Genomic DNA, 144,179 nt, shown 5'->3' on the forward strand with positions numbered 1-144,179 from the left:
TTGACCAACTTCCTGACCAAAATAGCTGACCTTTATCCCATCATAAGAAGGTTCATGTCCATTCTAGTATTCTAATTCCTAATTCTATGTTTGGCACTCACTTGACCCTGAAGTCATCGGCGGCCAGCTTCGCGTTATCAATCTCCAGCATGATGCGGGCATTCTCCAGGGTCTTCTTTCTCACCTGAGAAGTAGCAGGAAGGAAGGAACACATTTACTTTAAAGTTAGACACTAAAGCACATAGATACACATCTGAAAGTGTCCCATGCAGAACAGCAGTCGGATCTGATGTACTAGTGAAAGAAGAAAGTTGAGGAGCATGGCAGGGCACATTCAGGAGACGTTTGTGGAATAGGACTACACAATGTAAACAATAAGGGTGTCCAGGTATTGTGACCTATACACAATTACTGACGAGCTGATTACATATCATATTCATCATTACGGCCAGGTGGGCACTGACCTCTTGTCCAATGGCGTGAGCCTGGGCCATCATACCCTCGATATCGTGACCTTTGGGGGCCCGCTCCAGCATCAGTTGTTTGATCTTGAGCTCCAGCTCAGCGTTGGATCGCTCCAGGGAGCGCACCTTGTCCAGATAGTTGGACAGCCGGTCATTCAGGCCCTGCATGGTCTCCTTGTCGCTGGCGCCCACACCCATGCCGTTCAGGGAGGAGAGGGCGCCCAGGACATTGAGCCCGTTGCCCATGGAGAGGGAGCGGGAGAGGGACAGGGTGCTGGCAGAGGACAGGGAGGAGACAGGGGCTTTGGAGCGGCTCCTGCCACCACTACTACTGCTGTCTCTCAGAGACATGCTGGAGAAGGATGGCTGGCGGGCTGAGTAGCTGCGCATGGAGAAGGTGGAGGACATAGTGTGTTTCTGCTGTGCTGGGGCAGAGTGGTGGAGAGAGTAGAGTGTTGTCAGTTGTCACTAACTGGCCAAGCTGCAAAGGCAAAAGTTATTACATTTCTCTCCTAAAAATCTGAATTAGAAACTAACCATAACCTTAACCACACTACTAAGCAGAGTAGAGAAGGACTAAAACACACTGTTTGAACTATTCTGTTATTTGTAATCATATAGCAGCTGGACTATAACCCACTGTGAATGCAGTGTTGTGTCATTATAGAAACATACAGCACACAGAGCTCAGACCTAAACTCATAATATTCTGAACTGGTGGTTTAAATTAACAATACCCTTTGCTCATGTCAATTGTGCACAATAGACTCTCAGTCAATATTGCTTTCGCGAACAATACAGTATGTTTGAAATCATCCAAAATCACCCAATCATCTAATATCCATGAAGCTGAAGTCTAAATCTCTTTGCACAAGACAAATTAATTTAGCATCTAGATGTCACTGCTTCAGACCTACTGTACATTGTGTTTTAACTCTCCCCTCCCCAGTGTGAACTGAAAAAATACAAAGAAAGCCGTGCTCACCGAACACTAAAAATCCTGTTAACTGTCAATTTCAGGTCACACAACAGAAATAAGTTCAACATAATCATAATCTATTTACAAACTTTTTGAAAAAAAAGAACTTCAAAGAAAAAAGTACTTACATATGAATGTGTGCTGAAGCAGGTCCTGTGAAATTTGTTTGTGGTGTGATGGGTTCCGACCCTGATGGTACAGGTGACTGTTATGGCTATATGAGAATCCTCAGGTGAGCTGGGCTGTGTCACCGAAGGGCGCGAGGGACTGGCTCAGAATACATGTGTATTGGGCGGAGCCATCATGGATGTTTCCAATCGAAAGGATCCACTAGCAGAGCGCAATGTGACACCCTAGAGGGGTACAAAATTTGAAGTCTTGCCATGATAGATAAAATATATCATCATTATAATCCCCTCAAATATTGTAATCCCATATGTCTTATTTCTCAGCTCCTTCCATCATCGTAATGATACACCACCAACTGAACAAGCATGGCAGAAATACTGTATATAATACAGACAGTCTCTACTGCCTGTTATGCTTCCAATCTCAGTACAGTAACAGCATCCTCTTTAAAGGCACTGTCCTGTCTGACCTGATTAGCTACAATGGAGAGTTTAGCTAGGGGTGATCACACACACACACACTCACTATCACACTGAACAGGGCTCCTATTGAGCCGCAGCACAATGCAGAGTAACCGGATACAACTGTTCCATGTGAGGATGGGCTGAGGGCCGAGGGGCTGGGGAGAGCAGGGAGGAAGGGAGGAAGCTGGGACAATGGAGAGAGAGAGTGAGGAGACAGGAAAGAAAGGAAATACCCCTGAGAAATGGTACCGAGGTGGGCGGAGGTTTAAGTTTGGTTTGGGGCTGAGCTCTGGCCTAAAAACACGGACATACCCATTGCAAGTCTACGTTTTGGTAATGTCTATCTGTGCCTTCGTGCAGTCCTTATTTTTGATATCTAAACACTGTCAGATTGAACAACATCTGCATTTAACAATGAAAGAGATGTGCTTTTTGAGTCAAACTGGCAAATAATAAGTTTGATGTGGTTCCTTATGGGAAACATCACCACCTCCAACACATCAGATACTAAAACTGACCTTGTTCATATTGACAGACCTGGACCCTGACCATATGAGGAAATCCAAAGTTGGTATTAACAGTATATAAACAAATTGTTGGGATAATTAAGATTGTAAGGTTATGGTATAATTCTTACAGCTGTAGTCTGGATGAGCATAAATGGTGAATCCCTAATCACTGTGTGAAGAGTGGAGACATACCTGTTGACATCCCCAACATGACATGTTGAAAGGAGCTGCCTTAGGCAGTGCTTTCACCCCATTCAGTGGTAAGAAGGAGCTATTGCATTTATAGGCAACTACATTCATTTTCTGAAATAGCAAAGCAGACTTAAATTGATATACCAGACACTAGCAACACTTTCCTAATATTGAGTTACCCCCCCCTCCCCCCTGCCCCCACCCGCCCGCCCCATTTTGCCCTCAGAATAGCCTCAATTTGTCTGGGAATAGACTCTACAAGGTGTCAAAAGCATTCGACAGGGATGCTGACTCCAATGCTTCCCAGGGTTGTGCCAAGTTGGCTGGATGTCCTTTAGGTGGCGGGCAATTCTTGATACACACGGGAAACTGTTGTGCTTGAAAACCCCAGAAGTGTTGCAGTTCTTGACACAAACTGGTGTCCAAACTACTATTACCATACCCCTTTCAAAGGCACACATCTATTGCCTTGTCCATTCACCTTCTGTATGGCACACATACACAATCTATGTTCCAAGTGTCTCAAGGCTTAAAAATCCTTCTTTAACCTGTCTCATCCCCTTCACATCAAATCAAACCAAACTTTATTTGTCATGCTCCGAATACTTGCTCACCTTACCGTGAAATGCTTACTTACAAGTCCTTAACCAATAGTGCAGTTCAAGGAGAGTTAAGAAAATATTTACCAAATAAACGAAAGAAAAAATAATAAAAAGTAGCACAATAACATAACAATAACAAGGCTATATATAGGGGGTACCGGTTCCCGAGTCAGTGTGCGAGGATACAGGTTAGAGACAATTTGTACATGTAGGTAAGGGTGAAATGACTATGCATAGATAATAAACAGCGAGTAGCAGCAGTGTACAAAACAAATGGAGGGGAGTCAATGTAATAGTCCGGTGGCCATTTGATTAATTGTTCAGCAGTCTTATGGCTTGGGGGTAGAAGCTGTTAAGGAGATTTTTGGTCCTTGGTGCTCCGGTACCGCTTGTCGTGCGGTAGCAGAGAAAACAGTCAATGACTTGGGTGACTGGAGTCTCTGACAATTTTATGGGCTTTCCTCTGACATTGTCTATTCTATAGGTCCTGGATTGCAGGAAGCTTGGCCTCAGTGATGTATTGGGCCGTACGCACTACCCTCTTTAGCGCCTTACGGTCAGATGCCGAGCAGTTGCCATACCAGGCGATGATGCCAGTCAGGATGTCAGGATGCTCTCGATGGTGCAGCTATATAACTTTTTAAGGATCTGGGGACCATTGCCAAATCTTTTCAGTCTCCTGAGGGGAAAAATGTTTTGTCGTGCCCTCTTCACGACTGTCTTGGTGTGTTTGGACCATGATAGATAGTTGGTGATGTGGACACCAAGGAACTTTAAACTCTCGACCCGCTCCACTACAGCCTTGTTGATGTTAATGGGGGCCTGTTCGGCCCGCATTTTCCTGTAGTCCACGATCAGCTCCTTTGTCTTCCTCACATTGAGGGAGGGGTTGTTGTCCTGGCCTGTCTCATCGTTGTCGATGATCAGTCCTACCACTGTTGTGTCATCAGCAAACTTAATGATGGCGTTGGAGTCGTGGGTAAACAGGGAGTACAGGAGGGACTAAGTACACACCCCTGAGGGGCCCCAGTGTTCAGGCAGACATGTTGTTTCCTACCCTTACCACCTGGAGGTGGCCCGTCAGGATGTCCAGGATCCAGTTGCAGAGGGAGGTGTTTAGTCCCAGGGTCCTTAGCTTAGTGATGAGCTTTGTGGGCACTGTAGTGTTGAACACTGAGCTGTAGTCAATGAACAGCATTCTTACATAGCTGTTCCTTTTGTCCAGGTGGGAAAGGGCAGTGTGGAGTGCGATTGAGATTGCGTAATCTGTGGATCTGTTGGGGCGGTAATCGAATTGGAGTGGGTCTAGGGTATCCGGGAGGACTCTGTTGATGTGAGCCATGACCAGCCTTTCAAAACACTTCATGGATACTGACGTGAGTGCTACAGGGCTGTAATCATTTAGGCAGGTTACCTTGACTTCCTTGGGCACAGGGTCTATGGTGGTATGCTTGAAACATGTATGTATTACAGACTCGGTCAGGGAGGGGTTGAAAATGTCAATGAAGACACTTTCCAGTTGGTCCACGCATGCTTTGAGTACACGTCCTGGTAATCCATCTGGCCCCGCGGCTTTGTGAATGTTGACCTATTTAAAGGTCTTTCTCATATCGGCTACTGAGAGCGTTATCACACAGTCATCCAGAACAGCTGGTGCGCTCATGCATGCTTCAGTGTTGCTTGCCTCGAAGCGAGCATAAAAGCCATTTTACGCGAGCCCACCAGCTCGTCTGTTAGGCTCGCATCACTGGGCAGCTCGCGTCTGGGTTTCCCTTTGTAGTCCGTAATAGTTTTCAATCCCTGCCACATCCGACGAGCGTCAGAGCCGGTATAGTAGGATTCAATCTTAATCCTGTATTGACGCTTTGCTTGTTTGATGGTTCGTCTGAGGGCATAGCGGGATTTCTTATAGGCCTCCGGATTACTGTCCCACTCCTTGAAAGTGACAGCTCTAGCCTTTAGCTTGATGCGGATGTTGCCTGTAATCCATGGTGTCTGGTTGGAATATGTATGCACGGTCACTGTGGGGACGACGTCGTCAATGCACTTTTTGATGAAGCCGGTGACTGAGGTGCTATACTCCTCAATGACATTGGATGAATCCCGGAACATATGCCAGTCTGTGATAGCAAAACAGTCCTGTAGCGTAGCATCCGCACCATCTGACCACTTCTGTGTTGAGCGAGTCACTGGTACTTCCTGCTTTAGTTTTTGCTTGTAAGCAGGAATCAGGAGGATAGAATTATGGTTGGATTTGTCGAAAGGAGGGTGGGGGAGAGATCTGTATGCATCTCTGTGTGTGGTGCATACAAAGCTCTCCCCCTTCCTCCATTTGGAAAATCCGACCATAATTCTATCCTCCTGATTCCTGCTTACAAGCGTGGATTTAACAAGTGACATCAATAAGGGGTCAGCCTGTCATGGAAAGAGAAGGTGTTCTTAATGTTTTGTATACTCAGTGTAGATGCATTTGAATTCAGTAATTTAGTGCAAAATAGAAATCAAATAATTTGTAGGCCTAAACATATGTAATTAAACTTGGTTAAGAATATAGACACTGATTTCTCATTCTATGTCTGAGAGGGCAGGGGTGTATACGGTAAGCTAAAGTCTATACTGCCAGTACAATACAATAGAGTAGCCACAGTCAGGGTGATGCTTCCAAGATGTTACAGTGAATTATAGGGTAGTGAGTGTAGCCAATCATTAATCAAACGGAAGTACTGCTGTACAGTTTTAACAGTTGTTGTCACCCTGATAAATAAACACATTTTTGACTCACGCTGACGTTTCATATTTATTTTTGCAAAGTGGGCAGTTGGCTTTGAGCGTTGTCAAAGTTTATCATTTGTGTTAGCTATTTCCTCAGTTTTCCTCAGTGGTAGGCTACTCCTCATGTTCAATGCATATGTGTATGTTTCTTCGTGTAGGCGTAGTTGTACTGTGTGCTATAGTAAGAATCTGAGCTTATTATACTACGGTTTTCATGTTGTAGCATTCAGAAACTACTTTGTGTACAGTCTCCACGATTCTCACATTTCTCCTTCCCATATTTAACAAAAATACACATGTACTATTTTTTTTGTTGTAAACTAACTCAACATAATGTTCATAAACAGCATGCTCTTGGCCTCAAAGTGAGGTGTTTCTCTCAGCAATGCTCTGCTATGTATAGAGTGTGTCAACTACTATGCCCTTGTAGATGGTTTTCAACCACTGGCCCCCATCCAGCTCGTTCAGGTCCAGAATAGAGAGTGGGGTTGAACGTCCTTCATGTAGATATTTCTTCTGTGTTGTGTCACAAAAACAGCCGATGAATAACCCTGCATGCCAGAAATACTTTAAATATGAGGTTTAAGTACAACTGTAGTGTTCCAACAAAAAATATTTTCTGATGCTTAAAAAAAGCTACAGTCAACCCATATTTTGTGGTGGACTTGCATGACTGTTATTCTTGTTATCCGATGTGAATAGTTTGAAGAAGATGACAGGAAGAGGCCTTTTAAAGTTGTCATCAAGCTGAGGCATTCTTAGAACACTGCGCTTTTCCAGCTTGTCTTTTTTTCTAGTTTACAGTATGTCATCTATGTTAGATTGTGTACGTCCTTGTGACCATTATGACTGTTTTTGTCACAGGCTATTCTCTGTACATCATTGCGATACATTGTATGGATGAGGGTTCCTCTGAACAGATTAAAAGGTGCACATACAAGAAAAGCAGGCAGAAAATGAAACTTCAGAAATAAACTTTACTTTAGGAAGAGAAAGAGGGAAGAGGAGGAGGCAGAGGAACTAAAACCAAATGGTACAGACTTTTGTTGTCTACAGCGAGAGTTAAGTGCTGCTGATCAGTATGATGGTGAGTAGCAGGAACAGTGATGTGATGATGTGAATATGCAGCAGAGACAAGAGCTACTGTAAATATAATTGCTCATCAGTGGAGCTACACTGTAATCCGGGAAGAGGAATCCTGCAATCAGAGGCCTATTCATTAGCATGGGGCCCCATTTCATCTGTAAGCACTTGAGCCTGCCAATCACAGAGCAGACGCATGACATTATGACAAAATGAGACAGTTCTTACTACCAGAGATGCTTGTGCCTGGAGAAACATGGTTTTAAATCCTCTGTTCTGTCTGCTTCATGCTTTCAATGGGTATTGGTTGCTGTGTTAGAGATTTTGATTTGACCCAAAAAAATTAATTTGCATTTATATCTCATTTAGTTGGACTGTAGCCCAGAATATGCTTGATTGATAATCATCAGGTAGTTCTCTGTACAACACACACAAAAAGGTCCTTTCACAGATTACATCTAGAAGGGCACAAGAAAGGCAAATCAGATCACATAGCTGATAGCACTGGTTATTGGTAGTGTCTTGCAAAACCAGTCACCTCAAGGACTTCACCTCAAGGAATTCAGAATTGTTTTCTATTTCACAATTGGTCTGATTGTAAAGGAATACTTTTTAAAAAGGGACTTTGAATATGCTGTAGAGACCATTCATAATGACTTGTTTTAAGAAAAAAAGAAAGTTATTACATTGTAATTACAAATGTAATTACAGTAATTAGAATGAATGTAAACTTCATGATAAATTCCAAGCTGTTCAACTGTTGTTCCTGACTGTTCTTTTCCATCTCTCTGTAATTGGCCACATCCTGAGACTCCCGTTTCCTCCTCCTTGTCCTCGTTTCCATGTGTCAGGCATGGTAATGTCCTCTCCGTTGCACCACTCATGTTGGGTGGGTTTCACATCTCTGCCTGATCCACACCTGGCTCAGTCAATGCATACCCATCTCTAATTAAATCTTCAATGGTCAAATCACAGCACAGGGGAAGCCACTGTTGCAGCTTCTATCTACAGAATATACCCCTCTTTTTTACTGTAGCTCTGGTTTCTGTGTCACTGGGTCAAGGAACATGTAGTCATGTATCTAGCATTCTCTGTCTCCGAGCCAAGGCATTCAGGCCTCACTCAGGTGAAAGCCTGGTGGAGGCTATCTGTCTCCTAATGCAGCAAGAACATGTTCTGGGTAGAAGTTGCCCATAAGCACATATCTTGGATCAGCTTACCCTCTCAATCATCACCTTAACCATTAGGAGGGAAAATTAAAAACGGACCTTAAATCAGTGTCAAGGAGCAACTCAGCTACTACTCCCAAGAGCACCATTGGTCTATGGCTTGGGATGATGTGGTTATTGGATGTATGCCCCCTTGTGGTGAACAGTGGTCCCTCTGAGTATGGATGAGAGTATAGGTTGACGTTGCCCCTAAACACTCCTCTAAGGTCAGATTTGCATTCTCCCCTCCCTAATGGTTGAGGATCGATGAAGGTTACGCTGATCCCAGATCTGTGCCTGCGGGGAATGGTGATAATAGAGGGCCCTTGAGGCTGGAGGTATCTTCATTTCAAATTGGCATTTACCAACACACTTAAAAAAAGATGGAATCCTTTGGATTCTCAAACAATAGACAGATAGCTTATAGTAAATCCTATTCTTTGTCAAACATACTTTGCTGGTGGTGTCATGCATCAAATTCACAACACATTTCCCTCTATTGAATGCCAACAGCAAGATTCTTTGATTTCAAGTGAATTCCCTCTCACAGAGAGAGGTTCTGACTGGGATGCCAGATATTTTCGCATGGTTAAAGCACCAATGAATGTCACAAGCTAGGAACGATTGTGGTTTCCATTTGTTCCACCGTATGTGGCATGCCGGAGTATTGTTCCTCTCTCACTTTCACTGCTTATGACAATACCTGTTTAATTAAATGTACTGTTATAACGAGAATTTTGATTACGTGAGCTCAAAACACTGTATGCAATATGAGTATGAATACGTTTGTTCATTCAATGACTTATGTATAATCAGTGTTTGACTTTAGTTTTACAAGGCAAAGAATGACAGGTAGTAAAACATGTTGAAGTGTTATACGGTTTTTATGCAAGGTACATTGAGCTGTATTTTCTCTCATTTTATCAAATTCAAAGATCAGGGAAAACGGACCGTCAACCTACTTGAAGACAGCATTAGAATGGAAAGGCGAGAATTAATTCAGGCTTAGTTAGTATTTACAATAGATAACTGACTTGGATCCCTAACAAAGGAAACGGTCAGGACCACATCTTCCTCAGAGTTCATTATGCTCTTCCTTGCCACAACAGCAGCTTGAGTGGTGTCAATTAATACAACAACTTCAGATTATCACATTAAAAAGGTCCTATGAATGAATCATAGTGCTAGATCAATACTATCCACAGAGTTAAACGTTTTAAATGGTTATTGCCATCGGATTGATTTTTGCAGCCATTAAACACAGAGACTAAATTGGGGACCCTCAAACCTTTAGCATGATCATTACATACTTATGAATATTGCTGTTAAATACAGGTTACAAAGGGTACTTGGCCTTTAATGGGTAACCAAATGGATTTACTATTGTTGAATGAGTGTAAGGTGCTTCTATCAGGGGGGAGTGTGTGTGTATGTGTGTGTGTGTGTGTGTGCGTTTAAGTTTATTTCTCATATGCGCAGGATGCACATGGTGTACACAGTTCAAACAAATGCTTACTTGCAGGTTCCTTCCTGAAAATGCAACAACAATTAGAAATAATACAAAAATAAAGATGTAATTAAATAGAATACACATTTTGCATAAGTATAACTACAGGAAGGAGCTCAACAATTTACAGTACAATATTTATATTTGGATAGCAAAGTGTTTAAATTGTGCAGTATTTAGTAAAAAATAAATGTGTTTGTGTGTGTGCATCCGTGTGTGTGTTCGTGAAATAATTAGTTAAACTTTGTGTATTTTATCTTCTGCACAGCATGTTCCCTATTCCACACGATTATAGAACTTAAATCCTTCATGTTTCCTGTTGGGTCCATGTAAAACCAAATAGTTTTATTTCTATAAATGTTGTGTGTAATGTTCTATTTCCCAACTTATTTTTTTCCAACAACCTTTAAAGCACATTTGATTAAATCAGTAAAATATTTACAATTTACAATAAATTATTTATTTCATTTTAAAACATTTTTGAAAGTGCTTCTTGGTGAAGTATATTTTTTAATAAATAAAGCGACACATAAGCTTTCCATTTTACTGAACTGAAACAAGTAAATAACAACACTCAACACTCTCTCAGCACACAAGGTCAGAAGAGTCTTCATCGTCACCTTACACATAAATAATAGTCTATGTATAGCAGGGTTATATACAGGAAAACAAGCTGACAGAGTGACAGAAACAAAGTATTATTTAAAACGATGGAAATTGAAACATGAAATACCTTTAGTACTACCAGTTGATGAATAAGATGATGAAAAATCATAATCCACAATGAATGAAAGGAGATTTCCTGTTGGATAAGTCTTCCTGTTCCTAATCCTGGTCCCGGAGTTCCAATTTATTCCCTGTCAATGGATGGGTGGTCAAATCTGGTCCTGATGATTATCATATTTATATTGGACTGGGATGTTTTTCCACAGATGATCTAAAGTCTAGCTGCCATTATAAAACTGTCCGTCCAATTGACAATGTGATATTTCCAACTCTGCAGACCATGGAGGGGGAAGAAGCCGCAGCAGTCCTCTTGTATAGTAAAATGGGAGAGGCACATGTTGAAATGTTCTCAACTTTGCGGGAAGGAAAGTTCTGTGAGAAATACATTTTGTGGAGGAAGTGGTGGTCTCAGGGTTGTTAGTTAGCGGCTGATGGGTAACTGTGGTAAGGCCATGCCTGGGTGGGTGAGGTGGTTAGGGGCGGACAGCATCGAGAAGGGATGACCTGTGCACAGAAAGACATATATATATATATTTTACTCAATTAGACTAAATACACAAGAACTATAAATGATGCGATGTGAATTGAAATACATTATAGTCAATAACTATCTTTGATCATCTGCATCGAAGAATGGCGTTAAAAAAATGTTGAATTATGTTAGAGCCAAAGTCACCTAAATGTACATGCATGTGTTGTCCATCGAGATGAAAAAAACAACTCACTGTCTAGGTATCCATGCAGAGCCAGCAGGTGTGGTCTGTCGGGACTGCTAAAGGGGGAGTAGAGGTTGTCTGGCAGTGAGGGGGGGATTCTGGAGTGGGGATGGGGGGCTCCCTGGAGGTGACCATTGTGCTGGGGGGGAGGGTGCTTTTTATGTCTTGCTCTGCAGTTTTGAAACCAAACCTATATGAAAATGGAACGTTACTAAAGACCGTTGAATGATGCATGCAACAAGTAATCTGGTATAGATTAATGATTTTATTATATCATATTATTTGTTTTATTACATTATTGTTTTAAATCCTAAATGTCTAACAACCTTACACCCGCTAGTTTGATATTGTCATACATACTTGTATGACCCGTCTGCTCAGTCCTGTCATGTCTGACAGCTTCTGTAGAGTCTGGGCATCAGGGTTGTTGTCTTGGTTAAACTGAGACTGCATCACCTGGGAACACACACCTAGCAAACTCAGTCATGAATCCCCAAATTCAGCTGAATATTCACTGAATCAAGCAAATTCAGTCAGTCAGTCACATTTATCTGAATTATGTAGAACGCACAACTAAAACTAACATTCATCCTGTCTTTGTTCAGTCTCTCTCTGTCATACAAATACTGTGCACACTTTCAGACTCACTCGCACATGTAAACACACACCGACAGTACCTGTAGCTGCTCAGCGCTGAAGGAAGTACGTGCTCTCTTGGCTGGTTTGGGTTGGCCATCCTGATCAGAGGGGAAGGCTCCCTCCAAAGTGAGACCCGTCCCTAAATCACACGAACAGGGTGGAAAAAAACACCACACAGTGTTATATTGTTTGTCTCATTAAACAACGGAAAGAGAAATAGGCTACACATGTAATGTGTGCAGGTGCTGGACATCAAAGCATACAATCCTAAGAGTAAGACATGTAGGACCCCAATTATGTCTGAATTCTCCCCCAATACAGTTTACTCAGGGATGAATCCTACCTGGAAAATTCCATACATGGAGATTTACTTGATTAAATTCTGAGGCAGCATGCATCCCACACAAAAATGTATTAGGAATCAGTACCCTTTCCTTGGCTCATATTTGGGCTCCCTACTATTGTCTGTGACACTCGTCTGACCACGTACCGTTCTCAGCTGCTCTCTGGAGGTTCTCCACCATGGTGTCGTAGTGGGCCCGACAGAGCACCCTGCCCTCCACCAGACCAAACTCCTCCCCCGTGGACAGCTGCCTCTTACAGGAGTAGCAGGCGAAGCAGGCCAGGTGGTACACACTGCCCCGTGCCCGCCGCACCCAGTCACTGGCATACACCTGGCGCCTGCACTGGCCACACTTGGTGCCAAACTTACTGTGGTGAGACAGAGAAGAGCAGGGGGAATTGTCACTAGTCTTTTACTCCTAATGAAAATAAACTTGTCTTCATCTGACATGTTGTGCAGACCAGGGACAGAAATAAGTCCTTTTATTGTAAAAGATTACAGACAGCATTGTTTACAGTTTTCCAAACGAATTTCACTTTAGTCAAATATTATTTATCCTTCTGTTAATTAAAACCATAACAAGCAACAGCAATAAGATCATAATAACAATTTAATTATAGAATAATGATGAGAATTTATAACAATCGCGTTTACTTGACATGCTTCAAATATAGAGTGAGTGAGAAAAAGAGACCTTGATAAAGGACATAATATTTTAGCAATGGCCCCGGTCTGAGGAGGGAATAATACTCTAATAAATGAAGATCAACAAAACGAATAATCTAAATTTAGTGATCTCAAAGTTGTAAGAATCATGGTTGAGAGTAAAAATGTTGATAATGTCCGCCACATTATCACTAAAGACAACAATTAAAATATATATAAAGAAGAGAAAAATAACGTGACAAAAACTATTTATCGGTCGTAAAGTATGAATGTTATAAATGGTCTAGGTTTTTATTCAAATAGCCTCGTTAAAAGATTTGCATTTGTTGTTGCTTTACCAAACGTAAAACTTGTAGTTGTATTTATTTGATTTAGAAGTTACAACGAAAAAAACAGTACAATCCTGTTTACTTGCCCCAAGACATAATGAAACACTCGCCTTATAACAATGCATTTTTAGTAAAATGTATAATAACGATGATATGATAAGTAATCAATTGTTTATGAACATTCGTCCTCGTGCCAAACATAGAACATACATTTTAAGGAAAACAAATAGCAAAACTTACCCTACCTGAAATAATCCAATTTGCAAAATATTTCTTTGTTTTTGATGTAGCAGCTATTGTGCTGACGTAATGATACTCTGCAGACTGAACACTCCAGACATCCCACGTGCCAATTTAAATTGTTCACCTGCAATGATAAATAAACACTCATTATAATGATGATAATAATAACAATAATAATAACAACAACAACAATCATATAATAATGTTTTGTTCGGCGTACTTATTCTATAAAATGGAAGTAATATGAAAGACTATGCAACTATGCATGCAATTCGTGAGGATTAAACAGGGTTTAAATTCAATATTAAATGATTATTGATTTGAGCAGTGTAACTAAAGGCATTATAATGCTCACTTTCAGTAGGTATCTGTCTTGAATCTCTGTGCCGCAGTTGGCACACTGGTTTTTCCCCGTGGACCGAACTGGCTTCGGGGAGGCCAGGTTCGGATGCGAGCACATAGACGGTGTTACCGGAGGACTGGGCAGGAGAGGAGCCTCTTCTTTTACATCTGCGTGAGACTCCCCATCCGAGTGAGACTGAGGTTTGGGATAGATTTTTCTTGTCATAATCTTATATCGCCAGGGATGCAAGGTAGGCTACAAGGCCTCTCGACTTGTATAAATTACAGGACACATGGCACAGCACATGACAAACTCACAGGATACAAGAAAACAAACATTGTATGCAGTAGCCTAAATGCAACACAGATTTCGAATGAAATGGGCTTAGAACAACACCCTGCTACTGAAAACAAAACTTAAAAAGGCCTGTCACAAAAGTAAACTATGAAAATGGGGGTCGGGAAATGAAAAACAGTTAGTCCAGGTTCGGCCAAGACTCCGATTATCAGTTTACACTATGTCGATGTTCCTATTTTGATTAGATAACATAATTAATGTCTTAAGTCGGAATAACTCACCATTATCAAGCTATTCTGTTTGTCGAGAAACAGCGGTGTGGATGAAGCCTGGAGCTGCGCCAAAAGTCTGCTCTGCGCCCTGCTCTGCTCTGAGCATTACGCATCCCTACCAGCCCATACTGCAAGCTATATCCAGTCCAAAACAATGAATAACACTTTCTACTGCATTTAAATCCTGGCGACAAAAGCTACATTTGCTGAAGCAATTATAATTAAGATTTATCTTTTTCTTTTACGCACAACCCGTAAACTACCTCCTTAAATAATCGCATATAGTTCCCTTGCAATCGAAAGCACTGAAAAGATGGACTACCTGCAATTAGTGATGGCTTCAAATGCTGGGGATAAGAGGCAGCCAGTGTCAATTTCAACTGTCAATCAGAGAAGGCATCGCGCCACCAGAATAATTGCATATTTTAATTTTAATAGCCGTAATCGAAAATCGAATTTCTCAACACAAGACTAAGATTTGAAGAGCCTCAATTGAACATCGCACTATTCATAGTAGCCTACATAAGTTGCCGCTGATCTTGAAACATAAAGGAGGGTGATTGTCTCGGCTTCCCTTATGATAGGCCACTTGAGCCTCTCTTGGTGATTAAAACGGTATTCAAAGAGTGCCAGAAATCTGGTTTTGGGTGGAATTCAGAATCTATTTTGTCCTTCGTTTAAACAAAATTAGGCTAGCACAATTGTGAAATGTGTTTATAATTATCATTAAACACAGGCTGGAACGTGGAAAACAAAAAGGCAATCAGCTGGGCTATTCAACGAGCAGCGCAGCCGAGCAATTAGCATAAGGCTTCACTTGCAGTGAGTCGATAGCCTGTACTGCATATACTCAGATAATTACATGTCATGTCATACCTGCTTAACGAAAACATTGTCCAATAAGACTTTATTCTCCTCCGGGAGTGGAGATGGAACTTCATTGTTCCAGTACATGCAGGGGACCCGTTAACACTGTAGTTTAACTAAGTGAGAGGCAGGCGGTATGTAAGTAGGGTCCCGGAAGGGTCCCGGAATGGGTTTAGTAGCGAATTACAATTTTACACATGAAAATGTAAATTGAAACAGCAAAAAAGCGTTTAACCCCTTGCACGGACATTCATAAAAGTAGGTTGAATTGTCCATGACGGTTAGCTTTACTGCCACTTCCGGTTGGTGTTTATTTCCAAGATACAGTCCTTTGCGCTATATATTGTTGAAGCTGCAGCCAGCAGAAAATTAGTCCAAATCGACGCTGGTCTGCGATGTATCGGCATGCGCTGAGTTGGGGAGGCTATCCCGCGCGCTCTGCACGGTGTAGGTCGGTGCGTTCAGGAAATTCAGCGACCGGTTTCCATTCAAGGAAGCTCTTGAGGGGATGACCGACAATCACTGGTCCTTCAGGCACTCGCCCTCTCCACCTCTCCAAAAGGGACGTTACTCCGGTCTGCCTTGAGAGGAATAGGAGTGGGGTGGGGGCATAAATAACATAATTAAGATTAGCAGATGATGAAAATAGGCCTATCTATAATCTCGTTTACCAGTACTATACATGGATGCTTCAAAGTGCTACAGTAAATGTGAGATCATGCATAAATATGATACTTACAATTAAATAAATAGGCCTACTATTATGTGAAATAGAAAACTTTTGGCTTAGAAAAAAGTAGATGTGGTAAAGTCACAAATACAGGAGCACTAAATTATGTTTCCTACCCCATTCACTTTGTCTGCAGTAATTGTGATGATTTGAGGTTTGAATCAGCTGAATGCATACTTTTTGGATCATACTGGAGATACTGAAACTTTTAAAGCAGGTGTAGGCAACCCTGCTCCTGGAGTACAATAGGTACTGCAGAATTTTCTTCCAACTAGGCACCACACCTGACCAACAACTAATCGATCAGTTCAATGATTGTCTAAATTCAACACACCTGGTCTTCCAGGTCGGTTAAATCAAAAATATGAAGTACCTGCTGCACTCCAGGACCACGGTTGCCTGCCCCTGTTTTATAGTAACAGGAGATCAAATATGAATAATTGGCCAATCAAAATAAACATTTAGGTCTAATTATTTGTTCATTTACTGGTTTCTTAAATTCAACAAATCTCAATATTATTGGACATTTCAGAAGTGTTTGTGTTTTGATGGGAGGCATCCTTTAATGGAATGTCTCTCTATGAAACCATGCCACACCTCTTTCTCTTGTAGAGAGAACACACTGCAAACAGCATTCAACGTCTTTATGAGGACATTGAGTGTTCCTTGCGTGTTACACTTTGGGATTGTCTCAGGAACTTCCATTGATGAATTGTAGACCTACTTAATTGTTCTGACACCAAAACAAATGTGATTAAGTATGAACTGGAGGAACCACATTGTCCTGCTTGTTACATTAATGTCTTCCGCCTGTTTCCCCATGGAGTTGTAATTCAGGGGAGTGTCACTGGGGCTCTCGAGTGGTGCAGCGGTCTAAGGCAATGCATCTCAGTGCTAGAGGCGTCACTACAGACACCCTGGTTTGAATCCAGGCTGTATCACAACCGGCCGTGATTGGGAGTCCCATAGGGTTGCGCACAATTGGCCCAGCGTTGTCCGGGTTTGGCCGGTGTAGGCCGATCATTGTAAATAAGAATTTGTTCTTAACTGACTTGCCTAGTTAAATAAAGGTTCAATAAAAAAATAAAAACTTCCCAGACACCGGCAAGCCTCCCATGCAGCTCTGTAATGGCAAGCCGTCCCACTGGGCACAGACGTCAATTCAATATCTATTCCACGTTGGTCCAATGTAATTTCATTGAAATTATGTGGAAACAATATTGATTCAACCAGTTTGTGCCCAGTGGGATGGGCTTGTCAGTAACACCATGGGATTGTCAGTAACAGGCTTTTGCGGTCTCCTTCACTCATTCGATATTATAAAGTAGAATAACCATACAATATACTGTATCCTTAGGAGGGGAACCAGCCTCTGCAACATTCCACTCCTTGTACTCAATGTTACTTGGAACAATCCCCGGAATACAAGGACTAAGGCACTCAAACTACTGTCACCTATGATCCTACTGTAATACAGTAAAAAATAATAGATTACTTTACTCTTTTCTCTGTTTAAAAGTCATTCTGTTCGGCATCAATTTCTTTGGCTTTGCTTCTTCAGCTTCTGCTCTAAGGACTTACTGTAATTCAACAAAATCATGAAGTGTGTTTTGTTTGGTTGTATCCTCAGACAATAGGAAAGGTCACTGGCGGGGAGGTGACACCTGTGGCATCCTGCTGCTTCCTGTGTTGTTCTGTGGAAGTGGTGAGGTGAGGTGCAGCGATGTGACCGTGTTCCTGTTGCCCTGCCTTTCCGGTAGGTAGAATACATCTGTCCATGTTCTACACAGACAATAAGCATTCTGTCCACAACCTCAATAACAACAACCTGCATAACACATGTTGAAGCCATCACTGCCACTGAATAGTCCCCAGTGGACAGTCCATGGGTCAGTACGCCGACGATGGATCACGTGTAGTCCACTCTGTGTGAATGCATGCGCAAGGTAAGGAGGAGTTATTTAAAGGCATTGTTTGTGTACCTATTGCTTGCAGGAAAAGTATCATTATTAAGGAGGGGTCCTATTGTGGAAAACAAGTAAATGTGAACAACATGTTCTAGTCCAAGGGTAGGCAACCCTGTTCCTGGAGTACCGCAGGCTTTCTCCATGTTGGTGTCGATTACAGACGTGCTGTGCATGCACACAAAGGCCTACCTGCAGGAATTGTCCTACAGCAAAATGGCCCCAAAATCAAGTGGGAGATCCTGTAGGTAATTCCACAAGATTTTCAGGGCCATTTTCCTGTAGGACAACCTGCAGGATCCCTTTCTCATCCTTCAGAGAGAATTTACTGTAGGATAATCCACATTCTTTCAAATTAATGGACAGAAAGCACAAGGTATCAGATTGCATGGCAAATTTTATTCAATGCAGCAACAGTGGACATGTTTGATTGTCCATTTCACCAGCACTGCATAAAATATAATTCCTAGGAGAAAGGAAATATGAGATTTTGAATAAATATGGTAAAAGCATATTTTGTAATAAGAGTGAGAGTAATGGTGACGTCAAATGAACAACTTATGTGTATTGGCGTGAAGGAGGGAAAGAGATGTCTCCAATTGTAAACTTAGTGATAGTTTGTTTTAATATGGCTGGTACACCAACAACATCTGTGAGTATGCGTGTGTGTTAGGCTCCATTTTAAAGGGAGAAATGAGAGGCTGAAACTGTGTTACCTTCGCCTGCATGGCTGTTCAGTGCTGCCTTCTGTTGTTTATATGCTCGGTTTTAACTGGGGAGGAGAGAGATGAGTGGGGCAGAGTTCAGAATATAACTAAATACATCTGTGTGTTTGTTACATGAAAAACAGTGACAAAATAGTACCAATTATATACTGTAGTAGTAAAGGAAACCTATTCTAAAAATGGAATCTGTGGCCATCAGTTTCAAAACACTTAAAAATGATAGCCTAACTTGTGACAAAAGTACTAGAGACATACAGTAGCAATCGGGATATCAGACCTCATTTGTCACTTTCCATAGAAACAAAAATTTAAAACAGTTTTTTTTTTAAATCAAAGCTAGCTAGCAGCCAGTAAATTGTAAAGGAGAGTTAAATACAGTTGTGGAAAAAGTACACAATTGTCATACTTCAGTAAAAGTCGCCCAGTAAAATACTACTTGAGTAGCCTAAAAGTATTTGGCTTTTAAATATACTTAAGTATCAAAAGTAAATGTAATTGAAAAAATATACTTGCCTATCAAAAGTAAAAAAGTATGAATTAAAAAATATATATATTATATACTGTATATATTTTTACAGATAGCCAAGGGCACACTCCAACACTCAGACTTCATTTACAAACTAAGCATTTCTGTTTAGTGAGTCCACCAGATCAGAGGCAGTAGTGATGACCAGGGATGTTCTCTTGATAAGTGTGTGATTTGGACCATTTTCTGTTCTGCTAAGCATTCAAAATGTAATGAGTACTTTTGGGTGTCAAGGAACATGTGTGGAATAAAAAGGACATTATTTTCATTAGGAATGTAGTGAAGTAAAGTAAAAGTTGTCAAAAATATAAGTAGTAAAGTTAAGTACAGATACTCTAAAGTATTTTTTTTACTATAAGTACTTTACATCACTGGTTACATTTTTTTTAAATAAAAATACTAGCTAGCTATATACAAAATGATGTGCATTCACCTCCACACATTTTATCTCCTCCTTCAGCAGTTTGACTATCCGATATGGCCCTAGAAATATCTAAATTCTGCAGGATTCGTAATGGAATTGGTCCTGCAGGAATTGCCATGTTCTGCAGGAATATCAATATCCTGCAGGATTCCGTCCTGCAGGATTCGTGCTGTAATGTACTTGGTCCTGCAGGAATTGCCATATTCTACAGGAATATCACAATCCTGAAGGTTTCGGTCCTGCAGGATTACTGCAGGAATTGACATGGTCTTCTAGGATTTTCAAAATTCATACTTGTGAATCCTGCAGGACACTTGCACAATTCCTTCACAAAGGGTCAAATTTCTGCAAGATTCCTGTAGGACTTTTTTGTAAGAGTGGACTGATCATTTGCACTGATTCTCCGCACCTCTAGCACACATGCACACTCACTCACTCACTCACTCACTCACTCACTCACTCACTCACTCACTCACTCACTCACTCACTCACTCACTCACTCACTCACTCACTCACACCCACACATATACATTCATGCTACACAGACATCACGACTGCTGCTACTAGACTTTTATTTATTATTGCTAAATACTGCACAATTTAAACACTTTGCTCTTCAAATGTAAATATTGTACTGTAAAATTGTAGAGTTCCTTATTGTATTATACTTATGCAAAATGTGTATTCTATTTAATTACATTATCTTTAATTTTATTTTGTATTATTTCTTATTGTTGTTACATTGTCGAGAGGGATCCTCCAAGTAAGCATTTGATTGGGATGTGTACACCATGTGCATCCTGTGCATGTGCATGTGCATGTGACTTGAACTTGAACACACACATACACAGCCTAAAGCCAAGTGACAGAATGACAGATGCTCTGCTTGGCATGTTCGCTGAAAGAAAGTGTTTGGGGAAGGAGGCAACGAAGCCCAAACGCAATGCTGGGACCTTATCTTGTCTCTGTAGCACCTCTGCCACTGTGGACTTGTTTCACTATATGACAAACTGATAAAAATGATGGCTGAACAAACGGGTGTTGGCGGTTGGATTATATTCATATTTCCATTGGTCAGTTATTGTAGAGCAAAAAATAAAAGTTAGTTTTTTCTTATTTTGCATTGATTGAATTCTATATATTTCAGCCGGACCCTTTTTTGAGACCTTTTGGGGTAAGCACCACAGGTCATATAGCTTTCCGATTTTTCTATAATTTTGGCTTAGTGCGGGGACTCCTGACCTCTTTATTTTACTGAAAATCAGGCTACATGAAAATGATCTCTTATAAATGATGAATGGATACTGTTGCATATCTTATCATATTGAATTGTGGTGGGCCGTTGATGTGGGCTGTTGAAAAATCCCCATGAGGAGTTTACTGTAACACTGGTCTGGAGCTACTCTTCAAATAAAATTAGGGTCCTGCATGCGGCAGATTAGGGTCCTAACATTACACCAACTCTCTCTCTGAAGCATTGTTGTACTGTAAGTGGACAAAAATACATTAAACACAAGTTTATTTGAAGTACAGATGAGTAGAAATGGTGGGTTTTTCTGCATTTGGGCTCCATATGACTGCAATTGAAGGGCATTGTGTATCTTGGCCCGAGCTGGGAGCCCATGATGGATGACAGCAGAGAAAATCACCCACCGCTGGCTCCAACACAGACATGCAAATTGCTTGCAGCTGATTACTTTATATCGGTTGATATTTATCAAGTGCATTACAGTATGCCTCTGTGTTTACTACTACGAGGCAGCACATAGGTTGGAGCTGAGCAGAGAGGAGAGTTAATGCTTTTTCTCTGCAGGATGAAAATATACAAGCTGTTAGAGGTCTGTAAACATGGTAATATATTTTCCATTATTTACAAGGGTCCTGTGCAGGTGTATGGTCATTGTGCAGGCATCCAGGTGACTGATTGTCTGACTGACTGTCAAATGCTGTGGTAACACATTTATTATATTGTAGAAATACTGCCCTAGATAAGCATTACCAGCCCCAGTCCTTGACCAGCCATAGTCCCAGCCACAGCCCTAGGCCCAGCCCCAACACCAGCCCCATATTTGTATGGAGTGGGGCTGGCATCAGGGGTCAGCTACTTACACAATCAGGTAACTACCTCCAGGTGGAAAATTGTTTACATCCGACTACTTGCACTCACCTACAGTGACCTGAGCAATTCACAGTTAAATAAGCCCCTAATCAAAAGGAAACCCCCTTGGGTCCACGTGCAGCATGTCCAGAACACACCCTGGCACTGAGCAATCCCTTCAAAACAGAACGTCTTTGAGTTCAAGTGTTTAAATTGTCAGATCAAATCGGCTCAACGTGGAGATTACTTGCGCAGGAGGCCATTGTATGCTTGGTTTAATGCCGGCTGCAATATCCTGCTCCTCCTGTTGATCCTAACAACTCAGTGTGTAAAATCTAGCACTGTCAAGGAGAGCTGACCGAGGCTTGCCAGTCCTGCACTCTGAACAACCAGAGGGAATTCACACGGTTGGACAGGAAGAAGAGGAGTGTTTAAGAGTGGGACTGGATAGAGTCTGTAACCTGTTACCTGGACTACAATCAGTAATTTCATCTACCCCAGCAGTGTGTTTTCAACGAGTCCCCCTAGTCATTCACCGCTTTTGAGAAGGAGACGAAATGTGTGAAACCAGTCACGACCATTTAGTTACCCAGCACAGGAATAGTTATAAGCAATTGGACATTTATCAGGGACTGAGGGGCAAAGATGTTAAGTGTCAGGATCCACACATCATCAAGTGACATAACCCACACACAACCAAAGTGCTACAGCAAAAGAGAAACTCATATGCTCCTGTGTGTATTGTGTTTTGATGCACACTGGGAGACTATCCCTTAAGTACTCGTTCACTAATTTCCTTTGAACGCCTAACCCTTTACGGCACAGCCTCCCTCCCAGAGCTTAGAGTGACCACATTACAATGAGGGGCCTCTGTGTTTTCCATTGGTGAACTGTGCCGACTTTCTGACAGCTGATAAATGAGCACAATACTGGCTCCCCCTTTCAGCCTACCAATCATTACATGCAGGACTAGGGTGGTAGGAAATGATCCCACCAACAGCACTTTATGCTGTTTGATGATGATATACTCTTATGCCACATGTTGACTAGACTTCCTGTTTATATAATACACGTTGAATTGTCACGTGTGTTGTAGACATCATTAGGCCCTACAACATGTAAACATGCTATGTATAAACTCAAGTTGACCCCCATACAAATTCACAAAGAACCGAAAAGGGGAGAGAGCAGCTTACGAAGTCGGAGACCACCTACTACACTAAAAATCCCAATCCACTGCTCCAGAGAGGGCCATCAAGGTAAATTTATACCCCCCCCCCCAACAGGGGAGAACTCATTTCGAATCAGCTGCTTCTCCTCAGATGTAACAAATGAGACTCAGAGGGCCTCCTGACTCTGTCGTAAACCCCATCTGAGATAATACTTGATGGTCCCCGCCACCACCAGAATACATCAGTTGGAGCTAAAGAGTCAGTCCACTCCGCTTGCTCACCCTCTGGACAGGAAGTCTACTAATCTGAAACCTGATCCAGGGGGAAGGAAGGGCTCAGGAACCAGCCTTCAGTGCTTTCACCAATCATATTCATCACCAGGCCGGGTCGCCCGGGTCCAGACTCATTAAGCCACACTGCCGCTCTTAACTAAACATCTTCTCGATAAAATAAATGCTTCCAGGTTACTCAGTCACAGTCAGGGCCCAGGTCGGAGATGTATCACGCATCTGATCTCAATTACTGCTGCCTGGGGAACCTATATATGAACCTCAACACTACCCGTGCCTGAGCAAATAATGCAGTGCAGCCATGGTAACCAATAGAGAGAGTATAGCCCCATACAGATACGGTATGCATCATGAAAAGGGGTAAAGTATTATTTGATAATTGGTTCCTGGTGCTTTTTCATTCCTTTAAATATCCATCACGAGATGCATGTGGTTTTGTTGCTGTGAGCTCAATTTGGAGAAACATCAGATATAGTCAAGTTCAGACTGTAGTGTTCTGGGGTGTCGTAGACCATGGTGTGGACCATAGAAATATAATGTAATAGAATATAAATATTCTAATTCTATGGAGTGTACTGTACAATCACAAACATTTCAAAGGGAACTGTTTTGGCACCAGATCTGGGTTCAAATAATTTTTCAAATATCTAGAGCTTGGGACTATAGGGTTCTATCTACAAAAAGATGATTCTGAGATAATTGGCTTTAAAGTTCTGAACCATAATTGGTTTGAATGGTGTCAACAATTTTTACATTGCATTCTTTTGAACTTAACAACGTAATTTGGGATATTTAGAGTACTATATAAGTAGAGAAAATTGAACAGGACAAGGCTATGGCAATAACAACATTGTGGCAAAAAATGCAGATAGAACCTTATAGTCCCAAGCTCTCGATATCTCAATTACCTCACATACATTTCAAAGTAAGTAGTTCATACGGCCCAGTACATCACTGGGGCCAAGCTTCCTGACATCCAGGACCTCTATACTAGGAGATGTCAGAGAAAGGCCCAAACAACTGTCAAAGACTCCAGTCACCCAAGTCATAGACTGTTCCCTCCGCTACCACACGGCAAGCGGTACCAGAGTGCCAAGTCTAGGACCAAAAGGCTCCTTAACAGCTTCTACCCCCAAGCCATAAGACTGCTGAACAATTAATCAAATGGCCACCCAGACTATTTATATTGACCCCCCCATTTGTTTTGTATACTGCTGCTACTTGCTGTTTATTATCTATGCATAGTCACTTTACAAATTACCTTGACTAACCTGTACCCCCTCATATTGACTCGGTATACAGCCCCGCTATTGTTATGTAATTTTCTTGTGTTACTTTTTGATTAGATTTTTTAAACTTTAGTTTATTTAGTAAGTATTTTCTTAATTCGATTTCTTGAACTGCATTGTTTTAAGGGATTGTAAGTAAGCATTTCACAGTAAGGTCTACACCTGTTGTATTCAATTCAGCACATCAAATCAAATCAAATGTATTTATATAGCCCTTCGTACATCAGCTGATATCTCAAAGTGCTGTACAGAAACCTAGCCTAAAACCCCAAACAGCAAGCAATGCAGGTGTAGAAGCACGGTGGCTAGGAAAAACTCCCTAGAAAGGCCAAAACCTAGGAAGAAACCTATAGAGGAACCAGGCTATGAGGGGTGGCCAGTCCTCTTCTGGCTGTGCCGGGTGGAGATTATAACAGAACATGACCAAGATGTTGAAATGTTCATAAATGACCAGCATGGTCAAATATTAATAATCACAGGCAGAACAGTTGAAACTGGAGCAGCAGAACGGCCAGTTGGACTGGGGACAGCAAGGAGTCATCATGTCAGGTAGTCCTGAGGCATGGTCCTAGGGCTCAGGTCCTCCGAGAGAGAGAAAGAAAGAGAGAAAGAGAGAATTAGAGAGAGCATACTGAAATTAGCACAGGACACCGGATAGGACAGCAAAAGTACTCCAGATATAACAAACTGACCCTAGCCCCCCGACACATAAACTACTGCAGCATAAATACTGGAGGCTGAGACAGGAGGGGTCAGGAGACACTGTGGCCCCAACCGAGGACACCCCCGGACAGGGCCAAACAGGAAGGATGTAACCCCACTCACTTTGCCAAAGCACAGCCCCCACACCACTAGAGGGGTATCTTCAACCACCAACTTACCATCCTGAGACAAGGCTGAGTATAGCCCACAAAGATCTCCGCCACAGCACAACCCAAGGGGGGCGCCAACCCAACCAACCCAGACAAGAGGATCACATCAGTGACTCAACTCACTCAAGTGAATCACCCCTCCTAGGGACGTTATGAAAGAGCCCTAATAAGCCAATGACTCAGCCCCTGTAATAGGGTTAGAGGCAGAGAATCCCAGTGGAAAGAGGGGAACCGGCCAGGCAGAGACAGCAAGGGCAGTTCGTTGCTCCAGAGCCTTTCCGTTCACCTTCACACTCCTGGGCCAGACTACACTCAACCATATGACCGACTGAAGAGATGAGTCTTCAGTAAAGACTTAAAGGTTGATACCGAGTTTGCATCTCTCAACATGGGTTGGCAGACCATTCCATAAAAATGGAGCTCTATAGGAGAAAGCCCTGCCTCCAGCTGTTTGCTTAGAAATTCTAGGGACAATTAGGAGGCCTGCGTCTTGTGACCATAGCGTACGTGTAGGTATGTACGGCAGGACCAAATCAGAGAGATAGGTAGGAGCAAGCCCATGTAATGCTTTTTTATTTGTCACATGTGACAAATAATATTTGTATTCAGATATATTTAATTTGAAAAGTAGTTCAATATTTATACAAGTAATATAAAAACACCTGGAAAGTATTTTAAAATACTCAAATACACTGACTCAAATGCACTTTGTGAATTTAATCCAGGTATTTGAAACAAGTATTTGAAAATACTTTCAAATACAATTTGGTAGACTTTTTGTTTTTTCAAATAACCATTCAAATACTCAAATAAAAGTACTTATTTTGGACTGTGAATTTGAAAATACAAAAATACACAGAAAAAAATATTTTAAATACCAGATACTCAAATACATATTTATTAGAACCCAGGTCTGATTGGCACAGCCTAATAGCAAATCAATGAGTTTAGCTTGCAATACTCCAGTTCACAGATTTAAAATTATCATTTTGAGATTAGCCTTAAAAGAGAAAAGCTGTGTCTGTTTGCGTAATGTGCCTCTGCTCCCTGACGGAGAGCCAGCCACTGTCAGAGTGAATGTATTGCTGACACAGTCTTGGGGTTTTGGACATGAAGGATACAGGGCGAGCTGGGTCTTCTCTCTCTCCTCCAGTCTCTGGGATGTTGAGTGATGCAACTACACCTCCCCCTCTCTCGCTCTCTCTCTCTATATATATATATCCCCCCCTCTCAGAACACACAGAATGAATTTGGCAGTCTCAGATGGTTGGGATTGGCTCATGCTTGGGCTCCATAGAAAGCCAAAAACTGATTGTGCTGAGGATGACTTTTGAAAGTATTGAAAGACCATCACTACTTTTAGTGGATTATTGTATGCATCTCAATAGTCTAAAGTGGATTTCTCTTCACCTGCATTGATGTGAAATAACGACAAGAACACCTCCATACAAGTAATTTTCATTCCTGTATATCTCAGTTGCATCATGCCGACACACAATAAATAACGTTTGCAATACTTACTTGTGTATTATTAGCGCTGCACATTCATTTTGCCAGCACGTCCTCGCATATCACTGTTATATCTTATCGTTGCAGATTTATCATGACATTTATTTACTATTTCAAAGAAATACACATTTTATATGTTCTAATTATGTTATCTTTATAGTAAATCATTGAAATCAGAATTGTTTGTTGTTGCCATTGAGGTCTCCTTCTGTCCACTCCAAACATGCTGTGGTTAATCTGGGCAGCCGCTAGTGGGGGCTATGGATCTCCACTATTGTCTTGGCTTAATGAGCCATGCTGGTACGACACTCGTGTGTTTCCCGCGACAGATTCATACATAAAACATTAAGGCTGCAAAGGCATCGGCTTCCTCCTTAACTAGTTTAATGGTGTGCCGCCAGAAAAAAATATGCGTACTGTCTTAATAAAACACAATTTTCCACTACAATTTTTGGATTTTCTGACAACTTCACACCGCATTCAGCCAATCAGGTTAGAGCAGTCTGTTCTTTACCCCTGGGTGAAAGTAGGGGTTCCTGGGGTTCAAACCAGGTACTGTAGGCTAAGGTATAGTATAAGTGGGAAGTTTTCCATGTGAAAAGTTTGGAATTTTATCCTATTAAACTACTGTTTAGGTATACCCTTACATTTAGTTTTTATTGTGTGAATTTGACCCCTTTTTTCTCCCCAATTTCATGGTATTCAATTGTTAGTAGCTACTATCTTGTCTCATCGCTACAACTTCTGTACGGGCTCAGGACAACCCAACCAAGCCGCACTGCTTCTTAACACAGCACGCATCCAACCCAGAAGCCAGCCGCACCAATGTGATGGAGGAAACACCGTGCACCTGGCAACCTTGGTTAGCGTGCACTGCGCCCGGCCTGCCACAGGAGTCGCTGGTGCACGATGAGACAAGGCCAAGCCCTCCCTAACCCGGACGACTCTAGGCCAATTGTGTGTCGCCCCACGGACCTCCCGGTCGCGGTTGGTTACGACAGAGCCTGGGCACTAACCCAGAGTCTCTGGTGGCACAGCTGGCGCTGCAGTACAGCACCCTTAACCACTGTGCCACCCGGGAGGCCACATTTAGGTATTTTATTTATAATATACTTGTATTAATTTATGGTAGCCTACCTTATACTATGGAGAATGTTATTTATATTTTTTTATTTTGTGCTGTTTCATTGGATTACCCATCTTTGGTTTGTCTCCGTAGGAGGAGCTATGGCTACAAAAGGGCTGGTGCAAACAGGTTTATGGTATGTCAGAGTGTTTGTATACAGGCCTTTGCAATGCAGCCACTGTCAAATGTTTGGACATGTATCAAGTGTCTGCCGATGGGAGAAGCCAAGGTGTGGGAGAGTGTAACGTTCGTCGTTGGGAGAAAGAGAGGAGGACCAATGCGCAGCGTGGTATGTGTTCATAGCTTTTAATGACGTACTAGAACACTGAACAAAACAATAAATAACAAACAAACAGTCCCGTAAGGTGAAAGACAAAAACACTAAACAGGAAATATACCCCCCACTACTCAAAAGTGAAACCAGGCTACCTAAGTATGGTTCTCAATCAGGGACAACGATTGCCTAATTGAGAACCATACCAGGCCAAACACAGAAATACCAAATCATAGAAAAAAGAACATAGACAACCCACCCAACTCACACCCTGACCATACTAAAACAAAGACATAACAAAAGAACTAAGGTCAGAACGTGACAGAGAGGGAACAATGGCGGAAATGAATGCAGAGTTGAATTTATTTACATTTTTTGATATTTAATATGAATATTTTCTTGCAAAAATATTAAGTAGGTGGTGGCAATACACCTTTTCTTGGTTGTAGTCTGCCAATAAATAAAGAAGAATAAGAAGATGCAAATGTGTGGGATATGTATGGAAAAAACACTATGAAGGAGATTGTGTAGCAGGAGAGAATGATGAAGGAGCAAAGTGCTGTAACTGTGGTGGAGATCATGAATTGAAGTCCTTGGAATGCCCAATTAGAGTGAAAGAGATTGCCAAAATCAGGGCGCTTTAGAGAGTCTTCTATGTGGAGGCTGTCAAACAGGTAGAAAGATTTGTGAAGGTCCCATGGTAGTGAATACCAGTAGGCCTACACTGCAGCCTACACTGCTTTTCTTTTGTGAATTTATTCACCCCCATCCAGTTGGTGGCAACAATACAGCACTTCGTTGTGGTACGCCATAAAACCTTAAAGAAGAAAAAAATAATATACTGTTCATGGAGAATGATATAGGCCTTTAGTGGCCCAAAGGCCATTTTAGCATGGGCAGGGCCTTTGAGGGCTTCCACCATGCTGCCAAAATTTTAAAGTAGTCAGAGTAGTCAAATGGGTGGGGATTCCTAAGGGTTGTAGCCTCAATAGCGATGCCCTGCTGTCACAGGCACTATAATGGCACAGATATAAAGATTAGTCATTTATCTATCTCTATGGTACTGGTTAACAATTACACTGGTAGAAGCTTTTATCATTTTTTACTGATGGCTCCAAAGACCGAGATAGTGGTCGCACAGGAGCAGGAGTTTACATTCCTGAATTTGATGTGGCGATATATCAAAGACAAACAAATGAACTTTAAGTTTACTCTGTTGAACTGTTGGCGATAGTTGTTGCCCTCCAGTGGGTGGAGGATGTTCAACCTGTCAGAATTTTAGTATGGTCAGATTCCCTGTCTGTATTGAATAGTTTATCATTTGGCAAATCTAATAGGAGTGACCTACTATTATGGAGAGACTGGGTGTAGTAGTGCGATTCTGCTGGGTCTGAACCCACTCGGGAGTGGGCGGGAATGAAAGTAGATCAGGTAGCCAAAAGTGCTTTCAAACTAGATTTATATTATTGCTTCCCTGGGTATAGGTGAGGTAAAATGTAAAATTAGAGCCATTATGATAGATGTGTGGCAAAAGGGTTGAGACAGCGAGCCCAAGGGCCAACATTTATATGCCCTCCAAAGAAAGGTCTGTGGACCAAGATTCAAAGCATGGAAGAGGTGGTGTTTGTTCAGTTGAACCTAGGACATTGTACATTAAACTCATCATTACATCTGGTTGGCAAGCATGTGAATGGTTTGTGTACAGATTGTGTCAGTGGAGGCTCCTCAGAGGAGGAAGGGAAGGAACATCCTCAGTAAATTTAATAAAAATAAAAACAATGAAACAAAAAATGTATCCTTTTTAGATAAAACTATTCTAAATATATTCACGTCACCAAATAATTGATTAAACACACTGTTTTGCAATAAAGGACCACAGTAGCCTCAACAGCACTCTGTAAGGTAGCACCATGGTGTAGCCAGAGGACAGCTAGTTTCTATCCACCTCTGGATACATTGACTTCATTACAAAACATAGGAGGTTCATGGTTCTCACCCCTTTCCTTAGACATACGCAGTAATTATGACAACTTCTGGAGGATGTCCTCCAACCTATCAGGGCTCTTGCAGCATGAACTAACATGTTCTGCACCCATTAAAATGATCAAATAATTAATCTAGCATTTTGTCATTATGGAGTATTGTGTATAAAAATAAGAGAGAGGAAATATTTACAAAATAAAGTAAAGTAAAAAAAATCAAGAGCAGCAATGAAATAACAGTAATGAGGCTATATACCGAGTCAATGTGCAGGGGGGTGCAAATAGTCCGGGTAGCCATTTGATTAGCTGTTCAGCAGTCTTATGGCTTGGCAGGTAGTAGTTGTTAAGAAGCCTTTTGGACCTAGACTTGGCGCTCCGGTACCGCTTGCTGTGCGGTAGCAGAAAGAACAGTCTATGACTTAGGTGGCTGGAGTTTTTAACAATTTTTCAGGCCTTTCTCGGACAACACCTGCTATAGAGGTCCTGTATGGCAGGAAGCTTGGCCCCAGTGATGTACTGGGCCACATGCACTACCCTCTGTAGAACCTTGCACTCGGAGGCAGAACAGTTGCCATACCAGGCAGTGATGCAACCAGTGAGGATGCTCTCAATGGTGCAGCTGTAGAACTTTTTGAGGATCTGAGGACCCACACCAAATCTTTTCAGTCTCCTGAGGAGGAATAGGCATTGTCGTGCCTTCTTCACGACTGTCTTGGTGTGTTTGGACCATGTAAGTTTGTTGGTGATGTGGACACCAAGAAACTTGACGCTCTCAACCTGCTCCACTACAGACCTGCCGATGAGAATGGGGTGTGCTCGGCCCTACTTTTCATATAGTCCACGATCATCTCCTTTGTCTTGATCACTTTGAGGGAAAAATTATTGTCCTGGCACCACGCCAGGTCTCTGACCCCCTCCCTATAGGCTCATCATTGTCGGTGATCAGGCCTACCACCGTTGTGTCGTCGGCAAACTTCATGATGGTGTTGGAGTCGTGCTTGGCCATGCAGTCAGGGGTAAACAGGGAGTGGCAACTAGGAGCGCCGCCTTTGGATGAGCGTTTTCTTGTTTGCTTATGGCCTTTTACAGCTCGTTGAGTACGGTCTTAGTGCCAGCATCAGTTGTGGGGGTAAATAGACAGCTACGAAAATATAGATGAAAACTCTCTTGGTAAATAGTGTGGTCTACAGCTTATCATGAATTACACTACCTCAGGCTAACAAAACCTTGAGACTTCCTTAATATTTGATTTTGCGCACCAGCTGTTATTGACAAATAGCCACAGACCACCACCCCTTGTCTTACCGGTTGCAGCTGTTCTGCTTTGCCGATGATTGGAAAACACCAGCCAAGGGTATATTATTCATGTCATCTTTCAGCCACGACTCGGTGAGACATAAGATATTACCGTTTTTAATGTCCCGTTGGTAGGATATACTAGAATAGTCTTGAACGGAGTTCATCCAGTTTATTCTCCAATGATTGCACGTTCCTTCTTCATGTGAATGAAGGGGATTTGGGCCCGGTCCGGTGTTAGCAGTAAATCCTTAGACTCGTTAAAGAAAAAATCTTTGTCCAGTTTGAGTTGAGTAATTGCTGTTCTGATATCCAGAAGCTCTTTTCTGTCATAAGAGACGGTGGGATAAACATTATGTACAAAATTAAATAAAACAATGCAAAAAAAACACAAAATAGTACAATTGGTTAGGAGCCCATAAAACTGTATTTGGGGAGTTTCCCCCATTCTTCTTTGCAGATCCTCTCAAGCTCTGTCAGGTTGGATGGGGAGCGTCGCTGGACAGCTATTTTCAGGTCTCTCCAAAAAATGTTTGATCGGGTTCAAGTTCAGGCTCTGGCTGGGCCACTCAGGGACATTCAGATGTTTGTCCCGAAGCCACTCCTGCATTGTCTTGGCTGTGTGCTTAGGGTCATCATCCTGTTGGAAGTTGAACCTTCGCCCCAGTCGGAGGTCCCGAGCTCTCTGGAGCAGGTTTTCATCAAGGATCTCTTTGTACTTTGCTCTGTTAATCTTTCCCTCATACCTGACTAGTCTCCCAGTCCCTGCCACTGAAAAACATCCCCACAATATGATGCTGTCACCACCATGCTTCACTGTAGGGATGGTGCCAGGTTTCCTACCGACATGATGCTTGACATTCAGGCCAAAATTCAATCTTGGTTTCATCCGACCAGAGAATCTTGTTTCTCATGGTCTAAGAGTCCTTTAGGTGCCTTTTGGCAAGGCTGTCATGTGCCTTTTACTGAGGTGTGGCTTCCGTCTGGCCACTCTACCATAAATGCCTGATTGATGGAGTAATGCAGAGATGGTTGTCCTTCTGGAAGGTTGTCCCATCTCGACAGAGGAACTCTGGAGCTCTGTCAGAGTGACCATTGGGTTCTTGGTCACCTCCCTGACCAAGGCCCTCCTCCCCAGACTGTTCAGTTTGGCCGGGCGGCCAGCTCTAGGAAGAGTCTTGGTGGTTCCAAACTTCTTCCGTTTGAGAATGATGGAGGCCACTGTGTTCTTGGGGACCTTCAATGCTGCAGATTTTTTTGGTACCCTTCCCCAGATCTGTGCCTCGACAAAATCCTGTCTCGGAGCTCTACGGACAATTCCTTTGAACTCATGGCTTGGTTTTTGCTCTGACATGCATTGTCAACTGTGGGACCTTATATAGACAGGTGTGTGTTCCTTTCCAAATCATGTCCAATAAATAGAATTTAACACATGTGGACTCCAATCAAGTTGTAGAAATATCTCAAGGATGAACAATAGAAACAGGATGCACCTGAGTTCAATTTCGAGTCTCATTGCAAATGGTCTGAAAACTTATGTAAATAAGGTATTTTTCATGTATTTTTTGTAAATTTGTAACAATTTCTAGTTACCTGTTTTCACTTTGACATTATTGGGTATTGTGTGTCGATTTTTTAAATACATTACAGAAAAAGGCTGTAATGTAACAACATTTGGAAAAACGTAAGGGGTCCGAATACTTTCCGAATGCACTGTATGGTGACTATTACCTTAGCCAATGTAGCGACAACAAATAAGGTGGCGTGGAGCAGTTATGATATGAAGGTTTGGCTTGGAAAGTTGTTTTTGCCTGGTCACAGACTGGTGATGTGTTGTGCACTGAAGTCCACAAGCAAAGGGAAAAGGTGAGAGGAGGAGAGCGCATAGATGCAAGAAAGAAGCAAATTGATTATGCTGTTTGTGTGTGGCTGATATGAAGTTAACTATGTTTGTGTGTGATCAGGGGTGTATTCCAGTGGAGACTGCTGAGGGGAGGATGGCTCATAATAATGGCTGGATTGGAGTCAATGGAGTGGTTTTAACCACATGGAAACCACATGTTTGATACCATTCCATTGACTGCATTCCAGACATTATTATGAGCTGTCTGTCTTCCCCTCAGCAGCCTCCATTGGTGTATTCATTCCTCTGATTCTGTTGAAAAACGTTTCTTAAACGGAAGCAAATGGAATGAAACAGGGATAAACATACCTGCATTTCTCCAATAGAATCTCTTGTTTGCAACTGTTGGACTAATGAGTACACCCCAGATCAGCTAGATGCAGGCGAGAGTGTGCAAGGCGGTATTGAATGTGTCACTCACTGTCTGTCACCTTGATTGCTCAAATGTAGGGATGGTGGAGTTAAAACAAAAATTAGTAGGGCAATATTTTCTTTTCTTAGAAGTACAGAATTGGGTAGGAGGGTAAATCCATTTGAATTCAAACACTTTTTGACAGCACCCCTTTTGATTTGAACGTACCCTTCCATACAAACACTACCGTTCAAAAGTGTTGGGTCATTTAGAAATGTCCTTGTTTTTTTTAAAAAGCAACATTTTTGTCCATTAAAATAATACAAAATTGTCAACAATGTCTACACCGTATTTCTGGTCAATTTGATGTTATTTTAATGGACAAAAAATGGCTTTTCTTTCAAAAACATGGACATTTCTAAGTGACCCCAAACTTTTGAATGGTAATGTCTTTGCCCATCGCCAAAACATTCATGAGATAAAGATGCTCAAAGTTGACCTATTTTGCATGCCATACCATCAGACATCCAAGTCTGTCTTCATCACTCTAGGAAAGATAAATGGTTGAGATAGATATAATTTCAAAGCTTACAAATAGTCTTGTCAGACTGTTTCATAATTTCTTTAAAAAAACGTTTTTTAATAGATAATAAACAAAAGTGTGCAGTAAAACTTACACTCACAAAGGTTTCAAAAGACTAGAGACGTTTCAAATGTTATATTACTGTCTATACAGTATAGTTGTGTAACATTGTGCAAATATTTGAAGTACAAAAGGGAAAATAAATAGACAGATGAATATAGTTTGTATTTACAGTGGTGTTTGTGCTTCACTGGTTGCCCTTTTCTTGAGGTAACAGGTCACAAATATTGCTGTTGGGATGGCATATTGTGATATTTCATTGTGATAAATCCACATGTGGATTTACTCTGGAGGGTTTAGTTTTTCTTAATATTTGTTTCTTTATACATTTAGTCTGTAAGCTGTGATAGACTACACACTCCAGTACAGTAGGTAGCGACATGCACCTCTAACGTTTGTTTACGGACCACCGTAATGCATGGAAGAAGAAAACTTAGTTTTTTTTGTTGTTGACATAATTGCAAAAGGTATGGCCATGTGTCAAGTGTGTGCCGAAAGAATGTTGCTGAAGAATCTGAGGATGTACGGTGTTGCAATTGTGCTGGAAATCACGTTCCCAATTCCCCAGAGTTTGTAGTGGCAAGGGTCAGGGCTGTACAGCAGGTCTCCTACACAGAGGCATGTGAAATAGATGAAGGAGCGAGTGGAGCTGAAGATATGGAGGTGGATTCCCCGCAGCTTGTGGAAATTCAGTGTCGTTTAACAGTTGAGGGAAAATGATATGCTGATCTTGAATAAGGTAGCTTTTGTGGAGTTTATTGCGCATGTGATTAATAAAACTTCACAAACAAACAAGAAGTCCAAGGAACTGGCCATACCTGTATCTGCGGCTGAAAGGTTTTTGGGTCTCCAGGACTTCACACCCAAAACATTTCAAGGAATTCCGTCCGAAGACACTCTTCTTTCTCAGGCCCCAGATCATGTAGTGATTGGAGTTGACATTTGAATCGGACTAAAGAAGAACTATTTGGTTTTTGTTTCTTTGTCTTTGGGAACAATTAGTGTGTTGCCCGTGGGTGGCGGCATGCACCTCTAACATATGGTTGCGGACCGCAATAATAACATAGAAGAAGAAAGATATTTCTTTCTGGTAAGGGAAAAAAAGATGACAAACACTGATGCGGATTTTGAATGTAATGGCGGTGGAATTAAGGAAAATGTGACTATTGTCCAAAAGAATGGAAAATAAAGCAAAGTAGCGTACAGTGCTGAGAGTATCCATTCTTATCTTGTTGGAGTACAGTTTGTTGATGAGGAGCAGCTGATCGGATTACCAATCTTGAAGAATCCATTTGAGAGATCCAAACTGGTGGAGAGAGTGCTGGGTAAAGTAAGGCTGTGAGAATCACGAGAAGTGGGCTTGTTTTGATTTCTTGTACTTCTGAGGATCAGAAGGAATGTGTGTTGCTTCTCACCTGATTTTGAGAAGTTTGACGTGTTGTGTGTGCCTCTTCGGAATAGGGCGCCCCTAGAGGGTAATATCTGGCATCTAACGGTAAGTCGATGTTGTCAAGATTAAGAATATTCCAGTACTGATTGTTGCATGTCGGATGAATTGTGTGGTAAATCAAGAGAAAATGAAGAGTCTATCTGTTCTTTAGATTTTTTTACATGGAGTCTTTCCCTACTCAGGTGCAGTTGGGGTATATAAACTACCGAGTCAGAGCATTTATCCCAAGGCCAATGCAGTGTGATCACTGTAAAGCTTTTTTTGTGTGTGTTTCAAGTGTCTGCAGAAGGGAGAAGCCGAGATGTCTAAGTAGTGGAAAAGGTTATATCATGTGTTTTAAAAGTGATGGCAATGTGACATGTTGCAATTGTGGTGGGAACCATGAATCCACCTCTTTGGAATGCCCGACAAGGGTGAAAGAGAATGAGGTGGCCAAAGTCAGGGCTGTACAGAGCATTTCATATGCAGCAGCTATTATAAAGGTTAAGGGTTCGAATGGTCTTCCCGAAGAGTCCATGGTGGTGGATAGGGCTGTGGCAGTCATGAAATTTCGTCAGCTGGTGATTGTCAAGGGTCAGGGTAAGGACCGTTCATGAACATAAACACATTTAGCATCTCCTGGCTTCCGCACATAGCCTACAAGCCACTGATGCAGACCTTTGAAACATCTATATTTTAAAAAGTCTAATAAATCCATGTAATACAGCCTACACCTTCACAATAAATCCATTATTTATTTTAGACAGGTCTAAAGAAACATGATATGAAGAAAATGTAGTCTATTTCAGAAGAACAGAATAGCATACTCTGAGTTGTCCTTATGTTAGGTCCTCATCTGGCTATGGCTATGGGCTACACTAGTTCATTTAGAGGACAAGATTTTTTTAGAATTCCGATAGCGGTATTACTATTTCATAGTATGAATAATACGATTGAACAAAGCTGAATAAAATACAAAGGATATTTTCTCCAAACGATTTGAGGGAGTGCGCACATGCTGCTATTCTGTGTTGAGCAGTTAACAAATAAACAGGTACTCCTATATGCTTCATTTGGAGTTATTAATGTAACTTTAGTTGTTCTACAAATGTTGAGCTGTATGTTTAGATTTTTAATCCATTGTAAGGTGCATGTTGTGACTCTAATGATGATTTGAAAAAGGTTGCATGAAAGGCATGAACTCTGCTTTGTTTTTTGCATAGGCTATACACCTTTCATCAGTCTCTCATTCACAATTTGACAAGCACTTGATAATGCCTTGAATTTCCCAGCGGCGTCCCCTTTGTGTGGCCGTAATGCCCCCTAAAAAAAATCTGTGCCTTTTACAGCCAGTGGCTGAATATAAAAATTATAATTCCCTTCTCACTGAGTGCTGCGTGCTCTGAAGCACATCTCACTCACATGGCTCTCCATCACATGATCAGGTGTTTCTCACAGGCTACAAGTGAAGACAGACACATCAGGAACGCAACTGCGTGTGTCCTTATCCAATTCTGAGGTGCATATTCAAGAATTTGGAAGAACTGTCCACATTTACTTTTCATCAGCCAACAAGACGAGTAGGCCTAACGAACAGCAAAAGTACTAGCCTATGTCAATCTACTATCTCCCATATTACAAAAGTTGACCAATTCTGTGCAAGAAATAAATATTCCAAACATAGTCAGGAACAGTTGTGGGATGCTATAGATCCCAAATTAATACAACCACTAGCATCAAAACAATGTTTTTATGCAATGAAGCTGACAACAGATCAGAACGTTTAGCTTAAAATGTTGATAAACTCTTCTTCGCATTATAAGTGCAGCAATGGGCACAGGGCAGTGTGAATGTTCCATTAGCAGGAAAACACCTTTATTAAAAGTGACTGCAAATGTGATTATGCATGTAATGCTTTTATTATAAAGGTGCATTTTTATGGAGGAAATGATCTTCCCCAAACTTGAAACTCACACGCTGCTTATGTATACCAGTTAGGCTCTACACCTGTAAAGCGGATTCATGTGTTTCATTTTAAGAAGTTTTTGGCCACTTTAGTTGTGATACAAACTTTATGAAAACATAGGTCTATGGGCTAGGCTACATGAGGTGTGTGACTATGATTAGAAAAAGTCGCAAAAAAAGGCATTGTTTCTTGCCTTACGCTGGGCATCATTCACAAGTGATAATACATCATTCAAAAGTGATAGGCTAGTATTGTCACCCAGCAGACGATTCTTGATTTAATCTCGTCTTTACATATGCTAAATAATATATGTGGGAAATTTGTTTTGATTTAGAATGGACCCTTCATGCACCTTCATGCATCATGCACCTGTCTCAAAACAGTGGCGGCGGAAAAAAATACATGTCATCTATGCACTTAAATAGTGAATGGAGGACACTTCCCGTGGTTGATTTTCATGTCAGCCAGGTAGGCTATACTCCTGTTGTGAAGAGAAGTAATGTGCTTAATATTAGGAAAGTTGAGAAATAAATATAGTAAGCCTAGCCTATAGAAAGATGATCTGATGATTTCTCAAGCAATTGCATAGCCTATATAAATGCTGCGCAACAATAGCTCATGGGCTCTCATGGAGTGTTTGATTAGATTTCCGATTACCTTTGCATTGATGTTTAGAGGGACAATAGAGTGCTGAGTACCAGGCAATTCACAAGTTTGGTAGGCTACTAATGACCATCAGCAGCATCAGAGCTTGGAGAAGCCTAATTACCTTGGCTAAACGGTCACATGGAATTTGGCTGCCTTCATGACTTGTGACTGCCGGTTTGGCAATAAGGTCACCGTAACAGCCCTAGTGGTAGATAGGCCTTCACTGCAGGCTGCAGGGGTTGCCTTTCACCAGCAAGACCCAGATATTTTACAGGTTAAGAAGGTGTACTTTGTGGTCTTTATAGCTATGGTGATGAATGGCACTGCCAAGGACAGTGCCACAGGAAGTCCGGGAAAATAGATATCATTGTGGAGTCGTTGGAGCGGTTCCTGGGACTGAAAGACTTCTCGTTGAAGGAATTGCATGGAGTATTGTCACGGGACGTACTAGCCCTTGATCATGACTTTCAGTTCCATTACATTACACATAAGAGTCATTGGATGAAGGTGTCTTCTGTAGGGGGGAGTTTTGTTAAGAGCTATTTGTGCTATTTATTACTATTTGTGCTAATTAGCTATCTGCATCTCCAAACACCTGTTTGTAAATGGAAGAAAGGGAAAGAGGGATACCTAGTCATTTGTACAACTGAATGCATTCATGTGTCTTCCCCATTTAACCCAACCCCTCTGAATCAGAGAGGTGCGGGGGGCTGCCATAATCGACATCCACGTCTTCGGCGCCCGGGGAACAGTGGGGTAACTGCCTTGCTCAGGGGCAGAATGACAGATTTTTACCTTGTCAGCAGAGACACAACAAATGTGTTTTCACTGTCTGACAAATACTGTTGGCTGCAACTGAGTTAAAACCGGTTATGTTTCTAGAACTATACCACAATTGAAAATCGAATCAGGTTTAATTGGAGTATTTGCCTGTTTTGGCTCCAAGAGCCAATTCACACTTTAAACAGAACAAGTAAGGTCCTTAAACTAAGGATTAACATTAGGCTCCTTTAGTCCAATATTGGGCAAGAGCCATATGCAAAGATTTGAAGGGAGGAAGAAGTGGGAGTTTTGTTTTTGTTTTTATTTGGGTGGATGAAGTTAGTTTTCCCCATCACATATGGATTTTCTTTAAAGAAAAATGTTTTAACCCTGTCCAGTTTGTAGTGGCTATACACTTTTTTTGGGGTGTAGTCCGCCATAAAACTCACAGAAGAAGAGAAATGAAAGGTTTCTTTCCGTAAAGTTCCCCACTGCAGATGCGTGTTGCATGTAGGCCTGCACCAAATGGACGTAGCCTCGTGTTTTTAAAAGTTTGTTTCTTATTCTTATTTTTTCCCTCCTGCATTGTAAATTCCCACTGGGACCTGGAACTCCACATCCTAAATGATGACTCTGTCCGTTTTTGTCTATCCTCCCCCGATTCAGAATATGTAATTTTCATAATCTTTGGAACGCTTTGTGTAAGAGCTATTGAAGATTGAAATCTGAAATCATTTAAAACTCATGTGGATTTCTCTCCATCCACCCGATTCAGAATATACTATGTTCATAGTAATGGCATGTTTGGTTCAATAGCTATTGACGAGAGAACTGAATATCCAATATAAAACCATTTTACCTCTATAATGGTTACACTTACGATGATGATGATTTTCAGGGTGTGTAATTTGCAAAATTCAAGGATATTGCAATTGCAAGAAAAGCAAGTATTCATACTAGTTTAAAGTATCTTCACTAGGATTGTAATGCTCTCATAACAACCGATAGATGGAGCCATTAAACTACATTACACACTAGCCAATCTGGGTGTTGAGAAGGCTGCATACTGAGGTGAACCAGGAGATGGGGAGCTACACTACTCGTTTCGCTCCGACATTCTTGCACTCATAATGTCCTGTATGTAATTCTGTGTGGACTTGTCAGTTTTCAGATGGTATCTAAACAGTTTCCTGTCAGAAAATACTTCGTTTCGGGTATGGGTGTTTATTTATGAGAGTACTCTAATAACTACTTTTTGTTGCACTGCCTTACTGAGAAGAGCGCGTGCTTTGAAGGTGCGTTGTATGCATTACATCTTACAATGAGAGGTGAGTTCATTATAATTAATTCCCCCCCGAACATATTTAATCAAAGTCGTCAACCCTGGTTAGTATAGGTTGTTTCTCAATTAATTAACTCTGCTAATTGTGTTTCTAGAGTGCATCGTGTGCGTATGGGCGTTTATCCTGCTGCTAAGGTTACCAACATGTGCAGGGGAAGAGATCAGAGACGCCTCTGCAAATGTTGGTAAGCGTATAATATCTTGTATTATCATAACCTATAGTATTATCATAACCTATAGTATTATCCAGGGGTGCCAAGTTTTCTAAGGGTGTCAAATTTTCCGTGGGTCCGGCCCAGGAAACAAAATCTGTTTTAAAGCGAATTTCCTGCAAATCTACATGTTTTCTCATGGTTTAGCCTTAAGCCATTTTTAAAACACTGGTCAGATGTATTAAGGTTTATTTTAAATATACACACTCAAAACTCGACGACTTGGTTTAAGTTACTTTCAGATGATTTGGCCATTGAATTTAGAGTATGCTAACTGTATATGATATTAATGGTTGGTGGCAGTGGCTAACCATAGTACGAATTGCAGTCGCTCCTTAATTTTAAGAAACCAACATGTAAATTAAAACTTTAGCTAATCCTGCCCTGAGTTACAGGTAACTGCCAAAATAAAGGAAACCCCAATGTAGTGTCTTAATTAGGCGTTGGGCCAACATGAGCCGCCAGAACAGCTTCAATGCGCCTTGGCATAGATTCCACAAGTGTCTGGAACTCTATTGGAGAAATTCAACACCATTCTTCCATGAGAAATTCCATCATTTGCTGTTCTGTTGATAGTGGTGGAAACCGCTGTTTTAGGTGGCTCCAGAATCTCCCATAAGTTTTCAATTGGGTTGAGATACGCGCACACACACCCAAAATGTTTTATTTATCACATTTGCCGAATACAACAGGTGTAAACTTGACAGTGAAATGTTTGCTTAATCCGAGCCCTTCCCAACGATGCAGAGTTAAAAAGTAAGAATAAAATGTTAACACTTGGAATAAAATACAAGAATGAAGCTATATACAGGAAGTACCAGTACCAGAGCAATGTGCAGGATTACAAAGCATTTGTGCATTCCAAAAGTATTCATACTTAATTGACTTAATCCACATTTTGTTGTAACAGCCTGAATTCAAAATGGATTAAGTATATTATTTTTCTCACCCATCTACACAAAATACCCTATAATGACAGTGTCAAATTCATTGAAAATGAAATACAGCAGCGGTCTAAGACACTGCATTTCAGTGCAAGAGGCATCACTACAATCCCTGGTTCGAATCCAGGCTGTATGGGAGTCCCATAGGGCGGCGCACAATCTGCCCGGCGTCGTCTGAGTTTGGCCGAAATAGGCAGTCATTGTAAATAAGAATTTGTTCTTAATCGACTTGCCTAGTTAAATAAAATGTAAAAGTCTAATTTACGTAGGTATTCACGCCTGAGTAAATACTTTGAAGAAGCACCTTTGGCGGCGATTACAGCTTTGAGCCATCTTGGTATGTCTATCAGTTTTGCACATCTGGATTTGGGTGAAGTTAGAGCGAACAGCAATCTTACAGTTACAGTTAAGTCATTTAGCAGACGCTCTTATCCAGAGCGACTTACAAATTGGTGAATTCACCTTCTGACATCCAGTGGAACAGCCACTTTACAATAGTGCATCTAAATCATTAAGGGGGGGGGTGAGAAGGATTACTTATCCTATCCTAGGTATTCCTTGAAGAGGTGGGGTTTCAGGTGTCTCCGGAAGGTGGTGATTGACTCCGCTGTCCTGGCGTCGTGAGGGAGTTTGTTCCACCATTGGGGGGCCAGAGCAGCGAACAGTTTTGACTGGGCTGAGCGGGAACTGTACTTCCTCAATGGTAGGGAGGCGAGCAGGCCAGAGGTGGATGAACGCAGTGCCCTTGCTTGGGTGTAGGGCCTGATCAGAGCCTGGAGGTACTGCGGTGCCGTTCCCCTCACAGCTCCGTAGGCAAGCACCATGGTCTTGTAGCGGATGCGAGCTTCAACTGGAAGCCAGTGGAGAGAGCGGAGGAGCGGGGTGACGTGAGAGAACTTGGGAAGGTTGAACACCAGACGGGCTGCGGCGTTCTGGATGAGTTGTAGGGGTTTAATGGCACAGGCAGGGAGCCCAGCCAACAGCGAGTTGCAGTAATCCAGACGGGAGATGACAAGTGCCTGGATTAGGACCTGCGCCGCTTCCTGTGTGAGGCAGGGTCGTACTCTGCGGATGTTGTAGAGCATGAACCTACAGGAACGGGCCACCGCCATGATGTTGGTTGAGAACGACAGGGTGTTGTCCAGGATCACGCCAAGGTTCTTAGCGCTCTGGGAGGAGGACACAATGGAGTTGTCAACCGTGATGGCGAGATCATGGAACGGGCAGTCCTTCCCCGGGAGGAAGAGCAGCTCCGTCTTGCCGAGGTTCAGCTTGAGGTGGTGATCCGTCATCCACACTGATATGTCTGCCAGACATGCAGAGATGCGATTCGCCACCTGGTCATCAGAAGGGGGAAAGGAGAAAATTAATTGTGTGTCGTCTGCATAGCAATGATAGGAGAGACCATGTGAGGTTATGACAGAGCCAAGTGACTTGGTGTATAGCGAGAATAGGAGAGGGCCTAGAACAGAGCCCTGGGGGACACCAGTGGTGAGAGCGCGTGGCGAGGAGACAGATTCTCGCCACGCCACCTGGTAGGAGCGACCTGTCAGGTAGGACGCAATCCAAGCGTGGGCCGCGCCGGAGATGCCCAACTCGGAGAGGGTGGAGAGGAGGATCTGATGGTTCACAGTATCGAAGGCAGCCGATAGGTCTAGAAGGATGAGAGCAGAGGAGAGAGAGTTAGCTTTAGCAGTGCGTAGCGCCTCCGTGATACAGAGAAGAGCAGTCTCAGTTGAATGACTAGTCTTGAAACCTGACTGATTTGGATCAAGAAGGTCATTCTGAGAGAGATAGCGGGAGAGCTGGCCAAGGACGGCACGTTCAAGAGTTTTGGAGAGAAAAGAAAGAAGGGATACTGGTCTGTAGTTGTTGACATCGGAGGGATCGAGTGTAGGTTTTTTCAGAAGGGGTGCAACTCTCGCTCTCTTGAAGACGGAAGGGACGTAGCCAGCGGTCAGGGATGAGTTGATGAGCGAGGTGAGGTAAGGGAGAAGGTCTCCGGAAATGGTCTGAGAGAGAGAGGAGGGGATAGGGTCAAGCGGGCAGGTTGTTGGGCGGCCGGCCGTCACAAGAAGCGAGATTTCATCTGGAGAGAGAGGGGAGAAAGAGGTCAGAGCACAGGGTAGGGCAGTGTGAGCAGAACCAGCGGTGTCGTTTGACTTAGCAAACGAGGATCGGATGTCGTCGACCTTCTTTTCAAAATGGTTGACGAAGTCATCTGCAGAGAGGGAGGAGGGGGGGGAGGGGGAGGAGGATTCAGGAGGGAGGAGAAGGTGGCAAAGAGCTTCCTAGGGTTAGAGGCAGATGCTTGGAATTTAGAGTGGTAGAAAGTGGCTTTAGCAGCAGAGACAGAGGAGGAAAATGTAGAGAGGAGGGAGTGAAAGGATGCCAGGTCCGCAGGGAGGCGAGTTTTCCTCCATTTCCGCTCGGCTGCCCGGAGCTCTGTTCTGTGAGCTCGCAATGAGTCATCGAGCCACGGAGCGGGAGGGGAGGACCGAGCCGGCCTGGAGGATAGGGGACATAGAGAGTCAAAGGATGCAGAAAGGGAAGAGAGGAGGGTTGAGGAGGCAGAATCAGGAGATAGGTTGGAGAAGGTATGAGCAGAGGGAAGAGATGATAGGATGGAAGAGGAGAGAGTAGCGGGGGAGAGAGAGCGAAGGTTGGGACGGCGCGATACCATCCGAGTAGGGGCAGTGTGGGAAGTGTTGGATGAGAGCGAGAGGGAAAAGGATACAAGGTGGTGGTCGGAGACTTGGAGGGGAGTTGCAATGAGGTTAGTGGAAGAACAGCATCTAGTAAAGATGAGGTCGAGCGTATTGCCTGCCTTGTGAGTAGGGGGGGAAGGTGAGAGGGTGAGGTCAAAAGAGGAGAGGAGTGGAAAGAAGGAGGCAGAGAGGAATGAGTCAAAGGTAGACGTGGGGAGGTTAAAGTCGCCCAGGACTGTGAGAGGTGAGCCGTCCTCAGGAAAGGAGCTTATCAAGGCATCAAGCTCATTGATGAACTCTCCGAGGGAACCTGGAGGGCGATAAATGATAAGGATGTTAAGCTTGAAAGGGCTGGTAACTGTGACAGCATGGAATTCAAAGGAGGCGATAGACAGATGGGTAAGGGGGAGAGAGAGAATGACCACTTGGGAGAGATGAGGATCCCGGTGCCACCACCCCGCTGACCAGAAGCTCTCGGGTGTGCGAGAACACGTGGGCGGACGAAGAGAGAGCAGTAGGAGTAGCAGTGTTATCTGTGGTGATCCATGTTTCCGTCAGTGCCAAGAAGTCGAGGGACTGGAGGGAGGCATAGGCTGAGATGAACTCTGCCTTGTTGGCCGCAGATCGGCAGTTCCAGAGGCTGCCGGAGACCTGGAACTCCACGTGGGTCGTGCGCGCTGGGACCACCAGATTAGGGTGGCCGCGGCCACGCGGTGTGGAGCGTTTGTATGGTCTGTGCAGAGAGGAGAGAACAGGGATAGATAGACACATAGTTGACAGGCTACAGAAGAGGCTATGCTAATGCAAAGGAGATTGGAATGACAAGTGGACTACACGTCTCGAATGTTCAGAAAGTTAAGCTTACGTAGCAAGAATCTTATTGACTAAAATGATTGAAATGATACAGTACTGCTGGAGTAGGCTAGCTGGTAGTGGCTGCGATGTTGACACTACACTAATCAAGTCGTTCCGTCGAGTGTAATAGTTTCTACAGTGCTGCTATTCGGGGGCTAGCTGGCTAGCTAGCAGGTTGATTGCTTTACGTTACCTTAAAAGAACGACAATAGCTGGCTAGCTAACCTAGAAAATCGCTCTAGGCTACACAATTGTCTTAGATACAAAGACGGCTATGTAGCTAGCTAGCTACGATCAAACAAATCAAACCGTTGTACTGTAATAGTTTCTACAGTGCTGCTATTCGGGGGCTAGCTGGCTAGCTACGTTAAAAGAACGACAATAGCTGGCCAGCTAACCTAGAAAATCGCTCTAGACTACACAATTGTCTTAGATACAAAGACGGCTATGTAGCTAGCTAGCTACGATCAAACAAATCAAACCGTTGTACTGTAATAGTTTCTACAGTGCTGCTATTCGGGGGCTAGCTGGCTAGCTACGTTAAAAGAACGACAATAGCTGGCCAGCTAACCTAGAAAATCGCTCTAGACTACACAATTGTCTTAGATACAAAGACGGCTATGTAGCTGGCTAGCTGGCTAGGATCATGGGCTGGCTACGATCAAACAAATCAAACCGTTGTACTGTAATGAAGTGAAATGAAAATGTGATACTACCTGTGGAGCGACGCGGAATGTTGACCGGGTAGTTGAAGTTCAATTCGGTAGAGGTTGGCTAGCTGTTGGCTAGCTAGCTAGCAGCATCTCCTACGTTAAGGACGACAAATAGCTGGCTAGCTAACCTCGGTAAATTAAGATAATCACTCTAAGTCTACACACTCTAAACTACACAATTATCTTGGATACGAAGACAGCGAAGACAACTATGTAGCTAGCTGACACTACGCTAATCGAGTCGTTCAGTTGAGTGTAATAGTTTCTACAGTGCTGGTGGACAGTGGATGTTAGCTAGCTGCTTAGCTAGCTGCTGGGCAGATACGTTAGGACGACGAAATACGATAATTATGCAATTATCTTTGATACAAAGACGGCTATGTAGCTAGCTAAGAAGAAATTGCTAAGATTAGACAAATCAAACCGTTGTACTATAATGAAATGTAATTAAAAGTTATAAAAGTTATACTACCAGCGGACCGAAGTGTAGATGTAGATGTAGATGCGACCGCTCGCTCCAACCCGGAACCGGAAATGTCTTTCCACAGATTTTCAATGGGATTCAAGTATCCTCATCAAGGATTTGGCTCCGTTCATTGTTCCCTTTATCCCTACCAGTCTCCCAGTTGCTGAAAAGCATGAAATCACGTTTTACATTTTTTATTGGTTGCATACACATATTTAGCAGATTTTATTGCAGGTGTAGTGAAATACTTGTATTCCTAGCTCCACCAGTGCAGTAATATCTAACAATACACACATCTAAAGGTGAAATGGGATTAAGACCTATATAGACATGTAGTGTTTGTGTGTTAGATATATATGTAAATAACAAAACAACACACACACACACACACACAGAGTACCAGTCAAAAGTTTGGACACACTCATTCCAGGGTTTTTCTTTATTTGTAAAGACATCAAAACTATGAATTAACACATGGAATCATATAGTAACCAAGTGTTATGTGAATTAAAATATATTTCAGATTCTTCAAAGTAGCCACCCTTTGCCTTGATGACAGCTTTGCACACTCTTGGCATCCTCTCAACCAGCTTCACATGAAATGCTTTTCCAACACTCTTGAAGGAGTTCCCACATATGCTGAGCATTTGTTGGCTGCTTTTCCTTCACTCTGCTGTCCAACTCATCCAAAATCATCTCAATTCGGTTGATTGTGTACGCCAGGTCATCTGATGAAACACTCCATCACTCTCCTTGTTCAAATAGCCCATACACAGCCTCAAGGCTTGTTTTGGGTGATTGTCCTGTTGAAAAACAAATGATACTCCCACTAAGCACAAACCAGATGGGAGGGTGTATCCCTGCAGAATTCTGTGGTAGCCATGGTGGTTAAGTATGCCTTAAATTCTAAATAAGTCACTGACAGTGTCACCAGCAAAGCACATCCACACCATCACACCACCTCCTCTATGCTTCATGGTGGGAACCACAAATGTGGAGATCGTCCGTTCACCTACTCTGGGTCTCAGAAAGACAGCGGTTGAAACCAAAAATCTCAAATTTGGCCTTGTCAGACTAAAGGACAGATTTCCACTGGTCTAATGTCCATTGCTCGCGTTTCTTGGCCCAAGCAAGTCTCTTCTTCTTATTGGTGTCCTTTAGTAGTGGTTTCTTTGCAGCAAAAAACCATGAAGGCCTGATTCACGCAGTCTCCTCTGAACAGTTGGTGTTGATGTGTCTGTTACTTGAACTCTGTGAAGCATTTATTCGGGCAGAAATTTCTGAGACTGGTAACTCTAATTAACTTATCCTCTGCAGCAGAGGTACCTTGGGGTCTTCCTTTCCTGTGGCGGTCCTCATGAGAGCCAGTTTCATCATTGCGGTTGGTCACAGCTTTTCTTTCAAAAACAAGGAAATTCCTTTTTTTTGTCCATTTTAAAATAACATCAAATTGATTAGAAATACAGTGTAGACATTGTTAATGTTGTAAATAACTTGTAGCTGGAAATAGTGATTTTTAATGGAATATCTACATAGGCATACAAAGGCCCATTTATCTGCAACCATCACTCCTATGTTCCAATGGCACGTTGTGTTAGCCTTTTAAAATTATAAACTTGGATTAGCTAATTGATCATTAGAATCCCCTTTTGCAATTATGTTAGCACAACTGGATTTCTTTAGACTAGTTCAATATCTGGAGCATCAGCATTTGTGGGTTCAATTACAGGCTCAAAATGTCCAGAAACAAAGACCTTTCTTCGGAAACTCATCAGTCTAATCTTATTCTGAGAAATGAAGGCTATTCCATGCGAGAAATTGCCAAGAAGCTGAAGATCTTGTACAACGCTGTGTACTACTCCCTTCACAAAACAGCGCAAACTGTCTCTAACCAGAATAGAAAGATGAGTTAAAGACCCCAGTGCACAACTGAGCAAGAGGACAAGTGTATCGGTGTCTAGTTTGAGAAACACATGCCTCACAATTCCTCAACTGGCAGCTTCATTAAATAGTACCCGCAAAACAAATCTCAACGTCAACAGTGAAGAGGCGATTCTGGGATGCTGGCCTTCTAGGCAGAGTTGCAAAGAGAGAGATTAAGATGGGCAAAAGAACACATACACTGGACAGAGGAACTCTGCCTAGAAGGCCAGCATCCCGGAGTCGCCTCTTCATTGTTTTAACACTTTTTTTTTGGTTCTCCATATGTGTTATTTCATAGTTTTGATGTCTTCACTATTTCTATTGAATGAGTAGGTGTGTCCAAACTTTTGACTGTTACGGTATGTACTTGAGATATTTCTGCAATTCATTTTCAATACATTTGCCAACATTTCTAAACATGTTTTCACTTTGTCATTATGGGGTATTGTGTGTTGGTGGGTGAGTGTTTTTAATTTATTTAATCCATTTTGAATTCAGGCTTTAACACAACATATGGATTAAGTCAAGGCGGTATGTATACTCGTTGAAGGTACTGTATCTACATGAATGCAGGTTAAAGTGACTAGGTATCAGGATTGATGATGGTGATAATAAAGAACAGAGTAGCAGAAGCATATGATGAGTGCAAAAGTGTGTTTTGTGTGTGTGTGTGTGTGTGTATACACCTGTGTGAAGCACCTGCTTTCAATATGCTTTATCCCTTATTTACTCAAGCGTTTCCTTTATTTTGTCGGGTACCTGTAACTCTCCAAGAGGTTTGGCTTCCCACCCCTGATCTTTTCCCCAAATACTGGGAGTTTGAATATGTTCGTGTGACATTTGATTTCTACACAATTACCCCACATTCAAGAAAAATCGAATGAATATCAATTTTAAGGTGTTTGAGGCTGATTTGCAAAACCTTGCCATCTTACATAGGCAAGATATTTTGCTGTTATGATTACCTTTTTTGCCTAGCAGCTTGTGCGCTATACAAAAATGTCAAAACAGGATATTTAAGGCAGGTGACATTTCTCATTTTATGACTTAGCTTATATTCATCACTGTCCATAAATGCTTATTACATTTATTTTCAAAGACACAAGTTGGCATATCAGATTTTAAATACAGAATTTGCTGACGTAATTAGGCTAAGTGAAATAAAAGTATGAGGAATAGCAGTGTTTTTGGTGAGATATGCACACACATTAACCTATGTTATAGCCCCTTGTAAGGGATGGGATTTGTTCTACAGAGATGTTTCTGCCGTTTAAGCGTTTATTTTCAGTATGCGTAAATCCAAACTGCAACACCTACTCATTCAAGGGTTTTCTTAATTTAAAACTATTTTCTACATTGTAGAATAGTAGTGAAGACTTAAACTGTGAAAGAACACATATGGAATAATATAATAATAATATATCCCATTTAGCAGACGCTTTTGTCCAAAGCGACTTACAAGTCGGCTGGGGCCACTACTTTTACATATGGGTGGTCCCAGCGGGAATCGAACCCACGACGCTTGGCGTTGCAAGCGCCATGCTCTACCGACTGAGCCACACAGGACCCACGTAGTAACCAAAAAAGTGCTAAACAAATCAAAATATATTTTATATTTTTTTATATTTATATTTTATATTTGAGTTTCTTCAAATAGCCACCTTGTCCTCTGCACACTTGGCATTTTCTTTCAACCAGCTTCACCTGGAATGCTTTTCCAACAGTCTTAAAGGAGTTCCCACATATGCTGAGCACTTGTTGGCTGCTTTTCCTTCACTCTGTGGTCCAACTTATCCCTCAATGAGCTTGACACCTTGATAAGATAATTTCCCGACGATGGCTCACCTCTCTTCGTACATGGCGACTTCAACCTGCCAATATCTGCCTTCAAATTAATTTCTTTCCAACTCTCTTTCCCCTCCTTGCCTCTTTAGGCCTCACCCTTTACCAATCCCCTCCATCTCACACGGCAGGCAATACGCTTGACCTTACCTTTACTAGAGTCTTCTTTCCTACTAATCTCACTGCAACCCCCTTCCAGGTCTCTGATCACTACTTTGTTTCTTTTCTGTCTCCCTTTCCTCCAACCCTAACCACTCAGCCCCTACCCAGATGGCAATGCGCCGTCGCAATTTTTGCTCTCTCGCTCCCACTACTCTTTCCTCTTCTATCCAATCATCTCTCCCTTCTGCTAAATCCTTCTCCCTGCCGCCTCTTCGACCCTACCCTCCTCCCTTTCTGCATCCTATGACTCGCTGTCCCATTCCTCCTGGCTGGCTCGGCCCTCCCCTCCTGTTCCGTGGCTGAGCTTACAGAACAGGGCTGCGGGCAACTGAGCGAAAATGTAGAAAAACCTATGTTCTGGAGGACCTATCATCCTTTCCCTCCCTCCTCTCTACCCTCTCTTCCTCTGTATCTGCTGCTAAAGCCACTTTCTAAATGTCAATCTTCTGCCTCTAATCCTAGCAAACTATTTTCCATTTTCTCCTCCCTACTTAATCCTCCACCCCTCATCCTCCCTCTCTGTGGATGACTTTGTCAACCACTTTGGAAAAAAAGGTTGATGACATCCGCTACTCATACACTCAGCATAGTGTCCACTCACACAGAATTACACTACGCCTTGACCTCTTTCTCCCCCTTTCTCCAGATGACATCCTGTCACTAGTGAGGTCTGGCCGCTCAACCCCCATCCCCTCCTTCCTTCTCCAGACCATCTCTGGAGACCTTCTCCCATTTCTCACTTCCCTCATCAATTCATCCCTGACCACTGGTTGCATCCCCTCTGACTTCAAAATGGCCCGAGTTGCTGCCCTCCTCAAGAAACCAACACTTGACTCAACTGTCAAAAACTATAGACCTGTCTCCCTTTCGTTTCTTTCCAAAACACTTGAGCGTGCTGTCTCTGATCAACTTTCTCGTTATCTCTCTCAGAACTCTCATCTTGACCCTAACCAGTCAGGCTTCAAGACGGGTCACTCAACCAAGACTGCTCGTTTCTGTGTCACGGAGGCTCTCCGCCCTGCCAAAGCTGACTCTCTCTCCTCTGTTCTCATCCTCTTAGATCTATCTGCTGTTTTGGACAACATGAACCATAAGATACTCCTCTCCACCATCTTTAGGCTGGGCGTGTCAGGCTCTACACACTCTTGAATTGCATCCTACCAGGCAGGCCGCTCCTACCATGTGACGTGGAGATTATCTGTCTGCACCCCAGGCCCTCTTCCCTCTATACACCAAGTCACACTGCTCCGTCATATCCTCACATGGTCTCTCCTATCATTGCCATGTGGATGACACTCAACTACTCCCCTCCACCCCCCTTCTGACACCCAGGTGTGGCGACAAGCGTCTCTGTGTGCCTGACATATATCTCAACTTGGATTTTGGCCCACCACCTGAAGCTCAACCTCGACAAGATGAAACTACTCTTCCTCCCTGGAAATTCCTGCCTGCTCAAAGACCTCTCCATCATGGTTGACAACTCTAGTGTCACCCTCCCAGAGTGCAAAGAAGCTTGGCGTGACCCTGGACAACACCCTGTCGTTCTCTGCAAACATCAAGGCAGTGACCCGCTCCTGCAGGTTCATGCTCTACAACATCCGTAGAGTCCGACCCTACCTTGGGTCGTGGGGCGGCAGCGTAGCCTACTCGTTAGAGCGTTGGACTAGTAACCGAAAGGTAATCCCCGAGCTGACAAAGTACAAATCTGTCATTCTTCCCCTGAACAAGGCAGTTAACCAACTCTTCCTAGGCCGTCATTGAAAATAAGCATTTGTTCTTAACTGACTTGCCTAGTTAAATAAAGGTAAAAAATATATATTTAAAAAACCTTACACAGGAAGTGGCGCATGTCCTAATCTAGGCACTTGTCCTCTCCTGTCTGGACTATAGCAACACACTGTTAGCTGGGCTCCCCACTTGTGCCATCAAACCCCTGCAACGAATGCAGCAGCCCACCTGGTTTTCAACCGTGCCAATTTCTCTCATGTCACCCTGCTCATCCGCACACTCCACTGGCTTCCAGTTGAATCTCGCATCCACTATAAGACCTTGGTGCTTAACTACGGAACAGCAAGAGGGACTACCCCTCCCTACTTTCAGGCTATGCTCAAACCCTACACTCCAACCTGAGCACTGCGTTCTGCCACATCAGGTCTCTTGGCCCTCCCACCCATATGGAAGGGCAGCTCCCGCTCAGCCCAGTCCAAGCTCTCCTTTGTCCTGGCACCCCTATGGTGGAACCAGCTTCCCCCTGACGCTCGGACAACAGAGTCTCTGCCCATCTTCTGAAAACATCTGAAACCCTACCTCTTCAAACAGTATCTTTAAATAATCCTCCTCCCACCCCACCTTCTCGCTCTGACACTACTGACAGCTACATTATTGAGGTAAAATGTACTTTCTATGCCTGTGATATGTGTAGCTATCTTAAGATGAATGCACTTGCTCTTATCCAGAGCGACTTATAGTGTCTGCTAAATGACTCAAATGTAAACAGAAGTCCACTCTAAAATATGCAGTTTTGTCACACACCACAATGCCACAGATGTCTCAAGTTTTGAGGAAGCATGCGATTGGCATGCTGACTGCAAGAATGTCCGCCAGAGCTGTTGCCAGAGAATTAATGGTCATAAGTCGTTTTACAGAATTTGGCAATACGTCCAACTGGCCTCACAACTACAGACCATGTGTAACCATGCTAGCCCAGGACCTCCACATCCTGCTTCTTCACCTGCAGGATAATCTGAGACGAGCCTCCCAGACGGTTGATAAAACTGTGGGTTTGGACAGCTAGGCCTGTTACGGTGAGCATATTACCACCACAAGTCATGGCCACAGTCAAATTCCACCTGACCGTTTAGTCAAGGTAACTCGGATTCTCCAAAACTGAGCTCTGATAGTATATGTATAGACAAGATTCAATTGAAAATAGTCTGATGGGTGACAATATTATCACTTGTGAATTATGCCCAGCATGTGCAGTCTAAGGAAAGAAACAGCGGCAATTTTTTTTGACTTTTTCAAATCATAGTTGCACACATGTAGCCTAGTCCATAGGCCTATATGTTTTGATATGGTTTGTATTACAACTAAAATGCCCAAATGACTCAACGTCGCCTATAGGCCAAGGACCCATGCAACACGGTTGGAGTGGACATAGCCTACAGAGCCTAGTGAAACCTCTATTCTTATAAGCCTAGTCATTGCGCATTGGGTGTGAAAAGAGTTTTGACTAGCCACTATTTAAAAGAAGATCCCAGCTTTCTCGTGCTTATATATTTATTGCGAAATTAAGCACATTTAATCTGCTTTACAACATACAGTATGTGGTGTGTGTGTGTTTCAAGTTTGAGGAAGCACATTTTCACCATAAAAATGAAGCTCTATAATAAAACATTACATTTGTTTTCACATTTGCAGACTAGCCTACTATTCGTAATGTGATGAGTAGATTGGATAGTCATAATGTAGGCTAATTTAACTCGATCACTGTTCTCAAAAAAAGACAGTTCAATGCATGGCTGAGCGCGTATGAAGTAGGCTATAGGCTATTTCAGATGGCTTATGTTTCTTCTTTCTTCGACTGGGAAAAATGTGTCCTTTCTCATATTTTCATGCAATTCTACTACAATTTATATGACTGGAGACAGAAGAATCTTTTCTAATATGACAAATTTCACAGTAGCCTACACTGCTGACACTGACATAGATTAATGCAAATGACGACGTCCATATTACAAGCCTAAGAGAAGGTGAGGCACACACATAATATGATGTCCATCTAAACTGGAGGAGGAAAATGTTGTCCAAAACAAACTTCAGTAGCACTGAACCAACATTGATAAATAGTGATAACTAAAAAAACAGTTTCATGTATTCTCTTTTAAAGCAAAACCATTTGCTTTCCAAACTGTTTTCCCGCAATTATATTTCTAAATATTGCTATATCCCTTGCTTTGCCTCCTACTTTTCACATTTCCTATTTTTGAATGATTCCTGTATAGACAGCCATATGGATTACTTGTTTTTTTGTAGGGCATTCTAAATCAAAAATAATTCCACACATATATTAGTAGGCTATATGTAAAGACCAGATTAAATTAAGAAATGTCTGATGGGTGAGTATATTATCAAGTGCTTGTCAAAATGTGCATGAGAGACTGAAGTGTGAGCAGGCTTCACAAAAAAAACAGAGCAGAGCTCATGCCTTTCCATGCAACTTTTTCAAATCATCATTAGTGGCATCATGCAGCCTTAGGCTATATGTTTGGATTTTTTTAATACATTCTAACGTTTTTCACAACCGAAGTAGCGTAAATAACTCTAAGCATATAACATGCATTTGGAAAGTTTCAGACCCCTTTTTTCCACATGCTACGTTACAGCCTTATTCTAAAATTGATTTAAAAATCCCTCATCAATCTACACAATACCCCATAATGACAAAGTGAAAAGAGGTTTCAGAATTTCACATTTATTGAAAATAAATCTGAAATGTATATTATTTACATAAGTATTCAGACCCTTTGCTATGACACTCTAAATTTAGCTCAGGCGCATCCTGCTTCTTCAATTGATCATCCTTGATGTTTCTACAACTTGATTGGAGTCCACCTGTGGTAAATTACATTGATTGGACATGATTTGGAAAGGCACACACCTGTCTATATAAGGTCCCACAGTTGACAGTGCATGTCAGAGCAAAAACCAAGCCATGAGGTTGAAGGAATTGTCCGTAGAGCTTTGAGACAGGATTGTGTCGAAGCACAGATCTGGGGAAGGGTACCAAAAAATGTCTGCAGCATTGAAGGTCGCCAAGAACACAGTGGCCTCCATCATTCTTAAATTGAAGATGTTTGGAACCACCAAGACTCTTCCTAGAGCTGGCCACCTGGCCAAACTGAGCAATCAGGGGAGAAGGACCTTGATCAGGGAGGTGACCTGATTGTCACTCTGTAAGAGTTCCTAGGTGGAGATGGGAGAACCTTCCAGAAGAACAAACATCTCTTCAGCACTCCACAAATCAGGCCTTTATGGTAGAGTGGCCAGATTGAAGCCACTTCTCAGTAAAAGGCACATGGGCAGCCGGCTTGGAGTTTGCCAAAAGGCACCTAAATGACTGACCATGAAAAACAAGATTCTCTGATCTGGTGACCAATATTGAGCGCTTTGGCCTGAATGCCAAGCGTCGCATCTGGAGGAAACCTGGCACCACCCCTACAGTGAAGCATCGTGATGGCAGCATCATGCTGTGGAGATGTTTTTTAGCGGCAGGAACTGGTAAACAAGTCAGGATTAATGGAAAGATCAACAGAGCAAAATACAGAGAGATCATTGATGAAGACCTCAGACTGGGCTGAATGTTCACCTTCCATCAGAACAACGACCCTTAGCACAAAGCTAAGACAACGCAGGAGTAGCTTTGGGACAAACCTCTGAATGTCCTTGAGTGGCCCAGCCAGAGCCCGGACTTGAACCTGATCGAACATCTCTGGAGAGACCTGAAAATAGCTGTGCAGCTTTGCTTCCTATCCAACCTGACAGAGCTTGAGAGGATCTGCAGAGAAGGTGAGAAACTTCCCAAATACAGGTGTTCCAAGCTTGTATCCAAGAAGGAGGCAGGTGGTTAGAGCATTGGGCCAGTAACCAAAAGGTTGGTGGATCAAATCCCTGAGCTGACAGGTAAAAAAATCTGTCGTTCTGCCTCTGAACATGGCAGTTAACCCACTGTTCCCCGGCAGGCCATCATTGTAAATAAGAATTTGTTCTTAAGTGACTTGCCTAGTTAAGTAAAGGTTATATACAGTTGAAGTCAGAAGTTTACATGCACTTAGGTTGGAGTCATTGAAACTCATTTTTCAACCACGCCAAAACTATCGTTTGTTAATTAACAAGAAATTTGTGGGAAGTCTGTTAGGACATCTACTTTGTGCATGACACAAGTAATTTTTCCAACAATTGTTTACAGACAGATTTATTTCACTTAAAATTCACTGTACTGAGTAAAGGGTCTGAATACTTATGTAAATGTGATATTTCACTCTATTTGCAAACATTTCTAAAAACCTGTTTGCTTTGTCATTATAGGGTATTGTGTTTAGATTGCTGAGATTAGGATGTTTTAGAATAAGGCTGTAACCTAACATTTTGGGGAAGAAGTCAAGGGGTCCTAATACTTTCAAATGCGCTGTAGGTGGACCAGTTTCTTTGTTAACCGCTCAACACAGAATAGCCACATGTGCCAGCCACTCCCTGTTTTCTTCATACTGTAAAATAATATAAAATAATCTTTGAAATTGTTGCATGTTGTGTTTTTATATTTCTGTTCTGTGTGTATCATACTGTGACTAAAACAATGACTTGAATCGATGTGCAACATCATGGGTAAGCTCTTGTCTTTAAGCTCGAAAAAGTGGATTTCTGCTGGTGTGGAAAACAGCAAAAATAATGTCCAAAACGTATAAAGAGCACAGTTTTATGTACATTTTCCAAAGTATAAAGCATGAATATGAAGCTAATGAACAGGGGCCCAGATGGCAAAAGAATTCCTCTTGCTTGCAATTTTCCACTTACAATTTAGACCATAAATTCCTACCGCCAGCAGGCAAGTGTAGTTTGCCATTCAAGACGTGATTTACATCCCTGACTGATATCCCCCACCCATAGGACTGCTATGTGCCCTAGGCAAGCCATCCACCCATGAGTTAATTTGAAAGACAATAGTTAGTCTGTTGCAAAATGTTTTGCAACAAACTGCTTATTCCAAGCGTAAAAGATTTAGCAATGGAAAAAAATGTGTTTCTTAAACTGAAGCAAATGGAACGAAATAGGGAGGGACCTAACTAATATTGCCCAATAGAAGCTCTCGCTTAGCTTCCGTTTGGTTCATAAATGGTAAACGATTTCCGTAATGAATATACCCCAGGTAGGTCCCTCCCCGTTTTATTCCATTTGGTCCTTAAACGGTTTCTGGTGCAGGACTTAATGAATACACCCCAGTTCAATATTTTATAATAAACTGTCGGGGTCTCAACTTACTGTTAAGAGTTAGAATAGTAAAATACACAATTTTTAGAATTTTCTCATATTTGTCACTGAAAGTCACACAATTAGAATGTAATCTAACAATTTTTAGATAGCTGACTAACTTAGCAATCTAAACTTGTAGTAATAATGGCCTAATACCGACTGGCACACTTACTTGTTTGTGTTAACACAGATGTTTGTGTTAACACAGATGTTTGTGTTAACACAGATGTTTGTGTTAACACAGATGGCACAAAGCATATTTGCAGACGGAGGAAGACATTATTTTTCCAGTTAACGGTACAAATCTTAACTTCCATTGTACATTTGAAAGGGTTAGGAACACTGGCGTTTAATACATATTTCATACTATAAATATTCAACCAAATATCTGTCCTGTTGGTTGAATGAGTTGACTACTAGTACAGTATAGAACTGTCGCCTATCAAGAAGCCATCATTTCCTCTTAGCAGAAGACTCCAGTTATCTAAATGACTGAAGAATACTGCTTAATGAGGAAGGATCTGCTGAACTACTGCCACTCATAATTACTCTTCATTGTGAAAATTATATTTATGATCATCTCAATGGATTTGTGTCTTGCAGGGATGGACAGGAAGCCATAACATGATAGTGACTGCATGGTAAAGGATGTGAGAGTTGGCATCGTGCTTGCCTCATGGCTGTAGACATTTCTGTTAGCACAGCTCTCCAACCACAGTCTAACTCTTAAGTAGTCCAAACACTCTTCTTTCCTGGCTTGTAAATTAATTATAGGCTGAATCTCAACTGGAAATCGTTCAACTTACTGTTAAAGCACTAATGGAAGATTTGTGTGAAAATAGTAGGTTAGGTTATTCACACCTCGTTAGCATTTGGCCCTGACTAAGATGACATGCTCATTTAGCTGTCGTTTTGGTGAGTGTCCTCGCCGGATGACAATCATAAAAAATGGGCTTATAGCATGAGCAAAACAATGAACTCAGGCTGGAACTGGATTTTGCCCTCCTCCCTTCTACTTGGCTTTTACTGTAATTATGTGCACATAACTGTACTATTAAATAGATCTTCCCTACCTCGCCAGGGAGGAGGGCAACACATCAAATTCCAGCCTGAGATTAATGTTCTGCTCATGCTTTAAGCACATTTTTCAGGGTGGCATCCAAGCTGGAGAGACATTGGACACCATCTGAATATTGTCCTGGCTGACAACACGGATGTGCGTTGTTATGATGGTGATCAGGAAAAACTTTGGCGTTCTTGGTCATTTCAAATGGTTAGGAAAAGCTCAGTGCCCAAACTATACTTTAATCGAAGTGTGTGTTTTCTCATTTGCAGTGAATCCCTGTTGCTATTACCCCTGTCAAAACTGGGGTGTGTGTTTAAGGTTTGGCACTGACCGCTATGAATGTGACTGCACTCGCACCGGCTTCTATGGACAGAATTGCACTATCCGTAAGTGAAATGTTTTGCTTATACATTCTTTTGATTCTTCTTCTTTTTTGATTAAGTTACATTTTCCATTTTCCTCCCTGGCTTATCAAAATATTGCTTTCCTTTCCTGCAGAAGGACTTGTAAAATGAAAAGAAACGATGAGCGCATTACATAACCAGGAAATAACATTTCTAGGCCATAAAAGTGAATGATTTTGGTAGTGGGGTTCTGCACAGCTGTGGTATGGCTTTGCAAAGCCAGGGAGACATTTTTGTGTCCAGTCTAACACTGATAGTTTACTTGAAATGTCTAAGCATTTTAAAGTTCCACTGGTCCCTCATCCATCTAGTAGCTTGTAAACACTTCATTTGTTTCATTCCCCCTCTTCCATCCTAACGGGAACTGACATGATCCTCATGAGTAATAGTTAAGTGTTTTGAATTCAGTCATGTTTTGTGGCGTACCATTCACACTTGTAGGAAAGGTTTCTGGGAATCATAGTGCATGATTTAAAAACGAATAATACCAAAACTAAATGACTTTCAATGTTGTCTCTACATACTGCCAGTTGTGAAATAAGGTAACAGATATAAAAAATGTATGCCATGTTCAAACTGGCATACCAGTATAAAACCTTGCTTATCAAAAAATGTAACATTTACAGTGCCTTCAGAAAGTATTCACACCCCTTGACCACATTTTGTTTTTACAGCCTCAATTTAAAATGGATTAAATATTTTTTTCTTCTCCTGAAAACATGTTTTTAGACATCTCTAATTCACATAAGTATTCACACCCGAGTCAATACATGTTAGACACCTTTGGCAGAGATTACAGCTGTGAGCCTCTCTGGGTAAATCACTAAGAGCTTTGCACACCTGGATTGTACAATATTTACCCATTTATTTGTTTCAAAATTCTTCAAGCTCTGTCAAATTGGTTGTTGATCATTGCTAGACAAACATTTTCATGTCTTGCCATAGTTTTGACTTAAATCTGCTTGAAAATCTAACTCGGCCACCCAGAAACATTCACTGTCTTCTTGACAGGCAAATTCTTTTTAGGTTGTTGTCCTGCTGAATGGTGAATTCCTCTCCCAGTGTCTAGGATTTTGCCTGTGCTTAGCTCCATTCCATAATTCTATTTTATCCCCACACTTACATGCATACCAATAACACGATGCAGCCACCACTCTGCTTAAAATATGGAGAGTGATACTCTCATATGTTTTGGGCAAATCCAATACAACACTTTATATTCAAGACATAAAGTTAATTTTGTCACATTTGTCGTATTACTGTAGTGCCTTGTTGCAAACAGGATGCATGTTTTTGAATATTTGTATTCTCTACAGGCTTCCTTTTCACTCAATTAGGTTAGTATTGTGGAGTTACTACAATGTTATTGATCCATCCTCAGTTTTCTCCTATCACTGCCATTAAACTCTAACTGTTTTTAAAGTCACCATTTGGCTTCATAGTGAAATCCCTGAGCGGGTTCCTTCCTCTCCAGCAACTGAGTTAGGAAGGACGCCTGTATCTTTGTAGTGACTGGGTGTATTGATACACCATCCAAAGTGTAAATAATAACTTCACCAGGCTCAAAGGGATATTCAATGTCTGTTTTTTTTACCCATCTACCAATAGGTGTCCTCCTTTGCGAGGCATTGAAAAATCTTTCTGGTCTTTTGAGTTTGAATATGTGTTTAAAATTCACTGCTCGAGTGATGGACCTTACAGATAATTGAATGTGTGGGGTAGAAAGATGAGGCAGTCAATCAAAAATCATGTTTAACACTATTATTGCACATAGTGAGTCCATGCAACGTATTATGTGACTTGTGAAGAACATGTTTTACTCCTGAACTTATTTAGGCTTTGTCATAATAAGGGGGTTGAATATTACTGACTCCAGACGGCATTTCAGCTTTTCATTTGTAAATATATATTTTAAAAAACAAAACATAATTCCACTTTGACATTATGGGTAGTTGTGTGTAGGTTAGTGACACATCTCAATGTAATCTATTATAAATTCAGGCAGTAACACAAAATGTGGAACAAGTCAAGACGTGTGAATACTTTCTGAAGGCATTGGAAATCCAGACACATGTAAATATGTTCATACCAGAGGAGCCAGGGATCAGGAGTGATTGATGCAGATGGCACTACATGGTTGCATTTCTCACCTCCTCTCTAACCTCCTCCTAGCACACACTGTCCTGGGCTGGCCCAGCATATCTAACAGGCATGTTTGTTCTGGGCGCTATACAACTCTACTTTCAGGACATTTAAGCTGTGGAAGTTTTTTCATAGTACATCTATAGATCCTCAATAAAGGAAAGTCTCTTCAGTAACATGTCAACTGCATGTCTGTGGAGAGGGGACTTTCAAAATGAGGTGAAATGAACCAACATCCCCTTATCACAGCTCAGTCAAAATAAACCGGCCAGGTTTGAGTTGAACACCAATAGAAATTAGATTAAAAGGAAAGTAAGCCATTTCCAGTGTTGTCCTGCTCAGGGATTTTCTGATAATATAGCTTTTCAATGTCAAATACAGTGGACTTTAAATTGGATGAACTCAGTAGTGAGTCTCTTCTATCCCATCAATGGTCTGTATATCCTCTTCCTTGTCATCATTCTGTCTCTGCTAAATGTCTCCTTATGTGGAGTGCTCATCAGTAGTCTAGAATGCTACCATGGTTTATCGCCTCAATCCTGGCTATTATAGTTGGCAGCAGCAGTGTTTCCCTTACTATTATTCAGGCAGGGTGGGCCATCTGCCTTGCTCTGTTTCCCCTTTAGCTTGACCTGATTTAGTCTCAATTGAAAATGTTGGCTTCGGAAGCCCTGGATGATTATTTAGGGACCCTCATCACCCTGCCTGTGAAGTAATCTGAGGGAAACATTGACTGGCATTCTAGGTGGGCCCCAGAGTGACACTACTGCAGGGATCATCAACTATTTATTTTTTCTTGTGGTCGGGGGGCCGAAACAACATAATTACAAATAATTTGTAGACTGTAAATTGACCACAAGAAGCCCAAACACACATTTTGACTAAACATAATTATTTTAAATCTTGCTTTTATTTGTATACAATCACGTGTCTCACTCAAGTGCGTGAACACTTGGGATCATATTTCCAAAATTGAAATCACTTGGAGTTGATTTCCTGTTGTTTTTAGTCTTATGTCCCCTCATTTATTTTACTGGAAACTTAGGGGGGGGGGAATGAAACCTGTGAGCCACCAGTTTGGGAACTCTGCTGTACTGTATGCAACACCTGCTTTATCAAAGCTTTGTGCATTATCTTTTTTATCCCTGCTGTGTCTTATCTCTGTGTGTAGCTGAGTTCTGGACAAGGGTCTACCTGAAGCTGAAGCCGAGCCCTGATGTGGTCCACTATATCCTTACACACTTCCACTGGCTGTGGAGCCTCATCAACAGGACCTTCCTACGGGACTGGCTCATGAGGGTGGTCCTCACAGGTGAGTCGCCATTCAATGCAGCCGTGGTGAGCATTCTGGCACAAAATGGTTGCCATGTGGGTGCTATGTATAAGGGGTGGAATGGCTAACTTAATGTCGTACAATGTACAGTGCTTTGTAACCAGGGGGAACAAGTTATGACGGAAATGCATGCATGGATCAATTATGTTGTTGAAAATGCTTTAACACTCTCCAGAGCCATATATTCATATATCTAATGTTACTGCACTAAGAGGAGTTTCTCTTCCCTACCAATGTACACCGACTACGGCAGATTAATTGGACAGTTTGCTTACAACTTGTGTTCATTTGCCTCTTGGTTCCTTTTGTTATGTTCCCAGCATGTAAATATTTGGATAACACATATTGGCCCATGGTTTCATCACCACACTCTGAGCTCTCCCCTCTAACTCGCTACAGCTGCATACAGTTTTAGGTGTATTTACAAGGCTTAACATCTAAGAGAGTGGCATGGTGAGGAATTGTAAGTCATCTCAGAAGCCCGGGCTGTTGCCTTAAGAAAAGAGGAAGAAAGGGGTCACTGAGTTCACTACTCATCTGCAGATTAACACTGCCTTAAAGTTGAAATAGCAGCATCAGCTGTGATCATTATGGACTTTTTCATTTGAGTTGTCCAATATATATATTTTTATGTATATTTGCATCCTTCAACGCTTTCTACTAACCATACTATCATTCATTTGTACAGCTAGGTTGTTTTTAAGCTGGCATGGTCCAGTGTTTTTATGCTGGCCCACACTCTCTCCACCAATTTCCTCCTGTTTGTGTGCGTGCTAACTGGTAGTTGGGTGGAGCAGCGTACCCTGGCCTGACATCCTGACCTTATTTATTCAGTCTCTCTCCCAGGCCTGTGCTCCATGGTCCTCCAGCTGATTTACCACCTCACTCTACACATCACTTCCTTCCATGGAGATTGGAATGGAGACTTCCTCCCCTCTGTCTCCCTTCTTTCTAACCCCATGACTGGGAAGAGACACTAGTGTGCCACCAATCTCTGGTGTGTTAGGGTGGTAAGGTGAGAGAGGGTAGTGATTAGGCCCGGGACGATACCAGTTTCGCAATATATTTTCCATGGCAAAAATTAAAGCCTAAAGCAGACCAACGTTTTTGTCCTAAAAAAACAGCTATATGTAAAATATTGTGTTCTTTAGTTTGGGAAATAAATGTGACTCTGGATAACAACATGTTTGTTTCCAACATTAGGGCTGTTTTCCTAAAGAAGTTAAATCTGCTTTGTGTTTCGTTTCCTTGCTGCAGTACTGGTATCGTCTAGGTTTGATGTGGTTGTTTTACCTACTTTATTTTAAAGCACTGATTGATTGTAAGTCTCTCTGCATAAGAGCGTTTGCTAAATGACGGGAATGGAAGGGAATGGCAGGACGGTGCATGGATCACTTCTGTACTTCCATTATACTAAAAGGCTACTTTGTTAAGCCTTAACAATAAAACCCATGGTGTTCATCTCATCAGTATCTACTGTATCAACCTTGTGCCTCCACTAAACCCCAACACATCTGTGTCAACCCTGTTAACAACCATGGCATGTTCGTCTGCTATAGCAAGCCCCATGTGTCATGAGAATTGCTAAGGTCTAATCTTTCATGGCATGGCGTCTGAGCTAAGTGTGTTTGTCGATATGAGCTTGTTTACTGGACGCCCTGGCTTCCCCTCACCCCCTCTCTCTGTCTGGCAGCTGCATTCCTCACAGGATTATATTCCCCCTCTGGCTGGTAGCTGGATTTCCTCACGGTTTTTCAGTTTTATTACAGGATCTGGTCCGTGTAGTTTTCCACAGCCATAGTTGTTTCAAGATGTATAGCTGATTGTCATGTGCTATAAACACAAGCAGAACCTGACTGACTTGTGTGTCTAAGAAATATTGGTTTATTTTGCTTTGCAGATGAACAACAAGGTTTGTTTCTTGATATTATGTAATATAATGTTAATTGTTTTCAGTTGCATCATATTGATACTTTCCTCAAATGTTTGCTTGTGGCTTTGCAAAGTCAAGCAACACGTCTGATGTAACTAATATACAGTGGTGCAAAACATTATTTAGTCAGCCACCAATTGTGCAAGTTCTCGCACTTAAAAAGATGAGAAAGGGATGAAATCATGTAACAATGCCCCTTTTTAAAGGTGTTTTCCGCTTGAGCCGACCTCCTCAGCGTTTACCATGAGTGGAATCTCTGCCAACAGCCTTGGATTAGATTCCGGTTTTAAACTATAAAAGTTGAATGTTTCTCAACTTCAATTGGAAGTTTCTTCAATGTTGAGAATGTGTCTTGACTGAGTTGAAAATTGCAGTTTTAAAGATGATTATCATCAGGGTTGTTTGGAAGTCAAGTATTTTCTGACATTACAGCATGTTTCCTGTAATGTATGAGAAGTGACATCTCTTCATCTAAAATGTGTGATGCAAAAGCATGTACGTACGCATGCATTTCCATCCTATGGGTTGCATTTCCTCCAACCATTATTGCTTTTTCAGTGAAACTTCAGGCCTTTAATGATGAATGTGTCAAACAATTCTGTGTTCTCTCTGCCAAAGTCAGAGCAAACCTTATTCCCAGTCCTCCTACCTTCAACTCAAAGTATGGATACCTCAGCTGGGAATCCTACTCCAATGTCTCCTATTACACCCGTATCCTACCCCCTGTGCCTGAAGGCTGCCCCACCCCTATGGGTGCCAAAGGTGAGAGGGCATCCAAAGTTCCTATCAGAAAATAATGACTACTGAAGACTACTTACGAAAATAAATCTTCCCAACGGCGACATGCATAGCTAACATACATACTTTTCTTCAGGAAAGTCTGTCCTCCCAGACCCAAAGCTGTTGGTGGAGAAGTTTCTGCTGAGGAGGAAGTTCAGGCCGGATCCACAGGGAACCAACCTGATGTTTGCTTTCTTCGCTCAGCACTTCACCCATCAGTTCTTCAAGACTCAAAACAGCATGGGCCTGGGCTTCACCAGGGCGTTGGGGCATGGGGTGAGAATGTTACTACCGCTACTGTATATGTACTCCCTGTACTGTACAGTATATTATTCAATTATTATACCATTATTGCATTATATTCTATTATTTAGAGGGGGTAATGTATTTAGGTGTTAGCGGGGGCAGACAACTCAAATCCTTGGCACAAATCTATTCCAACTAGTGTTTAGCGACGTTAAACTTTTTGTCCCATCTTGATTATAAGTACCCATAAAACATTGTGATACACTATATAAAAAATATCCCCAAAAATGACATAAAGATATCAGCTAAAACAACAGTTGGTCTATAGAGCAAAATCAAATGCAACTGAATGAATCATGGCAAAAGATAATGTTGTTGAAAGCCTGGCATGTGCACGCAATGGCACATCTTTTATTCCTTTCTGGTGGAGAAGCAAAACCGGTTTGTCTGTCTGTCTGTTGCAAGCACATGATGGGCAGTGACTGTCTGAGGAACGGGCCATCTTACCATAATGAGCTGGGTTATAAACCTACAGTACACCATAGGCTGGATAGAAGCAGTTTGGTTTTCAACCTCGCATGTAAGGCTTTTCTCTGCCTTTATGGTTCATTTCTTTCTTAAGTTTAATACAGTTTAAGCTTATCATTCAATTTTTCTATTGATGTTGATTGTTCTCTCTCATTATTAGTCCTCTGGCTAATGTACTTTTTGAGATGGATTTGTTTGATTTTGAAAAAGCCATGCATTAAACAATAATGTTTAAAAACCGCTAGACACAAGATAGTTAGCTTTATTTTTATAAGACTACCTAACACTTGACACCCAGTGTCCTAACACATTATGACATGATCATTATGACCCATATTTACACCTGTGACATACACTGCATTTGGAAAGTATTCAGACCCTTTGACTTTTTCCACATTTTGTTACGTTACAGCCTTATTCTAAAATGCTTTATATATATCTCTATCAGTCACTATACACAATACCTGATAATGACGAAGCAAAAACAAGTTTTTAGAAATGTTTGCAAATTTATATTGCAATAAAACCTGAAATATTACATTTACATAAGTATTCAGACCCATTACTCAATACTTTGTTGAAGCACCTTTGGAAGCGATTCAGCCTCGTCGTCTTGCGTATGACGCTACAAGCTTGGCATAAATGTATTTGGAGTTTCTCTCATTCTTTTCAGCAGTTCCACTCAAGCTCTGTCATGTTGAATGGGGATTACCAGGATGTGTATTCAAAGCATACGTGGACCAACTGGCAAGGTGTCTTCACTGACATTTTCAACCTTTCCATGACAGAGTCTGTAATACGTACATGTTTCAAGCAGACCACCATAGTCCCTGTGCCCAAGGAAGCGAATGTAACCTGCCTAAATGATTACAGCCCTGTAGCACTCACGTCAGTAGCCATGAAGTGCTTTGAAAGACTGGTCATGGCTCACATCAACAGCATCCTCCCGGATACCCTAGACCCACATCAATTCGATTACCGCCCCAACAAATCCACAGGTAATGCAATCTCAATCGCACTACACAATGCCCTTTCCCACCTGGACAAAAGGAACAACTATGTGAGAATGCTGTTCATTGACTACAGCTCAGCGTTCAACACCATAGTTCCCACGAAGCTCATCACTAAGCTAAGGACCCTGGGACTAAACACATCCCTCTGAAACTGGATCCTGGACTTCCTGACGGGCCGCCCCCAGGTGGTAAGGGTAAGCAACAAAATGTCTGCCACGCTGATCCACAACACTGGGGCCTCTCAGGGGTGTGTACTTAGTCCCTTCCCGTACTCCCTGTTCACCCACGACTGTGTGGCCAAACACAACTCTGACACCAACACCACACAACAGTGGTAGGCTTGATCACCAACAACGATGAGACAGGCTATGGGGAGGAGGTAAGAGAACTGGCAGTGTGATGCCAGGACAACAACCTCTCCTTCACTGTGAGCAAGACAAAGGAGCTGATCGTGGACTACAGGAAAAGGCAGGCCAAACAGGCCTCCATTAACATCGATGGGGCTGTAGTGGAGCGGGTCGAGAGCTTCAAGTTCCTTGGTGTCCTCATCACCAACGAACTATCATTTTTTAAATTTATTTTTTTATTTCACCTTCATTTAACCAGGTAGGCAAGTTGAGAACAAGTTCTCATTTACAATTGCGACCTGGCCAAGATAAAGCAAAGCAGTTCGACACATACAACGACACAGAGTTACACATGGAGCAAAACAAACATACAGTCAATAATACAGTATAAACAAGTCTATATACGATGTGAGCAAATGAGGTGAGATAAGGGAGGAAAAGGCAAAAAAAGGCCATGGTGGCAAAGTAAATACAATATAGCAAGTAAAACACTGGAATGGTAGATTTGCAATGGAAGAATGTGCAAAGTAGAAATAAAAATAATGGGGTGCAAAGGAGCAAAATAAATAAATTAATTAAATACAGTAGGGAAAGAGGTAGTTGTTTAGGATAAAATATAGGTGGGCTATGTGCAGTAATTTGTGAGCTGCTCTGACAGTTGGTGCTTAAAGCTAGTGAGGGAGATAAGTGTTTCCAGTTTCAGTGCTTTTTGTAGTTCGTTCCAGTCATTGGCAGCAGAGAACTGGAAGGAGAGGCGGCCAAAGAAAGAATTGGTTTTGGGGGTGACTCGAGAGATATACCTGCTGGAGCGTGTGCTACAGGTGGGAGATGCTATGGTGACCAGCGAGCTGAGATAAGACATAATCATGGTCCAAACACACCAAGACAGTCATGAAGAGGGCACAACAAAACCTTTTCCCCCTCAGGAGACAGAAAATATTTTGCATGGGTCCCCAGATCCTCAAATGGTTCTACAGCTGCACCATTGAGAGCATCCTGACAGTTGCATCAGCTCCTGGTATGGCAACTGCTCGGCATCTGACCATAAGGCGCTACAGAGCGTAGTGCGTACGGCCCAGTACATCACTGGGACCAAGCTTCCTGCCATCCAGGACCTATATAATAGGCGGTGTCAGATGAAAACCCAACAAAATTGTCAGAGCCTCCAGTCACCCAAGTCATAGACTTTCTATGCTATCGCATGGCAAGCAGTACCGGAGAGCCAAGTCTAAGACCAAAGTCTCCTTAGCAGCTTCCACTCCCAAGTCATCAAACTGTTGAATGATTAATCAAATGGCCACCATACTATTTACAATGACCCCCCCCCCCCCCATTTGTTTTGTACACTGCTGTTACTCACTGTTTATTATCTATGCATAGTCCCTTCACACCTACCTACATGTACAAATTACCTCAACTAACCTGTACCCCCCCCCCCCCCACACTGACTCGGTACCCCCTGTATATAGCGTCGTTACGTTATTACTTTTTATTATTTATTTTTTACTTTAGTTTATTTGGTAAATATTTTCTTAACTCTTCTTGAACTGCACTGTTAAGGGCTTGTAAGTAAGCATTTCACGGTAAGGTCTACACTTGTTGTATTTGGTGCATGTGACAACTAAAGTTTGATTTGAATGTCGCTGCTCAGCTATTTTCAGGTCTTTCCAGAGCGGTTCGATCGGGTTCAACTCTGGCCACTCAAGGACATTCAGTGACTTATCCCGAAGCCACTCCTGTGTTGTATTGGCTGCGTGCTTTGTGTCGCTGTCCATTTGGAAAGTGAATCGTCGCCCCAGTCTGAGGTCCTGAGTGCACTGGTGCAGGTTTTCATCAAGGATCTCTCAGTACTTTGCTCCGTTCGTCTTTCCCTCGATCCTGACTTGTCTCCCAGTCCCTGCTGCTTAAAAACATCCACACAGCATGATGCTGCCATCCATGCTTCACCATAGGCACATGGCAAACTCCAAACTGGCTGCCATGTGCCTTTTACTGAGGAGTGGCTTCTCTATGGCCAATCTACCATAAAGGCCTGATTGGTGGAGTGCTGCAGAGATTGTTGTCCTTCTGGAAGGTTCTCCCATCTCCACAGAGGAACTCCTAGAGGACTGTCAGTAGAAGTAGTAGAAACATCTCAAGGATGATCAATGGAAACAGGATGCACCTGAGCTCAATTTAGTCTCATAGCAAAGGTTCTGAATACTTATGTATATAAGATATTTTAGTTTTTTCTTTTTTTAAATGTGCAAGAATTTCTAAACCTGTTTTCGCTTTGCAATTATGGGATATTGAGTGGAAAAACATTTGAAACCCTTTTAGAATAAAGCTGTAACGTAAAAGATAAGGGGTGTGAATACTTTGTGAATACACTGTTATTTCATGGCTGATTTATGACGTCAACCCACACACAGTGAAACCCAGGCTACCTAAATATGGTTCCCAATCAGAGACAATGACTAACACCTGCCTCTGAGAACCATATCAGGCCAGACATAGAAATAGACAAACAAGACATCCAACATAGAATGCCCACTCAGATCACACCCTGACCAACCAAAACATAGAAACATACAAATAAACTATGGTCAGGGTGTGACACTTTTTTTAAATCCTAAATTCTTTAGTTGTTTTTTTCATTTTAAATAATTTGTAGAAAATGTACTTTATGACTCTGTCATTAAGGATTATGACCATCCTGTGTCACTTTACGTGGACACAAAATATTCTCTGTCAAGCAATATGACCACCGTAATTCAGATAGGCCTATCACTTACATGCCCTTTTTAATCAGTCATCAGTTGAAAAGAGGGTGTCTTGTCCTGCTCCTGAAATCTGTTTCTGCATTTCAGTCATCAGCAACAGAGCATTGGGTTAGGTGCATGTCTGATATCAGTGTGCGCACAATTGCAATGATATTTGAATATGGTCAACAACTAAAAAAGTGTGTGTGTATATATAATGTAAACATACTGTTGCCATTAGACTATGGTGTAATGGAATGTTTTTCCTTAAGTGGTAGATTTTGTGGGTTTTTACACTCTTGTTGTTGGTATCATAATTAGCCATAACAGAACTACCGTGATAGGTTTCGTGGGTTTTTGCACTTTTAACCAGCCATAAAATAACTCCATATGTCACAAAAGGTCTACATTTATTGTCATGACAGTGTTATGACCATATTATAACAGTTTATGACAGTTCAGCTGTTATGACATGGTTATGACAGTGTTATGACACTGGGTGTCAAGGAAAGTGTTACCAAAATAATATAGGTTTAGGCTATAGTCTAATGCCCGTGCATCTGACACAGAGGGAGAGAAACAATATTTCCTGACAGGACATTTTGCACTGCTTTGGTGGAATTCTCCTCTCTGTCTGGCCTGAATTCCTGTCTTGCATTCTGTAAGCTACATAACAGACAGTGAGCGCCTGAAGTGTTGGGATGGTGACAAATTTGTTTTGTTTTGGCTCTGTACTCCAGCACTTTGGATTTGAAATTATACAATGACTATGGGGTTAAAGTGCAGACTGTCAGCTTTAATTTGAGGGTATTGCCATCCATATCGGGTGAACTGTTTTGAAATTACAGCACTTTATGTACATAGTCCATTTTGGAGGAATGAAAGTATTAGGACATTCATTTATGCATTAAAATAGTCATAAGTTTAGTATTTCATCCCATATTCCTTGCACACAAGGATTCCATCAAGCATGTGACTGTACAAACTTGTTGGATGCATTTTTTTTTTTTGTTTCAGATTATTTTGTGGCCAAAAGAAATGAATGACATATAATGTTGTCATTTTTTTGTCGCTTTTATTGTAAATAAGAATAATACATTTCTAAACACTTCTACATTAATGTGGATGCTACCATGATTACGGATAATCCTGAAAAAATCATCAATAATGAAGAGTGAGAAAGTTAGTCGCACAAATTTTCCTAGCCACCGTGCTTCTACACCTGCATTGCTTGCTGTTTGGGGTTTTAGGCTGTGTTTCTGTACAGCGCTTTGAGATATCAGCTGATGTACGAAGGGCTATATAAATAAATTTGATTTGATTTGACCCCCCCCCCCCAAAATGCTAACCTTTCCTGTTACTGTAATGGTGAGAGGTTTGCATGTCTTGGGGTTATGATATTTTTGCCTCTTTCTCACTCATCATTATTCATGATTCATTCAGGACTATTTGTAATCATTGTAGCATTCACATTAATGTAGAAGTGTTTAGAAATGTATTCTAAAGCGGTCTAAGGCACTATATTGCGGTGCTAGCCGGCCGCTACTGGGAGACCCATGAGGCGGCACACAATTGGCCCAGTGTAGTCTGGGTTAGGGGAGGGCTCGGTCGGCCGAGTTGTCCTTGTCCCGGGCGCAATGCACGCCTACATGCTCGCCATGTGTACTGTGTTTCCTCTGACACTGGTGATTCTGGGTTAAGCGAGCATTGTGTCAAGAAGCAGTGCGGCTTGGCGGGGTTGTGTTTTGGAGGACGCAAGGTCCCATTGTTGCAACTCCCGAGTCCCATTGCTGCAACTCCCGTACGGACAAGACTAACTACTAATTTGGATATTACGAAATTTGGTAGAAAAAGGGGTAAAAAAATAAAAATAAAATAAGGATGTATAACACATTTATTTGATTCTTATTTACAATAAATGACTCAAATGACTACGTAATTTACAATGAATTTATATTGGGCACTAAATCTGAAATGCAACCAAAACAAATAGCAAATGCATCCAAAAAGTTTGTAGTGACAAGCTTGATGTAACCATTGCGTGCTAGGATTTTGGGACCAAATACTAAAGAGCCAAAACAACAAAAGATGTCACTTTCCCAATACTTTTGGAGCTCACTGTATTGATTTGAAATAGGCTATAGGAATAGGCATGTTACTCAATGTCACTTGTGCTCTGTGAGACTTTTACTGCACAGCGCCAGTCATGTTCAAATAAGCTAAACCATCATCGGTCTCATCACGACGTCACCATCAACAAACAAACCCTGCACATTCTACAAGTGACATGAGAACCATATTCATCTCTATCTCTTGCCATGCGTCAAGTCTCACAAAATCTCTTTTTAATCTCATATTTTATAATAATCTCTAACCAGGTGGATGCCGGCCATGTCTACGGCGATAATCTGGTGCGTCAACTGAACCTCCGGCTTCTTAAAGACGGAAAGATGAAACACCAGGTATGTAGAATATTGCATAACTCCACTCCAGCTGTGGACAAGTCTCCACTGGAATGGTACTGTAAACATGGTACCACTCTGTGTCAATTCTGAGGAACTTGTGATTAAAGTAAATACTATTGGTTCCGAGCCCCATAAATGATCTTATCACTAGCATGAAAGAATACACATCTTCTAAGAGGGAATACATCTTGACTCATGCGGGATAAAGAAGTACACCCATTGGCTTTATCTGTTGAAATGAACTTCTACAGAAAGAGTTTTGGGATTGGTAACCGTTTTTGGGAAATGGGTGTTGGTTCAGAGTCAGGGAGAGCAGATGTTGTAACAACCCCATTGATCAATGTCTCTTTCAGCAGTGGCTTGTGTTAACTATAAATGACACCACGACAAGGTTCCAGTTGAACAATGTTTACCATATTTCCACAGTACTTAGTTGTGATCACACTCAGGCCAGGTCCAACTGCAAGAGATTTCTGCGCAGGCACATTAATAACAGAGTGATAGCACCGTAATAACATAAGTATAGGGATACTTAAAACATGACAAACAATTTCCCACTTTTCTTTAAAGACAAATACATCAACATCAACAAAATAATTAAATGTCTTATTAAAAGTATTATTCAAGTCCCCCATTATAAATGGGTTGTCTGACAATATGTTTGTTTTTATTAATCAAGCTGCTACTTTCCATTACTGAGTGCCTTTAGGAACACAATACATGATGCTCCCTTTTTAGTTAGACAGTCAGCAAGCTGTTCCTCCGCTGGATTCTCTGTGCTTGAATAAATTCCTTGATGCTGCTAATCTCAAGATGAAGTATTTTCTCTGTGACAGACTTGGTTTATTTGACAGTATCAACTAGGAAGTAGTTGTCAGTGACACAAACTACAGGTACAATGGGTCGTTTTGACTCACCAGAGGTGAGGTCTGAGAACAGACTTGCCAGAAAGATTGTCAATTCCTTCTGCAAGAGCAAGGGTTTCTCCAGCAAGTGTTCTCCGGACATGAGAATCTGAGAATCTTCCTCCCTCACCCATTAACACGATTGTATGTCCACATTGTGTGCCTCCGTCTGTAAGGTTCCCTAGGGAAGCATCACTGACAACAACTGGTTTCTGAGAGGCCATTTTTCCCACATGCTGAAACTTTAGTCACTTGTTCTGATTTCAGTTTACAAATGACTTTGTTTGCCTCGAATGGTTTGTACAGTGGCATGTTTTGTGTTGGATGCCAAGTTGCAGCCATCAAACATTACATCAGGTCTACTGTCTAGTAACCCCTAGCATTTGACCTATCTTTGACCTCAATCAGCTTCAATTCCACAGAGGGGAATTCCTTTTGTAAGGATCTTTTTTTAAATTCATGTGGATGGGTTGAAGATTGATATAGCTTTCTTGTTGCATCAGTATTGTTGCGTCAACTGTAATAAATTCCATGCCAACATAACTAAAACTATCATGCTCCACACGGCCGACATGGAAAACGGCTTTGAGGTGTGGAATCACAGTTGTAGCAAAGGTCTGTGAGCCACACTAGATGAAGTCATCAGCATGACAGGCAGGTACTCCAGTCACATTGCAGTCTTGATCAAGCCAATAGAAGACTGCAGGACCCACTTGTGACATTTTGCAAACTGAAGTCTGCATTGCCTTGACTTTAAAAAAAATGTTTTTACCCCTTTTTCTCCCCAATTTCGTGGTGTCCAATTGGTAGTTACATTCTTGTCTCATCGCTGCAACTCCCGTACGGACTCGGGAGAGGCGATGGTCGAGATCCGTGCCTTCCCCCGAAACTCAACCCAGCCGCACTGCTTCTTGATACAATGCCCATTTAACCCGGAAGCCAGCCGCATCAATGTGTTGGAGGAAACACCGTACGCCTAGCGACCATGTCAGCGTGCACTGCGCCCGGTCAACCACTGGAGTCGCTGGTGCATGATGGGACAAGGACATCCCTGCCGGCCAAAACCTCCCCTAACCCGGACAACACTGGGCCAATTGTGCGCCACCCCATGGGTCTCCCAGGTCGCGGCCGGCTGTGACTCTCTAGTGGCACAGCTAGCACTGCGATGCAATGCCTTAGACCGCTGCGCCACTCGGGAGGCCTGTTGCCTTGACTTTGTTGTACCAGTAGAGCGATGCATCTGCCAGGCCATACATACACTTTTTTAGTTACCACAGTGTTCCGTCGCCCTTAGCTTCAGGTCAGATGTGAATGTCCCTTGACAGCTCCGTTCCCTGTAGAAATGCAAGTTTGATTGTCTCTCCAGAAGTCCGTTGCTCTATGGACTGTATGCAGCAGTTGTCTTTACTTCCATGTTGGATTTCTCAGCCATTTCTCGTTTCATTATTATTGAATTCTCCTCCATTGTCATTGTACAATTTCTGGGGCGGGCCATGCATACTTATCCAGGAATTAATGAAGTGCTTGACGATTTCACTGGGTTTCTATGAAATCACAATGCTTCCAGCACTGAAGCGTGTGAAGTGGTCCATTTTATGTGAAGGCACCACAGACTTGGTCCAAGCTCGTGTAGATCTACAGCCAGTGTTTAATTTTACTTGGAAGCCAGTGGCAAACCAACAGTTGGTCTGGGTTTGCTTTGTCTGGCATGTATAGGCTGTCATTGTAAGTAAAAATGTGTTCTTAACTGACTTGCCTAGTTAAAGGTTCAATCTTTTTATTTAATTTCAATGTCTCACAACTGCTCACTATCTGCCGTAGAATGGAAATGCACTCATCATCATTATTCCCAGAACTGCTGAGTAATTTCTGATGTCTGTCAACTGTAGCATGTTAATTGGGGAGAACGTGCTCATAGTAATGGCTGGAACGGAATTATTGGAATGGTATCAAATACATCAAACACATGGTTTCCATGTGTTTGATGCCATTCCATTTTCTCTAACAGCCATTGAGCCTCCATTGGTCCAAACTGTTTGAAGTTTTAACAATACTTTGTTTTTTCTCTGTGGTCATGTTTTCTGTGACTGTCAGAATCTCCATGTGCTCTGTCTCCGTCAGAATCTCGTTTTCACATGGACTTTGTGTGATGTCTTTGTCTAGAATTTGAGCACAATAGTGGCCTGAGGTAGTAAGTGCAAGGGTCACTGGTTGTTTAAACATCACAGACTTGTCATTTGTAATGTCTAGTACAGCCCCTGTCTTCTTAAGGGATGCTTTGCTTAATAATAAAAGGATATCTGCAGGGACCACCTCTCTTTTAATGTGACAATTTTTGCTGGTAGCTTGACTCTCTTGGTAGAGTGGACGATTCTCCCTTCTCCAAATTTGAAAGCTCTGTTTGGTGTGTCAATCATATTTTGTACTTCTTTCATATTTAGTTCACTGACATGGCTATCAAGCCATTTTGTACCACACTTCATGTACACATAGTATCAATCCCTGCAGATCCTAAGGATTCAACTATAAAGATCTCAGTATTAGAAGCAGATTCGTTTGAAAACAGTGTAATTGTAACGTTCGTTGGGAGAAAGAGAAGAGGACCAATGCGCAGCGTGGTATGTGTTCATAGCTTTTAATGACGTACTAGAACACTGAACAAAACAATAAATAACAAACGAACAGTCCCGTAAGGTGAAAGACAAAAACACTAAACAGGAAATATACCCCCCACTACTCAAAAGTGAAACCAGGCGACCGAAGTATGGTTCTCAATCAGGGTCAACGATTGACAGCTGCCTCTAATTGAGAACCATACCAGGCCAAACACAGAAATCCCAAATCATAGAAAAAAGAACATAGACAACCCACCCAACTCACGCCCTGATCATACTAAAACAAAGACATAACAAAAGAACGAATTCAGAACATGACAGTAATGTTACACTGATCTATCTCTGTATACATTTTCCTCTTATTTTAACTTGTTAGTTTTTGAGGACAGTCTTTAACCCAATGTTAAGTGCGTTGACAAATAACACATTTTGATCTCCTTCCATACCTGCTCAGTGGATTTGTGCGAGGCAATGGCGCCCTCGTCTAGTTGTCTTGATAACATGACTTATTGGCGCCTTTTCTCTGCTGTTCAGTGTAATATGCTAGGTCACTCACTTATATTCCATCTATAATTGGTGTGACAGCCGTCTTTTCACCCAAAATCCTTTTTAGTGCCAACTTTATAGACTCAAATGTCAGCACCGTACAAGCAGTCAAAGCCAACTGTTTCTCTCTACTATCCAGACGGGCAGTATCTACTATCCAGACGGATAGTAGATACTGCCCAAGACTGACTTTGGGGAATCCCTGCTCTATTTCCACAGTACATAGTTGTCATCACACTCAGGCCAGGTCTAACTGCAAGAGACTTCTGCACAGGCGCACTAATAACAGTGATGGCACCGCAATAACAGAAGTATAGGGATACTTAAAAAATGTACTTCACACTATGCACATGATACTCAGGATGAGATGGCTGTACAACTGTTGGTTATTTAGGGGGGTTGTTGAGGTAAACAGTATTTACTGTAACTAACAGTAGTGTTTCAAAATGTTGTGGTCATGGGCACGGCCCATTCCTCCACTGGTAATGATTGGGCTCTGGCAAGACATATTCCTTGATTAGTTTGGCAGGTTGCTGGTGAAATTGAGTCCCAGGATGAAGACGTTGGTGAACAACTGACATCTTTTAATTTACAGTATGTATAAAGGAAGGATACATTAATAAAGTTTACAATCGCAGAGGTCCATTCCTGTCAGTGACATATTTCAAATGTCTTTTCCACAAAACCCCAAAGGGGACACTAATGATAAAGTTTTTTTATCATCCAAAGAAATTAGTAAAGCATGCTCATTGAATCATTAAAGCTCAGTATTGTGCTATTGAGTCAGTAAAGCTCTTAAGAGGTCCATAGTATTACTCTCCCTTTTTCACTGTCTATCTTCTCTTCCAGGTAATTAAAGGTGAGGTGTACCCTCCAACGATAGCCGAGGCACCAGTGAATATGAGCTACCCTCGAGGGGTTCCCGAGGGGCAGCGTATGGCCATTGGGCAGGAGGTGTTTGGGCTGCTGCCAGGCCTCACCATGTACGCCACCCTGTGGCTGAGAGAACACAACCGCGTCTGTGACATCCTGAAGGCCGAGCACCCCACCTGGGGGGATGAGCAGCTCTTCCAGACCACCAGGCTCATCGTCATAGGTAAGTACACACTGGACTAAACAGAGATCTCTCTTGTCTTTCATGTTGCCAGACACTTTGCTTTAGGCAGGAATATTAATATTAAGGAAACCTTTCCATGTTCTGGGTTGAGTGAATAGTTACAGAGAAAATAATCCACACACTGCTATAGTAGATACATTTTTTTTGTTCATATTCCAGGTGAGACTATCCGGATAGTGATCGAGGACTACGTGCAGCACCTGAGCGGCTACCTGTTGGATCTGAAGTTCGATCCGGTCCTGCTCTTCAAGTCCACATTCCAGTACAGGAACCGCATCGCTGTGGAGTTCAACCAACTGTACCACTGGCACCCCCTGATGCCAGACAGCTTCCACATAGACGGAGACGTGGTGCCCTACTCTCAGTTCATCTTCAACACCTCCATCGTCACACACTACGGGGTGGAGAAACTGGTGGACGCTTTCTCACGCCAGTGTGCTGGACAGGTATGGGCTGTGTGGTGACCATGGGATGTCATATGCAGTGTTATATTGATGAACCCTAGTCTCTATCATTGTCATGCCATAGGGCAGAGTGGGGTGTATGTTATTCAGCATCACTACATCAAGGGAAATATATCATTTATAACAGAGATATCTACATATATTTCAGGATGCTAGAATTCATGTAAACATAACAGTTTGAGAAAATAGTATGTCCAAAAGAAGTGGTGTCTTGGCACAACTTACCCAGGGTATGGATTACGTTGAGCATACACTGGTTAGTTGAGGTAATATGTAGATAGTTATTAAAGTGACTATGCATAGATAATAAGAGAGTAGCAGCTGTGAAAAAGAGGGGTTGGGGCAATGCAAATAGTCTGGGTAGCCATTTGATTAGGTGTTCAGGAATATTATGGCTTGGAGATAAAAGCTGTTTAGAAGCCTCTTGGACCTAGACTTGGCATTCTGGCACCGCTTGCCGTGCGGCAGCAGGGAGAACAGTCTATGACTAGGGTGGCTGGAGTCTTTGACAATGTTTAGGGCCTTCCTCTGACACCGCCTGGTATAGAGGTCCTGGATGGCAGGAAGCTTGGCCCCAGTGATGTACTGGGCAGTACGCACTACCTTCTGTAGTGCCTTGCAATCTGAGGCCGAACAGTTGCCATACCAGGCAGTGATGCAACCAGTGAGGATGCTCTCGATGGTGCAGCTGTAGAACCTTTTGAGAATCTGAGGATCCATGTCAAATCTTTCCAGTCTCTTGAGGGGGAATAGGTTTTGTCGTGCCCTCTTCATGACTGTCTTGGTTTGTTGGTGATGTGGACACCAAGGAACTTGAAGCGCTCAACCTGCTCCACTGCAGCCCCATTAATGAGAATGGGGGCGTGCTCAGTCCTCCTTTTCCTGTAGTCCACAATCATCTCCTTTGTCTTAATCATGTTGAGGGAGAGGTTGTTGTCCTGGCACCACACAGTCAGGTCTCTGACCTACCTATAGGCTGTCTTTTCGTTGTCGGTGATCAGGCCTACCACTGTTGTCATTGGCAAACTAAAATTATGGTGTTGGAGTTGTGCCTGGCCATGCAGTCATGAGTGAACAGGAAGTACAGGGGAGACTGAGCACGCACCTCTGAGGGGGGCCCTGTGTTGAGGATCAGAATGGTGGATGTGTTGTTACCTACCCTTACCACCTGGGGGCGGCCCGTCAGGAAGTCCAGGATCCAGTTGCAGACGGAGGTGTGTAGTCCGAGGGTCCTTAGCTTATTGATGAGCTTTGAGCGCACTATGGTGTTGAACGCTGAGCTCTAGTCAATGAATAGCATTCACAAATAGTTTGAGAATGCTATTCATTAATAGGTGCCAGGCACACCGGTTTGAGCGTGTCAACATCTGCAACGCTGCTGGGTTTTTCACACTCCACAGTTTCCTGTGTGTATCAAGGATGGTATACCACCCAAAGTACATCCAGCCAACAGTCAACAGCCCTGACAAATTGAGGTGGTTTTGAGTGCAAAAGAGAGTGCACCTTAATATTAAGGTGTTTGTACAAAACATTACAATCAGTAAGGCGGCAGGTAGCCTAGCGGTTAGAGCGTTGGGCCAGGAACCGAAAGGTTGTTGGTCCAAATGCCCCAGCCGACAAGGTGAAAAATCTGTATGCCCTTGAGCAAGGCATGTAACCTTAATTTGCTCCAGGGGCACTGTACTACTAGGGCTGACTGTAAAACAATTAGGGTTGACCCCAATTAGTTGTTTTTGTAGAGAAGTAGCAAATAAATATATTTTTTTATGGCACACGAGACACCTGTTTGATTCGCACCCATCTCGGTGAACTAATCCATTGCGGAGGCCAAGACTGTGGCTAAGATTCACAATGCATGTCTCTCTCCAGAATGTGCTCTCTCTCTCCAATTTGTGCACATTCATTGTTTCATAACTCCATTGTGTGAGTTGTCTGTGTTTGATTGATTGTTATACTGTATGTAATGGGTAATTGATACACTTGTGAGAAACAAGTTTTGGTTCATTTCATTCCATTCATTCCAGAGTTTTGTCAATTTAGTTCTCTTTTGAGTGGAGCGCTCCTGTCAATGTTGAGTAAGGACATGCACCTTATTATGTATAGGAGTAGGCCTTTAGGCTACCTGGCCTGCGCCCAAATGTAGCCATACAGTAGTTAATTTTCTGAAATCACATAGGGTGTGTCTATTTGGAAAAAATGCATTTTAAAATGTCTACCAATCAATTGGTGGAAAGAACAGATGACTTTCGGTCAACCAATATATTTTTTGTCGGGGACAGCCCTAAAAACAACACATTTTCACTACACCTAACCGGTGTATGTGACAAAACTATTTACATTTTTTTTTTTATGTATACCTACATTCAGATATAGAGATCTCTGTTCAATATCACTTAGCCTTCCATTTCCTGACCAGTTTTCTGGGACAGGGATGTCGTTTCTATGTGCCAATTTCTAGGCAAGTTCACTGCAATTGAGGCTACAAAGCTCATGAAACTGGTCTGCAAGATTCCTGATATGTTTAGCAAGTTCAGACTCCATGTCATCAGATAACACCTTGTGTGCCTCTACTACTCTGTCATAGCTTCTCTTAGGCACAGGTACATGTTTGTTTTCCTTTTTGTCAATCTACTTCAGTGTCATTCAGTCATTTTTATCATCCATTGCTGCTGCTTGTATTTCTTCCCTTCTGTCACTTCCTTGGCTGCTCTTTCAATAACCTTAAGGGGGGCTTGTTGCATGATATCAGCTCTGTAACAAAAATGCATTCATATGCATGACGCAATGCAAAAATACTTCGTATTATGCGTCAACCTGACAAAAATGTCGTCATAATTTGTATGGCGTATGGTGGCCATTGGCTCAACTTACCCCTAGGCAAACATTTTGACTATATTAGCCCATAGAGCTACAAGGATGCACTTTCATGCTATGTTTAGGACCTCATCTTGTAGCTTATAGAGACCCCTCTGATATATAAATCAATCTAATTCCGTTTAGATACAAGCATCATGAAATCTCTTAACACAATAAATTAATTAGACTTTGTAAATCTTTTTTATTTTACCTAACTTGCTAACCACATTTTCCATGTGGGATTTTCCTTTACATATTCTATGAAATGATGACCTCTTCCTAAATATTTGGTCACATTTATTAATTTTGTTTCCTAGAAACAAAGGGTTGCTCAACTAACTCTTTGGATCAACTTACCTGGCACTCTCCCCTACATAGAAAGTTATCTACAGTGCATACAGATCTGGGCTATAATGATAGGATTGTGTCAAGGTTAGGGTCAATTCGAATTGAAGTCAGTCTATTCAGGGAGTAAACAAAAATTCTGAAAAATGTCATCTATTTTCTATTTCTACCAAAAAGCAGAAGCTATTTATTTGAAGTGACTTCAACTGAATTGATGTGTGTGTTGTAGTTCTTCTTTTGAGCCAGGCAAATTCTATGTACGAGAGATGGGGAGTTTTATTCATTTATTGGAAATGAAATACAGAAATATCTCAATTATATAAGTATTCACACCCCTGAGTCAATACATGTTAGAATCACCTTTGGCAGTGATTAACAGCTATGAGTCTTTCTGATTAAGTCTCTAAATTGGCAGATGGCAGTTTAAAGTGACTCAAATCCTATTTATTTGCATATCTGATTTGAATCTGTTCTTTTTTCCTGCAGTCTGAACAGCCAAAAAGCACATGGAATCTGATATTTCAAGCCACATTTCAAACCAGCTTTGTAGGTGGTTTGAAGTCAAATACAAATCTGATTCCTGGCCATGTGACTTGTTTGAATGGTCAAATCTGACTTATTTGCCATCAAGACTGTTTTTCGACATATCTTGTTGCTTGCTAGGTCCATGTGGTAGCTAACTAGCTTGTTAATTGTTCACAAACACATTTGGGAATGTGCTAGAAAACTAAACAGCTACCTAGCAAGTTGGATCGTCTTATCCTATCAAGGTTTAAAAGTTTTCTTACTCTAAGATTTGGAACATTCAAATTGCTACGTAACTTCTGAGTGATAGGAAGCACAAGCACCACAAAACAGCCTACACAATTGCGCACACCCATTATTACTGTGACAACTAGCATAGCCTTTTCAGCGAATGACTGCTGTCAGAACACACACATCCAATTTGGTCACTTGTAACTGTTTGGACAGTCAGTAGTCCAACACGGATTTGAAAAACAAACTCATTTGAGCATTAAGGCCTGTGGTGTTGAAAAGGCTGAAGAGCTTTGCACACCGGGGTTGTACAATATTTGTACATTATTATTTTTACAATTCTTCAAGCTCTGCCAAGTTGGATGTTGATCATTGCTAGACAGCCATATTCAAGTCTTGCCATATATTTTCAAGACGATTTTTAAGTCAAAACTGTAAATAGGCCCGTCTGGAATGTTCAATGTCATCTTGGTAACCAATTAGTGTTGTATTTGACCTCGTGTTTTAGGTTATTGTCCTGCTGAAAGATGAATTTCCATTCTCTTTTTGTAAAAACAAAAACAAATCCCTAGTTCTTGCCGATAGCAAGGATACCCATAACATGATGCAGCCACCACCAAATCACTGAGTGGTTTCCTTCCTCTCTGGCAACTCAGTAAGGAACGGCACCTCTATCTTTGTAGTGACTGGATGACTTAATACCCCATCCAAAGTGTAATAACTTCACCATGCTCAAAGTGATATTCAACACTATTAAGCACTATTATTGCACACAGTCAGTGCAACTTTTTAGGTCACTTGTTAAGCACATTTTTACTCCTGCACTTGTTTAAGCTTGCCATAATGCCTCTGCTGATCCCATAGATATTGTATGCAGTAATTAATGTGCCTATGAACCAGAGTTGCACTAAGGTGGTGTGCCCTAGTAGGAAGTCCATTGTGAGCAGCTTACCCTGCACAAACATAAATAGCATAAGCATGTCTACTTCTGCTATGCTTCCCAATAAAGCAATGAAAACCATCAAACATCCCAGAAAAGTGGAAAAAAAATTAGCCCACGTTAACATATGTAGCCGAAGAAACAAGTTTCATGAAGTCATTAACTAGTAACAGATGACATTCATATCTCTGAAACTGACTTAGATAATACCTTTGATACAGTAGTAGCAATACATGGTTATAAGATCTACAGAAAATACAGAAATGTCAATACGGGCAGTGTTGCAGTCTATATTTAGAACCACAGTCCTGTAAAGCTTAGAGGATCTCATGTTAAATACTGTTGAAGTAATATGGCTACAGGTGCATCTGCCTCACCTAAAGCCCATTCTTGTGGGAAGCTGCCATAGACCAGAAAGTGCTAACAGTCACTATCTGGATAATATGTGTGAAATGCTTGACAATGTATGCGATATCAACAGAGAAGTATATTTTCTGGGTGATTTTTCAATATTGACTTGCTTTCATCAAGCTGCCCACTCATGAAAAAGCTTCAAACTGTAACCAGTGCCTGAAATCTGGTTTGGGTTATCAGTCAACCTAACAGGGTAGTTACAAACAGCACAGGAATTAAATAATCAACATGTGTTGATCACATCTTTACTAATGCTGTAGTGATTACAATATAGTAACCATATCTAGGAAAAACAATGTGCTGAAGGCTGGGCCTAATATAGTGTGAGGTCATACAATAAGTTTTGTAAATATTCCTATGTTGATGATGTAAAGAATTTTTGCTTGTTGATGGTGTGTAATGAGGAGCAACCGGATGCTGCACTTGACACATTTATGAAATTGTCCATAATAGACTGCTCTGCCTTAACAGCACTATCGACAAGGCAGGTCCTACAGGCCCTTGTTTTGTCACACCTGAACTATTATTCAGTCGTGTGGTCAGGTGCCACAATTAGGGACTTAGGAAAATTACAATTGGCTTAGAACAGGGCAGCACGGCTGGCCCTCGGATGTACACCAATAGCTAAGATTAATAATATGCATGTCAATTTCTCCTGGCTCAAAATGGAGGAGAGATTGACTTCATCACTACTTGTATTTGTGAAAGGTATTGACATGTTGAATGCACCCAGCTGTCTGTTTGAACTACTTGCACACAGCTCAGACACCCATGCATACCCCAGAAGACATGCCAACAGAGGTCTCTTCAGTCTTCAAATCCAGAACAGACTATGGGAGGCGCATAGTACTACATAGAGCCGTGACTGCATGGAGCTCTATTCCGCATCAAGTAACTCATGCAAGCAGTAAAATTCGATTTTAAAAAACAAAAATAAACCTTATGGAACAGCGGGGACTGTGAAGCGAGACAGACACATGCGCACGCACGCACGCACGCACGCACACACACACACACACACGCACTATACACACACGTACACATGGATTTTGTGTTGTAGATATGTGGTAGTAGACTAGTGGCCTGAGGGCACACACTTAATGTGTTGTGAAATCTGTTGTGAATGTATTGTAATGTTTTTTTAAGCAAGTTGAGGTTACTACTGCCTTAATTTAGCAGGATCCAGCAGCAGCTAATGGGGATTCATAATAAATACTATTAACTAAGGGTTGAATACTTATTGACTCAAGACATTTTAGCTTTTCAATTTTTTAAAATAAATAAAATATACATAATTCCACTTTGACATGGGGTGTTGTGTGTAGGTCAGTAACACACAATCGGAATGTAATCCATGTACTGTGAAGTCCTGTGGGTGTTACTGTATATGAAGTAACACATTTAGAGCCCTTCTCGGGAGGGCCATTCTCACCCAGACCACATTAGAGTAGCTGACCCTCAACTACAGTTTTTATAACTTCCTCTTTGTATGCAGTCACTATGTCTAAAGGTTTTTTTTCCCACTGTATACAAAATAAACAATTGCTGAGATGGCACCTTTCTCACCTTCTGTCATGTAGCCTGAGAAGCAATCCTCTGCTTGTTCTAGTCATTGGTTACTCAGGAAGAGTTAAGTGAAAGAACAGATGTAGCCACCTGTTTTTAGATTTCTATTGTTGTGGAAATTCTACACAGGGACACTGGAAGTCAATCTTAAATTAATCAATGTTTATTAACAGTTAACTGGCGATGTTCCAATAAACTTGATGCACCATAGAGCTCCTGACAGATGTGTACTATCGGGGCAGTCCCATTTAGATCTCTTATATCCTGCTTATATACACGTTAAATAGGCATGATTTAACTTATTCATCATTCATAATTCATCATTAACATTTGGTTCATGCATGTGACAGACCAATACCTCACAAGGCTTCTTGTCTCCAAGCTGAGACCTTGAAACTGAGAGATCCTTTCGTTCTCAAAACAAGGTTCTGGGTGTACAGCCGAATTGCAGATACTGATAGTGAGGATTCGTTCAATCAGTTACTTGCATGAACACAGAAATTAGTTATTAGAAAAGCACAAATGTAACATTTTCCATCACACTATGCTTGCCTTGAATAGTGCAGTTTTAAGCTCTCTCGCTTTCTTATTTGTCTGAACATGTTTCTTTCCTAGATCATTCTCTTCCCCATTTCCAAATCAATCCCTATCAACTATCCCTCCGAGAGCTATTATGCTACCTGTTTCTTTTGAATACTTTTTTTCATGTAGTTATTCATGCATCCTATATTTATACAGGTGATGCCGATCTTATCCTTTTCGGTGTAGTCTACACCAGTACCTATGGGTATGGGGTCAGAGGTTAAGTTGGTTTTAATCCTTTCTCTGTTTCTCAGATAGGAGGTGGGAAGAACATCCACCCAGTGGTGACCAAGGTGGCCGAGGGTGTTATTGAAGAGTCCAGGGCTCTGCGTCTCCAACCCTTCAATGAGTACAGGAAGAGGTTCAACCTGAGGCCCTACACATCTTTCTCTGACTTCACTGGTGAGACTACATATTTAGAGTTTTAGAAATTACGATGATACTAAAAGCTTCTATAGAACCATTTCCTGGCTACATCATAAAAGGTTGCATGCGCAGTTGGTATTGGTATTAGTCTTTTATTAGAATCCCCTATTAGCTGTTGCAAAAGCAGCAGCTACTCTTACTGGGGTCTACACAAAACATGAAACATGACATAATACAGAACTTTAATAGATGACAATAGCTCAAGGACAGAACTGCATCAGTATTTTACTTTTTATTTTATTTTTTACAAAAGGCACATGTAGCCTACATATCAATACATACATACACACAAACCGTTCATAATCAGAAACACTTAATCAGATAGTTATCGTCTAAAACATTGCAAATGTCATGAGGATTGATTACCTAGCAAGCCAGGGAGGGGAGGTAAAATATCCCAAATAGAGCTAGATAAATCCAGAAATATAATATACTTGTTGATCATAGCTATAGCCATTAGTCTTGCTTGTTTTCATGGTCATCACTCACTCATTGTTAATTTCTCGACTAGAGGTCGACCGACTATGATTTTTCAATGCCGATACTGATTATTAGAGGACCAAAAAAGCCGATATTGGCTGATTCTTAAAAAATATATATATATATTACAACTTTAAAAAAATGTGTAATAATGACAATTACAACAATACTGAATGAACACTTATTTTAACTTAATACATAAATAAAATCAATTTAGCCTCAAGTAAATAATGAAAAATTCAATTTGGTTTAAATAATGCAAAAACAAAGTGTTGGGGAAGAAATTAAAAGTGCAATATGTGCTATGTAAGAAAGCTAACGTTTCAGTTCCTTGCTCAGAACATGAGAACATATGAAAGCTGGTGGTTCCTTTTAACATGAGTCTTCAATATTCCCAGGTAAGAAGTTTTAGGTTGTAGTTATTACAGGAATTATAGGACTATTTCCCTCTATACCATTTGTATTTCATTAACCTTTGACTATTGATGTTCTTATAGGCACTATAGTATTGCCAGTGTAACAGTATCGCTTCCGTCCCTCTCCTCGCTCCTCCCTGGGCTCGAACCAGCAACACAACGTCAACAGCCACCATCGAAGCAGCGTTACCCATGCAGAGCAAGGGGAACAACTACTAGAAGGCTCAGAGCAAGTGACGTTGAAAACGCTATTAGCGCGCGCTAACTAGCTAGCCATTTCACTTCGGTTACACCAGCTTCATTTCGGGAGTTGATAGGCTTGAAGTCATAAACAGCGCAATGCTTGACGCACAATGAAGAGCTGCTGGCAAAACGCACTAAAGTGCTGTTTGAATGAATGTTTACGCGCCTGCTTCTGCCTACCACCGCTCAGTCAGATACTTAGATGCTTGTATGCTCAGTCAGATTATATGCATATATCATCAACCATGTGTAGTTAACTAGTGATTATGATTGATTGTTTTTTATAAGATAAGTTTAATGCTAGCTAGCAACTTACCTTGGCTTACTGCATTCGCGTAACAGGCAGTCTCCTTGTGGAGATCGAGAGAGGCAGGTCGTTATTGCGTTGGACCAGTTAACTGTAGGTTGCAAGATCGCATCCCCCGAGCTGACAAGGGGAAAATCTGTCGTAATGCCCCTGAACGAGGCAGTTAACCCACCGTTCCTAGGCCGTTATTGAAAATAAGAATGTGTTCTTAACTGACTTGCATAGTGAAATAAAGGTATAAAAAATAAAATAAAAATCGGTGCCTAAAAATACCAATTTCCGATTGTTATGAAAACTTAAAATCGGCCCTAGTTAATCGGTCGACCTCTAGTCTCGACATCAGCATTAGCTATCCTGTGACAGCTTTTTGATGTCGGGATGCGTGCGCATCAATCAAACGTGACATTTGATGATAATCAGAAAATGTCTCTATGGAATCGGGTGCTCATCTGGGTAAAGTCATGAATCCAAAAAGATGGCAACAACCATATGTATTTTCTAATGCATAGTTGCTCTTTTACTAATGAAAAAGCTGACTCGTTTCGACCTCAATTGATAAAGCTTCGACAGACTGATTTGCGGTCGAAAGAGCACCTACAGTGCCACATGTTATTGTGTTACAGCCTGAATTTAAAATGTATTAAATTGAGATTTTGTGTCACTGGCTTACAATTTTTTATAAATTAATAAAAAAGGAAAGGCTGAAATGTCTTGACTTAGTTGAAGTTGGAAGTTTACATACACCTTAACCAAATACATTCAAAATCCCAGTAAACAAATCCCTGTCTTAGGTCAGTTAGGAACACCACTTTTAAGAGTGTGAAATGTCAGAATAATCAAATCACATTTCATTTGTCACATACACATGGTTAGCAGATGTTAATGTGAGTGTAGCGAAATGCTTGTGCTTCTTGTTCCGACCATGCAGTAATATCTAACAAGTAATCTAACCTAACAGTTTCACAACAACAACCTTATACACACAAGTGTAAAGGAATGAATAAAAATATATGAATGAGTGATGGCAAAATGGAATAGGCAAGATGCAGCAGATGGTATAGAGTACAGTATATACATATGAGATGAGTAATGTAGGGTGTGTAAACATTATATATAGTGGCATTGTTTAAAGTGGCTAGTGATATGTTTATTACATACATTTTTCCATTATTAAAGTGGCTAGAGTTGAGTCAGTATGTTGGAGACAGCCCCTCAATGTTCATGATGGCTGTTTAACAGTCTGATGGCCTTGAGATAGAAGCTGTCTCCAACATACGGATCTTGCTTTCTGGATGATAACGGTGTGAATATGCAGTGGCTCAGGTGGTTGTTGTCCTAGATTATCTTTTTGGCCTTCCTGTGACATCGGATGGTGTAGGTGTCCTGGAGGGCAGCTGGTTTGCCCCCGGTGATGCGTTGTGCAGACCTCACTACCCTCTGAAGAGCCTTACAGTTGTGGGCGGAGCAGTTGCCGTACCAGGTGGTGATACAGCCCGACAGGATGCTCTCGATTGTGCATCTGTAAAAGTTTGAGTGCTTTTGGGGACAAGCCAAATTCCTTCAGCCTCCTGAGGTTGAAGAGGCGCTACTGCGCCTTCTTCACAACGTTGTCTGTGTGGGTGGACCAATTCAGTTTGTCCATGATGTGTACGCCGAGGAGCTTAAAACTTACTACACTCTCCACTACTGTCCCATCGATGTGGATGGGGGGCTGCTCCCTCTGCTGTTTCCTGAAGTCCACGATCATCTCCTTTGTTTTGTTGACATTGAGTGTGAGGTTATTTTCCTGACACCACACTTCGATGGCCCTCACCTTCTCCCTGTAGGCCGTCTCATCGTTGTTGGTATTCAAGCCTAATACTGTAGTGTCGTCCACTACATTTACATTACATTTAAGTCACTACAGTTATGGAAGAACAGGGAGTACAGGAGAGGGCTGAGAACACACCCTTGTGGGGCCCCAGTGTTGAGGATCAGCGGGGTGAAGATGTTGTTACCTACCCTCACCACCTGGGGGCTGCCCGTCAGGAAGTCCAGGACCCATTTCATCTTTTAATTCTTTCATCACATTCCCAGTGTGTCAGAAGTTTACATAACACTCAATTAGTATTTGGTAGCATTGCCTTTAACCTCTTGATACTACCCATCCCGGATCCGGTATCGTGAATACAGCCTCAGGCTCATTACCATAACGCAACGTTAACGATTTCTGAAAATTGCAAATGAAATGAAATAAATATGCCTGCTCTCAAGCTTAGCCTTTTCTTAACAACACTGTCATCTCAGATTTTCAAAATATGCTTTTGAACCATAGCAAATCAAGCATTTGTGTAAGAGTATTGATAGCTAGCGTGCTAGCGTAGCATTTAGCGTATCATTTAGCACGCAACATTTTCACAAAAACCAATCAAATAAAATCATTTACCTTTGAAGAACTTCGGATGTTTTCAATGAGGAGACTCTGTTACATAGCAAATGTTCCGTTTTTCCTGAAAGATTCTTTGTGTAGGAGAAATCGCTCCGTTTTGTACATCACATTTGGCTACCGAACCGAAAAGTCAGTCACCAAAACGTCAAACTTTTTCCAAATTAACTCCATAATATCGACCGAAACATGGCAAACGTTGTTTAGAATCAATCCTCAAGGTGTTTTTTCACATATCTCTTCATTGATATGCCGTTCGTGGAAGCCTGCTTTCGTCTCAGAATCCCATGGAAAAATACCAGCAGCTGAAGATGACGCACCAATTTCGACGGAGGACACCGGGCGGACACCTGGCAAATGTAGTCTCTTATGGTCAATCTTCCAATGATATGCCTACAAATACGTCACAATGCTGCAGACACCTTGGGGAAACGATAGATAGGGCAGGCTCATTCCTGTCGCATTCACAGCCATATAAGGAGACAATGAAAAACAGAGCTTCAAAAATCCTGCTCATTTCCTGGTTGCAGTTTCATCTTGGTATTGCCTGTAGCTTCTGTTCTGGGGCACTCACAGACAATATCTTTGCAGTTCTGGAAACGTCAGTGTTTTCTTTCCAAAGCTATCAATTATATGCATAGTCGAGCATCTTTTTGTGACAAAATATTGAGCTTAAAACGGGCACGTCTTTTTATCCAAAAATGAAATACTGCCCCTAGAGTTCCAAGAGGTTAAATTGTTTAACTTGGGTCAAACATTACTGGTAGCCTTCCACAAGCTTCTCACAATAATTTGGGTGAATTTTGGCCCATTCCTTCTGACAGAGCTGGTGTAACTGAGTCAGGTTTGTAGGCCTCCTTACTCGCACATGCTTTTTCAGTTCTGCCCACAAATGTTCTATGGGATCGAGGTCAGGGCTTTGTGATGGCCACTCCAATACCTTGACTTTGTTGTTCTTAAGCCATTTTGCCACAACTTTGGCAATATGCTTGGGGTCATTGTCCATTTGGAAGACCCATTTGCAACCAAGCTTTAACTTCCTGACTGATGTCTTGAGATGTTGCTTCAATATATACACATAATTTTCCTCCTCATGATGCCATCCATTTTGTGAAGTGCAGTCGTCCCTCCTGCAGCTAAGCACCCCCACAACATGATGCTGCCACCCCCGTGCGTCACGGTTGGGATGGTGTTCTTCGGCTTGCAAGCATCCCCCTTTTTCCTCCAAACATAACGATGGTCATTATGGCCAAGCAGTTCTATTTTTGTTTCTTCAGACCAGAGGACATTTTTCCAAAAAGTATGATCTTTGTCCCCATGTGCAGTTGTAAACCGTAGTCTGGCTTTTTTATGGCGGTTTTGGAGCAGTGGCTTCTTCCTTGCTGAGCGTTTTTTCTGTAGATATAGATACTTTTGTAATTGTTTCCTCCAGCATCTTCACAGGGTCCTTTTTTGCTGTTCCGGGATTGATTTGTACTTTTCACACCAAAGTACGTTCATCTCTAGGAGAAAGAACGCATCTCCTTCCTGAGCAGTATGACGGCTATGCGGTCCCATGGTGTTTATACTTGCGTACTATTGTTTGTACAGATGAACGTGGTACCTTCATGTGTTTGGAAATTGCTCCCAAGGACAAACCAGACTTGTGAAGGTCTACAAAAAATGATTTATTTTTGATTTTCCCATCATGTCAAGCAAAGAGGCACTGAGTTTGAAGGTAGGCCTTGAAATACATCCACAGGTACACCTCCAATTGACTCAAATGATGTCATGGCTTTAGAAACTTCTCATAGGCTAATTGACATCATTTTCTGGAATTTTTCAAGCTGTTTAAAGGCACAGTCAAATTAGTGTATGTAAACTTCTGACCCACTGGAATTGTGATATAGTGAATTAAGTAAAATAATCTGTCTGTAAACAAGGAGCAATAATACACTACATGACCAAAAGCGCTCCTATTCATCCCAAAGGTGTTCGATGGGGTTGAGGTCAGGGCTCTGTGCAGGCTAGTCAAGTTCTTCAACACGGATCTCGACAAACCATTTCTGTATGGACCTCGCTTTGTGCAAGGGGGCTTTGTCATGCTGAAACAGGAAAGGTCCTTCCCTGTTGCCACAAAGTTGGAAGCACAGAATCATCTGTAATGTCCTGGCATCCTCCACATCCAGATTTGTCCGTTGGACTGCCAGATAGTGACGTGTGATTCATCACTCCAGAGAAGGTATTTCCACTGCTCCAGAGTCCAATGGTGGCAAACTACCACTCCTGATGACGCTTGGCATTGCGCATGGTGATCTTATGCTTGTGTGCGACTGCTCGGCCATTTAAACACATTTCATGAAGCTCACAACGAACAGTTCTTGTTCGTGGAACTCGGTAGTAAGTTTTGCAACCGATGATACTATTTTTGCGTGCTACACGCTTCAGCACTCTGCGGTCCCGCTCTGTGAGCTTGTGTGGCCTACCTCTTGGCGGCTGAGCCATTGTTGTTCCTAATGGTTCCACTTCACAATAACAGCACTTACAGTTGGCCGGGCAGCTCTAGCAGGGCAAACATTTTATGAACTGAAAGGTGGCATCCTATGACGGTGCCACGTTGAACGTCTGAGCTTTTCAGTAAGGCCATTCAACTGCCAATGCTTGTCTATGGAGATTGCTTGGCTGTGTTCTCGATTTTATACACCTGTCAGCAATGGGGTATGTCTGAAATGGCCGAATCCACTTATTTGAAGGGGTGTCCACATACTTTTGTATATTCGGAAAGTACTCTGACCGACCCATTGACTTTTTCCACATTGTGTTAAGTTACAGCCTTATTCTAAAATATATTACATTGTTATTTTTTTCCTTCATCAATCTACACACTACCACATAATGACAAATCAAAAATGAATTTTGAGTAATGTTTGCAAATTTATAAAACCAACAACAACAGAAAATGAAATCAATTTACATACACTATCCGTCAAAGGTTTTAGAACACCTACTCATTCAGGGTTTTTTCTTCATTTTTACTATTTTCTACATCGTGACGACATCAAAACTATGAAATAACACATATGGAATTATGTAGTAACCAAAAAAGTGTTCAACAAATGAAAATATATTTGATTCTTCAAATAGCTACTCTTTGCCTTGACAGCTGCACACTCTTGGCATTCTCTCAACCAACTTCACCTGGAATGTTTTTCCAACAATCTTAAAGGAGTTCCCACATATGCTGAGCACTTGTTTGCTGCTTTTCCTTCACTCTGCGGCACGACTCCCAAACCATCTCAATTTGGTTGGGGGATTGTGGAGGCCAGGTCATCTGATGCGGCATTCACTTCTTCACAAATGCTTTTGGCTGTTGTCTGGGCCTCAGGGAATCCAGTTTCCCTGTAAGTAGTGAGCGAGGCCTTTTGCATTTGAGACTAAATTCACTGTGATATCCAACTACATTGAGGCGGATTGGAGGTGCTTGTTCACCTTGTTTGTCATTGTCAGTATCTCACACCATACAACACAGCAAATCAAGAAGCAGTAGGACCCAACTTCCTCTGCAAGTGCTTGTGCCTCCACTTTGGACACAGGATCGTTGATCGTCTGTCTGGCTTCCAGTAATGCCTCCCGAACCTCAGCAGCCTGATACCTGATTGCAGAACACTTTGGAGCCTCCTCTCCCATCTTGTCACTCCATGACTTCACGGTTATGTTCACGTGTTCTTCAAAACACTCCATCTTTATGTGCCAGCTGAAAAGGTGAAGAGCTTTTGCACAAAAACCCAACTGGATCTTTTGAAGATTTGGCAGCATCTGCAATGACAAGGTTTAGAGTATGTGCTCCACATGGGACGAACGCGGCTCTGGGAATATTTTTTGAGCAGTCTGGCTTGTACTCCTTGGTGCTTGCCCTTCATGTTCGTCCCATTATCATAAGCTTGTCCTCTGCCATCTTCAAATGGAATCTTAAGCTCGCTCAGCTTATCTGAGATGACAGTGGACATATTCAAGCCTGTTGAAACATTAACAAAGCCGAGGAAGTGCTCCTTGTTCTCTGGCTTTCCCTTTAAAGCCACGCTTCTTCTCAGAGTAATGGACATTTGCTCCTGGTGACTGTCACGTGTACAGTCCAAGATAATGAAGTACTTTGAGTCTCTTACTTGAGTTACTATTTCTTCCAGAAACGTGTCACTCATCTGTATCAGCTCGTTCTGTGTGCGCTTCCCAAGGTAATGAGTATGTGTCCCTCCATATTTAATTTTGCTGAGATGATTTTCCATAACGGGGTCAAATTTTGCAAGTAATTCAACCTCTTTTAGGAAGTTTCCATTATCTGGTTGGAAGAGCTTGTCTGATGGACCCATGAATGTTTCTTTCAGCCAGAGACTGGATGATACTTATTAAATGTGTAAGGAGATCCTGCCATCTCTTTCAGCCTCAAATTGTAATTTGAATTTGGTCAAGAGTCTGTCCCCAACTTAGGCGCAGATCAAGTTCTCTCCACTTATTCATATTATCTGTGTGTTCAGGACTACCCTCATGGTGTTTCAGAATGGTGTTGATATTTTACCAGTCATTCACACCTTTATTATTTTGTAGTCTTTTGTAGAAAAGAGCTTACAGCAAAAACAATAGTGTTGTTTTTGGTAATGAAAGCCAGCTCCTGGTATTCTTTCCCCCATTTGACAGCTGTATCTGTAATATGCCTGAATGGAAACATTTTCTCGACTTGTCTTTAGGGTCATAACAATCCATTCCTGGTTTGAATGGACCTCCGTGCACCAACTCAGTCCTCATAAAGTCTGTTAAGACTGCGGGCCAATCTGCTGGGTCATTTAGTGGAGCAGCAACTGTTCTATTAGGGTCTGAGCTGCGTGTATCTGATGCTGGCTTTACACCTCTGATTGTGCTAGTACTGGCTGAGGCTGCCTGTATTTCACCTGGGTCTGTGTTAGTACTGGCTGAGGCTGCCTGTATTTCATCTGGGTCTGTGTTAGTACTGGCTGAGGCTGCCTGTGTTTCACCTGGGTCTGTGTTAGTACTTGCTGAAGACTGCTGTATTGGGTCTGTGTTAGTACTTGCTGAAGACTGCTGTATTGGGTCTTTGTTAGTACTTGCTGAAGACTGCTGTATTGGGTCTGTGTTAGTACTTGCTGAAGACTGCTGTATTGGGTCTGTGTTAGTACTTGCTGAAGCTGCCTGCTGTATTGGGTCTGTGTTAGTACTTGCTGAAGCTGCCAGCTGTACTGGGTCTGTGTTAGTACTTGCTGAAGCTGCCAGCTGTACTGGGTCTGTGTTAGTACTTGCTGAAGCCATCTGTACTGGGTCTGTGCTAGTACTGGCTGAAGCCAGCTGTACTGGGTCTGTGCTAGTACTGGCTGAAGCCAGCTGTACTGGGTCTGTGCTAGTACTGGCTGAGGATGCCTGTACTTCACCTGGGTCTATGTTAGTACTTGCTGAAGACGGCTGTATTGGGTCTGTGTTAGTACTTGCTGAAGACTGCTGTATTGGGTCTGTGTTAGCATTTGCTAAAGCCAGGTGTACTGGGTCTGTATTAGTACTTGCTGAAGCTGCCAGTACTGGGTCTGTGTTAGTACTGGCTGAGGCTGGATGTGGATCAACTGAGTCTGTGCTTGTACTGGCTGATGATCCAGCATCTCCTCTACTGACAAACTTGAGTATAGTACCTGTAAATTATAGATAACAATACTATTATTAATTTTATCAGCTGCATCAGGCCCATTCAAACTGGCTCCCCCAGATTTCCTTTTATACATTTTCAAATATAAAATACTATTTATACTCTGACTTGGCTGAATACTTGATGATTATTATTTACTGAGAGATCCATATTTCCCAGTATGCCCAGCTAATCAACATTTTAAATTCAATATATAAATCAATAGTCAATGTCAATCCATTGCTTTCCAGCTTGCATTAGTCCAGAGCTGTAACTAAACCTTGACTGAGAGACAAGATAATCATTGTCTTGTTTTTAAATTATTTGCACCTATGAGGAGCGCCATCACACCCATATATTGTCTGAACTGGTTCCCACAGAGGTTGCTGCTGGAAAGCGCGGGTTTCATTTTGTGCACATGCATATAAACGCAAATTCACGCGTGACACTTATCTTTTCTGAACTGCAGTTTATAAACACCTTTGCCCCAAATAGATGTATTTCACTCTCACTTTGTAAGGCACAAAGTCACAACACAGCCATGAAAGTGGCCCAAGATATGCTCTGCCCAGCTAGGTTAGCAAGACACAGACTAGAGAGATGCACTGAAAGCTAGCATGAAGATATTTTTGAGAGGAGTTATGATAAAGATGTGCTTAATGCATCAATTTAAAAAAAAAATTTTTTTTTTAATAAATACTCCAAGCTTGGGTTTTGGATATGAACTTCCACACCGGTGATGGGCAAATAATACATTCTATGAGTAAAGGAACAATTCGGCACATATTGTGCTCATATGCATATTGTGCTCAGTACTTAACGGTACTGTTATTTGCTGACATCAATCTTGGAGAGGAGAGAACACAAATTTACCTGATTGCTGTTCCAGCAATTCACTCTCATGGTGTTTTCTTTTTTTTTCTTTTCGTGACCAGAAGGATAGTTCAGCTTTATCCTCTCATGGAAGTGGTAAACATTGACACCCGCTTTGACATGAGGGGGAGGTAGGGCCCTTGTGTAATTTGTGAGGCCCTACACAACTTCTGCAGTGAATGTATAGGGCTGACCGGCTCTGATATGGGGAGTTTCTCCCGTTATTCTCTGCAGATCATCTCACGCTCGGTTGGATGGGGGGAGTCGCTGCACAGCTATTTTCAGGTCTCTCCGGAGATGTTCGGACAGGTTCAGGTCCGGGTTCTGGCTGGGCCACTCAAAGACATTCAGAGACTTGTCCCGAAGCCACTCCTGTGTTGTCTTGGCTGTATGCTTATGGTTGTTGTCCTGTTGGAAAGTGAACCTTCGCCCCAGTCTGAGAACCTGCTTCAGAGCGCTCAGGACTTCATCAAGGATCTCTCTGTACTTTGCACCATTCATCTTTCCCTCGATCCTGACTAGTCTCCCAGTCCCTGCCACTAAAAAACATCCCCACAGCATGATGCTGCCACCACCGCGCTTCACCGTAGCGATGGTGCTAGGTTTTCTCCAAAAGTGATGCTTGGCATTCAGGCCAAAGAGTTCCATTTTGGTTCCATCAGACCAGAAAATCTTGTTTCTCATGGTCTGAGAGTCCTTTAGTTACCTATTGACAAACTCCAAGCGGGTTGTCATGCGGCTTCCGTCTGGCCACTATACCATAAAGGCCTGATTAGTGGAGTGCTGCAGAAATGGTTGTCCTTCGTAAAGTTTCTCCCTTGACCAGCTCTAGGAAGAGTCTTGGTGGTTCCAAACTTCTTCCATTTAAGAGTGATTGAGGCCACTGTGTTCTTGGGGACCTTCAATACGGCATAACATTTCTGGTACCCTTCCTCAGATCTGTGCCTCGACACAATCCTGTCTCGGAGCTCTACGGACAATTCCTTCGACCTCATGGCTTGGTTTTTGCTCTGAAATGCAATGTCAACTGTGGGACCTTATAGACAGTGGTGTGCCTTTCCAAATCTTGTCCAATCAATTGTATTTACCACAGGTGGACTCCAAGTTGTAGAAACATCTCAAAGATGATCAATTGAAACAGGATGCACCTGAGCTCAATTTCGAGTCTCATAGCAAAATGCTTATCTAACTAAGGTATTTATGTTTTAAAAACTACACTATACAGTACATTTAACTGTTCTAAGAAACCTGTTTCTTTTTGTCATTATGGGGTATTGTGTGTAGATTGAGGATATTTTTTCAATCCATTTTAGAATAACGCTGAAACGTAACTAAATGTGGACAAAGTCAAGGGGTCTGAATACTTTCTGAATGCACTGTATAGTGTAGTTTAACATGATTATTTTATGACTACCTCATCTCTGTACCCGACACATACAATTATAGGTTAAGGTCCCTAAATCGAGCAGTGATTTTCAAACACAAAGACCAGGGAAGTTTTCCCATGCCTCGCAAAGAGAGGCACCTATTGATAGATGGGTAAAAATGTTAAAAAGCAGACATTGAATATCCCATTGATTATGGTGAAAAGTTATTAATTACACTTTGGATGGTGTATCAATACACCCAGACACAACAAAAATGCAGGCGTTGTTCCTACTTCAGTTGCCGGAGAGGAAAGAAACCAACGGGGACTTTAAAACATTTACAGGGTTTAATGACTTTGATAGGATGGATCAACAACATAGGTTAGTATTGTGGAGTAACTACTAACTGACAGAGTGAAAAGAAGGAAGCCTGTACAGAATAAAATATTAGAAAACATGCATCCTGTTTGCAATAAGGCACTAAAGTAAAACGGCAAGAAATGTGGCAAAGAAATTAAACGTTGTCCCGAATACAAAGTGTTATGTTTGGGGCAAATACAACACATCACTGAGTACCACTCTTCATCATTTCAAGGTGGTGGCATCATGTTATGGGTATGCTTATCATTGGCAATAACTTAGGTTTTTTTTTTATAAAAAAGAAACTGAATACAGCTATAAGCACAGAGAAAAACCTGGTTTGGTCTGTTTTCTGACACTGGGAGACAGTCTTTCAGCAGGACAATGACCTAAAACACAAGGCCAAATATACACTGCCGTTGCTTACCAAGACGAGAGTGAATATGTCCCTGAATGGCCAAGTTAGTTTTGCCTTAAATTGGCTTGAAAATAGTGTGCAAAGCTCTTAGACTATTGACTTAGGGGTGTGCATACTTATGTATTCAATTTTCTATAAATTTGCTCAAATTTGGGCTACACACTCACTGACACGTACGTGTTGTTGTTTTACTCTAGGACGCCCACAGGCCACATAAAACTAATCCGAAGGCCCCCCAGTACCAGTCAAAAAATGTATGGAAGTACAGTATATATGGAGACTGTTTAGTGACAAAATAAGGGTAAAAATACATGTAAAAAAAAATAACAAACAATCTTCCTTTAGGTAGTCCCCAAAAATGTTATTTAATGCGTTTGTATGGGCTAATAGCAGTAAATCCAATTTATTATTTTTTTATATATATTTCAAAGGGTATTTAAAAATCTAAATCAAATAGCAAAATAATCCTTGCTATGACCTGCTTAAAACAATTCCATATAGTTTAGTAGTACCCCCCACCCCCCAGATTAGACAGGGATTAGACTCTTATAGGTTAAGAAGCCAACGACAGTCTGTCGTCCTGTCATCTCAAACCAGTCTTCTCTTTAACTTAATGTGTTTCTGATGAACTCTTTTATACTTCTCTACTGTATTGTATACACCCAAATGGTGGAACCAGCTTCGCCCTACCGTCGGGATACTGAGTCCCTGCACAACTTTCAAAAAATTCTGAAAAACCTACCTCTTTACGAAGTACTGTGTCCACAATTGTTCATCAATTTTAAAATAAGGCTGTAACATAACAAAATGTGGGAAAAGTCAATGGGTCTGAATACTTTCCGAATACACTGTAGCTATCTTAAGATAAAGGCACTAACTGTAAGTCACTCTGGATAAGAGCATCTGCTAAATAACCAAAATGTAAATGTATAAATTTGCTTTAAATGTGCCCTATTGATGTAATTGTGCTGCAACTGAATTGCTCTTCTGGGACAATATAGATCTATTCTATTGTTCTTAGGTGAGGAGGAGATAGCCAGGGAGCTGGAGGAACTCTATGGTGACATCGATGCGCTGGAGTTCTACCCCGCCCTCATGCTGGAGAAGACACGCCCCAACGCCATATTTGGCGAGAGCATGGTGGAGATGGGGGCTCCTTCTCCCTGAAAGGCCTTCTGGGTAACCCGATCTGTTCCCCTGAGTACTGGAAGCCCAGCACGTTTGGAGGCCAGACAGGCTTTGATATAGTCAACTCAGCCTCGCTGGAGAGACTGGTGTGTCTGAACACTAAGTGGTGTCCTTACGTAGCCTTTAGTGTGCCTCCAGCTGGGCAGGAGCCACCGCCAAGGAAACCGTCCACTGAACTGTAGCTATAGTGAGTTTACTGTAATCCATGGTTACGTTAGTGTTGTATGGTATTATTGTAATGCCCTTGCCCACCTTTGATGCCTGTACTGTATATTGTGTTTACAATGCAAGGACTGCATTTATGAATCATCACCAAGTTCCCTATGTATGTTGTATTTTGTGAACATGAAAAGTAGCCTGGATTAAAAACTCATAAAATAGTGAAATAGTTTGTAATAAGATTTATTTGATATTAATTTAGGTGTACATCCATAATGATCTCGTTATGGTCATTGATTTAACATTATTTTTGCAAAAAGGTAGAAATGAAAATCACATTGGAAACTGTATAACAGAATATTGTCAAATGAAGTACAGCAGTGTTATTGTTGGCCATTCTTGAGTAAATAAAACATCTATTTGATACAGTACTGTGTTTGTTTTACTTCACAGTATGTGAATGTTAGATCTGTTTCAAATAACTTTAATATTTTTAGTTGCTATTTTATCACCCATACAAAGGTAACAAGATCACTAAAGATTGATATTTTTATACACCAAAATAAATATGTAATATTACAAAATAAAAACCTTTGTTTACGATCACTTCTGTTGACATTGTCACTGTTAGAACAATTGATACTGTACATGTTGTTGAAACAAATACAATGATAAAACAGAATTCTAAATTGTTACACAGTAATGTCTGAGGGATGAATTCATGGTGGTAGAAAAGGAAATTCATGAAATTGAGACATTTCACTGAACATAAAGTTAACTGATCCAGATAATGAACACACAAAATCACTGATCATCTCAATTTTGGGTCCGCTGGGTCTCAGTTGGGACTTAAGCCCTGTTGTCATAACATCTTCCTTTGGTTTCAGCACAGAAGTAACAGTCTATGGCCCAACAGAGAGGGGGGTTACCTGAATAGGAAGTGTACAGCAACAAAGATTGCAATATTTTGTACACCGCTGTCTTCTCCTTGGCTTTTTTCATTGTAGAATATACAACTGATAAAAATGTATTTGCCACATTCAAACTAGTTTCTGAAGTATATAAATATAATGGACATGTACACAACACGATATAGTCCGTAGAGTCAGAAAACATGGCATGTAGAGGATTATGGATGCAGTTCATACTTTTTGCCTATATTACATTGTTTTTGCTTCCTATGAATGCATTCTTTTAGGCCTAAAGAACCATTATGTAACTGACATTTGTAATACACATTGAAGCCATAATACATTGTTTCCCTATTCAAAGGTTTCAGTAGTAAGAAAATAGAAAACTGAGCAGAAATAATGTATATGAATAAATTATTCTCATGATTTTTCTTTGCGAAGGACAGAAACAGAATACATTGACATTACTTTGTTATTGGCACATTTGTAGCTGACTGGTACAGTATGTGTAGAGCATTTAGGTTGATTAAAGGCATCAGAGTAAAGGCAGTTGTCCTATAGTCTTCAGTGGATGGTTCCAGAATCCAGATGGATCCCTCACACACACATTCTCCTCACCACCGTCAGAACAAGACAGTTGAAATGTGAAGACGACCAACAATCCAGCCAAACTCTCCAGTGGAGACTAATGGCAACATCTGTGTTGGAATAATCTCTCCATCTGCCTTTCCCTCTATATCTAGTTACTTACTCTGGCGCACGGTAGGAGCCGATTGGTCATGCTCCTGACTGTGGGCCAATTGGGAGCTGAGCTGGGGCCCTGGTGCAGTAGCGGTGGTAGCATTGATCTGGGTGACGGCTGCCACTGTCGTGGTGGTGGAAGCAGGGGCTGCTGGGTAGAAGTGGACATCAACGGCCACGGTGGTAAGGCCCAGGGAGATGCAGTGGGAGAGGAGGAGGGGGGCATTACTGTGGCAGATGCTGACACTGTGGCGGACCGGTGTGGCATAGGGCTCAGCTGTCTGGAGGGTCAGGGAGGAGCGCAGGCTTTCCTCACGCACAGGAGGTGGGGAAGGAGAGAGAGAGGGGGGATGGGGTAGGATTTCTTGGCCCTGGCATTGTCCGTATTCTACTCCTCCGCCCCCCCAGTCCTCCATACACTGCAGCTGGATGCTGGGGTGAGACAGGCTGCATTCCTTCTCTTCATCCAGGAAGTGGTCAACCTGAAGTGGAGAGGATCCAGACAGCTGCTGTAACTGAATTTGTAATATATTGGTATGGTAATGTGTGGGAAATGTTATATTTGACCCAATTTTACATATTCATGCACGCACACACACACACACACTGACCTGTGTGTCTTCGCTGGGCTCAAGATAGGTCTCTGCTATGAACGAGTGTTCTGGAGTGTGCGGGGGCTGTGTCTCATCAGAGGCTGGGTCTATCATCACAGTGACTGGGCTGGGGGCAGGAGGCCTGGCGCGTGTATCTGATGTGTTGGGGCTTTGTTCAATCACAGCCACCAAATCATCATCCTCAAATGCCCTTTCAGAACAGAGGATACATATACTTAATATTAGCCATTAGGGAAAGTACGGTCCTATTTTCATAGAGATATCCTCCACAACAGAAACAATAGCGCTGAAACAAGTCACCTGTTCTCATAGGTCCTCCCAGTGTCCAGACGTTCAGCATGTCTGCATGGGACGCCCAGGTTCCTGGGAACTGTGGAAGACAAGGCTAATGGGATTCAATAAGAGAAATTAATATTTCCACTTCTGACTCAATGCAGGGTTTAAATCACATACAGAATCTTGGGAATAAGCAAAACAATTTTGATATTTTTTATAGGGGTTCCCACATTCCTAGGGGGTGCCCTGGTTTGTTATGAGAGTGTCTTGTCTTAAGAGTATTTTAAACAATGAGTACAGTATGCCAAAGGGTGGACAATAGGAGGAAGTTACAGTGAGCTAAACAGGCCCACTGACTTCTAATAGCGGGGGCAGGCTCGTTCTTCTGGACCAGGGAGTAGAAGGCCATGGTGATGAAGATGAAGGCCATAGACACACCCACTCCCACCACGATGGGGATGTCATGTTTCTCCAGCACTGGAAGCCACGGAGGAGGAGGCTTTACTCTGGGGGAGGAGAGAGAGGGAATGAGACAGAGCGAGAGAGAGTGTTCAATTATTCTCATTGTTAATGGTGATTATAATTGTCTGAAGATCCAAATACAGTATGTAAAAGACAGACTTTGGATATTTGGAGGTTCAGTTGTGAAGTACATTTCTCTTGCAACATTATCCAATCAAAAATCATTAGGAACATAACCAAGTCATGGTCTCATCATGCAGAACGTTAGGTCGTTACAGTCAACAGAATAATACGCCCAAGTGCATGTCGTAACTTGTGCAACTATGTAAGCAAGATAAAGTGATAGCAGCTGTGGTGGAGTTTCATCTGGAGTTTAAGCCTGTCAGCCCCAGATAGATAAAAGCTGCTTACCGGTATCTACAATCTTCACCAAACCAAATCCGGACATCTTTTGCAGATCATTATCTATTTTAAGAAATTCAGGTCTTGAAAGTTCTTGCATTGATTAAGCCTTGTTGTTGAATTCCATTACTTAAACATTGAGTATTATATTTTGCTTTTCTAAAATAAATGTATGTACAGTGTAAGCAGAGACAGTGGAAACTATCTACTGTATGATGCAAGGCAGGGATCATCAACTAGATTCAGTTGTGGCCCGATTTTTACTTGAGCGGATGGTCATGGGGCTGGAACATAATCACAAATATTATGTAGACTGCAAATTGACCGCAAGAAGCCCAAACAGATATAATACTTGCCTAAACCATTTCAAACCTTGCTTAAATTTGTAAACAGTCACATATATCTCTCTATTACGCGTGGGAATACTTTGGGAAAAATGTTCCAAATTAAAATCACTTGGAACTGATTTGATGATGTTTTTACAGTCTTTTATGCGCAACAATAAAAAGTCCCCTCCGTCTCCCTCCTCCTGTCTCTGTACCGCATGGTGCCCTACCTGGGGTCCTCATTGGTCCTCATGGGGGACTGAGAGGTGTTCCTCTTCAGCCACTCTGTGGGCTCTGTGTCATTGGGCCTGGTTGGTTTGGCTGGATGAGCTGGGTTAGCAGGCTGGCTCGTGTTCTGCTGCAGGGGGTCTGGGGTGGAGGCATAGGGGGCACTAGGGCCCTGGGGGTCAGGGGTGGGGGGTGTGGTGATCAAGTCAGGAAGATGGGTGTTTGAGCCTGAAGGCTGGGTGAGGAGATCTGTATGCTGGGTTTGTGTAGGTTCATGCTGGGTTGGTGATGGTTGAGGCTGAGTTTTGGATGGTTGGGTCTGGGTTTGTGAGCGTGAAAACAGGGTGATGGTGCTAGGATCCTGTGGGTCTGAAGGATTACTTTGAGGTACAGGATGGTGGGTTTGAGTGATTGAGTCGGGAGCATGCAGGCTGTGAATGAGTAGAGACTGAGTCAAAGGTTCTTTGGGCTGGGTAAGAGAATCAGGACGCTGGGTAAAGGGATCAGACGGGTGGCTGGGAGAGTCTGGAAGCTGCGGGAGTGAGACCAGAGACTGGGTAAATCTGCCAATGTGGTTTAGAGGATTGATTGGTTGCTCAGTGACTTGACGCTGGATATGCATGACTGATGGCTGGTTGTGGAGGCTTTGGGATATGGACTGTGTTAATGGAGATTGGCTATCTGGGAATAAAACCTGTCGTTGTGTCACTGGGGGTGGGTTGTGTGTTAATGTTGGCTGGTTAGGTATTATTTGAATCTGAGTGAGTGAGATGACTCTATGAGTTACTGAAGGCTGTGTGAGTAAGTCTAAGGGTTCAAATAGAGGTGGAGGTAGGGGTTGTAGCACTGGATGCTGGATCTGTGTGACTGGGGACTGGGTTGGATTGGCCGAGGCCAGGTCCAATGGGAGCAGAGAGTGAAGGTCAGGTGGAACCAGCAGTCCTGTTTGTCCTCTGTAGAGACCTGTTTGTCCTAAAGCTGTCTGCCTGAGAGACGAGAGCAGTCGTAGAGTGTCAGGAGTAGACACTTGGGGGATGTTATTGCTTGAGTCTCTTTGAGTTGCTCGGACTGCAAATAGAAAATAATGGTATCAAACAAAACAATGCATGCTAGTAGAACCAAGAAAACCACTGCTTTCTTTGGGTTTCTAGGCTCAATAGCTGACTGTATAAAGTTGATGTCAAAGAGTGTGATTCAAAATATAAAGAATGCACATTACATTAAAAAAAAGTCAAATATTGTTTTGGCAAGTAAATACAGCAAAGGGTAGTTAGTACAAGGATGTGCCTGCACTGCATTCTACAGTTGATGTTTTTGTCTGTACACACCTGTGCTTCCTCCCTGTTGGGAGACATGTGAGTGGGTCATCTCAGAATGCTGAACTAGACTCAGGTCATTACTGGACAGGGGAGTTCTCTGCTCTGCTTCAGTCTTTGGAACCTGCAATTTGTGAAAAGATGTTTGTCAGATTCATGAAATTTGGCATTGATAAAATGCATAACACACTGAGCCACTGAAAGACGTTTTAAATAATGACACAACTGAAGAGAGACACAAAGATGTGACTCGGGATGTTAGACTTGTCTACTACTGATTATGGTAAACAATTCAGCAGACAAGCGATAGACTTCCACACCAACCTCATTATTACTCACTGCAGATACAATCTGTCTATGCTGCCTTTCTCTATCAGCTGGGTCATCTTCAGCTTAAGATAGAGAAGAAAATGATGAGCATATTTGAATACAGGTCCCATAGAGTAACGACTTTTCAAAACTATTTGAATTCAGATCTCAGAATGCCTACTTTTTCAAAACGATTTGAATACAGATCCCAGAAGTAACTATTTTTTTAACTATTTAAATACAGATCTCAGAAACTATTTGAATAGAGATCCCAGAAGTAACTACTTTTTAAACTATTTGAATACAGATCTGAGAAAGCAACTACTTAAAATATATATTTTAATACAGATCTCAGGAAGTAACTACTTTTCAGAAACTATTGGATTGGCTGCCTTCAACTACTGGTAGGGCTGCATCTGGAACTGCGTGTTGAAGATCGAAATAAAATAAATAGAGCACAAACAATCTCCTGTATTATTCCAATCCATTTTACAGCCTCTTCCCCCTCCTTGATCGCCTTTGGCTGGTCACTGGTGTAGCCTACTCCCTTCATGTCGTACACAAAACTTTTCGAACTATTGCATTCCATGCCTCAGAAAAGCATACGCGCGATGTCATGTTATTTTTTTCAGGTGGGGAGTAGGCTACATGCAGCTATTTACATGTTTTACACAAAAAAATATTATTGACATGTATTTTTACTTTTCCGGATAAGTTAAATGCTTGGCTGCCTATAACGTTCGGCTGTCCAGAGGTAGAAGGGGGTGGGTAAAGACCGAAATGTGAAGGGAGGGGAGGGTGAGCAGCAGCTACGTTACGCCTATTTCACATCGACATTGAAATTGCATTTTGGTAAACCAGAAGTACATTCATTTCCAATGGAACGCTGCGTTTGCCTTGCAGCATTGCCCAGCAGAGGCAGTTGCAGTGCGTTATGAGTGGTGCATACATTGGATTTATCGTCGTATGCGTCAAACTGTATGCATAGCCGAATTGAAAGAAGGTGAATGTTGAACTTTTGTTGCTCACATCTCCAGTCGATGCTGAGTACCATTTTGCGCAAGAATGCTATCGGTGTGATCAAGGCTCGAGAAACAAATGTGTGCGTAAAATAACGCATGTGCAGAATGTGACCCAGATCTTTCCTCTTGATATTTTTTTCCCCCGTTTAAAAAAAAAATCTTACCTCTTGATCACACCGACTGCTTTATTGCGCAAAATGTTATGTATACCTGTATTCTGCTACCATTAAGGTCAAATCCAATGTATGCACTTGCCAATGCAATGCAATGCTGGCAAGGCAAACGCAACATTCCATTGGAAATGAATGTACTTTTGGTGTACCAAAATGTAAAGATGATAGGTGTGGAGGTGTGATAGAAGCATTAGCTTTGAGAAATCGGTTTCAGGAGGGGCGGGGTGGGGCGAAAACGATTTATCTGTAGCAACATCCTAAATTTTACGATACCTGAAAATACTGAAGAGAAATTCAAAGCCAATTGCAAACAGATTAGTATTAGTATGTTGTTCCATAATACTTTGGTAATTGCATAGCAATGCGCTGAGAGTTTTTGTAACTACTGTACACAAGAGGAAAAGTGATTCACTATATTGCAATTTCCAAAGTCCTATGTAACAACAATGTTGCTATTGTAATAATCAAAGTTACTACACATGTATAAGAAGTTGATGTCAAGTGTATTACCTTATGTCTCACTCATTTATGAATATATATATTTGTTAGTCATTTTGAAGCTGCAAAAGTGTTCTACTTTAATGTTGAGGTAATATCATAAAGACATGGTTAAACCAGAGATGGTGAGGGTGGCTCTTCTCTGCTGTCGTCCCACTATGTTCTCAGCGGTACAGTGATAGTCCCCTGCATCAGACACCTGAACACTGGAGATATGCAGAGCCCCCTCATCTGCACACACATGAAGGCACAGTCACACATTCACCAAAGCTCTCATTATTCTCCTTACCACCGATCTCATCTCTTCAGATCTGTAAAGACTAGTAGAATGGATTTATGCCATCGTAAAGGAAAGTGGTAGGGTATCTTTCTTGGCAGGTGTAAGTTTTATTTAAAATGTGACTAGCTCACCATCTACATTCCTCTCCAGGGTTGGGGTGCTGGAGTGTCCCCTGGTCCAGGTGTACCTGATGGGGAGGTCCCCCACTGCCCTGCATGGCAGGACCACATAGGACCCCTCTGAGCTGCTCACTGCCCCAAGGAAAGACACTATGATGGGGCTTACTAAGCCAGAGAGTGGGGGGGAGAGAGAGAGAGAGCACCACATTGTCTCAATACATTCAGATACTAAGCACCTTAATCACACCTGAGCTTCACTTCCGGCTAATGTGATGAAGTTAACTTTGTTGTCCATACATGGGATATAGGCCAAGATTTGTAGCATGATCAAAAGTACTCGGCTCTATTAAGGCATCCAGACATCCATTATACACACACTTCTATAGTATATCATCAAACAGAATGTGTGTACTGTACAGGGGAAGGTAAGTTACCAGCGACACGTAACATAGCTGTTCTCCGGTCATGCCCCACAGTGTTGGAGGCTTCACAAGTGTACGTGCCCTCATCATAGCTCCTGACAGACAGGATGTAGAGGGTAGTGTTTCTCACGCTGAGAACAGAGAAGCTTGTCATTCATTACTACAAGAAGGTTAGTGGTCTGCAAGCTAACGGTTCCTGACAGATTGGTTGATTACGCCAAATACTTCCTCTAGTGATCAGTAACACAAGACTGTGTTCGCCCACTGAGCTAAAGCCTCACAGAACCACCTCTGTTACACTGAACTTACCCCACAGCGATCTTGCCACCAGTCTGAATGGAGTGTCCCTGTTTGGACCAGACAATGGAGGGGAGGGGCTGTCCCCAGACCTGGCACTGGAACACCACCTGGGCCCCTACAGGGACTGTCACCACTTGTGGCCACAGCCTCACCGAGGGAGATGCTGGTGGTCAGGGGGTGAAGGAAGAATAGGCTGGTTAGCTTGTTGCTTCTGTACCTAAGGAAGTATATCTCAGATAATTAACTGTGTCTTTGATTATGATTGCAAGTGTATTTGTATGAATATTAACGTGCTGTATCAGGTATCATCCTGAATATCTCTTATACAGACACATGGCTAGACAATAATAAGCCTACATCCTGTTTGATGTCATACAGTATCTACCCAGAACGGTCAGTCTGGCAGCTCTGGAGGTCACAGATCTGTACAGGTGGACATTGGATGCTCTGCAGAAGTAGACTCCACTGTCTGTGTCATAGACACTGGAGAAACAAGCAGTTAATTACAGCTTGAAACTGTCTGGTTTCACTGGAGGATTACCATCATACAGAAAAATAATCTAGTCATAAACTAGACACACTGTATACACACACACACTGTACACACACACCTGTGGAAGATGAGGTCTCCACTAGGCCTGACAGTGAAGTGTGTCTTGGGAGCGAGGAGGCGGTTGTTTTTGAACCAGGACACTGTTGTTGGAGGTCTGCTGTAGGGGGGTCTACAAACCAGAGTAACAGACTCCCCCATCCTCACAGACTTGTTGGTAGGCTGCTGGACAAAGGTCCACCCCATCACTGTGGAGAGGGAGGGAAGTACTGTATGTCAGTAAAGGGGCTAGTATAGATATGATATTTGGGTTTGATTGACAACAACCAGAGCACCTGCTGGAAGGAGAAAGGCAGTCTTAGACCTGACTGTCTCCCTCTTGTTCCTGGCCTCACAGTGGTAGGAACCCTCATCATCCCCAGACACGTTCCTGGGGATAAAGGGCACAGCACAGCACACACATTAATGTCACTTTTGTTATCGCTGCTTGCTTTTTACATTTGATTTAAAGGTAAACAACTTTTATAATGTCTTAATGTCCTCAAGATCTCACTTGAAAACAAGCAGCTGTCCCTTGTTCTGCAGACTCAAGCCAGAGTTGTTCACAAGGAGATGGCTGTCTTTGAACCATTGCACTGTGGGAGGCGGTAAGCCTCGGACAACACAGCGCATGGAGGCCTCCGTCTCTATGGCAACTGTGATGTTGTCAGGGCCCTGAGTGATCTGCAGCCTTGTAGGGACTCCTGCAGAGCAACAGAAAAACATGGGGGTGTGCCTCAATACTATATAGTGGCTTTCTTTCCTAAATTCAGTTTCCTCATGTTTAGTTGCCCTACTTTAGTCAACCTTGATTTAGCATACAGCATATGATTTGGATCAGTTACAGGAATGATGTATACATTGATACAGTAGTGTTAAGTAAATGCATCAAAAAAAGAAATGTCCCTTTTTCAGGACACTGTCTTTCAAAGATAATTAGTACAAATCCAAATAACTTCACAGATCTTCATTGTAAAGGGTTTAAACACTGTTTCCCATGCTTGTTCAATAAAACATAGACAATTAATGAACATGCACCTGTGGAACGGTCGTTAAGACACTAACAGCTTACAGATGGTAGGCAATTAATGTTACAGTTATGAAAACTTAGGACACTAAAGAGGCCTTTCTACTGACTGAACAACACCAAAAGAAAGATTCCCAGGGTCCCTGCGTGAACGTGCCTTAGTCATGCTGCAAGGAGGCATGAGGATTGCAGATGTGGCCAGGGCAATAAATTGCAATGTCCGTACTGTGAGATGCCTAAGGCCCATACAGGGAGACAGGGTGGACAGCTGATCATCCTCACAGTGGCAGATCACGTGTAACAACTCCTGCATAGGATCGGTACATCTGAAAATCACACCTGTGAGACAGGTACAGGATGGCAACAACAACTGCCCGAGTTACACCAGGAATGCACAATCCCTCCATCAGTGTCCACAATAGGCTGAGCAAGGATGGATTGAGGGATCGTAGGCTTGGTGTAAAGAAGGTCCTCACCAGACATCACCGGCAACAACGTTGCCTATGGCCACAAACCCACCGTCGCTGGACCAGAGAGGACTGGCAAAAAGTGCTCTTAACTGGCGAGCTGCAGTTTTGTCTCACCAGGGGTGATGGTCGGATTCGCGTTTATCGTCGAAGGAATAAACGTTACACCGAGGCCTGTACTCTGGAGCAGGATCGATTTGGAGGTGGAGGGTCCGTCATGGTCTGGGGCGGTGTGTCACAGCATCATCGGACTGAAATTGTTGTCATTGCAAGCAATCTCCTCTAGCATGACAATGCCACCAGCCATACTGCTCGTTCTGTGTGTGATTTCCTGCAAGACAGGAATGTCAGTGTTCTGCCAAGGCCAGTGAAGAGCCCGGATCGCAATCTCATTGAGCACGTCTGGGACCTGTTGGATCGGAGGGTGAGGGCTGGGGCCATTCCCTCCAGAAATGTCCGGGAACTTGCAGGTGTCTTGGTGGAAGAGTGGGGTAACATCTCACACCAAGAACTGGCAAATCTGGTGCAGTCCATGAGGAGTGATGCACTGCAGTACTTAATGCAGCTGGTAGCCACACCAGATACTGACTGTTACTTTTGATTTTGACCCCCCCTTTGTTCAGGGACACATTACTCCATTTCTAATAGTTACATGTCTGTGGAACGTGTTCAGTTTATGTCTCAGGTGTTGAATCTTGTTATGTTCATACAAATATTTACACATGTTAAGTCTGCTGAAAATAAACGCAGTTGACAGTGAGAGGACGTTTCTTTTTTTGCTTAGTTTACTTAAGTAAAAATACTTAAAAGTTCTACTTAAGTCATTTTTAGGGGTATCTGTACTTTACTAAGCCAAGGCTTTCGACTCTGTCAATCACCACATTCTTATCGGCAGACTCAATAGCCTCGGTTTCTCAAATGACTGCCTCACCTGGTTCACCAACTACTTCTGTGACAGAGTTCAGTGTGTCAAATCGGAGGGCCTGTTGTCCAGACCTCTGGCAGTCTCTATGGGGGAGCCACAGGGTTCAATCCTCAGGCTGACTCTTTTCTCTGTATACATCAATGATGTCGCTCTTGCTGCTGGTGATTCTCTAATCCACCTCTACGCATACGACACCATTCTGTATACTTCTGGCCCATCTTTGGACACTGTGTTAACTAACCTCCAGACAATCTTCAATGCCATACAACTCTCCTTCCGTGGCCTCCAACTGCTCGCTGCCCACACCTGCCCGCCCGTCCAGCATCACTACTCTGGCCGGTTCTGACTTACAATATGTGGACAACTACAAATACCTAGGTGTCTGGTTAGACTGTAAACTCTCCTTCCAGACTCACATTAAGCATCTCCAATCCAAAGTTAAATCTAGAATCACTCATGCTGCCAAACATACCCTCGTAAAATGGACTATCCTACCGATCCTTGACTTTGGCGATGTCATTTACAAAATAGCCTCCAACACTCTACTCAACAAATTGGATGCAGTCTATCACAGTGCCATTAGTTTTGTCACCAAAGCCCCATATACTACCCACCACTGCGACCTGTATGCTCTCGTTGGCTGGCCCTCGCCTCATACTCGTCGCCAAACCCACTGGCTCCAGGTCATCTACAAGTCTCTGTTAGGTAAGCCCCGCCTTATCTCAGCTCACTGGTCACCATAGCAGCACCCACCTGTAGCACACGCTCCAGCAGGTATATCTCACTGGTCACCCCCAAAGCCAATTCCTTCTTTGGCCGCCTCTCCTTCCAGTTCTCTGCTGCCAATGACTGGAACAAACTGCAAAAATCTCTGAAGCTGGAGACTCTTACCTCCCTCACTAACTTTAAGCACCAGCTGTCAGAGCAGCTCACAGATCACTGCACCTGTACATAGCTCATCTGTAAATAGCCCATCCAATCTACCTCGTCCCCATACTGTATTTATGTATTTATTTATTTATCTTGGTCCTTTGCACCCCAGTATCTCAACTTGCACATTCATCCTCTGCACATCCTACCATTCCAGTGTTTAATTGCTATATTGTAATTACTTTGCCACCATGGCCTATTTATTGTATATATATATATATATATATATATATATATATATATATATATATATATATATATATATATATATATATATATTATATACATTATATATATATTTTCCTACTGTATTATTGATTGTATGTTTTGTTTATTCCATGTGTAACACTGTGTTGTTGTATGTGTCGAACTGCTTTGCTTTATCTTGGCCAGGTCGCAGTTGCAAATGAGAACTTGTTCTCAACTAGCCTACCTTGTTAAATAAAGGTGAAATAAAGGTGAAATCTTTACCTTCATAGTTAGACAATTGTGTACTGTTTCCACCACTGCTTTCATACAGGATACAGAAACAGACCGACCTCAACACTAGTTCCGTCATCCATGCTGTTCTAAGAGGACAGGACAGGGCAGACAGAAGGGATAGGGAGTAGGGGAGAGGCGGTGCATTGTCTCACCTTGTACTGTGAGTGTAGCTGCCTTGCTTTCCCGGCTGGTGTTCAGTAAGGTGTTGTGTGTGACACAGACATATTCCCCGTCGTCCTCTATTGAGACATTAGAGAGGTGAAGAGTGCCTGTGGTCTTCCTCTGGTTACCCCCTCCATATTGACCCTGGAGAAACACACTTTGTATTTAAACTTACACAGCCACACACAATCAAATGTACATACACAAAGACATAAAAATGGACATGCGATCAAATCCATACAATACATGCAAAGCCTAATGCATTAGATACTTGAATCTGAGCGCCTTTGGTGAAGAGTGTGTTGTCTTTGAGCCAGGTGATGTGTGCTGGGGGGGAGCTGTCCCCTGAGACACACTGGAGGAACACTGGCCGACCCTCACTGACTGTCTGAGACTGAGGACTGAAGAACACCACCTCCAGGTCTACACACAAAGACACACAGTATCAAACAAAGAATCCAATGTATCTATGTTTTTCTCAATTCCGAGACAGATTTCACAAAAAAGCCAGATAATATGTTTATTATAGCTAATGCATTGTATTATTTCAGCAGAAGCATATAGAAGAGTTGAGAAGGCCAACTAACCAGCTTCCATCACTTGGACAACAGTCATGATGTGTTTGGCTCCAATGCCTGCACTACAGACATATCTCCCCAGGTCCCCCTCTCTCAGCTGGGGGAAGAACAGAGATCCGTTGGCCAATTGGTGGATCCCTCTGCCAGGACCAGGAGTTAATGCTGCTGGCTCTCCACTGGCCCTCTCCCATCTAACAGACAGTTCCCCCTGGCTGCTGGAGTCATACACTGCACAGTACAGTGTGAGGGGAGCGCCCAGTACACCAACACCATCCTCTGGATGGGTGGAGAACACTGAACACAGACACAAGTGTGAGATACAAACCGGAGAGAGAGAGAACAGGAGGCAAATTGACAAACTGTATTCTGAAACTTCCCTATTAAAAGGGTTGATCCTATAAGTTATGTTAAGTAAGACATGAGACCCAGTCAGTCTAATTGTCAGTATCTTGTCATAGGAAAGAATACAGAAATGATCAGTGCACCAGTTAGGAACCTACATTGCTAGTTATGTATAGTAAAAGTAATACTTTACTTCAAAACATTAATGTTAGATGCAATCATTGACAGTGAAGTACCCAGCAAAAGTGAGTATTGTTTTGAGTTATTACTCTACAGAATAAAATAGAAAAACACAAGAGGATTCAATAACATTAATATATGAATTTACAAAAAATCTAATGATTGAATATGTTCCTAAACATCCAGTCTACCTGAGGACTGAGAGAAATCACAGATTACAGTGTGGTGTGAAGCTGCATGTTGCTAGGAGACAGAGGAAGCTGAAGCAGGTTTTTTTTAAAGCCTTTTGTCACATTATACATGGGGTATGGAAATCAGCATTGGGACTATTTAGAAAAACTGGTCTCGATCATTGCAGAAATCATGATAGAATTTAATTGATACATAATTATCTCGTAGTATTAGTGTTGCAATTCATAAAGGTGGACCTATCTCTAATGAAAACATTGTTCTGTAAGTGTCATTAATGATATGACGAGAAACAAATCACCAGTATTATGCAATAATTGTGCAGCAACCAGTCTATGCATTAATTATGGATACAATCATTAGGGAACACCAAGTTCATGACCACATTTGGCCCCACTCTTTAACATTAAACGGAATTAACAGCAAAAAAAGGGAGAGCATACATACTGTAAACCCAGTATTTAGTTTGCCTCTCACTCACCCAGGTCAGACAGGGCTGGTTGACCATGAAGAGAGCAGGAGAGAATGAGCAGCCAAAGGTGAGAGGTCACTGGAGGGGAACTGCAGACAAACATAGACTCGAGCATCTTACTGCAGGGCTCCACCTGACACTGAGGTCCAGAGAGGCTCATCCATGGCACCAGCAGTGTACGTGTCCTGAGAAACATTGTGCCCATCATCTTATATAAGTAGGTTTAAAAAAGGTAGCTTGGATGTTTGACCAGTTCAATCAGGGGCCTAGTTTATTTCATATTTTCCCTGTGTTGTTTGCAATTATTAATCTCATTGTGGATTTATTATAGTGCGTAACTAATAATATTTTACATCCAAAGGGGTTGCCAATTGTGTTGCACTACTGCAGATCTTCTGTGCATGTACATGTGTGCATGCATTTTCTCAGTGCTCTATGTAATATATGAAAGAACTCACTTAGCACCACTCTCTGTCTCTCTCTGTATGATACCTATTTTGGTTGTGTGTTTCAGTGGCACCGCGATGGCAGTGGAGCATTGTCTGTTACTAGCCTCTTTACTCTCTTCAATGGGCCAGCCACTTCATCCTCCAGTTCAGCAGCAGCAGCCCCTCCACTCAATGAAGGTGACATGAAAAGGACTGCGGAGCTTTGTACTGTGAAGATCAGTTATCATCAGACCCCCTGGAAGAAAGCTGCCTGTCTGATCACATGGGCTTTCATGCTCGGCCCAACATGTCCATGTAAGGATAGAATGACTATGTGATGTGACAGTTTGTGCTCATAGAGGCATGTGTTTCACGCACATGAACATTGATTTTAAAAGTATGGAAACATACAACACCAAAGGCAACAAAGCTTACACTTCAATTTCCAATCAATGTAAATATTTGAAGTAGACGCCTAACAATTCGACACTAGTTTAAGTGTAACAGTGCAGGCAGTGTGGACACAGAAAACTTAACTTAGAGGCGATGTCCGTGCCCCCAAATAAAATTAATTAGCATAATAACTAAAAATCTAAAAAGAATCCGTCAGTTTAAGCTAGAGATATATTTTGCATTGAATGCATCTCAATCTGCGGTGAAAGGTGACAGATAGGAGCAGTGTCTGTCAGACCATGAATTGTCCTGAAAATCAGTCTCCTCACAAAATCGTCTGTAGCGTCCAAGTTTGTAGGTCTGGCCTACAATCTACACTGAACAAAACTATAAACGCAACAACAACAAAAAAATTCAAAGATTTGACTGAGTTACAGTTCATATAACGAAATCAATCAAATGAAATAAATTAATTTGGCCCTAATCTATGAATTTCACATGACTGGGAATACAGATACCTTTTTAAAAAAGTAGGGACGTGGATCAGAAAACCAGTCAGTATCTGGTGAGACCACTATTTGACTCATGCAGCACGGCAGATTTCCTTTGCATAGAGTTGATCAGGCTGTTGATTGTGGCCTGAGGAATGTTGTCCCACTCCTCTTCAATGGCTGTGTGAAGTTGCTGGATATTAGCTGGAACACGCTGTCATACACATCGATCCAGAGCATCCCAAACATGCTCCCGGGGTGACATGTCTGGTGAGTATACAGGCCATGGAAGAACTGGGACATTTTCAGATTCCAGGAATTGTGTACAGATCCTTGGGACATGAGGCAGTTCATTATTATGCTGAAACATGATGTGATGGTGGTGGATGAATGGCACAACAATGGGCGTCAGGATCTCGTCACGGTATCTCTGTGCATTCAAATTGCAATCGATAAAATGCAATTGTGTTAGTTGTCCATAGTTTATGCCTGCCCATACCATGACCCCTCAAATAAATGTTTCACAGAGTTCAAGTAACAGACACATCTCAAAATCAACTGTTTTGAGAACCAACCGCTGTGTCTTTGTGAGACGTAGAGTAGGTGAACTGATGATCTCCGCATGTGGTTCCCACCGTGAAGCATGGAGGTGTAATTGTGTGGGGTGCTTTGCTGGTGACACTGTCAGTGATTTATTTAGAATTCAAGGCACACTTAACCAGCATGGCTACCACAGCATTCTGCAGTGATACGCCATCCCATCTGGTTTGCTCTTAGTGGAACTATCATTTGTTTTTCAACAGGACAATGACCCAACACTTCTCCAGGTTAAGGGCTATTTGATCAAGAAGGAATGAGATGGTTTGGGATGATTTGGACCGCAGAGTGAAGGAAAAGCAGCCAACAAGTGCTCAGAATATGTGGGAACTCCTTCAAGACTGTTGGAAAAGCATTCTAGGTGAAGCTGGTTGAGAGAGTGTGCAAAGCTGTCATCAAGGCAAAGGGTGGCTACTTTGAAGAATCTCAAATATAAAATATATTTAGATTTTTTAAATTAAAATGAAATAAATCTTCTTCAGGCTAGGGTCCTTTTTTTCTCAATTTCCACCTGACTGGCATGCCCAAAGTAAACTGCCTGCTGCTCAGGCCCTGAAGCCAGGATATGCATATACTTGGGACCATTGGAAAGATGACACTTTGAGTTTGTAGAAATGTTAAAATAATGTAGGAGACTATAACACAATAGATATGGTAGGAGAAAATCCAAAGAAAAACCAACCAGAATTTTTTTTGAGAGAGAGCCCATGCTATTACAATGGAACGTATAGGGGCATTCTGAAATCTAGCTCTCAGGATGCAATTCCTATGGCTTCCACTGGATGTCAGCACTCAATGCTCAAGGTTTCAGGCTTGTTTCTTCAAAAACGAGTCAGAATAATGAGTTTTACTACAGGGACACAGACTTGGAAATTTATGAATGCTTGCGCGATGAAGAGGACACATACTTGCTAATATTGTTTTCCTATTGAACATACTTCTTTCCGTATGAAATATTATAGCTTAATGACATTTTTGGGTGTCTTAGGATTGGTTAGAAACATACTTTGACTTCTTGAAACAAATTTTAGGGGTAGATTTTCGGATTCCTATCTTGGCATGTTGAACGAGTGGATTACTCAAATCGATGGCGCCAACTAAACTGACTTTTTGGGATATAAAGAAGGATTTTATCTAACAAAACGACACTACATGTTATATCTGGGACGCTTTGGATGACAAATCAGAGGAAGATTTTCAAAAAGTCAGTGAATTTTAATCGCTATTTGTGAATTTATGAAACCTATGCCGGTGGGAAAATATTTTGATGTGGGGCGCCATCCTCAAACAATCACATGGCATGCTTTCACTGTAAAGCCTACTGTAAATCGGACAGTGCAGTTAGATTAACACAAATTTAAGCTTTAAACCAATATAAGACACTTGTATGTACCTAACTGTTTAATATCCATAATTTTTATGATTATTTATTTGAATTGCACTCCTTCCAGTTTCACCGCTAGCGGGACGCCTACCTTAAGTTAAGTTTTTTGGTTACTACATGATTCCAAATATGTTATTTGATGTCTTAGAATAATTTGTTAAACACTATGATTAAAGTGGTCCCATGGCCATGGACCCTGGCTGGTAGTGGAAGTGCTTGATAGTGGGCATGTGAATGGGCACTTATGTGCCTGACTCATCTGGCATGGGAAGCAGAGCCAGCAGTGGGTATGCTAACACACAGCTATCTAATGAGAGCCTGGGGGTGTGTGTTTGCTTTGCCTCACAGCAGACCATTTACCTCACAAGCAGTTTAGCAAGTCATTAAGATTGGATTTAACCTCTCACTCAAGCACTTAAATGCTCTCTCTCTTTTCCCTAAGATTTTCTTTGTTTTTGTTTCAGATGTCTTGCATTATTTGTCAGCAGCATTTTTATGTAAAAGAACACACATACTCCAATGAGACAGGCTCCCAAACCATCAAAATGCAATCAATTTGTTTTTGAATAATACATTATTTATGTGTAATATTGAAAACATACATAGATGCATGAAAATAATTCCAGTGCTTGTAAAAGGCCACTGCAACATTACCAAATGAATATGAAATGTAATTACCAGAAAAGCACAAACCCTCACTGTAATATTACAGTATATTTGAATGTAACTGCAACTAGCACTATTCTTACTGGAACTAACACTATAGCTTTAAACTATTCAAATGAATGACCAAATAAAATGCAGAAAGCATGCAAGTGTTACCTATTTTAGCAAAATAACTAAAATTACAAGACAACCTTTGCTTATGCTACTTATTTGCAAGTTATAGAAATATGAAATACAGTATTATGATGTATAAAGTAATATACTCTACCTTCATCCAGTAGATCTCTCCAGCTCTCTCCAGTCTGTGCAAACCCTCCGTTCGTCAGCTGCATATGCTTAGGTTCCAGGTGGAAAGGACAAGCCACGCTCACTTGTACGCACGCACACACACACACACACACACACAAACAGAAGAGCAGAGCATAATCCAATTATAGCCATAGTAAAGAACAAAACCACCTTCACACACATGAGAACAAGGAGATCCCAAATGTTCCACTTCCAACAGTATTATAACAAGCTTATTATCACGATACAATACTAAGTATTGTGTTTCTATTATTGTTCCCAGTGAAGGAGCACTGATGAGTTGTGAAAGAAGACATGCACAGATAATGAAAATTCATATTAATTATAACTCATGAATATGTTTAACCATTCAGTTCATGCCAAAACACATTATTTGAATCTACTATCAAGAAGAATATGGGGCATACAGTATGAATCAAATAAAATGTTATTTGGCACATGCGCTGAAAATACAATATGTGTAGACTTTACCCTGAAATGCTTACTATGCCTCGACCACTTCGACAGCATCATTGCATTTTGGTAAACCAGAAGTACATTCATTTCCAATGGAACGCTGCGTTTGTCTTGCAGCATTGCGATGCAGAGGCAGTTGCAGTGCCTTCTGTGTGGTGCATACATTGAATTTATCGAACTTATGCGTCAAACTGTATGCGTAGATGGCTTGATAGAAATGGTAGCAGATAGGGAATGTTGAACTTTTGTTTTCCACATATCCAGATGATGCTGCGTACCATTTTGCGCAACAACGCTGTAGGTGTGATCAAGGCGTTACAAGCCCTTTCTCAACATGGCAGAGTTAAAAAGTAAGAACAAAAAATTGCTAAATTAAAAAGGAAAGTAGTAACAAAATAAAATAACAATAACAAGGCTATGTACTGGTACTGAGTCAATGTGCATGGTGAAGAGGTAGTTGAGATAATTGAGGTAATATGTACATGTAGGTAGGGGTAAAAGTGACTCTGCACTCAGGACAGATCATAAACAGTAGCAGCAGCACATGTGAAGAGTGTGAAAGTGTGTCTATGTGTGAGTGTGTGTGACGTCAATATGTGTGTGTGTGTGTGTGTGTGTAAGTGTATGTAGTGTCTGTGTGTGTGTGTTTGTATGTTGGATTGTCAGTGTAGTATGGTGAGTGAACGGTCTATAATTTGGGTGGCTGGAGTCTGACCATTTTTAGGGCCTTCCTCTGACACCACCTGGTATGGAGGTCCTGGATGGTAGGGAGCTCAGCCCAAGTGATGTACTGGGCCGTACACACTACGCTCTGTAGTGCCTTGCGGTCGGATGCCGAGTAGTGGTGAAGCAGCCAGTCAATATGCTCTCAATGGTGCAGCTGTAGAAATGTTTAAGGATTTGATGGCCCATTCCAAATAATGTCAGCCTCCTGAGGGGGAAGAGGCATTTTCGTGTCCTCTTTCTTCACAACTGTGTTGGTGTGTTTGGACCATGATAGGTCCTTAGTGATGTGGAAATCTCTGGCAACAAGTCAAAAGAGTTGCCTGTATCCTGAGTGACTAAAACAGGCAGTTCTATAGAATGTCTGTCTGGGCATGAGACAATCTATAGAAGTGGATCTGTTAATGGGCTGTGCATCATGGAATGTGCTCATCATGGAATGTGCTGTCTGTACTGTTTCAGCATTAAATGGGGCTAATGAGAATGACTGCAAGGCAACACCACTCACCAATTTTTCATCAGCTTTGGGAATTATGTGTGGTCTTAGATGAGGAAAAACAGAAATTAACACATTATCAAACAATTGATAACAACACCATTATGTCATGTAAGATGTTGGTGAGACACTTCCAATCTATCCTATGCAGATTGTTCATAGAAAATATGGATTTTATGATTGCCTGCACGGAACCCATTAAATGAATCAGAACTGGTGGTTAATGGTAAAGTCTATAGACAAGACTGTCAATTAAGGACACATCAATGCAAGCATTAAAGGATAAGCAGTTTTATTCTACCCATCAGTGGAGGCTGGTGGGAGGAGTTATAGGAGAGCAGGCTCATTGTAATGGCTGGAATGGAATTAATGGAACGGAGTCAAACATATGGTTTCCATATGTTTGATCTGTTAAATACCGTTACATTTATTCCATTCCAGCCATTACAATGAGTGTATCCTCCTATAGCTCCTCCCACCAGCCTCCACTGATACCCATGCTAGGGAGAAGAGGAGATCAACTAAACCTGATTGAACAGCATAACACAATGGTCTCATCTCCATGGAATTGAGGCTGTAGTAGCACTGTTTAGCACATTCAAAGGCATGGGTATTATCCAAGCATAGCCTCGCCTTGGTCTACCTGTAGTAAGTCTTTGCAAATGTAAATGGACTTATTTTCCCCAATCAATTCAGCACAATCAAATGGAAATTAAAGTACAAATAGACCGATGTATAATCTATGCAAGGAGAGTGATTTTAATTAACTGGACAAAGACTGATTTAGTTGGCACATGTGATATTGTCAATTCTGGACATCAAACACACAAATCCACCAAAGGAGGTGTGCAGCTCAATACCTGCCTAGACGCTAAGTATTGCTATCTGACTGCTGATGTAATAAAGTTGAACAAAAAGCACTATATATAATGAAAGTCCTGGGGAGGAAATGTGGTCATTGGTTAGCTGTAAATATATCCATGCAGGAGCATCAATAATGTAATAATAATGTAATTGAAATGCAATGTACTAAGTTGAGTCATTCATTTATTGAAGCCAAATTGTCACAAGAGCTATGAATATCTATTCTATAAATTATGCATCTCTTGCACAGTAATGTAAATGCATTTGCCTACAACACGAAGTATAAAACAAATAGTATCCGAATATTGTTTGTAATGCAGTGATACCTTCCCCTTGAGAGAGCTCATTGTGGGATAGTGAGATATGAGAGGACTTCCCTCAGCGTTGAGGGAGTGTGGGTCTGTAGAGTGGTTTCATTCAAACCCTCAGCTCTGGTTCTCTAATCAGGCCCTTTGGGCCAGCAGGCAGACATTCCTGAGCAATGATTCATGATGAAAATCGCATTCACACTGAATACAGATTACAAATCAAATTGTACTGGTTACCAACACGTATTTAGCAGATGAGTCCTAGCCCTTGCTCCAGTCCCAGGCCTGCTCTAGTCTGTGCCCCTGCTCCAGTCCCAGGCCTGCTCTAGTCTGTGCCCTGCTCCAGTCCCAGGCCTGCTCTAGTCTGTGCCCCTGCTCCAGTCCAAGCCCCTGCTCTAGTCTGTGCCCCTGCTCCAGTCCCAGGCCTGCTCCAGTCCCAGCCCCTGCTCTAGTCTGTGCCCCTGCTCCAGTCCCAGGCCTGCTCCAGTCCAAGCCCCTGCTCCAGTCCCAGCCCTGCTCCAGTCCCAGCCCCTGCTCCAGTCCCAGCCCCTGCTCCAGTCCCTGCTCCAGTCTCAGCCCCTGCTCCAGTCCCAGGCCTGCTACAGTCCCAGCCCTGCTCCCAGCCCCTGCTCCAGTCCCAGCCCCTGCTCCAGTCCCTGCTCCAGTCTCAGCCCCTGCTACAGTCCCAGCCCTGCTCCAGTCCCTGCTCCAGTCCCAGCCCCTTCTCCAGTCCCATCCCCTGCTCCAGTCCCAGGCCTGCTCCAGTCCCAGCCCCTGCTCTAGTCTGTGCCCCTGCTTCAGTCCCAGGCCTGCTCCAGTCCAAGCCCCTGCTCCAATCCCAGGCCTGCTACAGTCCCATCCCCTGCTCCAATCCCAGCCCCTGCACCAGTCCCAGCCCCTGCTCCAGTCCCAGGCCTGCTCCAGTCCCAGCCCTTGCTCTAGTCTGTGCCCCGCTCCAGTCTCAGCCCCTGCTCCAGTCCCAGCCCCTGCTCTAGTCTGTGCCCCTGTTCCAGTCCCAGCCCCTGCTCCAGTACCAGCCCCTGCTCCAGTCCCAGGCCTGCTTCAGTCCAAGCCCCTGCTCCAATCCCAGGCCTGCTACAGTCCCAGCCCCTGTTCCAATCCCAGTCCCTGCTCCAGTCCCAGCCCTGCTCCAGTCCCAGCCCCTGCTCTAGTCTGTGCCCCGCTCCAGTCCCAGCCCCTGCTCCAGTCCCAGCCCCTGCTCCAGTCCCAGCCCCTGCTCCAGTCCCAGCCCCTGCTCCAGTCCCAGCCCCTGCTCCAGTCCCAGCCCCTGCTCCAGTCCCAGCCCTTGCTCCAGTCCCAGCCCTTGCTCCAGTCCCAGCCCTGCTCCAGTCCCAGCCCTGCTCCAGTCCAACTGCCTCCTCCATCTTCCATGGTCACACCATCACAACAGCCTTGTCTGGTGTCCCTGCCCTCTTCAATTTGAATACAGCCACCACCTAAGGTAAACACATGTTAAAGTATGAAAAGAAAACGGTTTAATAAAAATGCAAATGTTAAAACATATTGTCTCTCTCTTTACATATCTACAGTCCATAGCACCAGCATGTCCACCTCTTACAAAACTTCTGAAGTTTCCTCTAGTGGTATTGATGTAAAAAAGTAGAAAATTGTTTTCCTGAAACATGCTCTGTCTAACACTACTTACTTTCTCAACTGGGGTGGCAGTGTAGCCTAGTGGTTAGAGCGTTGGACTAGTAACCGGAGGGTTGAGAGTTCAAACCCCTGAGCTGACAAGGTACAAAATCTGTCGTTCTGCCCCTGAACAGGCAGTTAACCCACTGTTCCCAGGCCGTCATTGAAAATAAGAATTTGTTCTTAACTGACTTTCCTGGTTAAATAAAGGTTAAAAAAAAAAAAAATACAGAAAAGGAAGAGAAAAGCTCCACCAGCCACCTCTGTCACCGTGCCCATGGCACCACTCTGAGGCATCTCAGAATCTGCTTGTTTTTCTCTCAGTTGTATCAATTACTATTGTTGCTGTAGTCCTTCAACATTTGCAAACCATGTTAATCAATTAGATTTTCTATTTATTATTTTTTAAATAAAAGCAGACACCACCTGCTGTGTTCGCTGCAGGGAACGTGATCCACCTGCAATCTCCCCGCAGGATTGTGAGTCAGAGGTGCCATTGGGTGTGCTGTGACTTCTGCCAGCACTGGTTCCACTGCAGGTGTGTGCAATGGGATCTGGAGGTGGTGGTGGAGCTGGATTTTTGTGACAATATAGGGATGGAGGTCGAGATTAAATAGTTTGTTTTCATATGCAATTATTTATTTGTAAAAAAATGACATGTCTAAAATATCATATACATATATTTATTCAACCCATCTTGTATATTTCTTCCTCTGCAACACAAACTCCAACCGTGTTTTCATTGTTTAAGTTTTATTTGATGTAAATTACTCATACTCATTTATATTTTAGTATTAAACTGTTATCTACTTTCTCAAAACATAAGATTCATCTGTAAATCAAATTATGAGACATTATTTGGTTACAACACTGAAGAAGATGTTGGTGAAGAACCAGAGTCCACAGGAAGGCACACCGGCCAACACAATGAAAAGTTGACGGGCAAGTGCATTTTTTAACCGGAAGTCTAGCCAACTAGTCAACTATCTAGTAAACACTTCAGAGACGAGGTTGGTGTCTCTTTTTTAACTAATTTAAATGGATATATCTTGTAATTGGACAAAATAGTAAGGTGGCCAATGACTGGGGGCCGTATGCCGATAATGCTCGATGCATTTTTTAGCTAAATCGCTTATCAAAAAGCTGATAATAGTAGTATTTCCACTGAAATGTCAAACATGCTAATTGCTAACCCGATAGATAACATTTTTGCAACACCAATAATCACAAAACATTGACGGCTTGATCACAGGATAACACTGTTGAGGATAATATATTTCTTAAACACTGTTTAATATGCCGATAATACGGGATCCTACACTAACTTATGCGTGAGACACTGACCATAGGAGTTGGCGGATGTGGCAAGAAAGCACAAACAGATCTGGGACCAGGCTAACAATAGTGATTTCTGTATTCTCAAGTTCTCAGAAGTCAGAAAAGCAGATGGCTCAACCAGACAATGATTGGAGTAAGGAGGAAGAGGGCAGGTACAGTGAAGATATGATTGGCTGCTCCTTGGAGATCAGGCCAGCAGAAAGCCTGTTCCAGCAGCTGATGTTTCTCAGGACCGATACCTGGAAAACCAGGGCGATTGAGGAGATTGGTACAGATGTAGTATTGCCAGTGGTTAATTGCATCATAGAAACGTGATACATTTTGTATCCTGTAAATATAATACTATCATGTTGTGTCCATTCATTCAAGGCATGCAGTGAGTTGTCATGCTGTCCTCCCGTGTCTGTGTGGAATTTAATTGGAATTTAGGCATATATTATGACAGATAAGTAAGCAATAAATGTGGGAACACACCTACTGTACAATTATATGAATATAAACTTAACAAACTTGAATCCATAAGTGCTCACCTCTTGAGTGATCCAAGAGCAGATGCTTCAGTTTGCGGAGAGTGCGGGTGAGATTCTCCAGACGGTGGTGAAGATGGACATTCTCGTTTTTCAAAGCATGGATGGTATCCTGGAGCTCATAGCTAGAGCCAATGCGTGGCAACATAGAGATAGTCCAGAACATCACAGCCACCTGCACAGTGAGCAGCATTGTTACCCTCAAAACCATAATAGCAAAAGATAATTGCAATTATGTCTGGCAAAATCAGCTTAATGTTTAATTGCTTTGTCAACAATGTCTGAATACCCCTACTGCAGCAACTGTTCTGAAAAACTGCTCAGCTGTTCCAAAACAAGCTAAAAGCATGTGGAAATAGCAGCATTCAGGTCCTTGCCTATTTCTAGGGCAAACCATTATTTGGGGTCCAATAGTGGGGGGAAGCCATGGGCAAGAGATCAATTGTACTATTCTGCATCCCTAATCTAGGCTAGGGAGACTGCCTGACAAAAAGGTGCTTCTGTGTTCCCTAATGACACTGGCTTGTGTCTGAATACCCATACACACGTGCTAATACTTAAACTGCATACTACGTTGCTTAATATTTTATCACATACGTTTAGTAAAAAGAAGTATCGGCTCCTGACTGGCTGAAGGGGGGGGGGGGGGGGGGTTGAGTGCGGCCTGATAATAGCTCATTTCCAATTTGATTAAAGTCTGAATAGAATAAGATTTAAGTTAAAGGCCTACTCAGGCTGGTTATAGGCAGACTATCACATTCGAACTTTACCATAGCCCATATCGCCCATCTGTCCTATTTAAAGGACTGAAGACAAAAACAGACCATTTGGTTCCATTTCAACATATTAAGGCCCTATTAATGAAACTAAAATGCTGTAACATACAAAGGTTTCGATACACCTACTAATTCAAAGGTTTTTCTTCATTTTGACTATTTTCTACATTGTAGAATAATAGTGAAGACTATGAAGTAACACATGTAATCATGTAGTAACCAAAAAAGTGTTAAACAAATGAAAATATATTTTATATTTGAGATTATTCAAAGTAGCCAACCAGAAACCCCCCTCATTAGGACAAAGGAGTAGTCAGGCAGACATCCGTTCAGACCTATCCGACATTCAAACAGTTATGTTAGAGGAAAGAATGAAGCTCATGGAATTTAATAACCTACACCATCAGCTAGAGCGAGATCACAATGTCAACAGAGTGTCAACACATAGCAGCGAAGCCAGAGAAGCTCAGCGACAACAGGAAGAAGTGCAGCGTTGACAGGAGAAAGCTCTCCAGGACCAAGAAGCAATAGCTACACAACTGAACAGGCAGCAGCATTTACAGAAGATAGCTAATGAGCTAGAGCTAGCCAAGCTTGTGACATCCTTTCTTAAATAAAAGGATAGTGTTGATGCAGCCAGAACCCAGATAATTCAGTAAGAGCAGAGGAGCCCCTCACCAGCACCATCTGATGAATCATATGGCAGCTTTGTCCCAATGACAAAACCACAACACGCCAACCTAGGAGAAAGAGGCAGAGACAATGAAGACTTACATCGTCTTCTCCCTGCATATCCATGGCACTTATCAGCTCCCGTGTATCTGCACCCTGCTCCAGCTCTTGTGGTTCCGCACCCTGCTCCAGCTCTTGTGGTTCCGTAACCAGTTCCAGCTCCTGTGATTCTGCACCCTGCTCCCATGGTTCTGTAGCCAGCTCCCGTGGTTCCGTACCCAGCTCCAGCTCCCGTGGTTCCATACCCAGCTTCAGCTCCCGTGGTTCCGTACCCAGCTCCAGATCCCATGGTTACGTTCCCAGCTTCAGATCCCGTGGTTCCGCACCCTGATCCAGCTCCCGTGGTTCTGCACCCTGCTCCAGCGCCTGTGGTTCTGCACTTAGCTCCAGCTCCCGTGGTTCCTCACTCAGCTCCAGCACCTGCGGCTCCATACCCCGAACCAGCACAAGTGGCTCCATACCCCATACCAGCACATGCGGCTCCATACCCCATACCAGCACATGAGGCTCCATACCTGGACCAGCACCTGCAGCTCCATACCCTGGACCAGCATCTGCAGTGCCACAACCTGCACCAGGATCTACACCATACCCTCTTCCAGGTAAACCCTACTTACATGCTTAGGCATGCCCTATCCCAATCCAGCAGCAGCATATCCTTCCCCGGGACAGATGGCACCATACCCGGAGCCTGCTCCACCACCTGGCACGGATCAGCTGATTGGCTAATTACACTGCATTCCGAAGCCGTTGTTGCCCTACTTTGAGAGAGGGAGAAAATGTGACTTTGCCCTCAAGATGAACCTAATTGACTTGATGGGCAAAATAATACCTAAATAAGCAGTATGTATCAAGTGCTCGTGGCCTATCTGAAACTACAGAGTGCAGTCAATCTCGCTAAGGCCTACGTGCACGACTCAAGACCTTACACTGCTGCCTTACAAGCCATGCAGGACAAGTAAAGTCAGCTCTTCCAACTCATCCAGTGTGAGCTAGCCACCATCCTACACTCCCCAGCCGCCAGGTTCTGAGAAGCCTTCTACACCTTGTCCTGTCTATCCACTCACTGGTAGACATGCTTAGGACACTTGAGGGGCAGAGTATGAGCTCAGATGTGGTTCCCACGTTGACCGGCTCTTGACCAAGATGCCAACATGCAAGTGAAGATCCAAACCCCAAGGAGCCTGCTCAATCCAAGGAAAAATCCAAACCCAAGCCATACTGTGCCCGCTGTGACAATAAAGAACACTTTCTCAACTCATATATGAAAAGTTCAAGAAGCTGAACACAGGACATATTGTCAAGTGGATAAATGATGGAAAAAGGTGTTGGAAGTGCAGACGATCGCACAAAACTGATGCTTGCAGCCTCAGACGACCTTGCAAGACATGTAAAGAGCAGCTCCTAATGATCCTTCATGACGCAATAGAGGAAAACCAGATACGCTTGTGTCCCTACGACAAAGGTGTACCTGGACAGACCCAACCGATTGGCAAAAGTAATGCTTAAGGTTGTGAAAGTCTTACTTACAAGAGACCGAGACCTGGAGACATACACTGTGCTTGACGATGGCTCGGAGCGTAGCATCATCCTTCCACAGGCTTTTCAACAACTAAACCTCACTTCTGAGCCTGAGACCCTCACCCTCAGGACAGTTCGACAAGACATTGTCGGTGCCTCAGTTATAGTTGATGCCTCAGTTATCGTTGATGTGTCCCCCCTGCTCAAACCTTTCAAGAAGTATGGGATACGTCAGGCATTCACCACAGGTAACCTAGGCCTTTCCAAACACTCCTGCCCAGTAGCAGCTCACCAAAGATGATACAACCACCTCATTAAACTGCCTTTGCCACGAGTGGCCCAAGCTCAACCTCTGCTGCTTATTGGTTCAGATATGCCTCACCCCCTGATACAAATACAGACAGTGTGTACAGTGACAAATACAGTGACAAATCTTACCAGCTGACAAATCGATGCTACGCTTCATCTGGCGGAACATGTATAGAACCGAGCATCTATGAGTGGCAGGTCTTGCCATTTGGTACGACTTGTAGTCCCTGTTGCGCCATCTATGCACTGCAGCGACATGTTCAGGACAATGTAGGAGTCAACCAAGACCTTGTGAAGTCAGTTGAGGTGGCATTCTACGTAGACAACTGCCTTCAAAGCATCCCCTCTGCCGATGAAGCAAGAGACCTCGTTAATGGACTGTGCCAGTTGCTCTAGACTGGAGGCTTAGCGATTCACTAGTGGGCAAGCAATTTACCAGCTGCCATCGAGCCCCTACCGCCCGAGGCCAGATCAAAAAGAAGCGAACTATGGCTTTCCCAAAGTAGCACGGATTTCCAGGAACCCTGGGGCTATGTTGGAACTGCCTCAGAGACTCCTTGGGATACAAGCACCACACGGTACTCGTCCAGGACCTGTGGAAAGAACGGATAGGTTGGGATGACCCCATTCAGCTTCAAACCCTGCTAGACAGATGGCTTGTCTGGTAACAAGATATTCTTGACCTTGTCCAAATGGAACTCCGCAGAACTTACGCAAAACCATATGCTGACAACCCAAAGTCGACCAGAGACCTCCACATATTCTGTGATGCGTCAGAGAGAGCATATGGCTCTGTTCCCTACATGCGGACTGTAGATGGCCAGAAGCAGGTACACATTTCCTTAATTCTGGCCAGGTCTTGCGTTGTGCCAAAGAAGCAGTTGTCGATGCCACGCTTGGAGCTGAGTGCTGCACTCACTGGGGTTCAGCTGGCCAGTGTCCTCCAAGCAGAACTCACTCTGCCCATTGGACAAGTCATCCTCTGGTCCAATTACACTACAGTCATTTATTGGCTCAAGTCAGAATCTTGTAGATACAAGGTATTCGTAGGAACTTGTGTTGCAGAAATGTAGAACCTAATGGATGTAGCCAAATGGAGGTATGTGGATACCCAGAACAACCCGTGGATGGCATCACTCGAGGCAAGACCTTGGAAGAGCTGGCCCAAGCGCATTAATGGCACCAAGGCCCTGAGTTCCTCCAACAATCAGAAAATCAGTGGCATCCAATGACTTCTGCTGACCCGGAGCCTGATGATAGCGAACTGCCTTCTATGGACATGTCTGTCAGTTTCAGCTCTCAGATATCAGCATGTTTGATACATGGAAAGACCTTATGAAGGCAACAACTAAATCTCTACATGGGTGGCCGATACACTCTCTAGTTCAACCAGCAAAGCAGCAGACTACATAGCCGCAGAGAACTGTCGTGGAAATTCACCACTAAGGACTCAAAGTCAAAGTAAATGAAGCAATCTTTATTAACATGGCCACTTCTCTAGTCCTAAGATAATATTCTGGGCATACTGCCAAATTGCTTATGAGTGACAGTGTGATTTACTCATTTAGTCAACCCATCACTCGCATGAACCAAGCATGACAGGTTATTACAAAATCAGCATTGTGCTAAACATACGATCACATACACACAAGAACATTTCCATCACAGAACCTCCTCAAATCAAATCAAATCAAATTCTATTTGTCACATACACATGGTTAGCAGATGTTAATGCGAGTGTAGCGAAATGCTTGTGCTTCTAGTTCCGACAATGCAGTAATAACCAACAAGTAATCTAACTAACAATTCCTAAACTACTGTCTTATACACAGTGTAAGGGGATAAAGAATATGTACATAAGGATATATGAATGAGTGATGGTACAGAGCAGCATAGGCAAGATACAGTAGATGGTATCGAGTACAGTATATACATATGAGATGAGTATGTAAACAAAGTGGCATAGTTAAAGTGGCTAGTGATACATGTATTACATAAGGATGCAGTCGATGATATAGAGTACAGTATATACGTATGCATATGAGATGAATAATGTAGGGTAAGTAACATTATATAAGGTAGCATTGTTTAAAGTGGCTAGTGATATATTTACATCATTTCCCATCAATTCCCATTATTAAAGTGGCTGGAGTTGAGTCAGTGTCAGTGTGTTGGCAGCAGCCACTCAATGTTAGTGGTGGCTGTTTAACAGTCTGATGGCCTTGAGATAGAAGCTGTTTTTCAGTCTCTCGGTCCCAGCTTTGATGCACCTGTACTGACCTCGCCTTCTGGATGATAGCGGGGTGAACAGGCAGTGGCTCGGGTGGTTGATGTCCTTGATGATCTTTATGGCCTTCCTGTAACATCAGGTGGTGTAGGTGTCCTGGAGGGCAGGTAGTTTGCCCCCGGTGATGCGTTGTGCAGACCTCACTACCCTCGGGAGAGCCTTACGGTTGAGGGCGGAGCAGTTGCCGTACCAGGCGGTGATACAGCCCGCCAGGATGCTCTCGATTGTGCATCTGTAGAAGTTTGTGAGTGCTTTTGGTGACAAGCCGAATTTCTTCAGCCTCCTGAGGTTGAAGAGGCGCTGCTGCGCCTTCTTCACAATGCTGTCTGTGTGAGTGGACCAATTCAGTTTGTCTGTGATGTGTATGCCGAGGAACTTAAAACTTGCTACTCTCTCCACTACTGTTCCATCGATGTGGATAGGGGGGTGTTCCATCTGCTGTTTCCTGAAGTCCACAATCATCTCCTTAGTTTTGTTGACGTTGAGTGTGAGGTTATTTTCCTGACACCACACTCCGAGGGCCCTCACCTCCTCCCTGTAGGCCGTCTCGTCGTAGTTGGTAATCAAGCCTACCACTGTTGTGTCGTCCGCAAACTTGATGATTGAGTTGGATGTGTGCGTGGCCACGCAGTCGTGGGTGAACAGGGAGTACAGGAGAGGGCTCAGAATGCACCCTTGTGGGGACCCAGTGTTGAGGATCAGCGGGGAGGAGATGTTGTTACCTACCCTCACCACCTGGGGGCGGCCCGTCAGGAAGTCCAGTACCCAGTTGCACAGGGCGGGGTCGAGACCCAGGGTCTCGAGCTTGATGACGAGCTTGGAGGGTACTATGGTGTTGAATGCCGAGCTGTAGTCGATGAACATCATTCTCACATAGGTATTCCTCTTGACCAGATGGGTTAGGGCAGTGTGCAGTGTGGTTGAGATTGCATCGTCTGTTGACCTATTTGAGCGGTAAGCAAATTGGAGTGGGTCTAGGGTGTCAGTTAGGGTGGAGGTGATATGGTCCTTGACTAGTCTCTCAAAGCACTTCATGATGACGGAAGTGAGTGCTACGGGGCGGTAGTCGTTTAGCTCAGTTACCTTAGCTTTCTTGGGAACAGGAACAATGGTGGCCCTCTTGAAGCATGTGGGAACAGCAGACTGGTATAGGGATTGATTGAATATGTCCGTAAACACACCAGCCAGCTGGTCTGCGCATGCTCTGAGGGCGCGGCTGGGGATGCCGTCTGGGCCTGCAGCCTTGCGAGGGTTAACACGTTTAAATGTTTTACTCACCTCGGCTGCAGTGAAGGAGAGACCGCATTTTTCCGTTGCAGGCAGTGTCAGTGGCACTGTATTGTCCTCAAAGCGGGCAAAAAAGTTATTTAGTCTGCCTGGGAGCAAGACATCCTGGTCCGTGACTGGGCTGGATTTCTTCCTGTAGTCCGTGATTGACTGTAGACCCTGCCACATGCCTCTTGTGTCTGAGCCGTTGAATTGGGATTCTGTACTGACGCTTAGCTTGTTTGATAGCCTTACGGAGGGAATAGCTGCATTGTTTGTATTCAGTAATGTTACCAGACACCTTGCCCTGATTGAAAGCAGTGGTTCGCGCTTTCAGTTTCACGCGAATGCTGCCATCAATCCAAGGTTTCTGGTTAGGGAATGTTTTAATCGTTGCTATGGGAACGACATCTTCAACGCACGTTCTAATGAACTCGCACACCGAATCAGCGTATTCGTCAATGTTGTTATTTGACGCAATACGAAACATGTCCCAGTCCACGTGATGGAAGCAGTCTTGGAGTGTGGAGTCAGCTTGGTCGGACCAGCGTTGGACAGACCTCAGCGTAGGAGCTTCTTTTTTTAGCTTTTGTCTGTAGGCAGGTATCAGCAAAATGGAGTCGTGGTCAGCTTTTCCGAAAGGGGGGCGGGGCAGGGCCTTATATGCGTCGCGGAAGTTAGAGTAACAGTGATCCAAGGTTTTTCCGCCCCTGGTTGCGCAATCGATATGCTGATAAAATTTAGGAAGTCTTGTTTTCAGATTAGCCTTGTTAAAATCCCCAACAACGATGAATGCAGCCTCCGGATAAATGGTTTCCAGTTTGCAAAGAGTTAAATAAAGTTCGTTCAGAGCCATCGATGTGTCTGCTTGGGGGGGGGGATATATACGGCTGTGATTATAATCGAAGAGAATTCTCTTGGTAGATAATGCGGTCTACATTTGATTGTGAGGAATTCTAAATCAGGAGAACAGAAGGATTTGAGTTCCTGTATGTTTCTTTCATCGCACCATGCCTCGTTAGCCATAAGGCATACACCCCCACCCCTCTTCTTACCAGAAAGTTGTTTGTTTCTGTCGGCGCGATGTGTGGAGAAACCCGCTGGCTGCACCACATCCGAGAGCGTCTCTCCAGTGAGCCATGTTTCCGTGAAGCCGTCATGTCAAAACGGTCTATACCTTCTAACAGTCGTCTGGGTCCCTTGTCTCCTGAGTACGATAAGGATTCAGGATTCCTTACAGTTGGCGGTAGACTGCGCAGAGCATCTGGAGTTTCAGCACACCTGTTTGCAATGCCAAAGATGGCGAGCCAAACCTGAAGTTCCTAATATGTCAGTCCTACCTCCTGCTCATCTGCGACTGTACAAGCCATCCTTCTACTCTACTGGAGTGGATTATTTCAAAATATTCAACATAAAAGTCATGCGTCGCAAACAAAAAGAGATGGGGCATGGTCTACAAATGCATGACCAGCCACTGCTTCCACCTGGACCTCATATAGAGCCTGGATGCCGATGCCTTCCTGATGTCTCTAAGACGCTTCATTGCACGTGGAGGCAAGACTTTCGAGCTTCTTTCGGACAATGGTACGAACTTCATTGGTTCGAACCTCCAAAGCGATGGCCCCCACCTGAAGAAACACGTATCACTTGCAGCCATGGGTGGTCCTGTGAGGGCATAGGCCCACCCTCTTGGGAGCCAGGTCCACCCACTGGGGAGCTAGATCCCAGCCAATCAGAATGAGTTTCTCCACAAAAGGGCTTTATTACAGACAGAAATACTCCTCAGAAATACCCCCCCCTCTGACGATCCTACAGGTAAAGAATCCGGATGTGGAGGTCCTGGGCTGGCATGGCTACAAGTGGTCTGCGGTTGTGAGGCCGGTTGGATTTACTGCCAACTTCTCTAAACCATTCATTTCAAATAGACTGGTTTCGATTCCTCCCTGACCAATTTAGCAGCTGTTTTCATCCCATTCTGGAACTTAGAGTAATTTAATCGATTCTCTTAATCGTCAGTCTACAACAGATCAATACATTGGAGGTGCCGAATAGGTATTTTTTCATTTGCATGTATATTTTGTATTAGACCTTTTTTGGAAGTACATACCAGCCATAACGGGATTAAATGAAGATAGTAGCTCAGCGAAAAACCCATATTTGGTGAGTGAAGAACGTATTTTGACATTATAATGCTTGCAGAGCTCTAATGGAAGTTTTAATTAGAGCTATTCTGGTTTTTAGAGAGGAGACGCTCACACTCGTCATCCTCGACATCTCAAGGATGGAGCCCTGGAGGTAACAATAATGTAGCAGACATGCAAGTTCTGCTTTCCAAGGTAAGAACATGTAGGCTATTACATTGAACTTTCCATCTAATGTTATCGATTGAAAGACTAAATTTCCGAAAGCAGTTAAGGTTTTCATTTCAGTTTGACATAATCACCAACATTAGCTAATGTTAGCTAGATTAGCTAAGGGCCGGCAACCTAGTTAGCTAGCCTGGATAAATTGGTAGCAAATGTGATGCTAGCCATGTGCTATTTTTGGAGGGGTAACTCAAGATGTTATGAAAAGAAATGCCCCTGCCCTCCCCAATGTTAAACGTATTTTCACATGACCCTCCCCTTCTACTGTTAAATAAATTGAACACCCTCCCTAAGGTATAGGCCTGGGCATACTAGTTAGCTACCTCGCTTTGTTTTGTGGTTGTGTCCATTGTGTGACTCTCACTAACTCATTTGCGTTGAGTCCACTTAATCGAGAGGCTTTGTGCATGTACTGTTCCCGCAAACTTTACATTATGTCCAGCCAGGCATCCAAGCCTAGGATTCTCATCCATTGTCGATTCATTCATTCACCCCAAAACACCCAAAACACCCAAACACTCAACATTGTTGCACACCTGAATTCAACCCTGTTGATGCTGTCCACTATTGATTTGAACACGTTCTTTATTGGAGCTAGGTTGTGCTCATTAGAGCACACACCATAAACAATGTGTTGCTATGATATAAACAAAAACAAGAATTTGATATTGCACAAGTTCAGATAGTATTCTACCTCCCCGTTTCATTGCAGTTTCTTCCGTGTTGTGCTTTATGAACATTACTTTATTGACATCTTCTCTGTCCATCTCTGTAGTGGTCTGTTGTATTGACAATGTTGTCTACATTTTTATTTCCCCAGTGGCCTGGCTGTTTTGGGCTGGGCTGTGAGGTGGTGGTTGTGGGCTCTAGGTGCTGTACTATGCAGAGAGGCAGAGGCAGGAGGAGTCTACAGTGGAGGAGTGGCTGTGGGTGTTGAGATGATGCAAGTGGCAGGCCATGCCCGGGGGCCACAGATGGCCGAGTTAGATAGCAGCTGAGCCGCTCTGCTCTGCCCTCCCAACAGACACTGGTAGGAGGCAGGCTCAGCAACGGACCAAGGAACAGGTGAGGAATGGATGACTGGGGACGACACACAGATATAGACACACACACACGGACAGGGTACAGTACTGTACTACAACAAGCATGCTTAACATCCTCTCCCCAAACACACACACATGCGCACACACTTTGCTTATTTACACAAGGCTCATTCCATTTGATCCAACCCCCCTTTGAGAAAAAATGTGAAGTTAACTGTCAGTCTGCAACTACCATTAGACGGTCATATCTTCTTTCTTCCTGTCATTTTAATCTTCTCTCCCATCTTCTCTTTAACATAATAGCAGTTAGGTTAGTCAAATAAATCAGTGATGTAACTGACGGGGAGTGAAGGTGATTTACCTTGTCTGAAATATTTCCAGAGGCACAAGAAGGGGTGGCACAGAGGAGGAGATATTTCTTCCACTGTTCTGTTCTTGCCACAACATGCTCGTTTGCACACTCCCTCTATCACACACACACTTTAACACACATTCCGCGTGGCCCAGCCCCTCATTTCATCACACCACACACCCTCACACACCTTAACCCCATTACCTCTGTTTCCATCTAGGAGCAGTAACTGTGTGGGTCTCTAGGCCCTCAGCACACTGCAACCCATTGGATGGCAGCCTGCTGTTTGCATTTCTGCTCTTCCTCTACCTGCTGGTGGCACTGTTCATTCAGTACGTCAACATGTAAAGGACCATGTTTGTGGTACCCTTACAGTCATCCTGCCACCTCCATGTCTCTGGGTGGGTTGTAGTACAGACAGACACCCGCAGTACATTAATATCTACCGGACCCTGTGGTGGTAACCCTATAGTCATCCAGTGGCCTCAACATCTTGATGACTCTGAGCCAGTACTTCAGGGGCTGCCAGAGACATCATACTCATGTTTTCATCATTTCATTCAGTGTCATCATTACACTTCTGCTCTGACATCATAACAAACTAGATCACTGGTGGAGTGTGTTTTCTCTCAAAATAAACTGAATCATAGAGAATGGACATGGACACACACACGCACACGCACGCACGCACGCACGTGTGCACTAACACAAACATCCGCACGCCATTAGGCACCCTTCAGTTTATAAATCCATAGCAACAATACATTTTAATGCTGAATTATTTATTTTTTTACTAAAGGGAATTAAATGTTGCGAACAAATACGTGGTGTCATTGTATCCTGGTCGTACCATGCCCCTTGCTGCTGTCTCTCACATACACCACCATGTTCATGGGGCGGCGAGTAGCCTGGCGGGTAGGAGCGTTGGGCCAGTAATCCGAAAGGTTGCTGGATCAAATCCCTGAGCTAACAAGGTAAAAATCTGTCGTTCTGCCACTGAGTTAACCTGTTTCCCGGGCGCTAATGACGTGGATGTGGATTAAGGCAGCCCCCCCACACCTCTCTGATTCAGAGGGGTTGGGTTAAATGCGGAAGACACATTTCAGTTGAATGCATTCAGTTGTACAACTGACTAGGGCCCAGACGTGAATCTCCCTCTGCTAGGAGGGGAGGGTGGACAGGAGTACTACCAGTGTGAACAACAGGTTGAGGAATGAGATGGGTCTGAATGGTCTTTGCAAGGCCTTTCTCATTAGCAACAACACAACTACTCCCCCTGGGAACAAGAGATGGGGTTGAGAGAGAGAAAGGGAGTGGAGAGAGAGGAATGTGATCGAAGAATACTGCCAGTTAAAAAGACGACAGGACACACTTAAACCAGGAGTGGACAATCTTAGCCCCATTAATGACTAGTCCATAATGTAATTATCTGGCAATAATTTAATAGTTTTTTTGAAGTGATAGAGAGAGATAGAAAGTGTAGTACCCCAGTTTCCTGGCCAGCATCACAGTGATGAAGATAGCTATGTTGTAATCCATCAGAGCTGTTGCCAGAGAATGTAATGTTAATTTATCAACCGCCTCGAGTCATTTTAGAGAATTTGGCAATATGTCCAATTGAAACGTGTAAACACGCAAGCCCAGGACCTCCACATACGGCTTCTTCACATGTGGGATCAGCCACCCGGACAGCTGATGAAACTGTTGGTTTGCACAAACAATTCATTTCTGCACAACGGTCAGAAACCGTCTCAGGGAAACTCATTTGCACGCTCGTCTTCCTCACCAGGGTGAAAAAGAGTGCCCCATAGTGTCTTTGGGGTTATGGTATGAGCTGGCATAAGCTACGGAAAACAAACACACTTGCATTTTATCAATGGCAATTTGAATGCACATAGATACTGTGACGACATCCTGAGGCCCATTGTCGTGCCATTTATTCGCCTCCATTTCAGCATGATAATGCACAGCCCCATGTTGCAAGGATCTGTACACAATTCCTGGAAGTTGGAAATGTACCAATTCGTCCATGGCCTGCATACTCACCAGACATGTCAACCATTGAGCATGTTTAGGATGCTCTGGATTGACATGTACGGCAGAGTGTTCCAGTATCCGCCAATGTCCATCAACTTCGCACAGCCATTGAAGAGTAGTGGGACAACATTCCACAGGCCACAATCAACAGCCTGATCAACTCTATGCAAGGGTTGCTTTCCAGAGAGACATCAGGGATTGTACATACTCTGTTTCTCGGGTGTATGTTACATGATTAACGACTCATGGTGTAATTGTAACAATATACAGGAATTCACGTCCTTTTCTTCACCAGAACTAGAATTCCACACAGTCAAATGCCGACTGTATTATCTCCCAAGAGAATTCTTTTCAGTTATTGTCACAGCCGTGTATTTCCCCCCCTCAAGCCGATACCACGGCGGCCCACAAGGAACTTCACAGGACTTTATTCAGACTGGAAACCATATATCTTCATTTATTGTAGCTGGGGATTTTAATAAAGCAAATTTGAGAAAAAGACTACCTAAATTCTATCAGCATATCGACTGTAGCACTCGCGCTGGAAAAACACGGGACCATTGTTACTCTAAATTCCGCAATGCTTACAAGTCCCTCCCCCGTCCTCCTTTTGGCAAATCTGACCAAGACTCCATTTTGCTCCTCCCTTCTTATAGGCAGAAACTAAAACAGGAAGTACCTGTGTTAAGGACTATTCAATGATGGTCTGACCAATCGGAATCCACGCTTCAAGATTGTTTTGATCACGTAGACTGGGATAGGTTCTGGGTAGCCTCAGAGAATAATATCGACATATACGCTGATTCGGTGAGTGAATTTATAAAGAAGTGTATAGGAGATGTTGTAGCCACTGTGACTATTAAAACCTACCCTGACCAGAAACCGTGGATAGATGGCAGCATTTGCACAAAACTGAATGCGCGTATCACTGCATTTAACCATGGCAAGGCGACTGGGAATATGGCAGAATAGAAACAGAGTACTCATTCCCTCCGCAAGGCAATCAAACAAGCAAAATGTCAGTATAGATTCAATGGCTCAGTCACAAGACATATGTGGCAGGGTCTACAGACAATCGCGGACTACAAATGGAAAACCAGCCACGTCGCGGATACCAACGTCTTGCTTCGAGACAAACTTAACACCTTTGCCAGCTTCGAGGCTAATACAGAGCCACTGATGCGGCCCACTACCAAGGACTGTAGGCAAGGACTGTAGAGCATGCGTAGACCAGCTGGCTGGTGTTTTTACAGACATATTCAATCTCTCCCTATCACAGTCTGCTGTCCCCACATGCTTCAAGATGGCCACCATTGTTCCTGTATCCAAGAATGCAAAGGTAACTGAACTAAATGACTTTTGTCCCATAGCACTCACTTCTGTTATCATGAAGTTCTTTGAGAGACAAAGATCATATCACCTCCACCTTACCTGTCACCCTAGACCCACAATTTGCTTTCCGCCCCAATAGGTCCACAGATGATGCAATCGCCATCACACTGCACACTGCCCTATCCCATCTGGACAAGAGGAATACCTATGTAAGAATGCTGTTCATTGACTATAGCCCAGCATTCAACACCATAGTACCCTCCAAACTCATCATCAAGCTCGAGACCCTGGGTCTCGACCCCACCCTGTGCAACTGGGTACTGGACTTCCTGACGGGCCGGCCCCAGGTGGTGAGGGTAGGTAACAACATCTCCACCCCGCTCATCCTCAACACTGGGGCCCCACAAGGGTGCGTTCTGAGCCCTCTCCTGTACTCCCTGTTCACCCACGACTGCATGGCCATGCACGCCTCCAACTCAATCATCAAATTTGCAGATGACACTACAGTGGTAGGCTTCATTACCAACAACGACGAGACAGCCTACAGGGAGGAGGTGAGGGCCCTCGGGGTGTGGTGTCAGGAAAATAACCTCACACTCAACGTCAACAAAAAGGAGACGATTGTGGACTTCAGGAAACAGCAGAGGGAGCACCCCCCTATCCACATCGACGGGACAGTAGTGGAGAGGGTAGTAAGTTTTAAGTTCCTCGGCGTACACATCACAGACAAACTGAATTGGTCCATCCACACAGATAACGTTGTGAAAGAAGGCGCAGCAGCGCCTCTTCAACCTCAGGAGGCTGAACGAATTTGGCTTGTCACCAAAAGCACTCACAAACTTCTACAGATGCACAATCGAGAGCATCCTGTTGGGCTGTATCACCGCCTGGTACGGCAACTGCTCCGGCCCACAACTGTAAGGCTCTCCAGAGGGTAGTGAGGTCTGCACAACGCATCACCGGGGGCAAACTACCCGCCCTCCAGGACACCTATAACACCCGATGTCACAGGAAGGACATAAAGATCATCAAGGACAACAACCACCTGAGCCACTGCCTGATCACCCTGCTATCATCCAGAAGGTGAGGTCAGTACAGGTGCATCAAAGCAGGGACCGAGAGACTGAAAAACAGCTTCTATCTCAAGGCCATCAAACTGTTAAACAGCCACCACTAACATTGAGTGGCTGCTGCCAACATACTGACTCAACTCCCGCTCACTTTAATAATGGAAATTGATGGAAATTGGTGTAAAAAACATATCACGAGCCACTTTAAACAATGCCACTTATTATAATGTTTACACACCCTACATTACTCATCTCATATGTATATACTGTCCTCGATACCATCCACTGCATCTTGCCTATGCCGTTCTGTACCATCACTCATTGATATATCTTTATGTACATATTCTTTATCCCTTTACACTTGTGTGTACAAGGTAGTAGTTGTGGAATTGTTAGGTTAGATTACTCATTGGTTATTACTGCATTGTCGGAACTAGAAGCACAAGCATTTCGCTACACTCGCATTAACATCTGCTAACCATGTGTATGTGACAAATAAGATTTCATTTGGAAGTAATTTGCAAGCACGGCTCTCAAATTACATTTGTTAAAGTCCCCCGCGATAATGAAGACTCCAGGTATGCAGTCTTCAGTTTGTTCAGGGTACAATGAAGATCTTTATGAGCATTTTTGGTGGCGGCTTGGGGAGGGATGTACACAGCCATGGTGATAAACCCTGAGAACTCAATCAGAAAATAAAAAGGGTGACATTTGATGAGTAAGTATTCCAAGTTGGGAGAGGAGAGGCTCGTAAATTCCTGTACGTTTCCCCTGTCGCATCACTTGTTATTGGTCATAAAGCAGGTCCCTCTGCCTTTGTTCTTGCCAGAGAGAGCACCTTCCTATCTGCTCGATGAACTGTAAAACCCGCTGGTTGTATTCACATCATTTTCAAGGGAAATATGGAGGGGGTCTGTTTAGGTTTTTTTGTGGGGGACTTCCAGTAAAGCACTTCCGGCCAATAGCTCGCAGCTAGCTAGTTAACTAGCTCACTATCACTTCTCACAACTTCCCAAACATGGATTCATGCAAAACAGGCATTTTATGTTTGGTAAGGGGATGCCACAATAACTGTCAGAAAGGGAAGCTGTTCATGGAGAACTTGAAGAAACAACCAAACCAACCCTATGTGTGAATGCTATCACTTTGTGGACAAGAGGCCAACTGAAGAGCGTCCTTTCCCTGACAGGTGTGTGCCTTTGCAAATCATGTCCGATCAATTGAATATACCACACGTGGACTCCAATCAAGTTGTAGAAACATCTCAAGGATGGTCAATGGCAACAGGATGCACCTGAGCTCAATTTCAAGTCTCATAGCAAAGGGTCTGAAAACTTATGTAGATAAGGTATTTGTTTTATAAACCTGTTTTCACTTTATCATTATGAAATATTTTATGTAGACTGATGAGGATTAATCAATTAATCAATTTTAGAATAAGGCTCTATTGTAATAAATTGTGGAAAATGTCAAGGGGTCTGAATGGGTGGTGGTGGTTGATATTGTCTCCCTAGACTTTAGGGGACATTTTACAATTTGTGGGCTTGTTTCATAAATCATGAGCATGTTTTATATCAATTCTTGCACGTTTTAGTGAGCTCGTTTTATAAACCATGAGCACAATTTATATACATTCATGCAAACGTTTTTTAAATCATGAGCACATTTTACAATTTGTGAACTTGTTTTAAAAAAATCGCAGTTAATATCACATCCAGGCCTCAATACATTTGCGTTTTGGGAGGTTACATTTCAAAGCAATGACTGAGGTCACAGATTATCCATTGTATTGACCAGATAACCAAGTGGTTGCTCTAACAATGAAAATAAATTTCTTTAAAAATGGAAGGCAGTCCAGGAGAAATGATCGGGACCATTCGAGCCAATGAGAGGGCAGATACGAATGTAAACGACAGGCACAACTCCGATAGAAGTTTTCTCAAAGTTGCCGGAATGTCACGTGCCCTACTTAACCTAAACATTACGAAACTTATATTTGATCAAATACGCCACTGGTAACAAATAAGCCATCAAAAATGTTGGTAATCAAGGAGAACTTGCATAGTAAAATAAATAAAACTCCGGGTTTGTTGAGCGGAAAAAAAACGAAAAACGACACCTGCTGGAGAAGACAGATTTTGGGTCCAGTTATCCCTCTCGCCTCGCCTCTTCCTCTGCTGACGTTCACAATTAGCTGACAAACGTTGGTTGGGGTTAAGGTTAGAGTTGGGTTTAAAAGCAGATTTTAAGAAGAGAAATTGTAGAAATAGGCGGGGTTTTATGACCTTGCGTGTGTGATAATTAGTGACGACCACAAAGGTTGGACCAGAGATATTAGATAAAGGAGATGGGAATCCAATTGGCAAAAAGGAGGAATGTAATAGGCCCCTTTCTGTGTTCATGTAACTGTGGTGCGCGCAAACAGCGTTTCAATCGGCAGTAGTCGCTCCCCTTGCTCTGCAAGGGCCGCGGCTTTTGTGGAACGTTGGGTAATCATGCTTCGCGGGTGTCAGTTGTTGATGTGTGCTGAGGGTCCCTGGTTCGAGTCCAGGTTGCCATAAAAAAATCCTCTATTTACATGTTGCATATGAGTGAATTTCACATTACTTTTAGATTTTGAATGACCTGCTTAATATAATGTGTGTCATCATCACAAGTAAACTGCATTATACTTAAAAAAACACTTCAACTTCAACCAGTAAAATGGCCCTTTGTTTAGCTTTTGCTACAGCCTATTTCAATGAGCGTTAGCATTCTAGTTATTAACATCGGCTGCATCCAAAGTAGTTATTTTGCAAAGATCACAACCAAATATAGTGACTGTTCAAGCAAGTGATGATGATTCAAGCAATGATTCAAAACATTGTAAGCATATGAGAAACCCCCCAAAAAGTGATTTTGTTTAGAAGTAATAAAAAAGTAAATGTAGACAATGTTGAATGGGCAGAGATGGAGATGATTTATTACTGCCGCCAAGAGTCTTGCGCATCTTTGCATTACGTCAGTGTGTCTAAAACGCCACACCCAGCAGACTGTTGACCAATCGCAGTCATGCTGCCAGTTATTTGAACGCTCTGAAGTCGGAGATTTCCGAGTTCCCAGTTGCTTTGAACGTGGCACATTAGTCGACAAAAGTACTTAATGTCACAATTCCAAAGCTATACAATATTACAGAGAGCAAGTTAATGATCTCACATTTTGGAAAATATTTGTCATGTTGTACTTGTTGTTGACGAAATTGATGCTAATGTTGGGAGAGCTCTCCTTGTGCCAAAATTGCCCAGAATGAACCGCGCGACCCACTGACGTGGCATGGACAACACACACTATGGTAATTAATACGATTCCAATGGAGTTTCCCATCTCCTCAAAAGTTTCTCTGGTTGGAATTTGGTTTGACGTTGCTAGGCAATAGTCGAAAGAGGAAGTGTTTTGCAGTATCATCCGGGTGAATTGGTGGTCTCAGATAATTCAATATGGCAACGCACATGTCGAGGTGCAGAACTTGGGGCCGTGTTCAGAGGTAATGTTCACGTTCATCTTAAAACAGTTGCATTTGTGATTGCACTGACTTTACTGAAATATGTATGTACCTTTTCATGGTCAGCTAGCTGGCCAAGTATAGCCTAGCTAACATGCAAACAAGCTAACGTTAGTAACGTTGCTCGTCGTGGAGCTAAGGACAATCAAAGTCAAACAAAACAATGTTGTGGAAAGCTAGATATTTTTGTATCTATAGTCGTCTCAAACCGAATAGC

The 144,179-nt window shown here is 42.6% G+C and overlaps 5 protein-coding genes across 8 annotated transcripts in view; 2 read left to right on the forward strand and 3 right to left on the reverse strand.

The window, feature by feature from the left end:
• The window catches only part of LOC135539365 (keratin, type I cytoskeletal 18-like), an 11,216-nt gene extending 9,361 nt beyond the window's left edge, over window positions 1-1,855 (reverse strand). Inside the window, exons 1-4 of one of the 4 annotated variants that reach the window (XM_064965211.1) lie at window positions 1,572-1,648; window positions 1,450-1,471; window positions 465-884; window positions 102-184 (exon numbers count right to left, since the gene is read on the reverse strand). In XM_064965211.1, the coding sequence (XP_064821283.1) occupies window positions 102-184; window positions 465-872 (491 nt within the window). In that variant the 5' untranslated portion in view covers window positions 873-884; window positions 1,450-1,471; window positions 1,572-1,648. Of the gene's footprint in view, window positions 1-101; window positions 185-464; window positions 890-1,449; window positions 1,472-1,571 lie in introns of all 4 variants that reach the window. The other 3 variants (XM_064965220.1, XM_064965202.1, XM_064965229.1) reach the window with 3 other exon arrangements.
• An 8,588-nt stretch (window positions 1,856-10,443) lies between these two features.
• On the reverse strand, window positions 10,444-15,440 carry LOC135548482 (LIM/homeobox protein Lhx6-like). The gene is made up of 8 exons (XM_064978165.1): window positions 15,360-15,440; window positions 13,927-14,109; window positions 13,574-13,695; window positions 12,481-12,701; window positions 12,029-12,129; window positions 11,712-11,807; window positions 11,361-11,541; window positions 10,444-11,139 (listed from the first exon to the last, which is right to left on the reverse strand). Exons 1-8 carry the CDS (start codon window positions 15,435-15,437, stop codon window positions 11,057-11,059), a joined length of 1,065 nt encoding a protein of 354 aa, XP_064834237.1. The 5' UTR covers window positions 15,438-15,440; the 3' UTR covers window positions 10,444-11,056.
• Window positions 15,441-40,410: 24,970 nt separating this feature from the next.
• On the forward strand, window positions 40,411-100,385 carry LOC135539394 (prostaglandin G/H synthase 1-like). The gene is given in 12 exon segments (XM_064965256.1): window positions 40,411-40,658; window positions 40,768-40,857; window positions 58,862-58,978; window positions 62,310-62,450; window positions 65,023-65,166; window positions 65,279-65,460; window positions 72,438-72,521; window positions 77,440-77,686; window positions 77,867-78,153; window positions 85,885-86,032; window positions 99,629-99,763; window positions 99,766-100,385. Coding segments are annotated over 12 exon segments (1,794 nt in total). The 5' UTR covers window positions 40,411-40,651; the 3' UTR covers window positions 99,978-100,385.
• On the reverse strand, window positions 100,182-118,995 carry LOC135539386 (mucin-2). The gene is made up of 20 exons (XM_064965242.1): window positions 118,925-118,995; window positions 114,707-114,882; window positions 113,524-113,808; window positions 113,208-113,359; window positions 112,927-113,080; window positions 109,457-109,646; window positions 109,239-109,333; window positions 108,965-109,151; window positions 108,739-108,836; window positions 108,363-108,516; window positions 108,066-108,184; window positions 107,644-107,796; window positions 107,350-107,463; window positions 105,555-105,622; window positions 105,243-105,354; window positions 103,917-104,982; window positions 102,854-103,002; window positions 102,521-102,605; window positions 102,218-102,410; window positions 100,182-102,088 (listed from the first exon to the last, which is right to left on the reverse strand). Exons 2-20 carry the CDS (start codon window positions 114,855-114,857, stop codon window positions 101,609-101,611), a joined length of 4,005 nt encoding a protein of 1,334 aa, XP_064821314.1. The 5' UTR covers window positions 114,858-114,882; window positions 118,925-118,995; the 3' UTR covers window positions 100,182-101,608.
• Window positions 118,996-143,837: 24,842 nt separating this feature from the next.
• LOC135539397 (mitochondrial-processing peptidase subunit alpha-like) overlaps window positions 143,838-144,179 on the forward strand; it is a 12,385-nt gene continuing 12,043 nt past the window's right edge. The window contains exon 1 of the mRNA XM_064965268.1: window positions 143,838-143,944. Within this exon, the coding sequence (XP_064821340.1) occupies window positions 143,898-143,944 (47 nt within the window). The 5' untranslated portion in view covers window positions 143,838-143,897. The remainder of the gene's footprint in view (window positions 143,945-144,179) is intronic.

The sequence above is a fragment of the Oncorhynchus masou genome, chromosome 1 (assembly GCF_036934945.1).
Source record: "Oncorhynchus masou masou isolate Uvic2021 chromosome 1, UVic_Omas_1.1, whole genome shotgun sequence".
Taxonomy (NCBI): Eukaryota; Metazoa; Chordata; class Actinopteri; order Salmoniformes; family Salmonidae; genus Oncorhynchus; species Oncorhynchus masou.

What these genes read in the sequence shown, in the direction of transcription:
- LOC135548482 (XM_064978165.1), bottom strand. Translation starts at nt 15,437, where the DNA reads ATGTACTGGAACAATGAAGTTCCATCTCCACTCCCGGAGGAGAATAAA. An exon ending in TCAGCGCTGAGCAGCTACAG is followed by an intron (nt 11,808 to 12,028) that starts GTACTGTCGGTG and finishes GTGTGTTCCCAG; the next exon opens with GTGATGCAGTCTCAGTTTAA. An exon ending in TCTGCATGGATACCTAGACA is followed by an intron (nt 11,140 to 11,360) that starts GTGAGTTGTTTT and finishes TTCTGTGCACAG; the next exon opens with GTCATCCCTTCTCGATGCTG.
- LOC135539386 (XM_064965242.1), bottom strand. Translation starts at nt 114,857, where the DNA reads ATGAGCCTCTCTGGACCTCAGTGTCAGGTGGAGCCCTGCAGTAAGATG. An exon ending in GGACAGCTGCTTGTTTTCAA is followed by an intron (nt 109,334 to 109,456) that starts GTGAGATCTTGA and finishes CTTTATCCCCAG; the next exon opens with GAACGTGTCTGGGGATGATG. An exon ending in AGCCACCCTCACCATCTCTG is followed by an intron (nt 105,623 to 107,349) that starts GTTTAACCATGT and finishes CTCTATCTTAAG; the next exon opens with CTGAAGATGACCCAGCTGAT.